General features: G+C 32.7%; 5 protein-coding genes across 6 annotated transcripts; 3 read left to right on the top strand and 2 right to left on the bottom strand.

The window, feature by feature from the left end:
* The first annotated feature begins 9799 nt into the window (after positions 1–9799).
* LOC114330201 (probable small nuclear ribonucleoprotein Sm D2) lies at positions 9800–10350 on the top strand. The gene has a single exon (XM_028279525.2). It carries the CDS (start codon positions 9933–9935, stop codon positions 10287–10289), a length of 357 nt encoding a protein of 118 aa, XP_028135326.1. The 5' UTR covers positions 9800–9932; the 3' UTR covers positions 10290–10350.
* A 3172-nt stretch (positions 10351–13522) lies between these two features.
* LOC114330199 (protein l(2)37Cc) lies at positions 13523–14889 on the bottom strand. Its single transcript, XM_028279524.1, has 4 exons — positions 14559–14889; positions 14259–14506; positions 13947–14200; positions 13523–13890 (listed from the first exon to the last, which is right to left on the bottom strand). The coding sequence occupies exons 1-4, from the start codon at positions 14647–14649 to the stop codon at positions 13653–13655; spliced, it is 831 nt and encodes a 276-aa protein (XP_028135325.1). The 5' UTR covers positions 14650–14889; the 3' UTR covers positions 13523–13652.
* Positions 14890–15117: 228 nt separating this feature from the next.
* Positions 15118–30052, top strand: LOC114330198 (transcription initiation factor IIB). Its single transcript, XM_050647796.1, has 6 exons — positions 15118–15222; positions 15314–15424; positions 15477–15610; positions 22065–22256; positions 22471–22802; positions 29136–30052. The coding sequence occupies exons 1-6, from the start codon at positions 15203–15205 to the stop codon at positions 29295–29297; spliced, it is 951 nt and encodes a 316-aa protein (XP_050503753.1). The 5' UTR covers positions 15118–15202; the 3' UTR covers positions 29298–30052.
* Positions 30053–35940: 5888 nt separating this feature from the next.
* LOC114330105 (general transcription factor 3C polypeptide 5) lies at positions 35941–70075 on the bottom strand. 2 transcript variants are annotated; one of them, XM_028279423.2, is made up of 9 exons: positions 69764–70075; positions 67350–67527; positions 66028–66139; positions 58567–58873; positions 58132–58342; positions 43886–44016; positions 43706–43836; positions 37866–38080; positions 35941–36120 (listed from the first exon to the last, which is right to left on the bottom strand). In XM_028279423.2, the coding sequence occupies exons 1-9, from the start codon at positions 69914–69916 to the stop codon at positions 35960–35962; spliced, it is 1599 nt and encodes a 532-aa protein (XP_028135224.1). In that variant the 5' UTR covers positions 69917–70075; the 3' UTR covers positions 35941–35959. The 2 variants fall into 2 exon arrangements, 1 of the variants encoding a protein (XP_028135224.1); XR_007697382.1 differs by lacking the exons at positions 35941–36120; positions 37866–38080; positions 43706–43836; ... (3 more) ...; positions 67350–67527; positions 69764–70075 and adding an exon at positions 53688–55802.
* A 2889-nt stretch (positions 70076–72964) lies between these two features.
* Positions 72965–89085, top strand: LOC114330106 (probable ATP-dependent RNA helicase DDX23). Its single transcript, XM_028279424.2, has 5 exons — positions 72965–73795; positions 77665–77926; positions 81878–82711; positions 82768–83022; positions 88796–89085. Exons 1-5 carry the CDS (start codon positions 73040–73042, stop codon positions 89011–89013), a joined length of 2325 nt encoding a protein of 774 aa, XP_028135225.1. The 5' UTR covers positions 72965–73039; the 3' UTR covers positions 89014–89085.
* Positions 89086–121545: the final 32460 nt, after the last annotated feature.

Genomic DNA, 121545 nt, shown 5'->3' with positions numbered 1-121545 from the left:
GATAAATGTCATTAGAATATAAATATTTTTCCTTTATTCCCCGACGACGAGCTGGGCAAATACCCAAGTAGGTGAAGGCCAATAAACTAAAGAAGAAGAATATACGTAAATATAACCATAAACGGAACCACATAGTCAAACTCTGTGACGTCACGGGTCGTTTAAACTATTTTAAAATAAAGAAGACTTTAAATTTGTACTTCTAAGTTATTATGAGTTTTTGAAGCGTGAAATTTTGGAAATCTCATTTTTATACAAAACTGAACATTATTATGTAATAAAAAAAAGAATGTGTGTGTACTTTGTACGCACGTAAGAAGTTATACTTCTATTATATGATTTAAACGAAATTAATATACTTTTTATTTATATTTTATTTAAATATTAAACTAATTTATACTTACTACTTCTCAAACATTTTTATTAAAACAGTGCCAAAAATTAAAATAATAAAAGAATAAAACACACACAAACACATTAAAAATGCCACAAATGATTTCTGAACATTAATTGTCGAAAAATTTTTTAACTAAATACGTATTTTCTGAAAATAAAATTATATAATAAATATACTTACAATCATAAAATGTATAAAAAAATAAAGTTTTTCTTGGGATTCGAACCAGCTATCAGCGCGGTTGGTATATTGGGGTTCATTCGCCTTAACGCTTTGCCACGGAGGCAATGTGTCATTATGTGCGAAGATCGACTAACTACACGGATTAAGCTTTTGACATTTTTGAATTAAATTAAATTATTTTGAATTGAAATGATTTAGAATTGAAAAAATACAACAAAACATAGAGTAAGAAAACAATATATTAGGTGAACATTGATAGAAATTTTGATGGTAATCAAATTATGTAAATAAAAGTATTACATACTATGTGGTTCGTCCACATAAGTAGGAATAACAATTTTTAATTTTCTTGTTTTTGTAAAGAATATTTTAATTCATTTTCTTTTCAATATTATGGGACACCCCGTATATACGAGTAGGCCATTACCTAATTCAGTGAGTATGTATTAATTTTTATCATTATTTTCAAGTAAAAACCTTAAAGTTTTTTGTATGTAATTACCTGCCTACTCGCCTCATTTTAAAAAGACAATTCGCCAACCAACTCTCTTGGTTAACAGTCACAATTATTCCGAAAAGTGTATAGAAACTCAATATAGTCCTCGCGAGTGATTTATACTACTCAGCAATAGCAGTACGAAAAATAGCAGGCCTGCTCCAACTTGTGCAACGAGAAATGACAAGGTAGGAAATATTTTATTACAATTTAATTTAAGGTCTGGTTTTTTTACTGTTATTTTTTTTTATTCTATTTTAAATTCACCCTATGCTAAACAGTCCACTAATAAAGCTCTCACTGAGTTAGTAGTCTCCTCCAAGATGATTTATTGATCCGTTACGAGCCTGATAGATCCATTTTCTATATTTTTTTCTTGCATTTTTCATTTTTCTAAGAGGGTAATATAGTCGGGGAAAGTTTCTTTTAAACCTGAATTGTTTGATTTTATTGTCATACTTTGCTAATTTACAAAGATCAGAATCAAATTCAGGTTATTTAACCGCATTTCCTTTGACTTTATTTTTTTGTTATTCTTTAACATAAGGCGATAAAATATTCTTTACAAAATTAAAATCACGTATCAATTAGTAAATTGGTTTTTTGTTTGTGCCGATCGTTAGTGGTACCTATACCTCAGTTAATGTTGTTTTTTAAGTAAAAAAGGAACACATTAATGTAAAAGTAATTATTATTAAATTGTCAACGTCGGCCAATAGACAAATTTTGTTATAATAATTATTATACAGGTTGACTCTATTATAGATGAAACTGTGTGTTTATTTTACACAGTAATTTTTATTTAAAGGGTTTATGTTTTATAATTATTTTTTGTCTATAAATATTCAAATAGCAGAGGACATAGTTTTCTATTTTTATTAGCACAAAGTTCGGTTGTATTTTATTAATTTTCGTGTGGTGAACCTATTTTATTTCCTAACGCTAATTTCATATTTTTCTAAATTTATTAATTCTACATTTAAATTTACAAAATGGCAGATAAAATTAAAAAATATCAATCTTTAAGACAAGTTGAAGTGCAACAAATGACTGAAATTCATGCTGTTGCTTTAAAGGTAGCTGCTGACGATAAGAATTTTTACCCGGTTTTGGAAGTTATGTATGAAGGATTGGAAAAAATTCGTGACAATTTTTATGATCTTCATAATAAAATAATTATGTTAGTTTCTGAGCAAGATAATGAGGACGCGCTATTTAAAGTCGAAGATGATTGCCGTAGTAATTTTGACAAATTATATTATAAAATTAAATTAACATACGTGCAAACCTTTAGAAAATCTTCAACATCAAGTCAGCAAACTACATCAACTTCACAGTCTCAAAATCCTTTACCTATAAATTATTTTAATTTACCGAAACCGGAATTGCCATCTTTCAGTGGAAAAATAACTGAATTTAGAAGTTTTATAGATCAGTTTGATGCTCGCGTTCATACTCTTACTTACTTACAACCAATTGACAAATTTAATTTGTTACTATCGTGTTTAAAGGGTGCAGCGCGCGATGCTGTGGATCATATTGACATCACAGCAAACAATTATCCAATTGCCTATGATCTGCTTTGTGAAAGGTTTAATAATGTTAGGGTAATCGCTGCCAATTTATGGAATAACCTTGAAAGTTCACCACAACTGACTTCAGAAGATCCAAAAGAACTACGCAAGTTGTTAGATACATTTTCGAAAAATGTGGCATCTCTAAATAAGCTAGGACTACCCACAGTACATTGGGATTTTATACTTGTTCAAATGATTTTAAAACGATTAACTGTTTCTTTAGTAACACGTTTTGAGCTTTTTCATAATAATTCAACCATCCCAAGCTATAAAAAACTGATTGATTTTTTAAATCAAAGTTGTCTCGCTTTAGATAATATTGATTTTCACACTAAACCAAAATCTAACTTTTCTAAAAAACCTAATTCTTCCAAATCTACATCATTGCTTGCTCAAACAGAACCTGAACCAAAATGTTCTATCTGTAAAACTAATGATACCCATGCCATTTATAAATGCTCCGTTTTTTTGGCAAAATCTCCTGTAGATCGATTTCAATTAATAAAAAAGAACAAGATGTGTATTAACTGTCTTGGATCACATCGTTCTAGCCTATGCAAATCTACATGGAATTGTCACTCGTGCCATAAAAAACATCATACACTACTTTGTTTCTCCTCTTCTAAGAAAGAAGAGAATGTTCAAGATTCGGCGGCATCCACTTTAAATTCAACGACTGGATCATCCGTTTCTGTGTGTTTTTGTTCCGCTGATAAAAGTACTTTGCTTTCCACTGCATGTATTGAGGTGCTTGATTGTCACGGTAACTACCAACCTGTTAGGTGTCTGTTAGATTCGGGAAGCATGACGTCCTTCATCTGTCAAAAGACCCTTAGGCGTTTAGGTTTACGTCCCATGAAAACTTCAGCTAACATCCAAGGATTAGGTTCTATGCAGTCGAACACTAATTTAGGTGGGGTTACCATTTCTTTTAAACCAGTACGTAAATCTTCTCCTATTTTGACAACCGATGCGTTAGTCTTGACAAAAATATGTGAGGATCAGCCTTTATGTAATTTAGAAGTTAATACTTGGCCCCATATTGCTAATTTAAAGTTAGCAGATGATAACTTCTTTCGTAGAGGATCCATAGACATTCTTTTAGGAGCTGATGTATTCTCTACAATTCTTTTGGATGGACGTATTTACGGCAATCAAGATGAACCTGATGCAATTAATACTATATTTGGCTATGTGCTTATGGGAAAAGTAAATATTTCAAAGGCACCTACTCTTACGTCTTTATTTTGCCAAGTTGAAGATACGGTTTCTTTGGATCAGCAAATAAAGAAATTCTGGGAATTAGAAGCAGTCCCTGAAATTTTTTGCTTAGCTCCTGATGACGCTAAAGTGGAAAATATGTTTATGAATACTTATACGCGTGAACAATCAGGACGCTTTGTAGTAGATCTACCCTTTAAGGAAGAAAATCCTGTCTTTCCTAATATTAGATAACTTGCTCTTAGTAGGTTTTATTCATTAGAAAGAAGGCTTCAAAAATCTCCTGAACTTTATGACCAATACCGCACCTTTATGAAGGAATTTGTTGAGCTCGGTCACATGGAACCTGTCCCATTGAATAACTTCGATTCACCTTATGTTTACTATTTATCGCATCATTGTGTTTTAAGACCTGAAAGTCTAACAAGTAAATTAAGGGTCGTTTTTAATGGTTCCGGGCATCTTCCAAATCAACCCTCACTCAATGACAAATTATTCACTGGTCCTAAGCTTCAGACTGACATCTGTACAATTTTGATTAATTTTCGATTGCATGGTTATGTAATTACGGCCGATATTTCTAAAATGTATAGGCAAATTTTAATTAATCCTACTCAAACAGATTATCAAAGAGTACTTTGGCGTTCTAATAATTCTGAACCTGTTCGAGATCTTCGTATCAACAGAGTTGTTTATGGTCTCTCTTGTTCTCCTTATCTTGCTATTAGATGTCTACATCAGTTGGCTAATGATGACGGGGATTCGTTTCCTCTAGCAGCCGAGGCACTTAAAACTGGAACCTACGTTGATGATATCGTTTCTTCCTGTCCTAGTTTCGAAAATGCCTTAGCACTAAGAGACGAACTTATTGCCTTACTTGCCAAAGGAGGTTTTGAGTTGAAAAAATGGTCCAGTAATGTACCCGATTTATTGAAAGGATTAGCTGTATCAGATTTAGCAATAAAACCTCTTACATTTAATGATGGTATTTCGTCCAAAACACTTAAAGTATTAGGGTTGGAATGGGACGCTTCTTCGGATACATTTGCTTTTAAAGTTCAAGTTTTAGACTCTTCTTGTACAAAACGTCATCTTTTGTCCAATTTAGCAAAAATATTTGATCCTCTTGGATTTTTATCTCCAATAACATTTCTAATTAAACACCTTATTCAAAGAATATGGACTCAAAAGATTGGTTGGGATGATGCTCCATCAAAAGAAATTATCCGTTTGTGGAAAAAATACATTGATGATGTAGCATATTTGAGTAAATTAAATTTACCTCGTCGTTTATTAATTGACGATATTTTACGCTTAGAAGTGCACTGTTTTGGTGACGCTAGCGAGAAAGGTTACTGCGCTGTCTTGTACTTTCGATGCTTATCACCTTCAGGCCAACCTTTTGTTTCTTTTGTTATAGCTAAATCTAAGGTCGCACCCATTAATAAGGGACTTACTATTCCAAGATTAGAATTGTCTGCTGCGGTTTTAGTGGCTCGACTAGTCTCCTTTGTTTCTTCTGTTATTAAAGATAAAGTAGAAATCAAGGAAATATACTGTTATTCTGATTCTGCTGTTACATTACGTTGGTTACAATCTTCCCCTCATCAGTGGAAAACTTTTGTGAGCAATAGAGTAGCTTATGTGCAGGAACGAGTAACTTCTTCATGTTGGCACTATATGTTCCTTCTGAAGAAAATCCTGCTGACATTGGTTCAAGGGGTTGCTTACCCTCTGAGTTAATTAACTATTCCAAATGGTGGGCGGGGCCAACCTTCTTACAATCTGATCCGCTAACGTTCTTTGAACTTAATTCAAAGGAGTCTACTAATGTAAATTTGGAAGTGCGGACTGTCGCATTGATTGCTGAAATTCCCAATAATTTTTTAGATATTTTATTGGATCGTCATTCGTCTTTAAATAGGTGTGTTCGATGTTTGTGTTACATTATTCGTTTTTTCCATTATGTAACCAAAAACCGATATGGTAATCTGGAAATAGATTGTTTAAGTTTATTGGAGCAACATAACTCCTTACTGGTTTTTGTTAAACGAACACAGCAGATCTTTTTTAATACTTTAATAAATTTTATCCAAGATAAACAGCTGCTTCCAAAAAATTTAAGAAAGCTTTCACCTTTTATCGATGCAAAGGGAATTCTACGTGTAGGTAGTCGCCTAACTAATGCGCCCATTTCGTATGATCGCAAATTTCCGGCATTACTTCCTAACAGTTGTAAATTAACTGATATGATTAATATTGAATCTACTCATCTGCAATATCTACACGCCGGGCTTCAAACTGTTCAATACCTAATTTCTCAGCGTTTTTGGATTATATCTTCCAAACGAGCCATTCGTAGAGTACTGTCTAAATGTGTTAAATGTTTTAAGGTGAATCCTTTGTCTCCAGTTCCGTTAATGGGAAATCTACCGCTAGCTCGAATATCTCAACTAAAACCTTTCAGTAATGTTGGAGTTGATTTTGCGGGCCCTTTTCCTATAAGAGCTTCCAAACTTCGAAAGTCTCAAACTCTTAAAGCGTATTTGTCGTTTTTTATTTGTTTCTCAACAAAAGCTCTTCATTTAGAGCTCGTATCTGATTTATCCACTGACGCGTTTTTAGCTGCGTTTAAGCGATTTGTCAGTCGTAGAGGCCGATGTCAACATGTTTATAGTGACAATGGCACTAACTTTGTTGGAGCCCGAGCAGAACTTAACAGATTGGCATCACAAGCTGCTTCTCATGAATCTATTCAATGGCATCTCATTCCCCCTTCTTCTCCACACTTTGGAGGTTTATGGGAATCTAATATTAAGACGGTAAAGGGTCATTTAATTCGCACAATTGGAGAACAAGTTCTAACTTTTGAAGAGTTATATACTATTTTTTCTCAAATTGAGGCCATCATGAATTCGAGGCCAATATGCCCGTTAAGTTCAGACCCAAACGATCTTAGTGCGTTAACTCCAGGACATTTTTTGACCATGGAGCCTTTGAGTGCTCCGCCCGAAGAAACGTTGCTCGATGTTCCGCACAATCGGTTGAATCGTTGGCAATTATTAAATAAGTTGCACCAACAGATTTGGGAACGGTGGTCTAAGGAGTACCTCCAAACTCTTCATCAAAGGGCTAAATGGAATTCTCCGTCTCCAAACGTCCAACTAGGTACCTTAGTGGTAATCCGCCAAAATAATATTCCCCCGCTACAATGGCCTTTGGGCCGTATAATTGAGGTTCATCCTGGATCTGATGGTATAGTTAGAGTGGCCACCGTGAAAACTAATAGTGGTATATATAAACGCTCTATATTAAAATTATGTCCTTTGCCTTTTGAGCCGTAACAATACTGCGTATTGTGGTGGGCGGTTGTGGTTCGTCCACATAAGTAGGAATAACAATTTTTAATTTTCTTGTTTTTATAAAGAATATTTTAATTCATTTTCTTTTCAATATTATGGGACACCCCGTATATACGAGTAGGCCATTACCTAATTCAGTGAGTATGTATTAATTTTTATCATTATTTTCAAGTAAAAACCTTAAAGTTTTTTGTATGTAATTACCTGCCTACTCGCCTCATTTTAAAAAGACAATTCGCCAACCAACTCTCTTGGTTAACAGTCACAATTATTCCGAAAAGTGTATAGAAACTCAATAATAGTCCTCGCGAGTGATTTATACTACTCAGCAATAGCAGTACGAAAAATAGCAGGCCTGCTCCAACTTGTGCAACGAGAAATGACAAGGTAGGAAATATTTTATTACAATTTACTTTAAGGTCTGGTTTTTTTACTGTTATTTTTTTTATTCTATTTTAAATTCACCCTATGCTAAACAGTCCACTAATAAAGCTCTCACTGAGTTAGTAGTCTCCTCCAAGATGATTTACTATGTATTTTGGTAGGTTCAAATAGGTAGGTACCTATGATACATTTACAATTATTACGTACCTGTTGCTTTTAAAAACTATTTAAATGTCACTACAATTATAAACTTTTTTTGTTTCTGTCCTCACAACAATAAAACATTATACATTTGTTTACCTTCATATTGAACAATTATGTATTATTGACAGATCATTTCAACACCCAATCAGAATAACGACTAATACCATACTGTCGGTGTGCGCATGCGCGCAGATCAATATAAATTCACCCTCAATCTCAATCGCGCCTAAAGAAGTATAACTTCAAAAATGTGCAAGTTCCCTATTGGCTCTCCACGTTGGGCGCCAATTGTAAGGGAGATTTGTTTCCCTGGGTTCGAATTTACCAAAACTGTGAAAATCAGACAAACATTTAAACTATTTATTCGAGAAATCGTAAAAAGCATTACAAATTACAACGTGTACAAAAGTACGTTAAGAATCATATTATACCTTCTCTTTCCTTGTCTAAGATATACCTCCTATTTCAACTGTCTGAAAGTCAACTGTCACTCTTCTCTCAAGCTGGCATCTGGTAGTCAGAGCTATGCAGCCCAATATGGTGATATTAAGTGGGTGTTACAAATTGTTAAAAAACATTTCTTAACCTTTAACTACACGCGCTGGCGTACTTTGTACGCCAGATATAAGAATTCTACTGGAAATATATTTAAAAATTTAATTTTTGACCTTGCTTATTTTTCTAACCTATGCATTCCAGTGCACTGGAATGTGCTTTACAATTTGGTTTTAGTTTCGTTATAATCGGCGTTCTGGAAAGATCGTAATTTACATTTTATTATTTGTTGTTTCCGATGGTGGACAATATACCCCAGGATTATATTACTATAAGTCGTAATATAAGTACATATTTTAATTGTTTTTAGTCATTATGGCAAAAAATATATTTTTCTTTGTAAACAATACTTTTTCTCCTGTAAAAAATCACATTTAAAAAAATTTTTTATTAGTAATTTTATTTATCACGGAATCCAGTTATTCCATGATTCCAGTTATAAATCCCAATTGGCTTACTGAAAAGGAACTCCAAGTATTCACTGATGCCGAATAAGGTTTATAACAAACAACTAAGTGTATTTTTTCAAAAAAAATTAAACAAATCCGCTGTTTTTAAGTGTATTTTCTTGTGGCGTACAAAGTACGCCACGCGTGTAGTTATGTTATAACTTGATGCGCGGGTAGTTAAAGGTTAAGAAACAACTAATTTAACTACATAAGAGATAAGAGGTTAATCGACTGTCTTTATTGTCCACATTACCGTGTTAAAAATTGAAAGAGTTTTTAAAAGCTACAATAACATAATCGAACCTACACGGCGAAGGAAGAACAAACGCACACAAACTGAGAATAGCTTTTAGCCCAAGGAAGGCTGAAAAAGTTCTGTTTTACTGCTTATCAAATCACTGCATAAATCTTAGGTTACACTTTTCTGCTAAACAAAGACTTTTTCTGGGCGTCACATGTGTTTTCCGTATTTCGATAACCGCGGATGCACGCTACCTAGCAGATGCTAAAGAATTACAACCACATGGTCGTTTTATCAAACTACCTAACACAAAAGTTTTCAAAGAATTAAAATTCTTTTAGCCACAATACAGATTGTCCCAAAAAAGTTCACCAAACGTTTTGAACTTGATATAAATTTTAGTGGGAAACAATAATTATTAGAAATTAGAAAACCATTGGGAATACCTAAGGTAGTAAAGTAGCAGATTAGGTTAAATATAAAATGCTGGTTAATTATAGGATTAGATTCATTTTTTCTTTAATAAATAAATAAAAAACTAAAACCACAATAAACGTTTTTACCACAAATTAAATTACATAGGGTATTAAAATTGGACAGTCTAAATTTTGGCGGGAGCGTTTTAGATAGTTGAAATTTTGGCGGAGGTGCTAGGACAATTTAAGTAAATAAAATAGTCAAAACTACCTTCCACTAGTAATCAACGACATACGTTTTGACATTTTTTACCCAACTTCAGGTCATATAAACGACGCACACACAACGATATAACCTCAAAAAAGCTATTTAAATAAAAAATAGTGAATTAGGTATTACTTCTACTTATACTAATTTATATAGATCATTCTAACTAAATTTAATTAATGGCTTTAACAAAACCAAAGTCGGAGATGTCCTCCGAGGAGCTCCAAGCTCGCGAGGAGGAAGAATTCAACACTGGACCACTGTCCGTCTTGACACAATCAGTAAAAAACAACACTCAGGTACTCATAAACTGCCGGAACAACAAAAAACTACTCGGTAGAGTTAAAGCCTTCGACAGACATTGCAACATGGTGCTGGAAAATGTTAAGGAAATGTGGACGGAGCTACCCAGGGCTGGTAAGGGTCGCAAGAAGGCGAAACCGGTCAACAAGGATAGATTTATTTCGAAGATGTTTTTAAGGGGCGATGCCGTGATACTAATTGTTAGAAATCCACTTGCTACCGTGAATGCATGAGATATTTAAGGTATTTTTGTAAGATTTAGAAATAAGTAAATAAATTTGTAAAAAATTAGAATTGTTTTATTCCACTGGTAATACATCATATCAGGCAACAGAAATGTTGTACTAAGTTAGAATAAAACAAAATATATATCTTATTACAGAGGATTAAATTTTTTTGGTTTTTGTGTTTGATTTCTTGTCTTCAAAACCATTGTTTTAATGATGTTTCAGCAACTTCACACTTGCCATTTTCAAGTCCGATACTTTTGATTCTAAATTTTTGAAGAGAACTTGGATCATCCAAAGAGTTTATACTAATTTTGTTTCAGAAACCATAACAGGTTAAGAGTCATTAACCCGTTCTGTGAGATTGACGTTGTTCGCCTGATGATATACTAAAGTGATTTATGTGCCGATGGCATCGAAAGATGTCACATACCTGTGACTTAAGAAGCAAACGACGTCATTCAAATGGAAAGGTTTAAGAGTTAAAGAACTACTTGAGAAAGCAGATATAAATCTTAAATTATTATTTGTGTGTTTAGTTCCCTATTTACACAGTTTTTATTCCATTCAGATGTATATATTTTTAACTACATAATGATAATTGAAGGCAATCTAGTAAAAGATCCAGACTAAGATCTCCAGTTCTATGGTTGGACCAAATAAAGGACAGGACTGGTATACTCATTCTCTGAAGCGAAACAACACCCTCAGGGGAAATAATTGGACAGCAATAATTAAATGAATTATATGACCCCACTACATCCTTATGAAGGAGAAAAGATAAAGAAGGATGACATATCGAGGGGTTCAAGCGAAAACCCGATAAATACCAAAATTATGAAATCCGGTTCCTTTATTTCTGCTGTAGTAAAAACACGTCTCCTACCACTGGTAAATGTTATTATTTGATATTATCATTTTTAAGCACTAATAAAAACCAAACATGGTAAAAACTGGTAACTCATATTTTTAAATAACACCAACCCGATATATAACTTTACTGATAAAAATAATTTGTTGTAAACATATTAATTTATTATACGAGAATTCGGTAGAATCATTTATCTTCTTTTTCCTGGGTAAAGTTACTAATCTTATTAGAAATATTTCTAAGTTAAATCTGATAATTAATTTTATCGGAGATGAAGATTACAAAATTGTTCATTTTGACAAAATAATATTCATGCGGAAATCCGATACAGACTCAGACAGTAACATGTAACTGAATACAGTAGAACCCCGATTATCCGGGTGCGGATATCTGTGCTATGATTTTCTATTACTCAAGTTACGTTTTTGAGGTTTTATCAAAATAGCGTCATCGTCATCACTTGACGGAAACTCTACTTATATGATGAAAGAGAGACTCATAATGAAAGATTTATTTTTTTTTGTTATTTTTTATGTGTGTGTATACGTACATACAGTAGGAAAAATGAAAGAATACCCATGAACGAACATATAAAACACGCTGTATTTTCCTGTCACTGTGTCACACAAAAACTTTTCCAGCGCAAGTACATGTAATAATTATTGTTACATGTACTTGCACTGGACAATTTTCTTTGTGACACAGTGACAGGAAAATACAGCGTGTTTTATATGTTCGTTCATGGGTATTCTTTCATTTTTCCGACTGTATATGTATACATAAGAAATACATGTTCGGATTATCAGTGCTTTTCAATTATCCATGCCAGCCTTCGGTCCCGAGGAGCACCGATAATCGGGGTTCTACTGTATTTAGCTATTTGTGGTCATATTTAGCTGTATATAATAGTCAATAAAGCCAATGACATAGTAGACCTGAAAAGGAGAATTAAAATAGAAAATATTAACAAACTGTCGAAATAATGCCTTTTATCTAGAAAATATTAACTTTAACAGAATTTAACGAAAGACTGGGAGAACAATTCTACTCATCATCATCTTGGTGCTACAGCCCTTAGAGGGCTTCGACCTTCTCAAGCTTTCTACGCCATTCTGTTCTGTAACTTGCTTGCATTTTCCAGTTGCTGACTCCGATCTTCTCGGCATCCTGTGTTACCCCGTCTATCCACCTCAGCTTTGGTCTACCTCATCTTCTCATTCCCACGGGTTGCGCTGTTAGAATCTTTTTTATCATGTTCGATTCAGGGGCCCGGGCTACATGTCCTGCGCACTGCAGGCAGTTTCGCTTAATTATAGTGATAATATCTTTTCCACCAAACGTATGCTTGTAGATATTCTGCAGTTCAAAGTTATATCTTTCTACTAAAATATGAATAAGTCTCGTCATCATTCGCCTTCATGGATTTAGCCATCTAATATGTTCCATTCTTTCACTCTACTTCTTTCTGGGTCTTAACATCACTTTTACCTTCCCAGCTATAGACAACTATGTCCAGTAGTTTTGATGTTCTGTAATTTTATCACTAATGATGACTATATTCAATACTTGTTTAATCCATTGATTTCTTATTCAGTCACCCCTCAAATCTGCTCTAAAACCTCACCTCGGAAGCCCGGATTTTAGTTTACTCTTTTTGTTAATGTTTCCTCATCATATGAATTGTTTAAAATAAAATTTCATCTTTGTATAAACTAATTTCCTATTTGTATCTTCTCATAGGTTCACACATTATTATTACAAAGTCACAGTGATGAGTGCGCTAATAACAGAAATCATAATATATGGAATAAAAACAGTCAAAACTAGTAAAGGAGAGAAATTATCAATGTAGACCTATAAATTTACATTATATTGATTGTTTCAAACTTTTAGATGTATCAGAGTCAAACTAGGACAGAAGAACTTTATAAAATTCTTCCTGTGGTAGTTGCCAAACTCCTCTTATACATCTAAAGGTGGGAAACTATCAATATAGTGTAAATTTATAGGTTTCTATTGCTAATTTCACACCTCTACTAGTTTTATCTCTTTTTACTTCACAACCTATTGTTGTCTATCTTTTGCATTATTTTGTTGGTTATTAATTAGTGCACTCATCACTGTATAGTAGTGTATGATTTACAATCACACTAAAATATAAAACTACAAAGGAAAGATAAGAAAAATTGTACTTCCAAAAATGAATATAATAGGTCTACAACATAGTCTCTTTTATATGTTGCTTTTGGTATTTTTTTTTCACTTATAATGAAAGAATTTGAAAATTTAACTCTTAAATTTCTATGGATAGTTGTTAATTCTTTCTACTGCCTCAAGTATTTATTTAAAATATAATAAACACATCACAAAAATTTATCAACAATTTATTAACATACTTTTATAAAAAATAATAGAACCATAAAAGCTAAATGGGCAACTCTCTCATTCATAGAGCCAAATAATCAACTAGCTCCAATTTTGTTTGTTACTCTATCCATCTAATTACCAGGTGTTGGCACATTCAACAACAAATTTTGTCCTCCAGGCAAGTAGGAAACCTGCCTTGACCTTGATAGTTGGTATGCGATATCTTCAGCTGCTTCTATACGTCTCAGTTCTACTAAACCTTCTCCAGCATCACCAAAAGCCTTGGCAAGAAGCACAGCAGCTTGGGCATCACCCTCCGCTGAGATTACAGTTGCTTTCTTTGTCTGTTCAGCTTTTTCTACCAAAAACCTAAAAACAACAAGTATATTGTATATATTCCGAATCAAAACATAGGAAATACCAACCTAGCTTTCTCAGCTTCCTGTTGGGCAACTTGTTTCAATTCTACAGCTTGTGTGAATTCCCTACCAAAGGTTAAGTGGGTTAATGATATATCATCAAGGATAACACCAAATTGAGTAGCTCTTTCAGTTAAATCTTCACTGACTTTTTGGGAAACTACATCTCTCTGAGTAATCAGTTCACTGGCATCGAATTGTGCCACCACAGCTTTTAGGACTTCATTAGTGATTGATGGTAAAACTCTTTCTTCATAATCCTACAAAATAACATTATGACTTCTCTAATATAAAACATTATCAACTTATATATTGTACCTGGCCTAAAATTGTGTAGATCTTTGGTAATTCGTCTGGAACTGGTCTGAAGAGAATACGGAGTGTGATATTTACGTTTTGCAGATCTTTGCTACCTGTTATTACTGGGATATTTCTAGGGCGAGACCGTACATCAAAGATAATAGGTTTCTGTACCCAAGGTATAAAGAAATGTGTACCTTCGCCTATAACTTGTTTCTTAATACCGGCGAACCTGTCGAAAATAACTGCCCTGTGACCTCCATCAACTAAAAATAATACACATTTAGAATAAATTATAAAATTTGTGCTAGAACTTACCATTGTACAATGCTGAATTGACTACTCCACCAACGAGGGCTATTCCTAGACCAACTTGGCCGATTCTGTTGAAAATTTGAGCTGCAGACATCTTTACATGTGAAGTTCACTATGAGAGGTTAAGTTATGTAAAAATGCAAACAAACTAAAATGCTTTTATGGTTATAATCGATCGAAGATTTCGATGTCTTTTATAACGTAATTTTTAGACTGAAATATTTTTCAACCTAACAGCTGAATTTATAATAAAAAACCACAAAATTGATGATCAAAATGCCGATTTAGATTTGTGACAATTGACAGAAAAAGACCGACATATTTGACATTTGTCTGACATTTGACATAATCAATTTTTAGTGATTTAGAAAAAATTAATTTCCACTTTCTAGATAAAATTATAATAAAGTTTATTCTATTAAATAAACAGTCCAAATTAATAAATAAATCAATATTAATTTTAAAAATACACATCTTTTGTTTTGTATAGTATAAACAAATGGTCAACCTAACTGTATATTTCAATAGTTAATTATACGCATGGAAATAAGAAGAAAAGATGACTGTTTGACACTAAGGTTCTAAGGTTTGACAGCCATATATAACTGACAGCCGTCAAATATTTTTTAATTTGTCATTGAATTTTGATGATGGCAAGCACATCAAGGTACTGCTCTTGTATATTTTTTGTTTATTTTGGTAGAAAAACAACATAATCAACAAAGATTTGTATTCTAAACATATGTTAAACTTTTCAGATACGATGCAAATAAAGTTTGCTGTAGTTCCCATCCAGATGCCCCATTAATTGAAGACTACAGGGCGGGAGACCAAATTTGTTCAGAATGTGGCCTAGTTGTTGGTGACAGGTTAGTTTGTTTTAAAATTATGTGAATTTATAATTGGAGATGTAATTTGCAGGGTAATAGATGTGGGTTCGGAATGGAGAACATTCAGTAATGATAAAAATGGAACAGATCCTTCTCGTGTTGGTGGCCCCGAAAATCCGCTTTTGGGTGGATCTGACTTGACCACCATTATAGGACCAGGTAGAGGTAAGAATAAAATTTAATAATCTCTCTCTCCTATGGCACTACAGCCCAAATCGGGCCTGGTCTCCCCTCTAAGTATCTGTGATCCTGGCTGCTCTCCCCTTGGTATCCACCCTCAATATGTATAGTTTAGCATCGGTTTTCACTTCGTCTATCAACCTCTTCCTTGGTCTTCCTACTGGCTGAAGTCCCACTATAGTTCCACTAAGATTCTACTATGTTCAGATTCGTTTATTCATGTCAATAACACATAGTCCAGAAAGCCACTGCGCATCCGATAGGAAAAATATTCTGATTCGGATTTTTTGCAAAATCTTACTCAAAAAGGACTCCTTTTAACAAATTTGCATGTTGCCAGGACCAAAAGGTGGTCAGAAATTTTTTAAACGTTTTTTTTTGTTTTTATCCTAAAATTATTTTTTTTACATGGAAAAAAGTTTTTTTAGGTTTTTTGGATCATTCCAAGCAGAAAAGGTCTTTAGTGACTTTTCTCTAAAAATCATAGTTTTTGACATATAAGGGATTAAAAATTGAAAAATTGCGGAATCAGCCATTTTTAACCCTCAAAAACTATGTGAAAAACTGAAAATTTGAATGTTGCCAAGATAGGTAGATATTGTTTAAACATCGATTGATGAAATCCCGAAGAGTTTTTTGCAATACAATATTCAAAACTCCTTTGTTTTTTAATTGCTAATCAAGCGTGCGCGACACTATTTTCCACCGACAGTATGGTGCAAATGAAAGGAATACATTCGTTATTTCGTAAACCGGCGACTTTAACTGAAACAGGTCGATTTTTATTTTTAAGTTATGATATTGTGGCATATATGGTATACTAGTGACGTCATCCATCTGGACGTGATGACGTAATCGATGATTTTTTTAAATGAGAATAGGGGTCGTGTGCTAGCTCATTTGAAAGGTTATTCAATTCTCTATTCAGTAATATAAACATTTACATAATTATTTATACAGGGTGTCCAAAAAAATTTTATTAAATTAAATTATTTGACAAAAAAAGAAGTAGAAGGACACCCTGTATAAATAATTATGTAAATGTTTACATTACTAAATAGAGAATTGAAGAACCTTTCAAATGAGCTACCACACGACCCCTATTCTTATTTAAAAAAATCTTCGATTACGTCATCACGCCCAGACGGATGACGTCACTAATATATCATATATGCCACAATATCATAACTTAAAAATAAAAATCGACCTGTTTCGGGATTTTTCCTTAAAGTCACCGGTTTACGAAATAACGAATTTATTCCTTTCATTTGCACCATACTGTCGGTGGAAAATAGTGTCGCGCATGCTTGATTAGTAATTAAAAAACAAAGGAGTTTTTAATATTGTATTGCAAAAAACTCTTCGGGATTTCATCAATCGATGTTTAAAGAATATCTACCTACCTTGGCAACATTCAAATTTTGAGTTTTTCACATAGTTATTTAGGGTTAAAAATGTCCGATTTCGCAATTTTTCAATTTTTAATCGCTTATATGTCCAAAAAAATCATTTTTAGAGAAAAGTCACTAAAGACCTTTTCTGTTTGGAATGATCCAAAAAACCTAAAAAAACTTTTTTCCATGCAAGAAAAATAATTTTATAAAAAAAACAAAAAAAAACGTTTAAAAAATTTTTGACCACTTTTTGGTCCTGGCAACATGCAAATTTGTTAAAAGGAGTCCTTTCTGAGTAAGATTGTGCAAAAAATCCGAATTAGAATATTTTTGCTAGCGGATGCGCAGTGGCTTTCTGGACTAACAAGTGTTTTAACACATGTCAAATAAAATTACACAAAGATTTGGACGCAATACAAATTAAAAAGATGCACAATACGACTAAGAGTATTAATAACATTAAATACTAACATTAAAATCACATTAAATTTGATTACATTAACAATGGACATTGCTTAAAGTCATAAAATCCTAAAATTTAAATGCAAGAAATTCCTCATTACTCTAAAAAACATTTTCTAACAAAATATCTTTAATTGTACTCTTAAATTGATTTAATGGAAGACACTTTAAACTATCTGGAAGTTTGTTGAAAAATTTAATAGCCGAGTATCCTGGCCCAGTTTGACACCTCCTCAATCTCCAGTAGGCTGGCACGAGATGGTGTTTATATCGGGTGTCATGTTGGTGTATGTTCTCATGGGTTTCAAAGTGCACCCCTCCCCTCTTGATAAACATTAGGTTCTCAAGTATATATAGAGATGGAACAGTGAGAATTCTTAGGGACCTATATGCTTGCCTACAATCATCCCTATACCAAAGACCAGCAAGAACTCTCACTGCCTTACGCTGCCAACCAAAGACTGTCAACATTTCTGCTGAATGACCCCAGACTAAAATGGCATAGGCTAGACGAGACTGAAAAATTGCATGGTACACTGTTATTAAGACTTTATGTGAAACATTAGATGCCAGATTCCTGAGTACAAACAGATTTTTTGCTAGCTTTTTACTTAGACTGTTGATATGTTCACCCCATTGAAGCTTGGGATCTAATAATACACCCAGAAATCCGACACTGCTCATACCATCATTTACATTCTGTGTGTCTCTGAGAGAAAAAACAACTCTGTTGGTTTTTGCTGCATTGAGCAGTAATCGGTTTACGCAAAACCATTCATTGGTCACTGACTGTGCAGACATAGATGTGTTCTGTCATTGTCCACTCTTATGAAATGACCTGTCCAGCACAATCTTCTTTGTATTTTTGCATAATTTAGTATACTGGCTTCTTTGTAATATTGGTATAATTCGTAGGTTGGGTCCTAATATCTTTCTTTCAAGGTTTATTGTCTTTGCTGTCATGATCCATATTTCTATGCCATATCATCTTTACCATTTCCAACTATCTAATGTGAAAAACTGGGTTTTTCAGATTTGATACCTCGTCCTCGCATTATATGTGATACATCTTGTGGCAAATTCTCGTTATTGTAGGACTATCTGTAAAAATTTTCTCTAATCTCACAGAAAATGTGTTGGAAATCCTCCTCTCACTAATTAATGATTCCTTCGAAAAAGGTAAATTTTCAGAGTGCCTAAAGACAGCCATTATTATTCCTCTTCATAAGGGTGGCGAAAAATCTGATGCCTGCAACTATAGACCTATTGCCTTACTACCGGTACTCTCCAAAATTATTGAGAGACTCATTAAAACTAAAGTGGAATATGCATCTATTGTATGGTCTCCACAATACCAAGCTCATTCTACTACGTTGGAGAGATTGCAGAATAAATTTTTGAGATATTGTGCATACAAATTAAACATACGCATTACTAATCATGATTATACCTATATTTTAAAAACACTCAACATGAATTTATTAAAAACTCGACGAGATAACTCTGATTTGGTATTTGTGTTTAAATTAATAAATGGTTTAATTTGTTGTTCTGAACTTCTCCAATCTATTAATTTATATGTTCCCTCCAGAAGTCTCAGACATGTCGATTTGTTTTATATACCTTTTCATCGGACAAACTATGGTATGCATTCGCCCATTGAGCGAACACTAAAAATTATAAACGAGAATAACTTGGAAATGTTTGGTGTCTCCTTGGCTGGTTTTAAGAATCGGATTAAAAGAGCTTGACAGGTACTTTTTGTTTATTTGAACTGATTTGTGTAATAGATGTAATATGTGTAATGGATAACTATTAATATTTCGTTTTTGTTTAATAAGTATGTAATTAAGATTTATTTTACTCTAGTTTAGTAGATATTACAGAGATTGATTTTATACTGTATGTGTTGTAATGGGGGTAATCCCGTAAATAAATAAATAAATAAATAAATAAAAAACTCGACTTATGTCCTTTATCGTTGATAACAACATTTTATCACAAAATCAGTTCGGCTTTTTAACAAATAAATGTACCACTGATGCCATGTTTTCTGTACTACACGAGGTTTACCAAGCACTAAACAATAATCTTTATACTGCCACTGTTTTCTGCGACTATGCCAAAGCTTTTGATTGTGTAAATCACGACATCTTGATTACAAAACTAAAGTTCTATGGAATTCGAGGTATTTCTTTGAATTAGTTCCAATCCTACTTGAATAATCGGAAACAACTAGTTAGAGCAAATGATACTGACTCTAGTCTCAAAAACATCGTATGTGGAGTTCCACAAGGTTCAGTATTGGGTCCTATACTGTTCCTTATCTTTATAAATGACATCACTAATTTAAAAATCAATGGGAAAATTTTTCTTTTTGCTGGTCATACCAGTATCACTTGGAGCAACTCAACTATTGCATCTCTTCATGAAACTATAACTTCGGACCTACTGACGATAAAGACCTGGTCTGACTCTAATTTACTCTCTTTTAACGTAAATAAAACAGTAGCATTATCCTATAAAGGAGCTCTTCAACCTTTGCCTCTTAATAACAGCTAGATCAGTACCGTTGATTCTGTAAAATTTCTTGGTATTTTTTTAGACAGCAACCTCAAATGGTCCCTTCATATCGATTCGTTAAGTAAGAAACTCGCCTCAGCTTGCTATGCAATATGATCTGTCTCAAGGGAACTCAATTTAGCATCTTCTAAAATAACATATTTTTCGTTGTTCGAGTCTCATCTTCGATATGGTCTTCCTTTTTGGGGTTCTAGTACAGTTGCTCAATTTGATGTCATTTTTAGATTGCAAAAAAGAGCAATAAGATATTTGTTTGGCCTCAGAAGATCTACACATTGCAGAAGTTACTTCAGAGAGCACTAAATTTTAACACTTCCATCTTTATATATTCTAGAAACGGTTTGTTTAATTCGTAAACACCTTCATGTCTTTCCATCAAGGCCCAATCATCTTTACTCCACCAGAAATTCAATCTTTGATATTTATTTACCGATTCCATCCACTGAGTTAATAAAGACATCTATATTATATTCCGCAAAGAAACTGTACAATCATCTTCCGTTACAACTTAAATCTGCAACATCTTTCCCTAAGTTCCGTAAAATAACAAAAGCCTATCTATCCAAAAGACCATATTATTCAATAGAAGAATTTCTTAATGAATAACTAAGAAAATTGGGTTCCATACGCAGTAGCATAAACTTGTCAGTTCCTTATGTTGTACCTATTTTATTTTATTTGTTGTATGTTCAATTTGCAATTTATATATATATTTTGCAATAAATTGTTGTTGTCTTGGCTTTTATATCTTATACTGTACATTATTGATGATTTATCTAATTTTAGTAAATTGTAGTTGTTATTTGATATTTATATTATGTTTTTCTTATGACTGTATGTAAGCTTTGTCCATAAAATTGTAAAAATTTTCAGGGACAATAAAGCATATTTCTCTATTCTATTCTATGTAGCTTGATTAGGAGCACAGGAAATATGCTGTTTAAACTATCGAATATGAACATTTTTCCATTTGGTTGACTGCAAACTGACAAGAATGGTATATTCGATACTTTTGTTTTGTATAAATATAACTAAAGGTATATTTGTACAACGCTAAATGTCGAATGTGTCACATTTGTTAGTTTGTGTTGTAATTTATTCAACAGTTATTTAATTATAATCTGTAAACTGTTGAAAATGCTAAACTGCTGAGAAGAACAAAATGCATGTGTTTACAATGTGTGCGAATTTTGTTTCAGTATCGCTTCCAAGAAATTCTTGTGAGGCAGTTTATGATTTCATTTTAACGGATTTTCATTATTGGATTATACAGTTATTCGCCATTATACATTCGCTACTTTGAAACATCGGACTGAAACAAATCTTTCTTTGAATAATACAAAAACAAAGTAGCGATTGTAATATTTTGGAAAGAAATAAATGACAAGCAGTTCAAATTCGTTATCAATCTAACAAGGATTAAACATTACATACAAAAAATAGAAAAATTATCCCATTTGTGAATGCACTGATTTAGGAGTCTCTAAAAAAGAGTTGTTTTGCTCTCCTTAAAAGTACCATTTTTCACATTCGATAGTTGGAATTGGCAGGGACTATATGTCATTGGTCGTATGATGGTTTTATATATTCTAAACTTTACTTCCCTATGGATTCAAACACCTCTATCAGAGATAAGTATGCGTTATTAGCAAATATTATCCGTTTTCATATTTCCTCCACCTCTCTGACATCCTCAGTTATCTGTACACCCAGGTATGTGTCATCTATTGTCAAATTCTGCAAGTTTCATTGTTTCCTTGCTTGTATTAGGGTTTTAGTTTTATCTATGTTGATGGCTAAGCCTATTTCTTTCACATTTTCTTCAAGCTCTTGTTTGATGTCTCTTGCAGTTCTTCCCACCAAATTTACATCATCTGTGTACATTACAATCTGCTTAAACTTATTAAACAATACACTTTTTGGGTTAAGGACATTCTTCTTATGAAATTTATTAATATGCATTTAAAACAGAAATGTCACATTAATGACTAATGTTTTAGGTGATGCAAGTTTCGATACTTTTGGTGTATCTAGGTATCAAAATCGTAGGACAATGAACAGTTCTGATAGGGCATTGATTAATGCTTTCAAAGAAATAAACGCTATGGCTGATCGTATCAATTTACCTAGAACTATTGTGGACAGAGCCAATAATCTCTTTAAACAAGTACATGATGGTAGAAACCTTAAAGGTAAGAATTTTTTAGTTTTTTAACCTATTCCATGGAAATGATGTCGAAAGACATTTTCTTTTTACAGATGTCTTTCGAGTCATTCTTGAAACAGGTTAAGAGGTGAAAATACAAATAAAAATATTGTACTCCACTGTTAGAATAGAAAAGAGATACTTTTTAAGATGTAATACAGTATAATATATGTAAAACTTACCTTTCTATATGTTTTTAGGTCGTTCAAATGATGCGATAGCATCTGCTTGCCTATATATTGCCTGTCGTCAGGAGGGAGTGCCTCGAACATTCAAAGAAATCTGTGCAGTAAGTAAGATAAGTAAAAGAGAAATAGGGCGGTGCTTTAAACTTATACTGAAGGCTCTAGAAACATCAGTAGATCTTATAACCACTGGAGATTTTATGTCAAGATTCTGTTCTAATTTATGTTTACCAAATATGGTGCAAAGGGCTGCTACACACATTGCTAGAAGGGCAGTGGAGATGGATATTGTACCTGGAAGATCACCAATCTCTGTAGCTGCTGCAGCGATTTATATGGCTTCACAGGTAAAATTATATGCACTGATTTTCCCTTTATAAGTTTATATTTTTCTTTTCCCAGGACACAAATCATTTAAAAATCGAAAAATTACTGGGCTCTATTTTTCAACTGGTCTGTTTGGGGGAAATTAAAAGAAAATGCGGATCATCTCTTGTATATCAAAATTTTTACTGCTTAATGCTGTACCTCGGAACCATACAACAATATGTTCTTTTTTTTGAATTGACATTTTTACACTTTTACACACTAATAATCAACTTTTATGATTTTATTTAGAGGAATAGAGCACTAGGTCCTAAACCAACTGCTAATGGAGATAGTGACCTTTAAAAGAACACCAAGTCCATTTGCCCCTATTTTAAAAAATTATTTAAAACTGCTCTCCTGTAAAGTTTTAAAAATGGACATAGTGTTGTATGGTTCCGAGGTACAGAATGGTTCTTTCTAAAAAAAATTGTTAAGGCCATCGGTACATAATTCGCAAATATTTTACGGCTATCCCTAATTTTTCTGTCTTTACATGGCAAATTATGTGTAGTAAAATTCACACTGGTATGGATATGTAAACATTACTAGAATTTCATTCTACTTGAAAATGTCATCATTAACTTAAAGAGATGGCTTTTGAATGTTCTTGGATAACTGTTATTTGTATAATTGTAAATTATTAATTCAGTTAATAAATGTGATAATTTTTTCACTAACTATGTATTCGGTGATTGTAATAATTTATGTGTACAACAAAAACTAATATTCAATTGAGAAAAGAGGAAAAGTGTTAAAGTGATTTTTTAACAATATGTATATTGTTACTATGGAACGCTTACAATTTTGAACATCTTTAAAAACAAAATACTTGGATCACAGAATATATTATCCTGATATATTCTCTGCTTGGATCTTCCACAAATAATACACAATAAATAACTTTTTATTAAGTTCATGTCTTAAATCAATTATTTATCAAATACACTATATATCAATATTATTTAATTAACAACTCAAAATATTCCCGATTTATATCAAATATTTAAGATTTTCACTGATTGCCAGTGTCTGACTGACAATATGCTGACAATATTCTATTCGACTGAGTGCGTTGTAAGATAAAGATAGATTTGGAAAATATTACCATGGACATTGTATTAATTTTTTTCGAATCCTGAAAAAACCAATAAGTATTTTTGAAAAGTTTTAAAGCAGAATGAAAGACTAAATTATTACCGAGGGCCGAAAGTCCCTTAGAATAAATAAAAAGTTTCTTTTGAATGAGATATTTGAAATAAAAAATCACACTACATTTTCTCTTAGTTTTTCACCCCTGTAACTTATTAAAACAAACATTATATTCAAAGAGAAATATTATACAAACAGAAATTCTCAGAAACTTTCGGTCCTTGCAATAATGTAATCTTTCATTCTGCGTTTAAATTTTTCAAAAATACTTATTAGTTTTCTCAGGATTTGAAAAAAATAAATCCCCATTTGAATAGCATTGCAGCCGAAAATACGTACCCAAACCCTTAAAGAATATAATTTTCAATATTGTAAAATAGATATTCTAGTTGAAAAATAGGGACCAGTAATTTTTCAATTTTTTCGACAGGGGTATCTGTGTGTTGTGTTTTAAAATGTATTTATAATATTTCTAAATTAAATGAATTTCGACTCGATTCAAGTTCTCTGTTTAACCCAAGTATGGCAAATACCAAAAGGCACTGTTAGGAAAATATTCCAATTTACTAACGGTGCCTTTTGGTATTGTCATACCTGAGTTAAACAGAGAACTTGAATCGAGTCGAAATTCATTTCACTTCTTCCCCGTTAGAGGGCGTTCTAACCATACTGCGATATAAATAGTTTTAATTTATATATTTACTAATGCCATACTCTGTATTATAGTACACAGACTCGTTTCATGCGGGTTCACTGAACCGTAAATTGGAATTTTTTTTATTTATTTATTTATTTACCCACGGGAAAACCCCATTAACAGTAAAAATACAATAAAAAAATGAGGTACAATCATTCATTAAAATATAAAAAGTAAAAATAAGAAAAGCAAAGGCTTGAAAAATCACCAGGCAAGATATTCAAAACATAACAGTTAGAAAAATAAAATATAAAATGTACACAAATGTAACTGAAACAAATCAATAAAATTATACAAAACACAAATGCAATAATAAAATACAACAACATTGCAAGACGAAACCTAATTATCACATGGCAAGAGATCTCCTCAGTTGGCCCAGGCTTATATTAAACAGATCCATTTCAAAACTGTTAAGGAAGCACATATATCTATCTAAAGGCATGTTACTACTGTAGGATGTTCTGTGAAAGGCCGTGTTAAAGGTAACAAAGACACCTCCCGAAATATCACGCCTAACACTAAGGGGAGCTAATGATAAACGTTGCTCAATCCCAGTGTAATCATGGTTCTCAATATAAGTCTGAGTTTTATAAGCACAGTATTTTAGGAACTTATGTTGGACTTTTTCAATAGTGTCAATATGAATTTGATGGTACGGAGACCAAACTACCGAACAATATTCTAATGTAGATCTGACTAGACAACAATAGATTAACCTAACAGCATCAATAGAGAAGTATTTAGAGTTTCTTTTAACAAATCCAAGTAATTTAGAAGCTTTTACGGATAATGAATTGATATGTTCGACAAATGAGAGCTTTTCATCCATGATAACACCTAGATCTCTAATAGACGAGACATATCTAAGAGGTTTACTGTCTATGTGATAAGCAGTATCAATTCTGTTTAACTTACGGGAAAAACTAATATAACAACACTTCTCAACACATAACTGAAGATTATTGCAAATGCACCAATCAAATAAGCGATCCATATCAGCCTGTACAAGTTTCTGATCCTCAATATCATTCACAACTCGCCAAAATTGCACATCATCAGCCAACATTAAACATTTACTATATAAGAAGCAATTAACGATATCATTAACAAATAAGTCAAAAAACAGGGGAGACGTATGCCCACCCTGTGGAACACCAGAACTTACAGTAATAACATCAGAAAAAAGACCACCCATTGGGTACTCGTTGGGTACGACCAGATAAAAAGTTTTTAACCCACTCAACAAAATGGACATGAAAACCTGTGGATGCCAATTTATTAAGGAGAATTTGGTGATCAACACGATCAAATGCCTTACTGAAATCCGTATAAATAGCATCAATCTGCTGACGATCTTCCATATGCTTTAAGAGATCAGATTGGTAGCAAATTAGATTCGTTACTGTAGATTTTTGTCTGCAAAAACCGTGCTGAGATTCAGAAATCAGACCCCTGCACACCCACGACAGCTGCTTAGCTACCAAACTGTCAAAGAGTTTGGGAATTGCGGATTGAATGCATATACTACGATAATTTTCTATGTCATTCTTCTGACCTTTTTTAAATATGGGTACAACAAAACTCTCCTTCCAAGCACCTGGAAATGTAGAAGACTGTAAGGATTTATTAAATAATAACAGTAATGGCCCAACAAGAGTGCAGACACATTTTTTTAAAAGGAAATAAACACCATCTGGACCGCTGGAAGTTTTATTTGGAAGAAAACATATACCATCAAAAATATCAGTGACAGTAAAGTCAGTGATATTGAAGCAAGCACCGATGTTGCTATCTAAATGTGCACTGGGTAACTTGAAATCGTTATTACTGGGTAAGTAAACAGTCTGAAAGAAATCTTTGAATAAATTAGCAATACCTTGTCCATTAGAAGCTGACCGTTTATTACAAAACATCAAATCAGGAAGGTTGTGACTAGACAGTTTATCCCTAATATATCGATACATTTTTGGCAAAGTAACGTAAGTGACATTTTTGGCGAAAATCATGTTTTTTCATTAAACTAACGCTATTAGTGTTTAGAAGGTACTGCCAAAATGTAATAAGCCTAGAATTACTTTAAACCTTTTTTTTTTAATCTTTTAAAAACGTATGTCCAGAATTGTTTTAATCATACCCGCAAAAGAAACGCAACTTTAGCAGTATTTCCATAACAATAACGTAAGCAAACGTCGTTTACCGCCATAATAACGTAAGTACCGGTCGGATTCTGTTACTTACGTCAGATTTTCGCAGTCAGTGTTTGGCTTACGACAGTGACAGATTCGTGCTACAATCGACTAAATTATTGATTTTAGGTAAGTTATAACGAAAAACATGTATTTGTAGTTATTTCAAAAAACTCTAAAACCTTAACTAACATTATGAACCTGTAAAACTCCATTTCATATTTAATTTCGTTTATTTATTACAAATTATTTTGACATAACCTAAAAAAAAATTCGGTTGAATTGTTTGTTAAAAAATCTTTGTAAATTTTGATATAAAATATAAACTGTTTGTGAAAAAAATAAGTTTAAAATTGTAAAATTATCAATTTGAACTCTTGTATCTAGAAAACGGTTAGAAATAAAGAAATACTGCTTGCATGTTTCTATTCTGATTTGCATAGAATATTCAGTGCAGTCACTTAAGGTTTTTACCTCTGATTTCGTTGAGCCTTCATCGATTTTCATGAACATTGGTGAGTAGTTAGAGGATACCTCAAGGAATAAAGGTGACATGATGCAAACTTGCGCTTTTACCCTGGGGGTGGATGCTACCCCTTCTCGGGGGTGAAATTATTTTATTAAAAATGATACCATAAGTCGATAGAGGGACAAATTCTAAGCCAAATTTGTTATATAACGTTATTAAAATAAATCAATACATTTTGAGTTATTAAATAAATATCAAAGATTTTATTTTTTTCGTAAAAAATGCCTGTTTTAAAGTTGTTTTTCACGTATAACTCAAAAACTATAAGCTTTTACAAAAAACTTATTATTGACGAAATTGAAGATAATAAAAAACTAAATACACACCCCTTACATAAAGAACTAAACTAACGTTAATTCAAAGTGAGTTCTGGGTAATTGAGTGTATATTATTTTCGACGAGTACTCAAATCTAAGCATTCAAGCTTAAATAACGGGAAAACGATGCACTTTATAAAATCTGCAAAGCACTTGTCAAAGTACTTCGTAATACCTATCAAATGAGCTGCAGAAGAACTTAATAGCTTTGAAATTAATCAAGTTATGATGAAAAGAAGAGAACCCTTTCGAATTTTTTAGAAAAAAGTTTATTAAGAACACTTGTTTAGAACTGAATTTTATTTACCATTTATGCCTTACCGACACTTGATCAGTGCCTAGATATTTTTAAGCTAAACTACTGTTAATAAACTACAAATAAAAAAATGAATACGTAATTGCAGATTATCCTAAAGCGTTTGTTTTTTTAAGGTCGAAAGCGACAAGAAATGGTCGTTTGTGAACCTGAAAAAATTTATAAGCAACTGCTTCCAATATCCGAATTGAAAAAAAGGGATCTGGAAAAACTCTGCAAAAATAATCTCATACCTGCCAGGTTTCATGATGTATATTTTAAATTAAAATGTAAGTCTTCTCTTCAAGATGAGTTAGCAGAGACTGATGCAAAGGATGACACTGATGATGAAGCCTCCAAAACTTAATAAAAAATATTATGTATTTAGTTTATTATGTATTTACTAGCAAGAATTTAATATTTCCTTTAGTTTTTTTTTTCATCTAGCTATATAAATTCACTTAAATAAATATCAGATTGTTGTAACGTTATTATAATAAACGATTGTTTGTAATTCTTTCCAAATTACTTTAACTGCTACAATTTCCCGCCAAAGTGACGTATGTGTGTGCTTACGTTACATTTTTTATCAAGACTCAAGATTTTAGAACCCGTAAAGTAACTTAAGTATCAATTAACCGCTAAAACTATACAAAAACTTTAAAAAATATTGTTCTTTATTAAAGTGTAGACCTCAAAAAACACCCTGGTAAAGTTTGTATAATTTAAATAAGCTTAACCAGGTTAAATTAAAAACGTGGTTTTTCTACAAAAACGTTTTTGGTGACTTACGTTACTATGCCAAAAGTGTATCGATATTTCCAAAAAGAATAATGAATATTTTCCTAACACTGCCTTTTGGTATTGTCATACCTGGGTTAAACAGAAAACTCGAATCGAGTAGAAATTCATTTCACTTATTCCCCGTTAGAGGGCGTTCTAACCATACTGCGATATAAATAGTTTTAATTTATATCTAGAAACTACGGTCGTGTTGGTGTAAATTTATCTTCCTCAGAGCCTCCTTCACAACAGTTAGACCTAGAAATAGTACTATGGGAGGATGGAGGGAGACAGATTTAAATCAAAACGAAACCGTAGATTTTCTTATTTCTAAATTAGATACTCTTTGTAGGCTTCTGAGGATAAGAGAAGTCAAAAAGAAATAGGCGACATAGCTGGTGTGGCTGATGTAACAATTAGGCAATCATACAAACTAATGTATCCACATGCAGTCAATCTCTTCCCACAAGATTTCAAGTTTGCTACTCCTATCGAGCAATTACCTCAGATGTAAGCATTCAGGAAAGACAACATATTATCTAAGTTGAAGGTTTCAAAAAGCATCAAACAAGTCAAACAGGCCGCAGCATTCGTAATTTTATCCTAAAACTTATTTTATGTATCATTCATGATCAAAATTCTTTTACAAACTTTTTTATAATTCAGGCTAATTTCAAAATTTTTAACGACTCCTGCTTGCATTCGTAAAGAAATAATTGTTTTATAGGTTATTGAGTAATTCTGTAATTAATGACTTGATTGTAGTTTTTATTTGACGTTATTTTTTATTAAGGGCAAGTAGAGCTTTAAGTTTTTATTTGTAAACAAATATTTATGGTATTTTGTCGGTTATAAAGACAAGAGATATGGTTATCACATTTTTTTTTCTTAGGATATTAATTTAGGAATCGGAGTTTAAGTATTATTCCAAAAAAGGGTTTAGATGCCTTCAAAGCACTGGAAACTTTTATAAAAAGTGTTATTTAACTACGTAAATGTACAGGTTATAAAAAGAAAGAAGTTTGTTTGTATTTTTTTCATTTGGGATTTTTAAAGAGCCTTAATTTAATATACATTAAATGGTACAATCTCATCCATAAACATACCATTTGATTGAAAAATTTACATACCATTTACATCTCTCCTTAAGTGTAATTTAGACGAATCGGCTATACATTTGTAACTTAGCTTGTGATGATTTTGTAGTTAGTAAGGTATCCCGTATTTTTATAATGTTATTGATGTACAACAATAAAATCTTTTTTCGTACTTGTCCGACTTTTATTTAAGAAAAGAATGTGTGTGTAGGTACTTTGTACGCACGTAAGGAGTTATACTTCTATTATATGATTTCTTAAAATTAAATATACTTTAAACAGTTTATTTATATTTTATTTAAATATTAAACTAATTTTAATACTTCTACTTTCCAAACATTTTTATTAAAACAATACCAAAAATTAACAAAATAAAAGAATAAAATACACACAAACACATTGAAAATGCCACAAAGAAATGATTTCTGAACAATAATTGTTGGCAAAAATTTTAACTAAATATGCATTTTCTGAAAAAATTATATAACAAATATATTCACAATCATAAAATGTATAAAAAAAATAAAAACTTGGATTGGGATTCGAACCTGCGTGCTTAGATTTGAAATCCACTTAAACACACCCGTCACCCGACTTACACGTACTTGTCATGTAGGAAGATAGGCTAACTGAACGTTTTACTGTTTGACAGTTCTGCATTTAATCAAATTAGTTTGATTTTTGTGTGTGTGTTCACAAAGGGAATTAAAATACAACAAAACATAGAGTAAGAAAACAATAGATATATTAGATGAAGTGTGGTAGAAATTTTGTTGGTAATCAAATTATGTAAATCAAAGCATTACCTATTAGATAGGTACATACATTTTCCAAATAGGTAAGTATCTATGTAATTTTTTATTACAATACTGAAACATTTACAATTAAGTACGTACCTGTTGCTTTTAAAAACTATTTAAAAAGTTACTATAATTATAAACTTACTTTTGTCTGTGTCCTCACAACAATAAAAACTAATATACCTATACAATATTTGTTTATCCATAACCTCCATATTGAACAATTATTGTCATTTGAACAACCAATCAGAGCAAATGGTATAATTCGTCTGCGTCGGGGACCAAGGTTTTTGATGAATTCGCGCATATTAAATTTCACTCCCATCGCGCATAAAGAGGTATAACTTCAAAAAACCGTTTTTTAATTTGGTTTAAATTACTTCCGGCTACTTATGTCAGTTAGCAGGCTACTGCAGACCAAAACTGATACTTCGAGTAGAGACATACTGTTCCCTTACAGTTATATCCATTTTTATGTCATTTAATTCAATACTTTTAAGTATGCAGTATTCAATTTAAGCCCAACCACTGTTTGGATTTTCAGTTATTAGCGCAAGTACTTCGAATTTCACTGAAGATGGACTCACAAGTCTGAAAGCGTACTGAACAACTATTATAACCCATTTGTATTTTTAACTAAATGCTTATTACTCTCGGCTAATTAGCAAAATACAAGGAAAAGTTATTTACCAGCAATTGTATTGCTGGAATCGAATCTTATGATTGTATATATTAATAATATAGGTATGCAAAGTCCGCAGATAGTGTCCTACTTTATAAACAGAATGGCGCTCGAAAATCATGTTTTTTTCAATTTTTGCTTTATAACTCCAAAGATTTTAACTTTACTCCAAGAACATCCAAATAAAAATTCACCGTAATTAAATTCTGCATAGAGACGTGTTTTTCCCGATTTATTTCGACAAAAATTTTCCCCGGAAAATGCGGGTTTTTCCAACAAAATCTTTAATTTTCAACTAAAATTTTAGATACGTAATTGTTTATCAATAATTAAATACCTTGGTATTATAAAAGCTCTTTTCGTATAGATTATAATTCCAGAAGCCGATGGAAATTGAATGAACAGTTTAGCAACAATTGAATTGTTAATTACAAATTTACGGTCGCTATAATAACCACAATAATTATGACACATAAGAATAACTACGATTATTGTATAAAAAGACACTTTACCTATCTAATGTACTTTACAGAATTGAAATTGGACTATTTAAGCGGCCTCAGGAATATTTTAAAATTATAAACAATTTTTTGGCTTATAAACAAATAGAATATCGGGAAATATTAAATTAAATTAAATCATGAAAACGGTATTGGAAAAAAAGCGGCAGGACGCTTCTTCTAAAAGAAAAAACGTTTAATTGTGATAAGTGGTTCCTGAGATACAACCGGTCAAAGGTGACCGGCATTTACGGCAAAGATATAAACAATAGGATCATAATTTTCGAACCATCACCTTTTTATTTCGGTCCTCTTTTTCCACACTAATTTTCATATCTTTAAAGTACTCATAACATATATTATTATAATAAAAACTATCGATATTACGAGTGAAAATTGCCAAAAATAATAAAATTCCAATCAAAATTAGGTTGGAGAAAATGTAATCTCAAAGTTTCTCGGCTTCCCATGGAGCAATTTTCTTCCTTCTTTTTTGTTCCCAAGTAACTCGAGTAGAACCATCTAACTAACGCCTTATTAAATGTCAAAGTTGCTTTTGTTTTGTTATAATAGATTAAGTTATTTATTATAACAAAATTTTTTAATTTAGTTAATTAAAGGTTGTTTAAATAATTATACAGCTTTTAAATGAGAATATTTGTATTTTTAACGTTAAAAGGTACACTTGTAGGTTTATCTAAAAAAGTCTACAACTGGAAAAAATATGTAGTTTTCTTTTCTTATAAATAAATTAATCTATTATAACAAAACAAAAGCCAGTTTGGCATTTAATAATGCGTTAGTTAGATGGCTCTACTCGAGTTACTTAGGAACAAAAAAAAAGAATGAAGAAAATTGCTCCATGGGAAGCCGAGAAAATGCACTTTTTTAACGTATACCGATTTTGAACTTTGAGATTACTTTTTAAACAATCTAATTTTTGTTTGGAATTTTGCTATTTTTGGCAATTTTCACTCGTAATATCGATAGTTTTTATATAATAATATATGTTATGAGTATTTTAAAGATTTAAAAATTGGTGTGGAGAAAAAGGACCGAAATAAAAAGGTGATGGTTCGAAAATTATGATCCTATTGTTTATATCTTTGCCGTAAATGCCGGTCAACTTTGACCGGTTGTATCTCAGGAACCACTCATTACAATTAAACGTTTTTTCTTTTAAAAGAAGTGTCCTGCCGCTTTTTTTTTCAATACCGTTTTCGTGATTTAATTTAATTTAATATTTCCCGAGATATTATATTTGTTTATAAGCCAAAAAATTGTTTATAATTTTAAAATATTCCTAACACCGCTTAAATAGTCCAATTTTAATTTTGTAAAGTACTAGATAGGTACAGTGTCTTTTTATACGAAAATCATAGTTATTATATACCATAATTATTGTGGTTATTATAGCGACCGTAAATTTTTAATTAACAATTCAATTGTTGCTAAACTGTTCATTCAATTTCCATCGGTTTCTGGAATTATAATCTATAATAAAAGAATACAAAAGTAGAACTAGAAAGAGAAGTTAATTTGGATAACACATGGAGAGCCATAGAGGAAATAATGACGGATACAGTTAAAAAAGAATTAGGTTATAAACAAAAAATACAAAAGAAAAGTTGGATGACTGACGAAATCCTGGCAATGTTCGAAGAAAGAAGAAAACATAAAAACCAAGGGAACCGAGACAAATATCGAGAACAACAACAAGGAATAGAAGAGAGATAAGAACGGCAAAAAATAAGTGGCTAAAGAAACAGTGTGAGGAAATGGAACAGTTACAAAAACTACATGATGACCACAACCTACATAAGAAACTAAAGGAGGTAGCTGGAATATACAGAAAAAAGAAATTTTCTAACTTAGAAAATGAACAAGGAAAAATGGCACAAGATGATAGAGAGAGGAAACTCATATGTGAAAAATACATCAAAAATCTCTTTGCAGACGAGAGGCCTGAGACAGAAGTCGTTCAGCAACAAGTGATAGATATTAATAACCTATCTGGTCCCGAGATCACAATTGAAGAAATTACTAGAGCAATAAATACCTCGAAAGACGGGAAAGCAGTTGGACCTGATAAAATTCCTGTTGAGTTACTCAGATTGTTAGATGAAGAGGGAATTACGATACTCCAAAGATTTTTCAACCAAATCTATAAAAAAGGAAAATTCCCTGTCCAATGGCTTTTATCTACCTTTATCCCCTTGCCAAAAAAGAACAACGCAACAAAGTGTCAAGAGCACCGACTGATAAGTCTGATGAGCCATTCTTTAAAAATATTCCTCGAAGTTCTTCACTACAGAATCTCCACAAAATGCGATAAGGTTATTGGTTGCTCACAATTTGGATTTCGAAAAGGCCTGGGTACCAGGGAAGCAATAGTTGCAACCCAAGTGCTAGCTCAGAACTGCTACGATCAAAGGAAAGATGTAATGATGTGCTTTATAGATTATGAAAAAGCCTTCGATCGAGTACAACATCATAAACTCGTACATATAGTGAAACAACTCGACATAGATCAAAAAGACATTCGTTGCATAGAGGCTCTTTACTGGAATCAAACAGCTGTCGTCAAGGTGGACAATGAAACAACGCAAGCTCAAAAAATTCTCAGAGGTGTAAGACAGGGATGCATTCTCTCCCCACTACTGTTCTATCTATATTCAGAAAGTATCTTCCAGGAAGCTCTTGAGGAATGCGAAAGCGGCATCAAAGTGAATGGTACCTGGGTCAATAATATACGATATGCGGATGATTCGGTCTTAATAGCAGACAATATAGAAGACCTCCAAAACCTTCTTAATAAAATTGGAGAGCATAGCGAGAACATGGGACTTAGTATCAACATAAAAAAGACGAAGTTCCTTATAATCAGCCGTCAATTATGTCAACATCAAAATGCAAGACTAGCATATAACAACCAAGATGTAGAGCGCGTAAGAAAGTTTAAGTACCTGGGAACCTGGCTATGTGAAGACTGGATGTCGGATATGGAAATTAAATGTCGGATAGAAAGAGCCAGAAGTGCATTCATGAAATTCAGAAATGTCTTTACGAACTCTGACTTTGACCTAAACCTAAGATTAAGATTCACAAAATGCTATATATGGTCGGTGCTCCTATATGGCATGGAAGGATGGACTTTAAAAATAAACACAATGAATAAGCTAGAGGCATTTGAGATGTGGATCTATAGACGAATCCTTAAAGTTCCCTGGACCGCAAGAATAACAAATGAAGAAATCCTGAGAAGAATTGGTACAGAACGACAACTGATGTGCACAATTAAACAGAGAAAAACGGCATACCTGGGACACATAATTAGAAATGAAAGATATCAGTTTCTGCAAACCTTAATTGAAGGAAAGATCGAAGGAAGAAGGGGAGTGCGCAGGAAGAAAATGTCATGGCTCCGTAATGTCAAACAATGGACAGGACTAAAAAACATAGGAGACCTAATACATACTGCAAGGGATAGAGAAAAATGGTCAAACGTGATCGCGAACATCCATTAGTGGATTGCATAAGAAGAAGAAGAATAAAAGAGCTTTTATATTACCAAGTTATTTAATTATTGTTAAACAATTACTTATCTAAAATTTTAGTTGAAAATTAAAGGTTTTGTTGGAAAACCCCGTATTTTCCGGGGAAAATTTTCGTCGAAGTAAATCGGGAAAAACACGTCTCTATGCAGAATTTAATTACGGTGAATTTTTATTTGGGTGTTTTTTGTGTAAAGTTAAAATTTTTGGAGTTATAAAACAAAAAATTAAAGAAATCACGATTTTCGGGCGCCATTTTGTGTATAAAAAAAGTAGCACACTATCTGCGGACTTTTCATACCTATATTATTAATATATATAATCATGATCTTCGATTCCAGCAATAAAATTGCTGGTAAATAACTTTTCCCAAAAATGGCCTATTCTCCGATATAATCTGCCCAGACTATATGCCAATTCCAACATAAGTCTTTTACTTGGATAAAGTTTCTTAAATTAGTAGCATGGTTTCTAAAGTAACAATTTCAATCATTCCATTTCGTTCATTCAATACAGCACAATAAAACATTTTATTTATTTTTATTATTTATTAATTTTTTCGTCTTTTTTCGTTTGGGATATCATTTGGTTGATTTCTTCTAACGCTTCCATATCCAGTTCCATTTCGGAGTTATCACTAAGTTGTTCCTCATCTGGCAATTGAGCTGGTAGCTCAGTTTGTTCCATTTCTGCATCACTGTCATCTACAAGTGAAAATGTTTATGTGAAATATTGTCTATAAGAGATTACAAGTATCTATATCGAGCTTTCAATAAAAATTGTATCGTATTTTTTTCGTAGAGGATACTTAATTTAGACGATGATGTTAAAACTATCAAAAAGGTGTAGGTCTTAAGCAAAGAAACAAAAATATAACAACGGAAGTAAAATAGATATAGAAGGAACAGAGAAAGTACTGAGAGAAACTAAATGAGTTGAAGTAAGAATTAGAGAAAATTAAACAAGAAAACCAAACAAAACACAAGGAATAGGAAGAAATGATAAAGAGTTAAACGATACAAAATTACGTCTGGAAAGACTAAAGAAGCATAGAAACGTCAACAATGTAATGAAAGGTTTGCCAAGAGATACAATCGATAGAAGTGTATTGAAGCAAGATGTAGCAAACTTCATGGAAAAGAGAAATGAACATCAATATTCAAAAAAAGAGAGGAAAATTAAACTGGGAGAAAAATCGTGGTTGGTCAAACTACAGAGCAAGCTTGAAAAAGACAAGGGCATGCAAAATAAGGCTGAACAAAAAGGCATAAAAGACAAAATACACATACATCAAATTACATAATACACTCCTGGCCAAAAAAATCGGGACACCTTAAAAATGGGTCATTGATTTTTCGAATCTCCTAAACCTGTTGTTCGATTTTAGTGATTTTTTCAACACGTTATAGCTTTATTCTCTAAGAATATCGATGTCGTAATAGTGTTGCTGAACAGGTAAATGTCATTGTATACCGGATGTAACAATAATATTGTGTTTTTCCTGAAAGTTCGTAACACCCTGTGGAATATTCTAGCATTTAAAAAATATTGAAATTAAAACATAATTGTAGCCTTAGCCTTTCTTAACATTCTGCTTTTTGACTCATTCACTTATGTTGGATAATGAAAAAGTTAGGTACTTTGACAACTAGCTATGTTCTTCATCAATACAGGGTGTTTCTAAATAAGTGCGACAAACTTTAAGGGTTAATTCTGCAAGAAAAAATATTGACAGTTTGCTTTATAAACATAAGTATGTCCGCAAATGCTTCGTTTCCGAGATACGGAATGTTGAATTTTTTCTTATAAACTGACGATTTATTTATTGGTCTAAAACCGGTTGACATATGCAAATGAAATTTGGTAGGTTTTAAGAGATAGCCTCTTATTTCACATTTTTTGCCAACTTACGCCGATGTATAGCACTCGCTCCGTTATCGCTCGTGCTCTAAATATCGCGTGCGTTCGCAAAAAGCATACTTCACGAATTGTTTCATAAATAACTATTTTTAGTGAATACTGTCATTATATTATAGATAGTAGTACGTGAAGGGTTTAAAGTGTACGTGAAGAAACAATGTATTTTAATGGGGTTTACTTTGTCGCACTGTTTTTTGACACACTTTCTTATAATCAAATATCCTTAACTTTCGCGTTGTCATGGTGATAACATGTGAGCAATAAATTACAAAAAAAGTTTTGACAGTTTTGTAGTTTGAAAGAAGTTTGAATTTTTAAATGTCAAAGTTCTAAAAATTGTAGAATAGAAATATCAACCAGTGACGAAGAGTTGCAGTTTTTGTATTTGTTTATCGTAGGTAAAATATTGTATGAAACTGTGCGTGAAGTACTTTTTGCCCACTTACGCGATATATAGCACTCGAGCCGCTCGTGCTCTAAACATCGCGTAAATACTTCACGAATTGTTTCATAAATTACTATTTCTTACCGTCTGAGGACAAAACGACAGTTCCGTGATGTTCCTCGACCTGAGCTCCACCGAAGCTCCTTTTGAACCCGATCTTCATTTGGCTTAACATCCTACTGGAATAAGCCACGGGATTGTCTTCATCGTCTTCTTCGGATTCTTCTTTGTCCTGTTGTCCTTGTGCGGTTTTTAAGCTGTAAGCGACCAACTGCTGGTGTACGTTCTTCATTACATATCTACAGTGTAAATGTTATACAATGTTATGATATAATGGAGATAGTTATACAGTGATGAGCCCGCTAATAACCGGCAAAATAGCGCAAAAGATGGAAAACACATTAAGTTGTGAGAAAAAAAGAAATGAAACCAATCGAGCTGGGAAATTTAGCGATAAAAACCTAAAAATATACATTCTATTTATTGTATCCCGCCTTTACACATAGAGGAGTATGTCAACTACTTACTTTACCTTCCCTGTCCGGAACACCAACAACTTTAAATTCTGTATTTCCAATGGTTGGCCACATAGATGGCCCTGTCATTTGCTATAATTAAGTCTTCTTCTGTGCAGGTCTCTCTCATCTCTGTGCATTAGTAGATGCCGGCTGGTCTGAACCGCGCCACAGTCGCAGGTATCCTCCTGGTATCCCCATTTTTTTAGGTTACTAGCACAACGTGAAACGCCGGTTCTTAGTCTGTTTAGCGCTTTCCAAGTCGGATACGGTAAATTGTGTCCGGGAGCCATTTCCTCTGAGGGAGGAAAATGTGTCGCGGTAGCTGAAGCTTGCCATAGGTGTATTCGGCGCGTCTGTGGCGCTTCGGGGATGGATCTTGATGTTTCTCAGGAAGCTTTTCCGAGATCTTTTCGTTCTACCTCTGACGTGACCTTCCTCTTGACAGGTGGTGGAGCAATCCCAGCTATGGGGCATACCTCTTCGATAGGTGTCGGCTTCAGGCAACCCGATATTATACGAACCGTTTCATTTTGAGCCACGTCGACGTTCTTTGCGTGAGCAGAGTTTGCCCATACTGGTGCTCCAAACTCCGCGGCCGAAAAACATAATGCTAAGACATAAGTGCGGAGAGTGTGTGGTTGTGTTCCCCATTTTGTATTAGTTAACTTGCGGATGATATTATTTCTGGCACTTACTCTTTTCTTGACATCTTGACAGTGGTATCGGTAAGATTTTTAAGTATCGCCCATTTTTTTGGTCCCTCCACCGACTGTTCTTGGACTGGAGCGTTACGTAGAAGCATCTATTCTGGAGGAGACATTTCACTAACATATGCCAACTAAAAATGTCACTCTGACAGTGGCAGTTGCCAAACTCGTCCGATACGTCTAAAGATGGGAAACAATAAATATAATGTATATTTTTAGGTTTTTATCGCTAAATCTCCCACCTCCGCTAGTTTCATTTCTTTTATCTCGCAAACTTAATGTGTTTTCCATCTTTTGCGCTATTTTGCCGGTTATTAGCGCGATAATCACTGTATATTGGGGATAGTTACATAATAATGAGCAGGATAGAAATATCAAGACATACGTTTATAAAACTTATTACAATTCTCTGCAATAAAGACCTTATATTAGAACTGAGAGTGTGAGCTCTGAGATGTTACGTGTTTTCGATACTACAATATAGACTTGACAGCTGTACACTGACGCAAGAACCCGTAAATAAATCAGTCATTTGAATTCTGATGTTACAAAACTACGCTTAGAACAGCATGGACATAGAAAAAAACGAACACGAAGTATTCGCTGTGTGCAAGTACTTGGAAGGGATACGAGAAACAATCGTGCGCGAGTAACGGAGAAATTTTGCAACTTTCTTAACATATTTCTTAAATAATTCATATTGTCAATTGAAATTGTCAAGTTTACGTATATATTAATTATTTATATGGGAAATAAGCCACAATTAAAATGAAAAAAATAATTTTATTAACGTTTCGACGCCCAAATCGGGTGCCGTTGTCAAAATACAAAATATTACTAAAATAAACAAAAGAGTTGTTGCTAAGCAAAAAAAATTCTTTTAATAATTTATTTAATCTCACTCATTTATATTGGCAATTCAGACATATATTATACATTTTAAAGTAGAAGACTTTAAAATGATATTGCCAATATTTATGAGTTGCGTTCCTGGGACGACTTACTGAAAGATAGTTCATTCGATTACATGAAATCAACCCTAACTCAAGAATATCCGTCATAAAAAATTATAGCATGTGATCTGTCTTTAAAAAGACAACCAAATACAACGACAGTAAAATTCTCGCGTTAGAGACTTCATAGTAAATCACAAGGGAAAACCAGGAAAAACCCTGTGATACTATCCCGACATCGTAAGTATTTAGTCTTACATTAATTTACTCTCAAAAAATAATACCAAATTCTGACTTGTAACATGTTTAAATTATAAATAATATTAATAATACTAGATATATAAGTAATATTAAAATATAAAATATGTACTAGCTCGATATTATTGACTTACTAATCTTGGTATTTTCTTTCTATTGACTTCCTCTTTCAGTATGGGTAACCACATCCTACTGCATTCTACCGAGGAATTTGCGACACAATTGCTTTCATTTAGCATAATTAGAGCCGCTTCTTTGATTTTTCTCTTTTTACTATCTGATTCTTTCAGGACTATACTTGAATCTCTCCACTGAACTCTATGTTCATTATCCCATGCGTGTTGACATATTTGAGATCTCTCAAATTCTCTATTTTTAATATAAGATTGATGTTCACTTATTCTAACGTCTAATGGTCTTGATGTCTCACCTAAATAAAATTGTTCGCATTCACAAGGTATTTTATAAATGCAATTCTTTGTTCTTTCTTGATCATTGTTAGGTTTAGTTTTAGATAGAATAGATCTCAATGTGTTTGTTGTTTTGAATGTTGTTGAAATGTTGAATTTATTTCCTATTGTTTTAAGTTTCTCGGATAGTCCTTTTATATATGGTATTGATATTTTTTTAGAATATTTTATTTAGATATTTTTAGTCCTCGGTAGAATGCAGTAGGATGTGGTTACCCATACTGAAAGAGGAAGTCAATAGAAAGAAAATACCAAGATTAGTAAGTCAATAATATCGAGCTAGTACATATTTTATATTTTAATATTACTTATATATCTAGTATTATTAATATTATTTATAATTTAAACATGTTACAAGTCAGAATTTGGTATTATTTTTTGAGAGTAAATTAATGTAAGACTAAATACTTACGATGTCGGGATAGTATCACAGGGTTTTTCCTGGTTTTCCCTTGTGATTTACTATGAAGTCTCTAACGCGAGAATTTTACTGTCGTTGTATTTGGTTGTCTTTTTAAAGACAGATCACATGCTATAATTTTTTATGACGGATATTCTTGAGTTGGGGTTGATTTCATGTAATCGAATGAACTATCTTTCAGTAAGTCGTCCCAGGAACGCAACTCATAAATATTGGCAATATCATTTTAAAGTCTTCTACTTTAAAATGTATAATATATGTCTGAATTGCCAATATAAATGAGTGAGATTAAATAAATTATTAGAAGAATTTTTTTTGCTTAGCAACAACTCTTTTGTTTATTTTAGTAATATTTTGTATTTTGACAACGGCACCCGATTTGGGCGTCGAAACGTTAATAAAATTATTTTTTTCATTTTAATTGTGGCTTATTTCCCATATAAATAATTAATCGTAAAAATGCCACAAGGAAATAGCTTCAGAACAACTTTACTTATATATATTTCATACCTACTTTAAATTATAATGTTGCTCCACAATATTGATATGATATATGCAATTATTAAAGTAGATGAGAAAGAAGGCTGCTAAAAGATGAGAAAGAATAGAAGAATAGTAGAAAAAATATATTGGAACATGAAAGGAAGCCCTAATACAATTTGGAGAAAAATGGTCAGAAGTATTAGAGAGACTGCTATTGAAATACTTGGGAAAACGTCAGAAAAAAAGTTTGAGGATAAAGAGACTTGGTGGTGGTCAAATGAAGTACAAGGAAAAATAAAAGAGAAGAGAAAATTATATAAAAAGTGGCAAGAAACCAGATCCGACACAGATCTTCAAAACTATATGATGGCGAAAAAGGAAGCGAAAGTAGCAGTAGCAAAAGCCAAAGCAGAAGCATATTCAAACCTATACGATCAACTTGATACCAGAGAAGGCGAAACGAAGGTATATAAAATAGCCAAACAGAGAGCAAAGAAAGCAAAAGACTTTAATCAGATTAGATGTATCCAAGATGAAAATAATAAAATACTAGTTCACGAAAGGGATGTCAAAAAGAGATGGAGAAAGTACTTTGACAGCTTATTAAATGAAGAATTTGACAGACAGCCTGTAGAGTCACCGGAGACAGTAGCAGCAATGGTCACCAAAATAACAAATGAGGAAGTGGCTCAAGCGCTTCAAAAAATAAAGAAAGGAAAAGCGGTAGGACTAGATGATATTCCTGGGGAAGTATGGTAAAATACATAAAATATAAAGTAAAATAAAAGTATATATAAAGTAAAGCATTGGGAGAGACAGGAACAAGGTGGCTAGCAGGTCTATTTAATAGAATTATGGAAGTTGGACAAATGCCAGACGAATGGAGAAGCAGTATACTGGTACCTGTTTCCAAAAACAAGGGAGATATACAACAATGTACAAACTACAGGGCTATACAACTGCTTAGCCACACCATGAAAATATGGGAAAGAGTAATTAATAGACGGATACGTGAAGAGACCGAAATATCCGAGAATCAATTTAGTTTTATGCAGGGCAGATCAACAACAGATGCAATTTTCATTATAATGCAGAAGATGGAAAAATACAGGAGTAAAGAAACAAACGCTCATATGGTATTCATTGATTTTGAGAAAGCATATGATATAGAGTCCCTCAAGAGATTCTGTGGTGGGCACTCAATAAGAAAGGAGTCCCTGGTGAATATGTAAAGATTGTGAGGGAAATGTATTAGGGAGTAACGACTAGTGTTAGGACAGGTGTGGGAGAGACTGATAAATTTCATGTGAAAGTAGGATTGCACCAAGGCTCTGTGCTTAGTCCTTATTTATTCTCATTAGTTTTGGATCAGATAACAGCGAAACTACAGGATAACATTCCATGGTGCTTAATGTATGCTGATGATGTCGTGTTAGTAGGAAATAGTGAGAGACTTGGAACAAAAACTGGAACAGTGGAGGCAAGCTCTGGAGGAAAAAGGTTTAAAACTTAGTAGGGCAAAAACAGAGTATTTGGAATGTTCATTTAAAGATGGAGTTACTACAAATAAAATGGTATCTTTGGATGGTGAACTGATTGTAAAAAGCAATAGTTTTAAGTACCTGGGATCGGTATTAGAGAGTAATGGAGAAATAGATGGATATGCATGCAGTAGAATTAGAGCTGGATGGATGAAGTGGAAAGAGGCGAGTGGTGTGTTGTGTGGCAGAAAAATTCCAATGAAGCTGAAGGGAAAATCCTATAAAACAGCCGTAAGACCGGCTATGATGTACGGAACTGAATGTTGGGCAGTGAAGAAGAAAGAGGAACAACGAATGCATGTGGCGGAAATGAGAATGCTTAGATGGATGAGTGGAGTGACAAAAAAGGATAAAATTAAAAATGAGTATAGTAGGGGAAGTCTAGGTGTGGCACCAATTGATGCCAAAATGAGAGAGAGCGACATGAAATACTAATAGATATAATAGAGGGAAAGATGAGGAGGAAGGAGTGTGAAAATAACTCTTCAGAGCAGCCGTAGATAAAGTAAAGATAGTGATGATGATATCCAATTTCCGATTGGGAGACAGCAAGAAGAAAGAAGAAGTACTTACTTGTTTGCTATTTCTCGACATTGATCTAAAAAATTAACAGGCAACCAACCATTCTTTACATCTAATTTTGCCTGGGCTTTCGGTAATCTCTGCATCATCTCTTGAATTTCGGGTAAGAGTACATCACAAAACTGAAAATGCTGTAGTTGTAGTTGAATAATAGACAATTATTCGACTTACCTGATAAAACATTTGCCTGGCGGGTGGAATTGTGTCTGGTCTCAAGATGTAGTGACTTTCGTCCATTTTGGGATGTAATATGTCTTTCCTATAAGCAGCGCGTTTAGCTCTGACCATGATTTTTGTTCCTTCTATAAACAAAAATATAAATACTGTAGTCAATCAGGACTTGGATCATAAACCGGAGATTAAGCCACTTCACAGAACACCAAGCCGGATTCAGACCAAGGCGGTCTACTATTGACTAGCTGTTCAACGTGAAACAAATATTAGCTAAAGCCTGGGAGCACGACATAGATATCTACCAAATCTTTTTAGATTTTCGACAAGCCTATGATAACATACATAGAGATAAAATATATGTAATTATGCAAAAATTTGGTATACCAAGGAAATTGGCAAAGTTAGTTCAAGCCACCATGACTTACACAGAAGCGCAAGTACGAGTTTAAAATGAATTGACAGATCCATTCCAGATAACTAAAGGGCTGAAACAGGGAAATGGGCTAGCACCGACTCTGTTTAATATATTGTTATATAATTTTTATGGGGAAAATTTAGAAAATTAATTTATGCCAAAGACCACAAGATCATAGATTTTCATCGCCCTGTATATGGCCAAAAAATTGTAAATAGTATTAGTTAGTCATAAGCAGTGTTTCGTTGAAAGTGAAAATCGTTCAGTATTAGTGTTTCTATGAACGGACTTATACAATTGATACGGTCGGATTGGAAAGTACATGTATTCGCTTTGAAGTAAACAATACGACATTTATAAATGCTTCTTGGAAGGAAAGACGGTAAACACCATTATTGTTGAGTTTTAGAATATATTTTGAATATATATTCTCCTGGAATTTGACAAAATTTAAAAGTTGTATACAAAATTAATTTGTTCTTAAGAAATGAAAGGCGGGATGTAATGTGTATAGCGGATGTTTTGTGATTGGCGAGAGAGACGAATGGAAGGAGAAAAGAGTATTTGAGTCTGACTTGGAGGAGGAAAAAAGTTTCACTGTGTAGTGAACAACTGGAGAGAGCAGTCCAGTTTTTGAAAAGTAAGAAGTCGGTGTAAAGTGGTGAAATTGGCGGCCGTGTAAGCAGAATCGTGTTGAAACGAAATCGTTGATCGAGTTGAGAAGTTAAATCTCCTTGTGTCCGAAGAAATTCCTGTTTCTGTCTGGAAAGAGTAGCCGGTTGGTATTAATTTGCACAAGATATCGAGCAGAGAGAAAACTAAGGAGATATTTCGAGCGAGTGCTGTTGTTGTTTGTGAAGCAGTTCGGATGGGAAGGATTCTAGGAGCACGTGAGGGAGAATCAAGGACTACACAATCCATGAGAAGAAGTAAAGAAGAGAAAAAAAGGTTAGTCAGATTATTTGTGAAACGGAGAGAGTTGTTTTATATCACATACCATATTTGTTTATTTTTTGTTGAACAGTTCTACAGAGTTTAACAATAGACGACGCTAATATAGAAATAGTAGAACAGCTTACATACTTGGGTGTACAGATAACTTAGAATGGCAGAGAGAAGGAAGAAATAGGGAGACAGATATTGCTTACTAACAAAGCATACTTCTCTCTTTCGCAGTTGTTTGGATCGAAAGACATCCATAGGGAAGTAAAGTTTAAAATATATACTCCCCTACTTTGGTTGATAACATACTCAACAAATTAAGGAATAAAAGGTATAGATCAAGTATATTCAAATGGGAAATAAGCCACAATTTTACCTAAAAATGATTTTATTAACGTTTCGACGCCCAAGTCGGGTGTCGTTGTCAAAATACAAAATAATACTAAATAAATAAAAATGTTGCTTAGTAAAAAATTCTTCTAATAATTTATTTAATCTGACTCATTTATATCGGCAATTCAGACACGTATTATACATTTTAAAGTAGACGACTTTAAAATGATATTGCCAATATTGATGAGTTGCGTTCCTGGGACGACTTTACTAAAAGATAGTTCATTCGATTACATGAAATCAATCCCAACTCAAGAATATCCGCCACAAAAAATCATAGCATGTAATCTGTCTTTAAAAAGACAACCAAATGCAACGGTGGCACTGAAATTCTCGCGTTAGAGATTCCATAGTAAATCACGAGGGAAAACCAGGAAAAACCTCGTGATACTATCCCGACATCGTAAGTATTTGGGTTTACATTTAGTTTACTCTCAAAACTAATACCAAATTCTGACTTGATATTTTAAATAATACTAAAATACTAAATATGTACTAACTCGATATGTTACTGATTTACTAATTGTGGTATTTTCTTTCTATTGACTTCCTCCTTTAATATGGGTAACCACATCCTACTGCATTCTACCGAGGAATTTGCGACACAATTGGTTTCATTTAGCATAATTAGAGCCGCTTCTTTGATTTTTCTCTTTTTACTATCTGCTTCTTTTAGGACTATACTTGAATCTCTCCACTGAACTCTATGTTCATTATCCCATGCGTGTTGACATATTTGAGATCTATCAAATTCTCTATTTTTTATATAAGACTGATGTTCATTTACTCTAACGTCTATTGGTCTTGACGTTTCACCTATATAAAATTGTTCGCATTCACAAGGTATTTTATAAATACAATTCTTTGTTCTTTCTTGTTCACTGTTAGGTTTAGTTTTAGATAGAATAGATCTCAAAGTGTTTGTTGTTTTGAATGTTGTTGATATGTTGAATTTATTTCCTATTGTTTTAAGTTTCTCGGATAGTCCTTTTACATATGGTATTGATATTTTCCTCGTATTATTTCTTGTGAATGTTGTAGTTGTTAAATGTTTAAATTTAATTTAAATTTATATTTAATAAATATTATAAATATTTAATGTTTAAATTGTTAAATGTTTAAATAAATTTAATATTCTTTTAGAACAAAATAGTATACATAATTTTGATAACTTAAATAGAAATAATGACATATTAGCGACAGTTGTCAATCTATCAAATAGACATTTAAATGCAACGGAAAATTTGGTATTGTCAAAAGGTTTAAACTATGCTGTCACTCATCCATCTATTCCAAAATTAGACATAATTAGCGCAGTAGAAAAAATATCCCAGTGTTTACCAACTCATGAAAAAGAACAATATAGGGTACTATGCAAACTTGAATTGGAAAAATCTAATAAAATTGAACAGAACATCAGCAAAGAGGAAATGAAAGCTTTAAAAACTTTAAAAAATGATGACTCCATAACAATCCTACCAGCGGATAAAGGAAATGCAACTGTAATAATGGATAAAGTACAATATGAGGACAAAATTACAGATCTAATTACAAATGGACCTTATACCAAATTAACGAAGGATCCAACGAAGACACTGGAAAATAAAATCTATAGAACTTTATTCAAATTTAAAAATGACCTAACGTACTATCAAAGAAAATTAATGACACCTCATTACAGTAAGACACCACATTTTTATGGAGTACCGAAAATTCACAAAGCAAATATTCCACTTAGACCTATTTGTAGTACCATCAATTCTCCTTGTAGTGAACTATCAAAATTTTTATTAAATATTATAAAACCATTTGCAAATAATAATGACACATTTATAAAAAATACACAACATTTTTTAAACAAATTATCAAATATTGAATTTAATCCAAATAATATTTTAGTAAGTTTTGACATAAAAAGTTTATTTACAAATGTACCATTAGATAAAACTTTAAACTTAATCAAAACGAAATTAGAAAATGATAATACATTAACAACTAGGACAAGACTAAATGTATCAGCTATAATGGAGTTATTGACATTATGTACTAATAATACCTATTTTCAACTAAATAATGAATTCTATAAACAAAATTTTGGTCTCGCAATGGGTTCTTCTTTATCTCCATTATTGGCTAATATATTTATGGAGGATTTCGAAACTAATATCATTTCTAAACAAAATTTAAAACCCACAGTATGGTGGAGATATGTAGATGATGTGTTTTCCATGTGGCCTCATAGATCGGAATTGTTGGATACGTTCCTGAATATTATAAACGATCAAGAAGAGACAATAAAGTTTACAATGGAAAAGGAATACAATAACACCCTACCTTTCCTCGATGTTTTGGTCTCAAAGAAGGATACTGGATATGAGACTCAAGTGTATAGAAAACCAACACACACCAACAGATATCTCAATTACAAATCAAATCATAACATCAACGTTAAAAAGGGAATCATTAAATCCTTATATGATAGAGCCAAAATTACTTGTTCTAACGAAAATTCATTTTTAGAAGAAAAACAATTGTTAACATCTGTTTTATTAAAAAATGATTATCCCATATCGTTTATAAATAAGGAATTGTCAAGATTGGATCGAATGGAACAGAACAACTTAGAATGGGATCCTACAACATTCACAAGAAATAATACGAGGAAAATATCAATACCATATGTAAAAGGACTATCCGAGAAACTTAAAACAATAGGAAATAAATTCAACATATCAACAACATTCAAAACAACAAACACTTTGAGATCTATTCTATCTAAAACTAAACCTAACAGTGAACAAGAAAGAACAAAGAATTGTATTTATAAAATACCTTGTGAATGCGAACAATTTTATATAGGTGAAACGTCAAGACCAAAGGACGTTAGAGTAAATGAACATCAGTCTTATATAAAAAATAGAGAATTTGATAGATCTCAAATATGTCAACACGCATGGGATAATGAACATAGAGTTCAGTGGAGAGATTCAAGTATAGTCCTAAAAGAAGCAGATAGTAAAAAGAGAAAAATCAAAGAAGCGGCTCTAATTATGCTAAATGAAACCAATTGTGTCGCAAATTCCTCGGTAGAATGCAGTAGGATGTGGTTACCCATATTAAAGGAGGAAGTCAATAGAAAGAAAATACCACAATTAGTAAATCAGTAACATATCGAGTTAGTACATATTTAGTATTTTAGTATTATTTAAAATATCAAGTCAGAATTTGGTATTAGTTTTGAGAGTAAACTAAATGTAAACCCAAATACTTACGATGTCGGGATAGTATCACGAGGTTTTTCCTGGTTTTCCCTCGTGATTTACTATGGAATCTCTAACGCGAGAATTTCAGTGCCACCGTTGCATTTGGTTGTCTTTTTAAAGACAGATTACATGCTATGATTTTTTGTGGCGGATATTCTTGAGTTGGGATTGATTTCATGTAATCGAATGAACTATCTTTTAGTAAAGTCGTCCCAGGAACGCAACTCATCAATATTGGCAATATCATTTTAAAGTCGTCTACTTTAAAATGTATAATACGTGTCTGAATTGCCGATATAAATGAGTCAGATTAAATAAATTATTAGAAGAATTTTTTACTAAGCAACATTTTTATTTATTTAGTATTATTTTGTATTTTGACAACGACACCCGACTTGGGCGTCGAAACGTTAATAAAATCATTTTTAGGTAAAATTGTGGCTTATTTCCCATTTGAATATACTTGATTATAAAAATGCCACAAGAAAATAGCTTCAGAACAACATTAAGGTATAGATCCCTAGCTTACAATTCTGTCCTTAACAATTCCACTACAGTAGTTATGTATAGATCAATATCATACATAGATTATCCTTCAGATAATATAGCCAAAATCTTAAATAACATCCCCAACCTTAAACTTTCATTCAAATGTAAAGAAAATATCAAATCTATTTTTTCTCACACCAAAGATAAAATTGAAAAAAACATCAAAAAGTGGTATATATAAATTGTCCTGTGGATACTGCCCTGTTACCTATGTGGGTAGAACTATGCGACCTTTGGAAACACGCATTAAAGAACATTTATCTAAGATTGACAAATCTAGTTTTGGTAATCACTTACATGCTTCTAAACATAACTTCAGTCTCCAAAGAGATAGTAAGATTCTACATAGTATACCCATTAACAACTATACAAAAATGAATTTATTAGAAGACTTAGAATCTAGCAGGGAACTAAAAAGAAACCCTCAAAATTGTGTTAACACCCAGATTCAATTAAATTGAAAATTTGATCCAATCTTTAAGAAGTTTCTTTAATAATTTTGTATTCAGCATGCCCAACAATTGCTCAAGTTTTTTTAACATTACTTTATAATATACTTGAATTTTCTTTCATTGATTACAAATAAGTAAATATTTTCGATTTGGCCTAATTTAATAATAATATTGTTCTTAAAGAAACAGCTTTGGAACTCTGAGCTTGTCCAACAGTACATCTCCTTGGTTTTTTCATCTATCTCACTTCTATATTTGGTCAGAACTGACTGTTTTGTTTTTTAATAATTTAATAATACTTTGATAATTTTGCACATTCAACTTTTTACTTTGAACTTAACGATTGTTATTTAAATTTAACTTTAGAATTTCATATATTAACTTCTAACTTCAAACCAATTTAACTTACATATGACAACTTAGTCATTTTCAAATTTTAATTATTATTTAATAACATAGATGTCGCTAGGAAGTTTGTTTCCGTACGCATCCTGTCATCTTTGCATATTGTCAGTAACACTGTTGATTGTAAAAATGGTAGCCATTTTTTAAAAACACATTAAATGTGATTATTTTATATATTTAAGGGTTTTTACCCTGACCAGTGGTTAGATCCTTTGGTTAATTTTTAAATTAGAATGTGTTTGTTCAAAGTTTTTTCTTCATTTGAGGTAGTTACAATTATAAGACGTAACTTTATAATTTTTTATGAATAAGATTCTTCAACTTAGTCTTTTTATAGGACAAGCTCTGATGATGGTATTAAAAATGCTGAAAGTACTTAGCTGATTTTAATAAATTTATTTACACACTATCAGTCTTTGAAAACATACACCAGTTTCCGTTTTGATTTATACAGGGTGTCCAGAAACTCTACCGACAAACGAAGACAGGAGATTCCTCAGATAATTTTAAGACAATTTAACCCAATTCACCTAGTCCGAAAATGCTTCCTACGGGAGCTAGAGCTCTTTGAAGATGGCGCCTTGTATTTAGTTTTTCTTAAATGCCTCCAGAACGCTTTTATCTAGAAAAACGAAAATTTTCATACATATTTACTTTCCAGAAGTGAATCGATTTCATCCATTGCGAATTTCTAGTATCGGTCATAGGCGTCCGTTTTGGACAAGGCAACGGGATATTTTATCGCATAACTTTTTTGTCTTCAACTTTTAAGCATTTTTGATACTGGATTATTAAATTGTGAGGTATTCTAGTACTAAAAGGTACTCTTACTTTAAGTCGGTAGGACACACCGTTTTCTAGAAAAATCGATTTAAAAGTTTTAGATTTGGGAATTTGAAAAAAAAAATTGAAAAAAATTGAAAAAAAGAATGTGTGTGTACTTTGTACGCACGTAAGAAGTTATACTTCTATTATATGATTTAAACGAAATTAATATACTTTTTATTTATATTTTGTTTAAATATTAAACTAATTTATACTTACTACTTCTCAAACATTTTTATTAGAACAGTGCCAAAAATTAAAATAATAAAAGAATAAAACACACACAAACACATTAAACAAGCCACAAATGATGTCTGAACATTAATTGTCGAAATTTTTTTTAACTAAATACGTATTTTCTGAAAATACAATTATATAATAAATATACTTACAATCATAAAATGTATTAAAAAAAAACAAAAAAGAAAGTTTCTATTGGGACTCGAACCAGCGCTGATAAGAGCGGTTGGTATTGGAATTCATTCGCCTTCTCAGCTTAGCCACGGACACTATGTGTCATTATTTACGAAGATCGACTAACTAAACGGATTAAACTTGTGATATTTTGATATTCTGAAAATTGATCAAATTATTTTAATTTTGAATTAAAATGATTTAGAATTGAAAAAATACAACAAAACATAGAGTAAAAAAACAATATATTAGGTGAATATTGATAGAAATTTTGATGGTAATCAAATTATATAAATAAAAGTATTACATACTATGTATTGTTGGCAGATCAAATAGGTAGGTTTATACCCATGATACATTAACAATTATTACGTACCTGTTGCTTTTAAAAACTATTTAAAAGTCACTACAATATTATAAACTTTTTTGTTTCTGTCCTCACAACAATAAAACTAATATATTATACATTTGTTTACCTTTACCTTTACCTCCAAACCACAGCTGCCATATCGGATAATTTTTGACATGTCATTTGAACATCCAATCAGAACAAAGTTATAATGCGCATGCGCCGATAGGTTTTAACATATAAAAAAATCACCCTCTATCGCCGGTAAAGAAGTATAACTTCAAAAAAAAATAAAAAAACGATGTATTTTACCAACTTAATGCAAAAGTATCTTTTAGTACTCGAATATCTCATAATTGAATAATCTAGTGTCAAAAATACTTAAAAATTAAAGACAATAAAGTTATGCAATAAAATAACTGTTGAACTACCCAAAACGGACGCCTATGACCGTTACTAGAAATTCGCCATTAATAAAATCGATTAATCTCTGGAATATAAATAAATGTAGCAGTTTTCATCTTTCTAAATAGTTTTTTTTTAATCTTTTTTATTATTCGAAGAACAAAAAATTTTCAAATCGATTTTTCTAGAAAACGGTGTATCCTATCGACTTAAAGTAAGAATACCTTTTAGTACTAGAATACCTTACAATTTAATAATTCAAAGTCAAAAATGCTTAAAAAATAAAGACAAAAAAGTTAGGCGATAAAATAACCGTTGCCCTACCCAAAACGGACGCCTATGACCGGTACTAGAAATTCGCAATGGATGGAATAGATTCATTTCTGGAAAGTAAAGTAGCATACCAATTTTCATTTTTCTAAATAGAAGCGTTCTGGAGGTATTTAAGAAAAACTAATTACATGACGCCATCTTCAAAGAGCTCTAGCTCCCTTAGGAAGCATTTTCGGACTAGGTGAATTGGGTTAAATTGTCTTAAAATTATCTGAGGAATCTCCTGTCTTCGTTTGTCGGTAGAGTTTCTGGACACCCTGTATAGAAGTGTGTACAAGTTAAACAGTCTGTTTCTATTTAAAATAATATATAAAACCATCATACGGCCAATAGCAACATATAGTGTAGAAACGTGGATCATGACTGAAAAACAATAAACCTTATTAATACTTTTGAAAGAAAGATATTAAGGAGGATACTGGGACCCATTTGCGACAATGGTATATGGAGAATAAGGTTCAACCGCGAGTTATACCAATATTACAGAGAACCCTCTATAGCAAATTATGCAAAAATACAAATATTGCGCTAGGCAGGTCACCTTATAAGAATGGATAACGACAGAACACCTAGTAGAACGCTTAGCGGAACTATGGTGGGACGTCGGCCAGTAGGAAGGCCAAGAAAGAGGTGGATTGACGAAGTGAGAACCGATGCTAAAGAGATATTGAGGGTGGACAACTGGAGGAGAGCAGCCAGAGACAGAGATACTTAGAGGCGGATAGTAGGGGAGGCTAAGGCCCGACTTATGCTGTAGCGCCATATGAGAGAAAGCCAATCAGGACATGCAACGGCTTCTAGACACCTCTATATGTATATAACAAACCATAGGACCAACGGCCATAAAGACACCAAGAATGTCATACCAACAAAAAATGTGGTAGTGGAAAACATAAAGAAGTACACGTCAACAAAACGAAATTGTTTTGCGAGATGTTTAAATTATGTATTTTGTTCATAGATTACATTCAGAAAGAAAGAAGAATTTTTGGTGCATTTGAAAAACAAACAAATGTGAAAAACAACAAAAAAGTATAAAAAAGAGTACTCTCACCCTAACACGATGCCATGTGTCACAATTCGATACAAATAATGTCAAAAATTTATGAATTGTATGTTTCGAATTGTTCCTGTACTCTTCGAATTCTTCAGATTAGGCCCTCAGTGACTAGTGGCTCTTTGCAGACCTCAAAATAATACACCAGGAAAAAATTAGAACAAATAGGAGATCTTTACAGTTATATATACTTGGTTTAAGAGCCGAAACAAATCATCATCATCATCATCCAACCAATTCACGTCCACTGCTGGACATAGGTCTCCCTCAATTGTTTCCACACTTCACGGTTTTGTGCTGATTTTTGCCAGTTTTTACTAATCCGCCTGATATCATCTGCCCAACGTGTAGGCGGCCTTCCTCTACTTCGTTTATCTTCTCTTGGTCTCCACTCCATCAGCTTTCGTGCCCATCTTGAATCTTTCAGCCTGGCGACGTGTCCTGCCCAGTTCCATTTGAGCCTGGTGATACGTTCTACAACATCTGCGATACCGGTTGTTTGTCTGAGATCTTCATTTCTTATTTTATCCCGTAGAGTTACGCCCAGCATGGATCTTTCCATGCGCCTTTGAGCAACCCGCATTTTCGACGCTGTTGCCTTGGTTAGAGTCAGTGTCTCTGCTCCATATGTCATTACCGGTAGCACACATTGGTCAAACACTTGTCTTTTTAAACCGATCGGTATACTGCTCCTAAATATGTCTCTCAGAGCTCCGTAGGCTGCCCAAGCAAGAGTTAATCTTTTTTTTATTTCGCATGTTTGGTTATCTCTGCCAATTCTAATTTCATGACCCAAGTAAATGTACTTTTCCACTAGTTCTACTTCTTGTTCGCGTATAATCAGCTGCCCGCTAGGAATCAGATTAGTCATAAATTTAGTTTTAGAAAAGTTCATTTTCAGGCCTATTTTCCAGCAGATAGCGTCTAACTCATTTAGCATTTTCTTTACTTCTCCTAGGTCATCAGTTATAAGGACTATGTCATCTGCAAAACGAAGATGATTTAACTTTTCTCCATCTATTTTGATCCCTTTATTGTCCCAGTTGAGCATCTTAAAGGCATATTCCAGAACAGTTATGAATGGTTTTGGCGAGAGTGTGTCGCCTTGTCTTACGCCGCGTTCTATGCTTATTTGTTTGGTTTTATCATGTAACTTAACACTCATTGTTGCCTCTTTATAAATATTATAGATGAGTGTACTGTAACGGTAGTCAATGCGGCATTCATTTAGAGCTTCTAAAATGCTATCCAGCTCTATCGTGTCAAAGGCTTTATGAAAATCCACGAATGCTAGGACAAGGGGTTTATTATATTCTATTGACTTCTCAATTAGTAACTTGACTGCCTGCAGATGGTCGTTTGTCCCAAAGTTTGATCGAAATCCAGCTTGTTCTTTTGGCTGGTAAAAATCTAGCTTCTTTTCTACTCTTGATGTCACTACTTTTGTAAAGAGTTTGTATAAGTGGTTTAGCAGGCTAATGGGTCTATAATGTTCTAAGTCTGTCTTATCTCCCTTCTTATGCAAAAGTATTGTTACTGCGTTTTTCCATTTTTCAGGTATCGACTTTTGATGAAGGCATAAGTTGAAGAGATTTTTTATTTTACCTATAAGAATGTGGCCTCCGTTTTTAATGGCCTCTATTACGACTCCATCTTCACCTGGTGCTTTTCCATTTTTCATTTTTCTCAGTGCTTGATGGATTTCGCTAGTGGTTATCTCTGGTAGTATTTCGGAGCCTTGGTTTATTATTTTCTTTGAAACCGCTTCCCTCAGATTATTTTGATTCAGCCTTTGGCTCCTATATAGTTCCAAATAAAATTCTTCTACGATATTTAGTAAATCTTCTCTGTTTGATGTTATTTCGCTGTTTTTATTTTTTAATTTATGTATTTCGCATTTTCCGTTGGTCAATTTCCTTCGTAAAACTTTCAAACTTTTATTTTCTTCTATGGTTTTCTGGATGCTTTGAGTTTTATACTTCCTTAGATCTTTTCTGATTTCCTTTGACACTTTCTTGTTGGTGTCTCTTAACGCACTTTTTTCAGTATTTTCGCTTCCTCTCATTTTACTTCGCGTTGATTAGTTCTCTAGTTTCTGGGCTTATTTTTTCATCTCTCTTCTTTTTTGGGCAGTTTTTTCGTTGACTTTCTTCAATGGCTCTAATTATGTTTTCATTTAAGCTATTTATACTTTCATCTGAAGTTGTATTTCTTTCCAAAGCAGCGTTTATATGGTGTTGGTATTTATCAATATTTAATGGGGGAGTCCAGGCTTGCAAGGTTTTCTTTTTTATCAAACGATTACGTTCTTTTTTGAGGTCTATTTTTATTGTGACTCTTACCATTCGATGGTCACTTCCTGTAGTAAATTTATTTAGGACGCTCACGTCTGTGATAATCTGTTTTTTGTCGCTGATAATGTAATCTATTTCATTTCTTGTTTAACCATCAGGACTTTCCCACGTCCACCTTCTATGTAGTTTTTTAACGAAAAAACTGTTCATTTGGAACAAGTTATTCTGTAGCAAAAAGCCTAAGAGTGTTTCTCCCCGCTCATTTCTACCTAGAGTTCCAAAATTTCCTAGTGATGTCTCTGCTTCGTCTTCTTTAAGGCCTAATTTTGCATTAAAATCCCCACACAGGATTGTAAAGTGGGTGGGTGTGTCTTTTAGAGCTACAGATATATCATCATAAAAGTCTTCAACTTCTTCGTCTGGATGTTGTGTTGTTGGAGCGTATACCTGGATAATTTTCAGTTTATACCTGTTGTTGAGCTTTAGGGTTACATAGGCAACTCTTGTAGACACACTTTTTATATCAACTACGTTTTTCTTATGTTTTTTATGGATGAAGAAACCGACCCCTCCAACTGATTCGGTTTCGGAGCCAATGCTATAGAAGAGGTGTCCTGATTTCAGCGTCTTTAAGTTTTCACCACGGTGTCGTATTTCGCAGACTCCTATTACGTCCCATTTAATTTCTTTGATTGCATCTTCCATTTCGAAGAATTTTTCTTCTGACAATAGAGTTCTGGCATTATAGGTGGCAACGTAGAATGAAAAGGGTTTACGTATTTCTCGTTTCGTCAGTTTTTTGTCCCCCCAGAATCCTTGGGACAGACTGATAAATCAGTGTGAGACTCTGGATTTATCCTACTCACCTGGGGTCTTTCCGTCTTTGTTTTAAAATCTGACATTTCGATTTATTTCAGGGGATGTTGGCAACATAAAACACCACGCTTGCCGAACGGGTTGGTGAGTCGCAGTATAGAAGCCAATCAAACTGCTGCAGTCTTGCCTCCTACTATCCAATATTAGGCCGGTCCTGGATAAATTTCCATACGCCCCAACATGGTACTGGAAATGCTGCTTACCATTTTCAGGAATATTTATCGACCTTCCGGTCTAGATCCGTAATGTTCAGCGTTAACAGGGGCACCTCGTGTAGGATGTGGCTCTTCACCACGCATTACGGTCTTCACTAGAGAGAGGCTAAGGCTCCACTTGGAAGAGCTATATTCGCTTCATCTAGCCCTGTGAGCTTGTGAGGACCAGTGTTCAGTCAAACCGATACAAAGGTACTACCTCTCCAAGCTCACTAACCCCCCCGAAACAAATAGTTTTATAAAAATGGTGTTGAATTATTAAAAAAACGTTCATAAATATAAATAAGCATCGCATCTCATCATCAGCCTCTCTCAATCCACTACTGCACATAGGCCTCCCCTGTTTGTCTCCAAAGTGTTCTATCTTGTGCTTTCTGTATCCATTTTTTTTTGTTGTCTTTCGTAAGTTGTCTTGCCATCGTGTTGGTGGTCTTCCTCGGCTCTTGGTCTCCATTCAACTAGTTTGCGAGTTCACCTTCCGTCCTTCATTCTGGCAACGTGTCCAGCCCATTTCCATTTTAAGTTACAGCTTCTTTCAATGACGTCTATGACTTTGGTCTTAGCTCGTAGATCTTCGTTTCTAATCCTGTCTCGCAGAGTGGCCCCTATCATTGATCGCTCCATTCTTCTCTGCGCTACTCTTAGTTTTTGTGCGTTTTTCTTTGTGAGCGATAATGTTTCTGCACCATAGGTCATCATCGGTAGAACGCATTGGTCGAAAACTTTTTCTTCATGTTAGTTGGAATGTCACTCTTAAAAATGTTCCTAAGAGCTCCGTATGCTGCCCATCCTTGTATTATTCTTCTGGATATTTCGGGTTGGTTGTTTGATTGAATAAATAAGCATCTATTGATGACTAAAGTCAAATTTTGGCAATGTTTTTTTTATTTAAGTTGGAACTTATATTGAATCGGAACTATTCGAAAAAACTTTTATTGAAAACTTTTTTGTTAAACCTATATACATGTTCATCCGGCTCGAAGGACCAACAATTTTAAATCAATTAGACGCGCGCCCCAATGTTAACAATTAACAATTTAATTGGCACTAACTTACCACTTTCTCTGATTCGAAAATCTAAAATTTGATAAATTCTACTGCTCAGGTCAACTCTGGGATCATAACCAAGCCTAGTCCATATCATTCTCCACGGACCAGTTGACCATAAGTAAGCGTTTGCCGGTAGTAATATCTTAGACATCTCGTTAGTGAACCCGATTTTGTGTTGAATTGCAGCTTTGGTCCACATTGGCCTCTCATCGAAAAGCTACAAATGAAAAAAATCAGTTCTCGGTGTCGTACTGAAAAAGTATTTTATAGATGCAATACCCAAACCAGCCTCTGGACTGAATCGGATAAGCATCCAGCTGTTAAAAATTTGGCCGATCAGACAGATTTTTACCACGCAATTTTGAGTTTAATGTGAAATTTGGTAAGGTAATAAAAATTTGGGCACCAGAGGGTTAACTTACAAAACGACATAAATGTTACCTGCTTTATCTTTTCATAAATTTCTTCTAAGCACCTTTCCTGGACAATCTTAAATATAGGTTCCTTAGGTCCTTGAGGTATCTCCAGATTTGGATCAGTGAAACTAACTATATATGACAGTTGCTTAGATGACGGATTGTCCTTTTTCTTTGGTTCGAACATTTTAAACATAGTATTCGTATTAGCACTGGGTACATCTAAATTAAATTTCTCGTCTGCTTTCAAGTAAAGGGTTTGGTGTGTTATATCGTATCGACAAAAGTTGTGAGGTAGTAGAAACAGTGGCTGGTTGACAGCTTCTTTGGATCTGTAAAAATTTAATTGATTATGTATAAGGCAATTTCTAGGAAATCTACAATTAAAATCCAAAATCTGGCTCTGAAAAATATAGTAATAGTATAGTAAGGCCGAGTCATCTACTCTACATCGAGCCATTTGCGCAGTAAATGACACAACACCTATCAAACTGAGGTAACCAGAAATGCGCATAAACCACCTTACAAAGGACGAAAAAATGCGCACCTGGATGGGTAAACCTCTGAACGGGCGACATCCCAATGAGGTCAGCCAAGACTATGTCGACAATACAGCGTCGAACTATTGGTTGACATAAGGAACGATATTCCCTGAAACAGAAGGTTCATTACTAGCCATTCAGGATCAGGTTATACCAATCAAAAATTACCTGAATGGGACTTCTCCATCAAGCTGGGACTTCTACAAAGGGACCATCTCCCATATTATCAATACGTCCTGAGAGTATGCTTGAGAATGACAACTACAAGCTATACTGGGACCGCACTGTGCTCACAGACCAAACAGTGGCACATAATAGACCAGATCTCGTACTAGTTAATAAATTAACAAGACAAACAACACTTATTGATGTGGCGATACCTAACAGCAATAATCTACGTACTAAATTTACTGAAAAGATTGCCAAGTACAGAGATCTGGAAATTCAAATACGAAGACAACAGAGAATGCAAAGTACCCAGACAATACCAATTATTATGTCTGCTACTGAAGTCATTCCGAAGAACCTCCTCAAAACATAAAAAACCTCGGTCTAAATGAACATCTTTATAAGACCATGCAGAAAGCTGTACTACTCGCGACGGCCAGAAGTGTACGAAAATTTTTGGGAGATACACCTGCATACCAAGTCACCTAGGGCTTGATAACATGGAAAGAGTCCCACCAGAGCTCAATCCTTTTGATACCCTAGGTATTTGGGGTGAGTCAATTTTTCCCCCAGAGGGAGTGTGAGCCGTATGGCTAAATCTATATAGTGGGTAATCGATGCTAGAAATAGTAACAGATGCTATAGAATAGTAATAGATGCTAGAAAAAATGGGCACAATAGTTGCTATAGACATATGTATTGTCATAGTCATATTTTATTGATCCTTTAAGATAGTGGTGTGCAAACTTTTTTAATGGGGGGCCACAAAGTTCAAGAAATTCTATAGGAGGCCAGAATTATCGAAAAAATGCAACTTGTGTTAAAGCTACTTGTCATAACATACTATCCATGTCGATGGACCCTCGGCGGGACGGATTAAATACTTTTGCGGGCCAGAGTTGGCTCGTAGGCAGTGACACTGCTTTAAGACATTAAAAATGTATAGGATACATCATTACAAAATTCAGTATAAAAAACAACATTAATTTGTATAGTACAATATTAACAGTGTAACAAAACTCACAAAACATAAAATAAATAAAATTACATTTTTTACAAATGAAATATGAAGCTACTGCAGTTTGTCCTCAAGATACAGTAAGGTCTCGTTTTGTGCGGTGGTGGATACGTTCCACAGAAAAGCGCATATAAAAAAATCCGTGACCCGTCAAAATAGCCCGGTTAAAACAGCCCCGTCAAAAAAGCCCCAACACAAAATAGCCTCGACAAAATCGCCCGCAAACAAAATAGCCCCGACAAAATAGATCGCACACAAAATAGCCCCGGTCAAAACAGCCCCGGCTAAAACAGCCTCTTATAAACAATTACATAATTATTTATATAAGGTGTCCAAAAACTTTTTTTTAATTTAAATTATTTGACAAAAAGGAAGAATGTATTTCATTTATTTAGTTTAATATGCATTTTACTGTTGCCCGAAAACAGAAAAAATGTTTATATCATAAATTAACATTGATTTTCACTTAACTTAAATGTTCAAACTTCCAAGAGGCAGGAAAGACAGGACTCGAGTTCTCTGAAAAGACAACTTTTATTTAATGTGGTTAAGATAAACATCTGAATAGAGGATAATTACTATTTCCGAAAAAATGTATTTTTAAGGAATTATTTCATGATGAATTCTGAAGGGAGCTTTTTTTCGGGGCTATTTTGTCGGCGGGCTATTATTCCGCGGCTATTTTGTCTGCAGGATATTTTGTCGGAGCTATTTTGTGTGCGGGATATTATGTCGGGGCTATTTTGTCGGGGCTTTTTTGACGGGGCTATTTTGACGGGGTACCAAAAAAATCGCATAAAAAAAGACTTAACTTGCATTGAAAAAGTAGGGATACGTTCCGTTGTTTTCTAAAATCACATAAAATGTTGGACGTTTTTCCACCAAAAATTATATGTCTTTGATGTTTTTGTTCTCCATTGGGCCAAATAAAATCTTAAAGAAGAAAATTAATTTAATTAAAAACGCAGACTAATGTTACTCAGATTGCATGCAAAAACCTCTTTTAATGGAATATAAAACTTTATGACACTTAATTAAATGTTTCAATCCGGAAATCAAAATGTGCTTTATTATACTGCAACTTGAAGTCAGCAACATTTAAACTCTTAAACACTGTCAACAACATTTAAATTTAATTTCAAAACAATTACAAGTTATACCTTTCAATGCGAAACTCAGATTGATGTAATAGCTACATGCTACATCATGTCACAAGGGGAATACCCGAATGGTAGGGGAGCAAAGTATGCTAAATGTGCAGTCACTCGATCGCTATGGGGACCAATTGTATTGTGAAGAGTAGGTCCTAAAACCAAAAAAAGTTTAGTTAAGTTTTCCATTTTAGTGGGCGCTTGCCATTTTTTAAGTTAATTTTCCATTTCCAACAATCGTTTTTTCCGATTATAACGCCATCTATCCATAATTCGAAAAAATATTTCGAATAAAAGTTACTTATTTTTACGTAAGGAATCCAAATCTGCAATAAAAAATGAGGGCTCCTATTTAAGATTTTAAAGTAACCCCCCACCCCACATCTATGGGGGGTCGTGTTTGGTGCCATTCGATAGATTTTTCAAAAATATTGAATAAGTGTATTTTACAGTTTTTCGATCTGATGTTCATTTCGCGAAATATCGCGGGATTCGTATTTAAAATATTAAATTTACCCCCCACCCCTCTCCGTGGGAAGTCGTGTTTGGTATCATTAGATAGATTTTTTAAAAATATTGAGCACATATTTTTTAGTTTTTCGATATGTCATTCATTTCGCGAAATATTCGCTTTTTTCTTGTGAATCTTTGGGACTCACCCATTTCCTTACGCCCGGCTCAAATCGTCAGATTTTTTAAATATACACTCTTTTGCATGTACTTAACTTACCTTATCTTAATCTGACAATTTCGAGTTTTTTTAAGAATAGATTTTTTTTTTCGGGCCCCCCTTAACGAACTCACCCGTGTTAAGAGCCAATCTATGGTAGAGGTACATCTGCAGGATAGCAGGTTTCTCCCTATATGCTAATCTGACGCGCTCGAGTAACTGCAAAAATCCCCGCTTGGGCTCCCATACCAGAACTGCAAACCCTCAGATTACTAACATCTGGATGGGAATAGTTTATTAATTACTACTATTTGTTAATAATAGACATTTTTTGATGAAATACAAACCACACAACTTCAAAATCGCATTAAAATAATCCGCATACAAAGAGACCTTACTGAATTCATTTATAGAATAATAGGATTTTTTAAGAGTAAATCTTTAACATTTTTTTTTAATTTCGCGGAAAGTGGTATTTCTTTTACAGTTTTTGGCAAAGGTAGTTTTTGGTATAAAGTCAGTCCCATCTGAAACAATTTTGAAATTTCGATGTTCTGTGTTTTGGAACTTGTAAAGATTCAGCACTTCTTGTATTATGTGACGATAATATAATTTTATCGTCTAGAGTACGCCAATGAATTAAGTAAAACACGTTTTTGTACTGTTTCGAACGATATAAAAATCGGATCGAAAAGCCTAGTTGATTATTATTCTTGGAGCGTTGATCGAAGAATAATAGACAACAGCGAGGTACAAGAGGTGAGTTTATGTAGGTAGTAGTTTCTGATCATTTCCGCTGTCGTTTTGGCGAGCTGAGCGAATCCGACAGTTTTCTTCTTACCTGTCCTTTTACCTATCCTTATATGGGCTGTGATCGTATATCCTTTATATGTCTTTTCAATCCGGCGAGGTGAGCGGGATCTCCTTTCTCCCCTTTCCTTATACATTCATGTCGTATTAATAAAAGCAATTCCTATTTCGCACGATCGTCAAAATCATTCATTCATGTACAAAAATATCGTCACATCGGCCCGAACAGTAAGCTCGATGCGTAGAAATTATAAATATATTTTATTAACGAACTTAAGGCTAGTTATCTTATCTTCTGTTTATTTTGATTCCAAATAAAAATGTTTTAAAAAGCGAACTCTTTTTCTTCGGCTGATAGTTACCTGGAGCAACAACAACGCAACGACCTCATAATTATAATAGTGATTATCTGAATTTACTGAATATGTATTGATTTCCTCTTTTACATAAATTAAACATTTATAGATGTATAGGTAGTAGAAAGTTGGGCTTGCCCGTGAATAAATAAATAAATAAAAAATAAAATAAAAATGTATACCATTTTTATAAATAAACCATATTTTTATAAATTACCAATAACTAAAAGTTAAAATTTGATGTTTAATAAAAACTGGTTTACACGATTGTTGATAATCCAAATTAAAAATTTTACGTATAATTTTTTTGTGTAATGAACACTATGTTACTATCTACTGAGTTCCCCCATAAAATTACATTATAGGACATGTGGCTGTAATCATTGACATTCTCTTATTTTACATGTATCAACGAGATAGATAGATAGATAGATATTTATTTATTTATCATAATAGATAATACACAAAACAAAAACATTGCACTCCACACCTGTACAAATTACATAAGAATTGTCAAGGCAAGGAGCGCTGTATAATTAGCATAAAGTATTACAAAAATTAAAAACATGAGACTAAACAAATAAAGAAATAAGCATTGTCAAATTAAATTAATCAGAAACATTCAATATATAAATAAAAAAAGAAAAAATAAAATAAAAATAAAAACACTGGAAGAACAACAAACATTGCCAATTGGTTTCTAGGTCTTAGTTTTAATATAATGGATTAATAATCTCTTAAAGATAGTTGCATTATGGCTATTTTTAATGTGATAAGGTATATTATTGAACTGTGCAATTCCTTTATGAAACAAGCTTTTCATTGAACTGGACTTGTTGGTTGTTCTAACATAAAAATTTATTGAATTTGCAGCTCTAGTGCTATGCTCATCAACATTTGCTATCGGGACCAACTGACTGTTCAAATACTCAGGCAATAAATGGTTTACCATGTTAAATAAGAATGTCATAGATTGGACATACATAAAATGTTCAACTTTTAACCAATTTAAAGTTTTCAGCATATCTTGAATTCGAGTATATCGATTGCATCTCAATATTACTCGCATAGCCTTATTTTGGAGAATTCGAAGCCTATCATAATTAGAACATCCTGTATAAATCAATGAACAACAATATAAAAAGTGAGGTAATATTAACGAATTATAAATTGTTAATTTAGTTTGAAATGTCAAAAATGGTGATACTCTTCGAAAAAAACCTATTTTTTTCCCTATCTTTCTGCAAATGTAATCAACAGATCCTCGAGCGATAACCTCAAAAAACATGTCAAAATTAGATAGATGACCATAGACCACAGAGCTGGATTGAAACAAATAAAAGGGGCCTGTGTCCAAAGATGGATAGATTAAAGCTCTAAGATAGATAGAAGACAGATCAACGAGATCTATACAAAACAGTACCTCTTGTCAGGAAAAATGCATTTTTTAGTAATTAAAACTCATACTTACGTAGTATTGGAAAATTCTCGAGAATGAAAAATCGGAGAATATTCTCGATATGGAGAATTCTCTGAGAATGAACCCCATGATGCGCTTAAGCATATTGTTGAAGATGGAAAATAAGGTATTAAAAATCATGATCTTATATACAAAATTATGAGACGAAACAACAGTGTTATTTGTATATAAAAAATACAAAAACAACGGAAAACACAAAATTTCTTTGATAAAAAAATTAAATTTTCTTCTTAACAGCAAATAATCGATGTGGTATGATAAAAGATGAGGCCTCATATTCAGAAACTATTTCTATCATTAGCTCATCCTAGTCACCTACATTCTGAATTTCAATGTATTGATAAGAAATTATGGGATTTTGTTTTTCACGAGTGGCCAGCTCAGCTTGGTCTACTTCTAACAATTTTAAATGGTGAGCAATAAAAGTTACCTTACGAGCCCGTTCAGCAGTGAGCCGGTTTCTTTTAGAGGAGTGGATAAAAAACCATAAGTACTGAAACTTCTAATGAACTATTTTAAATGGGAAATAAGCCACAATTTTATCAAAAAAATGAATTTATTAACGTTTCGACGCCCAAGTCGGGTGTCGTCAAAATACAAAATAATACTAGAGTATTATTTTGTATTTTGACAACGACACCCGACTTGGGCGTCGAACCGTTACTAAATTCATTTTTTTGATAAAATTGTGGCTTATTTCCCATTTAAAATAGTTCATTATAAAAAGGCCACAAGGAAATAGCTTCAGAACAATACTGAAACTTCTTTCAGTCGCTGCACTGGATGAAGGCATGCTTAATATATCAACTGCTATTTTAGTTAATTTTGTTCCGAAACATGTACCTTTTCACCATATGATTGGGTCTAGTTTTTCAATTGATTTTACAACGTATGGTTTTCCAAAAAATCCCTCCTTAGACCGATAAAGTGTCAAATCTGCCATTATTTCAGCCGACTCATCATCATATTTTAAAGTTGCTAAATTATCTTCAAACTCAGTTTCCTCAACTTGTTCTTCTCTGCTTAAATGAACACCATTTTAAATATTTGCACGTTAATATTGCACCAAAACAATAAATATTGACACTGTAAACACCCTTCCTAGAGGTTCACGGCAAAAACAATATACCTGCATATTTTTTAAATTATAATAATTTGACCCGTATCTAGTTTTTATTTTTGTTTCGGTTTTTGAAAATATAGGAAATTTTTGCCGAGAATATTCTCGAGAGAATTTTCTGGCCGAGAATATTCTCTTGAGAATATTCTCTTCTAACATCACTATACTTACGTGAAGTATTCTAAGTCAGCCAATTTTTTTGGCATAATGTCATAGTAAATGAATTCAGTAGATCCTGTTTTATCATCTTGTACAATAGGTAAGTACTGAAAGTCTACAGTCCCTAAAAAAGTAAAATACAAAATTACCAACAAGAAATACTTTGTTTTAAATCTAAAGAAGAAAAATATTTGAATCAGTAATTTTAAAAACGACATATTGTCAAAAATAACTTTAACATTTTTGTGGAGTTGGTACCAGCCTATACTATTTTGTGAAAAAAATCACACTAATCCGACTCCCAAAGGCATTGCATATATAAGTAAGTACCAAGTCACAATTATTGCCCCCTCAAACAATGTACCTAGTGCATTTAAAATGGATTTTCTCAAAAGTACTTCAGTGGATATATATCGTTTTTAAAATGACCGATTCATTTATTTATTACAATAGCAGAATGAGAAAACTGGAAGATTTTGAGATGTGGCTTTTTAGGAGAATATTGAAAATATTGTGGACCGGATCATATTACGAATGAAATGGTGTTACACAGAATAAGAAGAGACAGAGAACTTTTGACCACCATTAAAAAGAAAAAAACAGCATACTTGGGGCAGATACTTGGAAATAATAAGTATAAGTTATTACAGCTGATTATGAAGGGTAAAATTAAAGGAAATAGGGGTTCTGGTAGACGCCAAATATCCTAGCTGAAAAACATTCACGACTGGACCAGGTTAAACCAACGAACTGTCAATACTGATGGAATAGGCATGAAGAAAATTAATGCCGCCAACATACAAGAGAGAGGTCCTAGAGAGACAGAGAATTTTTCAGGTAAAATTTGACAGGCCATGTAATTTCAGTTGCTTATATCAACTTAAATCGGGAAAACAGACCTCATATTTTTTTAACTTTATTAACTTAACTTAATTTTTAAATACTGCCTATCAGCCCTGATACCAAGTTAAAAAATATGAGGTCCATTCCCGATTTAAGTTGATATATTATACGGCCTGTCAAATTTTACCTGATTCTTTTCTGTCTCTCTCAGGACCTCTCTCTTGTAAGTTGGAGTCAATCTTGCTTCACTATTTGAATGGGACAGGGCCATTCCATCCGTATTGACAGTTCATTGGGTTAAACACACAGATGTTTTTCAGAAAAGCAGAAGATATAGACGAATTTGCAATGGTTGTAGCCAACCTTCATTAGTGGAATCGGCACTAGAAGAAGAATAGCAGGATAATTCACAGGGCAGTACGTGAACAGAAAGAACAAAAAACTTTAATTACATAAATAAATGGAAATAAATTTAATCTCCAAGTACTCACTGTTAAACTTAAAATTTGTGGCAGTATACCCAATAATCTCATAGTCATACTGTCCATCCTTTTCTTTTACTTTTATTAATAAACTAGGGTTGTCATATCGATCAGATGTACAAGGTTTGTTATATTTGTTGTCTGGATGAAATCGCAGTTCCAGTTTTTTTCTCTCATCCACTATAGCCTAAAAAAGCAACAACTGTAGGTATTTTTATTCTGTTTATCAATAATATACGCAATAGAATGAAGAATACTAAATGTAGGATGTAGGGTCTAAAACACTACCGTGAAATGGGGTGAGATTGATCAAATTTAACTTTATTTGATTTATATTTTAAACGTTTTTGTGTATGTTCTATATTTAAACACTTCACGTGTTATATTAATATCTAAAGAGTAGTGATTTAACACTAGTTTTGTTTTAATTATTAAGAAAATGCACTTATCTCATAAAAAAAGGGTGATCAATCTTAGACCCGTGACTGGGGTGAGATTGGTCATGATGATTTTATAGCATGAAACAGTAGTGCTTTTAAATAGAATATGATCAATCTTAACCCTGACTAATTCGGTCAGATAATTTTTCGAATTTTTACAAAGGGGTGAGATTGATCATGCGGGGTGAGAGTGATCACACTATTTTTATTGTACTATTCTTTATTTATACAAAAAAAAAACATATTTTAATAACTAAAAATGCAATTCAGAACAATTTATAGAAAAAGAAAATTTGATTTAACATTCTTTTACATTAATTTCTCCGCGAAAATGATATTGTTGTATCCTATCAGAAATCGTCTCAAGTGTCGGATCTGGTAGTAAAGCAATTACTTCCTTGAAGGGAACAGTGGATATGTCATTTTCAATTATTTTGAAAATCTTCCTCCGTCCTGCTGATTTAAGGCCTTGAACTTCGATTTCTTCTCCTTCTAAAACTCCTTTTATCTGACAGACATAGCGAATTCCTTCTTTTTCCGAGAACCAGACAAAAATCTTACTGACAGGAATTTTCGTTTCGTGATGTTTTCTAATGAAGAACAGAAATATTTAACCTCCTCTTCATCTTGGCTAATATCAACATCACTGTTGCTGTCATCTAATTCCAGGTTTTCATTTGAATCATCGTCACTGGACTCCTCTGATGGTTTAGGTGCTGTAACACTTTGACCAGGTTCAGCTGCTAACAGTTTTCCTTTACGTCTAGGTTTTTCAGAGCCGAAATTGTACCTCAAGTCTTTCAAAAAGTTAGTAAGAGAGCATCTCTTGTGGTAGCTTTTCCAAAACTCGATTGGGGTTGAATGGTGCAATATCACATGCTTCAAAACTAGAAAGTAAGTTTCTTTTTACAGCACTTTTCTCTCCGTCTGGATTTTTAGGTGGTACTTTATTCATGATTTCAAGTGTTTGCTTTAACAGCTTAGGAAATTAATTTTTCGGAATGCCAGAGGTTTTGGAATTTTGCATTTTCCATGATGTTAAAGTTTTCCTCCAGCTTTCTTGGAAGGGCCTGAAGAATGTGATATCCAACGGCTGGCAAATATTAGTAGAGTTGGCTGGTAAGCATGCAAATATTATATTATTTTCTTAAAATTTTAAATTAATTTCTGCAACGTACGTAAGGTGGGGTGAGATTGATCACTTGATCAATGTCACCCCATTCAATATTATCCGCCATCTTAAAAAAGCTGGCGTTAGCTAAAATGCTAGATACTTAAAATTATTATTACAGAACCATAAAAAATAATTTTATAACACTAGAACTAGCGAACTTACCTCGGTTCTTTCTCTACCATCAAAAGTACACAAACTATAAAAATAGGCCAAAACTATGGTTAATTTCAAAGCAACAGAACTTCTTCCCAATGCCAATTGCAAACTAACAACGACGTGAATTGATCATAGTCAAGATCCAAGAAATGAACAGTGCCACGTACAGAAACAATTTTACATTGTTACCGGTTGTATCTACATATATGTGATATAATGACAAATGATCAATGTCACCCCGGGAGATCAATCTCACCCCATTCTACGGTACCAGAAATTACTAACCACTAAATTAGTAACAGGAAGTTAAAAATGCATTGAAACAAATGAAAAATGGAAAATTTCCTGAAGATGACGAAATATCAAAAGAGATGAATACAGCTAGAAGTCAAACTACTTTGGAGGCAGTTAAAATCTTAATGAACAAGTGCCTCTTAGAGGGGGCTATTCCAATGACTAGATAATTCAACAACATCTAAGCAAAAATAGGGAGACACTGGCAGCAAAACGTACAAAACAAAGAAAAGTGGAAAACTCATGTGTAGGGCTTTATACAGGAGTGGAGGCAAATTGGCTCAGAAGTGGTCACAATGATAAATAAAAAATGCCATAAAAATGCATACAGAGGTATGCAGAAGAAAATGTTTTCTTACCGTTTCTATGCTGTCTATTCCTCCTACAGTCTCAATAGCATTTGATACATTTTTTACAAGACCAGGATATTCTATTCTTACAAGTTTTCTGGGCAGTTTGTATACAAAACTTTTATCAACAGCAGTCAAATTTCTACTTGTTGATTCTTCCATAACTAGCTTGCACTAAACTTTTTAACTAATCTTTTCCTTCAATTAGTAATTTAAAAACTAATAAAATAAAAATAATTACATACTTAAATTAAGCTTAAAATGTTTGTTTTGAAAATGTCAGATGTGATGTCAGGGCCCTGATTCTAAATCAAATTTCGACACTAAACAAGTCGCTTTCAATATGGCGATGGCGACTGTCGAAATTATTTGACACGGAGATGAATGAATGGCCAAAAGCGAGGTTAGGTTTAGTTTAGATGTGTTTTGTTTATTTCTTGCAAGGAAAACTAAATCAAAAGGTATTATAATATAGCTGGGTTTAATTGAAATTTGCTTGTTTTGAGGAATTAGATAGAATAGTATTAAATTAGAAATATAATAATTGAGAATGTCCACAACATGAATCATCAACTCAATGAAAGATGTGAGGTAATAATCTGGGAAAATTAGTAAAAAACAAGGAAAATTAATTACCAGCTATTTTATTGCTGGACATGCTGAAATAAAATCTTCAAGATTTCCTATATTAGTAATATAGCTGTGCAAAGTCCACAGAAAGTGTGCTATTTTGTTTATAAACAAATTAGCGCTCCGAAATCTTTTTTTTTATTATTGCTCTAAAACTCCGAAAATTTTAACTTTAAACCAAAACACTCACATAAAAATTGACAGTAATTTAATTCTGCACATTAATAATTTATTCCAATTTCCTTCGACGGAAATTTTCTTCGGAAAATTCGGGTTTTCCAAACAAAATCTTTAATTTTCAACTAAAATTTGAGGGAAGTAATTATTTATCAATAATTAAATAATTTGGTGACAGTGACATAAATCTTTTTTGTTATGAGTGTCTTGAAGATATGAAAATTTGTATGTACAAAGAAGACCGGAATTAAAAGGTATCTAATGGTTCAAAGATTAAAATCCTGTTGTTTATAACTCTGTCGCAAATGCCGGTCAAATTTGACCGGTTATACCTGGAATCACTCCTCGCAATTCAATTTGTTTTTCTTCGAAAAGGACACAGAAGCCGTGCTCTTTTCAACAGCGTTAACTTAATTTAATTTAATCTAATATTTTCTGAGGGGTTCTATTTGTTTATAAGCCAAAAAATTGTTTCTTTATAACATTCCCGAGACCGCTCAAATGGTCCAATTTCAATCCTGTAAGGTACGTTGAATAGGTATAGTGCTTTTTTATATGAAAATCATAGTTATTCTGGTGTATCATAATCTTTCTGGTTATTATTTCGACCGAAATTTTTTAATTAACATTTTAATTATTGCTAAACTATTGGTTAGATTGTCGCCGGTCTCCTGATATACAGAGAGGGGCTAAATTATGGAATAAATTCATTTTCTCTAAAATGGACGATTTTAGAGAAAAATCCCGAAACAGGTCGATTTTTATTTTTAAATTAAATTTCTTGGCATATATTTCAAACTAGTGACGTCATCCATCCGAGCGTGATGACGTAATTATTTTTTTAAATAGGAATATGGGTTCGTGTTGTAGCTCATTTACAAAGGCGTTCAATTCTCTATTCAGTATTATAAACATTAGTTTCATTATTTATACAGGGAGGCCAAGAAAAATTTTGAATTAAATTAATTGACGCAAGAAGAAGAATGCATGTAATTTATTTAACTCAAAATACATTGTATTGCTGTCAGAAAATAGAAAAAAATGTTTATTTTGCAAATAAACATTGCTTTTAGCTTAAATTAAAAGTTCAAACTGCCAATAGGTAGGAGGGAGTCTGTTTGTGATTTAATTTAAGCGAAAAGAAATGTTTATTTGTGAAATAAACCTTTTTTTCTATTTTCTGACAGCAGTACAATGTATTTTGAGTTAAATAAATTACATACATTCTTCTTTTTGCGCCAATTAATTTAATTCAAAATTTTTTTTTGGCAACCATGTATAAATACCTAATGATATTAATGTTTATATTACTGAATAGAGAATTAAACGCCCTTTCAAATGACCTACCACACGACCCCTATTCCCATTAACAAAATTATCGATTACGTCATCACGCTCAGATGGATGACGTCACTAGTATGAAATATATGCCAAAAAATTGTAATTTAAAAATAAAAATCGACCTCTTTCGGGATTTTGCTCCAAAATCGTCCGTTTTAAAGAAATGAATTTATTCCATAATTTAGCCCCTCTGTATAATCTACTATAATAAATCTTTCATGTCTTCAATTATTTAATTATTGATAAATAATTAGGTACTTCCCTAAAATTTTAATTGAAAATGGCAGATTTTTTGGGAAAACTCGGATTTTCTGAGTAAAATTTTTGTTGAAGGAAATCGGAAAAAAAATAACTTTGTGCAGAACTAAATTACGGTGAATTTTTATTTGAGTGTTTTTGGCTCAAAGGAAAAAATATAGGAGTTACAGACCACTAATTGAAAAAAAAAAGAAGATTTAGGAGTGCTAATTTGTTTATAAATAAAATAACACACTTTCTGCGGACTTGTCATACCCCATATTACTAATATATGCAATCTTAAGATTCGATTTTAGCAATAAAATAGCTGGTAAATAATTTTTCCCAAAAATGGTATTTTTTCGATAATTTTCCCAGACTATCAACAAAATCCAAGAAACCGAAGCGCCAACCCAAATTCTGAGCAGTCTCAACATAATAAGGTTAATATCCCCAAGAATCGCGCGGTGTCGAAATGAAATTGCGACTGTCGAAATGAATTAGAATCAGGGCCCAGATCGCGCACTATCGCACTGTCAATGTGTCAATGTTGACACGTTGATCAAAACGTCAAAAATTGGTCTCTTCCACTTTTCCAGTATCAGAAAACATCCATATCTGCAAGCATATATACGGGCACAAAATATGTAACGTAATTGAATATATTTATTTAATTAAATGAAATACATGTATTTTATTTTTCCTAAAGTATTCCTAAAGTATCAAATTAAAACTCGTTTTTTCATTTAATACATTTGACACCAATTGTCAAATTTGACAGCAATTGTCAAATGAGCACTTTAAAATAAAGTAAGGTTATATTGACGTTTTTCTAGCGTTTGGTTTTGGCCTTGGTTCTTGGTTTAGTGTTTTGATCAATCTTTTAAGAACTCTGGGGTAATGGGAAGTGATAAAAAACGTCGTTCTCGAAGCCGAGATAAAGACAAGCGTAAACGTTCCCGATCTAGAAGCAAAGAACGTTCCGATAGAGAGAAAATTCGCGATTCTGATAGACACAAAAGACATCGCTCTCGTTCAAGAGAAAAAGATTACCCCAGTAGTAGCAAACATGATAAATTCGACAAGGAAAAATATAAAAGCGATAGAGATAAATACGACGACAAGGACAAGAAATATAAAGATGCCAAAAAAGAGGAGGAAGAAGAACTGGAGAAGGTTAAGGTAGAAACCAAAACTGAAGTTAAACAAGAACCAGCGAAGAAGGAACCTCTTTCGTTGGAGGAACTGCTAACAAAAAAGAAAGCGGAAGAAGCAGCTAAAAGTAAACCCGTGTTTCTTACCAAGGAACAAAGAGCTGCAGAGGCACTGAAAAGACGCCAGGAAGAAATTGCTAAAGTGAGGAAACAGCAGGACGAGGAAAGGAAAATTGTAGAAGCTGTTCAAGCTGGTCGAGAAGTAGAAGTTAAACGAGACGATAGGGATTATAGAAGAAACAGGGATAGAGATAGAGAGGAGGAGAAGCAGAAAGATAAGGACAAAGAGAAGGAGCAGGATGCTATTAAAGAGAGGTATTTAGGGCTTATTAAGAAAAAGAGGCGAGTGAGGCGGCTTAATGATAGGAAGTTTGTGTTTGACTGGGATGCTGGAGAAGATACTTCGTTGGATTATAACAATTTGTATAAAGAAAGACATCAGGTATGTATCTAAACTGTTCCTATAAAATGATCTGGTAATTATTTACCAAATGGGTAGATTTTTTATAATCTTCTTCTTCCTGCGCGTTTTTCACCACTAATTTCTGTCCATTGTGTCTTCTTCACCTAAACATTTTTCTCTTAACCCTTGCAGGACGAACCTTTTATTAGAAACAGCAAGTACAAAGGGGGTCAATAAATGTCCACACATAAATTAACCCTTAAACGCCCAACCTTTTTTAGGTTCCATGTACGCCCAAGGGTGGGTAAAAAATGTCCACCTCGAAAATAGCTAATATATTTATTGAGAGTTGTTGGAAGTGGATTAAACTTAAGAATCTTATGCGTAATAAACACAGCATCTTCTAAAATATTAACATAAACAATTTACAAACCTTACAACAAAATTACAATGTACCGGGTGTCCTAATAAGAATGGCTCTCGGCTATATCTCAGGAACCGTTTATAGTAGAGCTTTGAAATAAAAAATTTTATAACAAAAGTTGCCTCAGGAAAAGCCTGGAAATTATTTTCATAATTGTGGGACCACCGCTAGAGGGCGTAATTGAATATCAAAAATTAAAAAATCTAAATTTTACAAAATTTTCCTAATGAAGGGGCACTGGAAATCCGATCGTCGTATTCTTCATAAAATTCTACGCATACTTGATTTGACAAGTTTAGGTCTACCTTTGGAAATAAGAGGTGGGGGTGAGTGGGAACCTTGTTATATAAAACTGGCTGTGAGTCCGGTTCTGCTTAATCAAATTTTGCAAACTTGATCTTGTTGAAGATAGATCTTTTTCATCAATGTAAAAGTTATGATTTCGAACCAACTTACTGAGTAATATGCCAGCTAGAAGGCGTTATTTAATTTTTTTCAGAAATCTAGTGTTCCTTGGAAAATATTAAATACAAACATGCATTTTTAATACCATATTACAAAATTAGCAACAGAATAGCGAAAACCGCATGTTAATACCTTTTTTCTATCTCGAGATTTGTGTAAATTTAAAAACATAACTGTTACTGTCACCGGTAAACGAAATAATTCATTAAAAGTAGTGTGCTATGGAAACAACAAAGAAAAATTTTCCAGCTCTCAACGTATATTAAGTCTTTTCAACGCTTCTCATTTGTTTCGAGCCTCGTTCATATCTCGTATATTAATATTATACACGGATTATACGGCATATGACAGAGGCTCGAAACAAATGAGAAGCGTTGAAAAGCCCTATTACAAAGAAATAAAAACAACTATTTAGTGATGACATAAACGTTCAAATTTTTGCCCATCATTTTCGTTGCAAACATTTACTCTTCAAGAGTAGATTGAACAGCAGTCTCAATTTCTGCTCTCGATATGCTTTGAATGGCGTTTAGTATTCTCTGGATAATGTATTCTAGAGTAGTGTATGATGGGCAACAATTTGAATATTTAGGTCGTCACTAAGTAGTTCTTTTTGTTCTGTGTTATATTTAATTTTAATAGTATTGTTTCTCTTTATATTGTTGTTTTAATTAATTATATTTTTATAGGTTGACATCTGAAAAATGTTATTTTGTTTTTTTCCACAGCACACTACTTTTGATTAACTTAGTTTACCAGTGATAGTAACAGTTATGTATAAAATTTACACGTTTCTTGAGATATCTTGAGATAGAAAAAAGGTATCGACATACGGTTTTCGCTATTCTATTGCTAATTTAATCTAATTTTATAAAGTATGATTAAAAATGCATACTTGTATTTAATATTTTCCAAAGAAAACTAGATTTCTGAAAAAAATTAAATAACGCCTCCCAGCTGGCTTATTACTTATTAGGATGGTTCAAAATTATCACGCTTACATTGAAGAAAAAGATCTGTCTTCAACAAGACCCAGTTTTCAAAATTTGATTTAGCAGAACCGGACTTACAGCCATTTTTTCATAACAAGGTTCCCACTCACCCCCACCTCTTATTTGCAAAGGTAGAGTTAAACTTGTTAAATCAAATATGCGCAAAATTTGATGAAGAATACAATAATCGGATTTCCAATGCCCCTTCATTAGGAAAATTTTGTAAAATTTAGATTTTTTTATTTTTGATAATCAATTACGCCCTCTAGCGGTGGACCCACAATTATGAAAATAATTTCCAGGCTTTTCCTGAGGCAACTTTTGTTATAAAATTTTTTATTTCAAAGCTCTACTATAAACGGTTCCTGAGATATGGCCGAGAGCCATTCTTATTGGGACACCCAGTACATCAAAATTAACATACCAGTAAAAGCCATTAATTCAGATTTGTCGATTTTCTCCACATTCTTCCTTTCAGCCTCCTCATTGGCGGATAATTATGTCGATAATCTAATTATATGTCGATAATTATATGGATTATGTTCCTACCAACGAGAAATTATAAAGAAACCTTTAGTAACAAGTTTTACCAAGGGTTTACTTTTTATGCCCACCCATATTGAACTCAAGATATTACTTTTATTTTCAAAAATATTGGTAAAACCAAATTTACATTCGATAAAGGGCTGTATTTTTAACAATAAATAATTTTTGAAAATTTTTTAAACACGTAATAAATATGTTACAAGGGAATACGCATTAGGTGGACATTTTTTACCCACCCTTGGGCGTTTAAGGGTTAATCAAAGTCATGCTTCTTTATTTAACCTTAATCTTCTTCCTTCTTCCTGGTTCCTTCTTGTATGTAGGCTTTAAAGCCTGTTTCTTCTTCAATATTAGCCTCCTAAATTGTTTAAATTATCACACCATCTTTTTCTTGGCCTACCAATACTTCTGCGTCCATTTGGTGACTTATCTCCTGCTATTCATACTATCATATCCTCTGCCATTCTACTACTGTGTTCGTTCCACTCCTGTTTCTGTTGTGTCACCCATCCATTTATGTCTTCTACATTGCATGATTCTCTATCCAACAGACTTTTCCCTGATATTCGTCCAAGTATTTTTATCTCTGTTGTTTCTAGTAGTCGTCTCGTTTTAGATATATCAGGTCTTGTCTCTGCTGTGTATGTCAATATATGCTGCTTTATAGATTCTTGCTTTTGTGTGTTGTCTTACGTGTTTGTTCTTCCAGATTGTATCATTAAGAGATCCCACCACTTTACTTGCTTGTAGGCTTTGTTGTTGTACCTCCTCTTCAACATCTCCGTAACTGGTTATATCTCTTCCCAGATATCTAAACCCTGCTTCCTGTTTTATTATTTTCCCATCAATTTCGATTTTACATCGTAGTGGGTAGAAATACATTGTATATTGGTATTTTACATTATTTAACCTAATTTAAAAATAACACTTTTACAAATAAAAAAATTATTCTTAGAGGTTAATGAAACAGTTAAAAGATAAGAATTTATAATTTACCTGGAGTCTTGAGTTTCAGTGGAATTGGCATCTTCATAGGATACAGAAACATTTGACTTCTTGCTGTGCTTACCGCATACATACTTCTGGCATTTTGAACAAACTATGGTTGTTTTTGCCAACTTATTGGCCTTTTTTCTTTTAGATGTTGTTAATTTGCAACATGAATGGTATCGTCCCTTTCCATTTTGGGATGGTGTTGAAGGTATTCAATGATAATTATTTATAGTCCACTGTCAAGTTTTTATAAAAGTGTGAGGAAATGAATTAAATTATAGAAATGCTAATTATGGTATATAATAGGGCAGTAGTATGTTGACAACTACTAATTATTTGAGATTTTTAGGAACAAAGGTATTTAGAAAATTGGATATAAATACCAAATGTACCTCTCTTTTCTCTCAGAACTCTTGTAATTACAATTTTTAATATTTCTCCTTTGTTAAAGCTTTTATTTGTACTTACACAATGGTTGTTGTTTTTAGGTGCAATTCTTTGGCAGAGGTAATCTAGCAGGAATCGATATCAAAGCTCAAAAGAGGGATCAGAGCAAGTTTTATGGAGAATTACTTGAAAAAAGAAGAACAGATGCAGAAAAGGCACAAGAGAAGGTGAGGTTAAAGAAGGTGAGAAGACGAGAGGAGAAACAATTGTGGGATGACAGACATTGGACTGACAAGGAGTTGCCGGAGATGACTGAGAGAGATTGGCGGATATTTAGGGAGGATTATAACATCACTATCAAAGGTAGTTTTTATATATTTTATTAAAATCCCATTAATAGTATGTACAGGGTTATTCACTATATTTTGACCCCCCTGTAAACCTCTCTATTTACAGAATTAGAAAAAAAAAGTAAAATACAAAAGTTACACTATTTTTTATGTAGTTTTTGAAAATGATAGTAGAAAAACAAAGAAGGTGCAAACAAAATGGCTGCATATGTTAACTTTGTGAATTTAAATGGAACACTGTGTATATGGTTACACATTTGAATAGAACATTCTAGAATAGAATAAATGGAATAAATCTAAATGAATAAATGGATGCCTCAGAAGTCAAACGGTGTAAATGACTAAATTTAAACATTCTCCCTAAAAATGACTTATGAGATATAACACTTATTATTATAATATAACAGTATTATTATTTCCTGGTTTGTATTTATGAATATGTGATAAATAAAGACAGTTTATTTGTTTTTTATAACTACTTATATTTTTGTAACTATTGTCAAATACATCTTAGTATCTCATTTTAAACACTTATTGACTTAAACTAATTGGCTTCTGAGGCATCGAAATATATCATAAATATCTAGCATCTCGCTTAAATGTCTATCATAAATATCTAAATAAACTGAACTAAATATCTAGTATCTTCCTTATTCTTCCAGATAAGCCCATCAAACTCTATATGGAAATGTTCGTTACAGAATGTTCTATTCAAATGTGTAACTATATACAGGGTGTCCCATTTAAGTTAACAAAGTTAACATCTGCGGGCATTTTGTTTGCACTTCTTTGTTTTTCTACTATCATTTTCGAAAACTACATAAAAATTGTGTAACTTTTATATTTTACATTCTTTTCTAATTCTGTAAATAAAGCAGTTTACGTGGGGGGTCAAAATATAATGAATAACCCTGTACAATTATTAATTTAATAATCAACTATTCTAAATGGGAAATAAGCCACAATTTAACTAAAAATATGATTTTATTAACGTTTCGACGTCCACATCGGATGTCGTTGTCAAAATACAAAAATGCCACAAGGAAATAGTTTCAAAACAACATTAAGAAACCGGTATGGGCCTAGCGTGAGTCAAAATTTTACTATTTTGACAACAACATCTGATGTGGACGTCGAAACGGTAATAAAATCTTTTTTTAGTTAAATTGTGGCTTATTTCCTATTTAGAATAGTTGATTACAAAAATTCCACAAGGAAATAGCTTCAGAACAATATTAATTTAATTATATAATTATTGAACTCGGTAAATATATTATTCTAATTGGGAAATAAGCCACTATTTATGATTGCGTTCCTGGGACGACTTTATTGAAAGATAGTTATGTTACATGAAATCAACTTTAACTTAAGGATATCTGTCACAAAAATCATAGCACGTGATTTTTCTTTAAAAAGACCACCACATGCAATGGTGACAGTAAAATTATCGTGTTAGTCATTCCATAGTAAATCACAAGGAAAACCAGGAAAAAATTCGGTATAAGGAATTGTGTGTTCGGTAGGCCAATTATGTTGACCAAAAGTTGATCTAAGCACACGAAATACATACCTCATAGAACACCTATTTTCGTAATACAGCAGAATATTTCTAGATGCTGTGCTGGGCTAAGTCTTTCCAGCATAAAATGTCAAACAATACTGAATAAAAACGCAACGTTAGGTGATGCAATTCATCCACGATCTCCCATCAAATCCCCACCAAAAAAAGTGTGTAAATGAATCACCTGTTATATACTTTCCTTTTTATTTTATTTATTATTTATTGACGGGCCGAAGTCCATTAGTACATAAAACAATTAAAATGTCACACAAACTAGAAAAACAATTCAAAATAAGATCTAGTACAAAATTGGTAAATACATAAACAATAATAAAATTACTTGCTCTCATTTAACAATTGAGAGCTAATCCTATAATATAAAGTAATAAAATCTAAATATCTAAGACAATAACAGTAATTGACAAATTAGTCCTGAAATTAAAACATTAATTTAAATATAAATGTAATTGTGTGGAAAACGCAGTAAAGTCGTTCATAAAGAAATCAATATGCGGAGATAATGTGTTTGCTAATTTAATAGTTTTACAGAGATAGGAACTTGAACCATAGTTTGTACGGTTAATGACTTCGTGGAAGGTGGTCACAGAATGGGTGGTTCTTGAAGGTACACATAAACCAATTTTATTTAAGAGTGAGGTACAGAATTTATGACCATGAATTAAGTTATATAAGAAGCAAAGATCTTTATGTTGACGATGACTCTGTAATGTGTCACGTCAAATAATTTGCAGTAAAAACTTTGACCAGTGAAATGCATCTTATAAGCATAATAACGTAAGAATTTACGCTGAACTTGTTCGATTTTATTAATGTGACAATTATATTGAGGTGACCAAACACATGATGCATAATCTAAATGTGGTCTAACCAAAGAACAATAAAGAAGTTTTAAAGAATGACCAGTCGTAAAGTCATAGCTACATCTTTTAACAAAGCCAAGCATCTTTAATGACTTAGAAACCATGCTATTAATGTGTAGGTTGAAATTCAAGTTAGTGTCAAAAGTAACACCAGATCTATAACTGAGTCAACTAATTGTAACCCAGTGTCCCGTATATAGTAAGAATTATTCTCAAAGTTTTTTAGTCGAGTAAAAGTTATAGCATGGTATTTGTTTGTAAGTCCATACCATTAAGTGAGCACCATTCCACAAGATTATTAAGATCTGATTGCAAATTAGCGATCCAAATCAGAGTTAATTATGTGAAATAATTTAAGGTCATCAGCAAATAGAAGAAATTGAGCAAAATTGAAACTTTTATTTATGTCATTTATAAATAAATTAAAAAAGATAGGTCCTAAATGGGAGCCTTGAGGTACCCCCGATTTAACTATAATTTCATTAGAGAAATAATTATTAATACGAACTATCTGCCTTCTATCTAATAGATAATTTCGAATCCAACTAAGTAGAGGATCAGAGAAACCTAACTGTTCGATCTTATGTAACAATAACGTATGGTTGACCCTGTCAAATGCCTTGGAAAAGTCTGTATAAATCGCATCTACCTGTTGTTTGCTTTCCAAGGCTTAATTTAAGAAGGAGGTATAATTTAACAAGTTCATTTCAGTTGATCTCCCCATAACAAAACCATGCTGTTGTTCAATTATTACGTTTTGTATAGTAGGCTTAATTTTTTCACATATTAAACTCTCGACCAGTTTAGGTATAGTATTAAGGATACTAATAGGTCTGTAGCTTTGAACCCTGCTTCTATCGCGATTCTTGAATATCGGTGATATAAAACTAATTTTCCAAACGAAAGGAATTCACTCGTTTGTAATGATTTTTGAAAAATAAAGAAAAAGGGACGAGTAAGATTAAAACTACAGTATTTCAGTAACTTGGGTGAGATTCCATCAGGCCCTGGACCCTTATGTATGTTTAGCTGAGATAATTTGGTATATACCTCTAAAATAGATAAGTCAAAACTAGCAATGTTGAAACTAGTGTTAGCCCTTGAACTATTTGGAATAGGACATTCGTCCTCACTATATACTGCAGCAAAGTACGGAGCAAACATCTTGGCTATGGTAGGACCATCGGAACTGGTTTGGCCATTATGGTTTAAAGTGTTCGGAATGCTATTATTGTTCCTTTTAGAATTTACGAACCTCCAGAAGCTTTTAATGTTACTGTGAAGTGTATGTTCAACGGTTGCTACAAATTGATTGTATGCTTGACCTGATAAGGACTTGCATATCGACCTTAATCTAGAAAATTCATTATAGTCTTGAGGTAACCTGGTCACCTGGCCTATAGTCACTTTAAATTTCTTTCAAGACGACTAATGATATAATTCTTATCTTGTGTCTCTTTGGTTTATTCCTAATTTCTTATTTAGCATACCATAGATTTCTTATTGTTTTTTAATGTTTTAGGTGGAAAAATACCTGAACCAATACGAACCTGGAAAGAATCTGGCATTCAAAAAGAACTTCTAGAAATTATCGAAAAGATCGGATACAAGGATCCAACTCCTATCCAACGTCAGGCCATTCCAATCGGAATGCAAAACAGAGACATCATCGGTGTAGCAGAAACCGGTTCTGGTAAAACGCTGGCGTTCTTAATTCCGCTTCTATCGTGGATTCAAAGCTTGCCGAAGCTAGAACGCAACGAAGATGCAGATCAAGGCCCCTATGCGATTATTTTGGCTCCTACGAGAGAGTTGGCACAACAAATCGAAGAAGAAACTGTTAAGTTTGGTCAACCGTTGGGAATAAGAACCGTGGTAGTGGTTGGTGGTCTTAGCAGAGAAGAACAAGGTTTTAGACTACGTCTTGGGTGTGAAATTGTCATTGCTACACCGGGTCGTCTCATCGACGTCTTAGAAAATCGGTACTTGGTCTTGAACCAATGTACATACATTGTACTTGATGAAGCCGATAGGATGATAGATTTGGGTTTTGAGCCTGACGTGCAAAAGATCTTGGAGTACATGCCTGTCACAAATTTGAAGCCCGATTCAGAAGAAGCCGAAGACAGTCGATTGCTATTGGCGAACTACAACAGTAAGAAAAAGTACAGGCAAACTGTCATGTTTACAGCTACGATGCCTCCAGCTGTAGAAAGATTGGCTAGGACTTATCTGCGTCGTCCGGCTGTAGTATATATCGGTTCTATAGGAAAACCGGTAGAAAGAGTCGAACAGATAGTGCATATTGTGGGCGAAAACGACAAGAGGAAGAAACTTATGGAGTACTTATCGAGAGGTAAAGTGTGTATAACGTTCAGCAAGGATATTTTGCTGATGTGTTTTCTTTTGTAGGTTTTGAACCTCCAGTTATCATCTTCGTTAACCAGAAGAAGGGGGCGGACGTGCTGGCCAAAGGTTTGGAAAAACTTGGATACAATGCGTGTACTTTGCACGGTGGTAAAGGACAAGAACAGAGAGAGTATGCTCTGGCGAGTCTCAAAGGGGGATCCAAAGATATTTTGGTTGCCACTGACGTTGCTGGTAGAGGTATCGATATTAAGGACGTTTCTATGGTCATTAACTATGACATGGCGAAGACTATTGAAGGTAAGCTACCTTATTTTCTTCTTAATATCTGCAGCATTTACGTTTACATCTTTTTTCACTTATTTATTTTGATATTTACGCATACTTTAGCTGTCATCTTTATACATAATCGTGTATAAAGGTGACAGGTTAAAATATTCGTAGGTTGCTCTTTCGAATCCAGCTCGAAGGACCAATATATGTGCCGATCAAGGCGAAGTTAAAATAATCTGCAGCGATCTGATGATGATGGAAAACACATAACCGCTTACTTTATACATACTAGTAGACACACGGGTATCTAATTGCTAGGCTTATGGGTTAATCCGACACGTTCTCACATAGTACATTTTTTAAAGGTAAAATATTGCAAAACCTCTAAATTTTAAAGAACCGCTTGGATTTACATGAAATTTGGCATGCACATAGCTAACAAGTCATAGAAAAAAAGTGATATTGTGCCGATGTGTGCTTTTGTCCTAGGGGTGAGTTTCACCAGCTTATGGGGGTGAAAAATATATGTTCGAAATAAGAACGGAAATGGATAAAATGACTTTTGCTCTATAAGTTTTTTCACTAAGTTAATACTTTTCGAGTTATTTGCGAGTGAATATGTTAATTTTTCTACAAAATAACCACGTTTTCAGACGGTTTTTCGCAAGTAAACTCAAAAAGTAAGTATTTGGTCGAAAAAAAATTCTTAAAAAAAATATAGCACATAAAAAAGTGAAAAACATGATGTATATATTAGGTGACTATACCTAGTAGAAGCAGAGTTATAGCTAATGAAAAATAGGTTCATATTCGTCAAATTCCAAATCGAATATTTTAACGTGCCATAACCAAAAACGAAGCACTTTTTTGGGGAAAACTCATTTTAACTTTTTTAAAGGGTTTAACAAATGCTTATTTTTGTTTTTTAACAAAAATTTTTAGCATCAAAAGTAAACAAGTTACGCTCAAAATAAAGTTGGTCCCTTTTTTGGTAAGAAATCGGGAAAATCACCCCCTAATTAGCATTTCAAATGAACTTAATTGTTATCACTTCACAAGTTTTTTTACTCGCGTAAGTATTGATCATATTTATGATCTGTAAGTTTCATCGGTTCAAAGTCCTTATTTTTAAGAGAGCTGTAGTTAAAAGGGTTTGAACGAGTCACTTATCACGAGTGTATGCAAATTTAGAAACACCGAATCTTAACCAATTTCTGTCTTAGAGAAGAACAAAAAAAATACAAAATATTCAGAAAAGTAAAGCCAACTTTTTTATTGTTTAAAATTTTTGGTATCTCTAATAATTTTTAAGTTAATTTGAAAAAAAGCATTTTTTTCAAAATTAAAATTTTTAAAATTTTACTTAAAACCAAATTTTTTCAAAAATAAGCACTTTGAATCGATGAAACTTACAGATCATAATAAAACACAGCATAAGTAAAATAACTTGTGACGCGGTAACGATTAATTTCATTTAAGTTGCTAATTGGGGGGTAATCTTCCTGATTTTTTTTGCCAAAACAAAAGGGACCAACTTTATTTTGAGCGTAACTTGCTTACATTTGATGCTAGAAATTTTTTTTATAAAAACGGAAATAAAGCGTTATATTTCACATTGAATTATTCTATTTGGAATTTGTCGAATATGAACCTATTTTTCATTAGCTATAACTCTGCTTTTGCTAGGTATAGAGACCTAATATATACACCGTTTTTTCATTTTTTATAGGCTATAGTTTTGCTAAGAATATTTTTTTCGACAAAATGCTTACGTTAAAAACCGTCTAAAAACGTGGTTATTTTGTTGAAAAATTAACATATTCACTTACAAATAACTTGAAAAGTATTGATTTGGTGAAAAAACTCTATAGAACAAAAGTTGCTTAAAATTAGTTAGTTTATCCATTTCGGGACTTATCTTTTACATATATTTTTTCACCCTATCACCTTTTCACTTTTTTTCTTTGACATGTTAGCTATGCGTATGCCAAATTTCATGTCAATCCAAGCGGTTCTTTAAAATATACAGCAAAAACCGTGAAAGAATGTACTAACATGTGACTTTCATGTCTGTCATGTCATATGACTGTCATGTCATAGTATTGTTACTCTGCTTTAAAATAACTTTATTCAAATACCAACAATATTACTATTACAATACTTTATAACGTTTATAACTTTAACACAATGACAGCTATTATAAATGTCAAATACAACTGTTCTATAAACTGTTAATTCTCCATATTTACGTACATTTTCTGACGTTCTAGACCAGAGACATGTAAAGAAAATAGACTTGGCTAGGGATATGCTACTCAATGCATCGGGGTGTAACGTCGATATCAAGTACGGTGGTTTAGCTATCTTTGTCTGTCGTGCGAGTGTGAGCGTATCTACCAAGAGGTGGGAGTAACGGAGCGACAGTGACACACAGGCGGCGGCCATCATATGCTAGAGAGAGAAAGCAAAGCACCGGTAGATAGTCTGGGCTGATTATCGGAGAATAAGCCATTTTTGGGAAAAGTTATTTACCAGCAATTTTATTGCTGGAATCGAATCTTATGATTGTATATATTAATAATATAGGTATGCAAAGTCCGCAGATAGTGTGTTACTTTTTTTATAAACAAAATGGCGCCCGAAAATCGTGTTTTTTTCAATTTTTGATCTATAACTCCAAAGATTTTAACTTCACACCAAAAACACTCAAATAAGAATTCACCGCAATTAAATTCTGCATAGAGACGTGTTTTTTCCGATTTACTTCGATGAAAACTTTCACCGGAAAAAGCGGGTTTTTCCAACAAAATCTTTAATTTTCAACTAAACTTTAAGATAAGTAATTGTTAATAAATAATTAAATAGCTTGGTAATGTAAAAACCCTTTTCGTATAGATTATAATTCCAGAAGCCGATGGAAATTGAACGAACAGTTTAGCAACAATTGAATTGTTAATTAAAAATCTACGGTCGCTATAATAACGACAATAATTATGATGCATAAGAATAACTATGATTTTTTCATAAAAAGACACTATACCTATCTAATGTACTTTACAGAATTGAAATTGGGCTATTTAAGCGGGCTCAGGAATATTTTAAAATTATAAAGAATTTTTTGGCTTATAAACAAATAGAATATCTCGGGAAATATTAAACCAAATTAAATTATAAAAACGGTATTCGAAAAACAGCGGCAGGACGCTTCTTTTAAAAGAAAAAACGTTTAATTATGATTAGCAGTTCCTGAGATACATCCGGTCAAAGTTGACCGGAATTTACGGCAAAGTTATAAACACGAGGATCATAATTTTCAAACCATCACCTTTTTATTTTTGTCCTCTTTCTCCACACCAATTTTCATATCCTTAAAATACTCATAACATATATTATTATAATAAAACTATCGATAATACGTGTGAAAATTGCCAAAAATAGCAAAATTCCAATCAAAAATTAGGTTGGAGAAAATGTAACCCTCAAAGTTCAAAATCGGTATACGTTAAAAAAATGCACTTTCTCGGCTTCTCATGGAGCAATTTCCATCATTCTTTTTTTGTTCCCAAGTAATTCGAGTAGAGCCATCGAACTAACGCATTATTAAATGTCAAACTTGCTTTTGTTTTGTTATAATAAATGAATTTATTTATTATAACACAAAATTTTAATTTGTTTAAATAAAAATTGTTTAAATAATTATACAGCTTTCAAATGAGAATATTTATGTTTTTAACTGTAAAAGGTACACTTGTAGTAAGTTTATCTAAAAAAGCCTACAAGTGGAAAAAATATGTAGTTTTCTGTTCTTATAAATAAATTAATCTATTATAACAAAACAAAAGCAAGTTTGACATTTAATAATGCGTTAGTTCGATGGCTCTACTCGAGTTATTAGGGAATAAAAAAAGAATGAAGGAAATTGCTCCATGAGAAGCCGAGAAAGTGCATTTTTTTAACGTATACCGATTTTGAACTTTGAGGGTTACATTTTCTCCAACCTAATTTTTGATTGGAATTTTGCTATTTTTGGCAATTTTCACACGTATTATCGATAGTTTTTATTATAATAATATATGTTATGAGTATTTTAAACATATGAAAATTGGTGTGGAGAAAGAGAACAAAAATAAAAAGGTGATGGTTTAAAAATTTTGATCCTATTGTTTATATATTTGCCGTAAATTCCGGTCAACTTTGACTGGTTGTATCTCAGGAACCACTCGTCATAATTAAACGTTTTTTCTTTTAAAAGAAGCGTCCTGCCGCTGTCTTTCGAATACCGTTTTCACCATTTAATTTAGTTTAATATTTCCCGAGATATTCTATTTGTTTATAAGCCAAAAAATTGTTTATAATTTTAAGATATTCCTGAGGCCGCTTAAATAGTCCAGTTTCAATTCTGTTAAGTACATTAGATATGTATAGTGTCTTTTTATGAAAAAATCATAGTTATTCGTATGCATCATAATTATTGTCGTTATTATAGCGACCGTAAATTTTTAATTAACAATTCAATTGTTGCTAAACTGTTTATTCAATTTCCATGGGCTTCTGGAATTATGATCTATACGAAAAGGGCTTTTACATTACCAAGTTATTTAAATATTGTATAACAATTACTTATCTAAAATTTTAGTTGAATATTAAAGATTTTGTTGGAAAAACCCGCTTTTTCCGGGGAAAGTTTTCGTCAAACTGAATCGGGAAAAACACGTCTCTGTGCAGAATTTAATTGCGGTCAATTTTTATTTGGGTGTTTTTGGTGTAAAGTTAAAATCTTTGGAGTTATAGAGCAAAAATTGAAAGAAACACGATGTTCGGGCGCCATTTTGTTTATAAAAAAAGTAGCACACTATCTGCGGACTTTGCATACCTATATTATTAATACATACAATAATAAGATTCGATTCCAGCAATAAAATTGCTGGTAAATAACTTTTCCTTGTATTTTGCTAATTAGCCCAGAGTAAGAGGGAGATAGATAGACCACGGACCCGAACTGCTCCGCGTTACGCTATTTTTCCGAGTTGGCCAAATCTATGTGTATAAGATCTTTGTTCTAGACGCCACTAAACATTACTGGGTTATTCCATGACATCTCGAATATTCTCCGACTTAATACTTCTTCTTTTAGGACTATCAAGGGACTTTTTCTATGTAGGATCAATCTAACGGAACTATAGTAACAGTATATTAAATTAGAATTGTTTTTCTGATAGATCATCATCATGATGAAGCCCTTAAACAATGGAAGAAGAAGTGCAATGGAGGAAAGAAGAATCCCTAAAAAAGTGTTACAATAGACCCCCATAGAAAAACACAAACGAGGAAGACCAGCAACTACATGGATAAAGGGCATCTCCAAGGCGATGTCGGAAAAAAAATTTAAGAGAAGACTGTCACAATAGAAAGGAGTGGCGATTAGGAACGGAAAGGCGTAGAACGTTTTAAAACCGATTTAATATTTTCTGATAGGTTTTACGAGAAAAAGAATATCAAAACAAAACAAATCCTTTGATCACTATGATGTTTTTTACAAATATTCGATCTGCCTGATAGCCTGATTGTTTACTTTTTGTGAACTGTTTACTTCTCGACTTAAAAGTAAACAGTGCAACAAGTGAATGGTCCAGGACTGTATTAGCTCAATGTGCCCGTGTGTCTGCTAGCGTGGCGGTTACTGTATTTACCTATGTATTCTCCAGTTTCCTTATTGGATTCGCTTGTAAATTCCATTTCAAAGCTGCACTTTGAACTTTATGCTGATGGCTAGCTTGTAACTCTAAATCTTCTTTTTCAGATTACACTCACCGTATCGGTCGTACTGGTCGTGCCGGTAAGACTGGTATCGCTGTCAGTTTCTGCACCAATGACGACTCAGCGCTCTTCTACGATCTTAAGCAGATGTTGCTATCATCGCCAGTATCTTCGTGTCCACCAGAATTGATGAATCACTCTGAGTGTCAATTGAAGCCCAATCAGCCGAAGAGGAGGAGGGACGAGATGATTTTTGCCTAAAATCGGGCACGGGATTATTTGTAGCATTTAATTTTTTTGTTATTAATGTAATAATAGTGAATATATTTGTAATTGGTGTTTTATTAAACCCAAATTAATGTGTTCATTTGTATGCAGGACGTCTTCAAAAATATTGATGAAGCAGTAGCAAATTTCACCCATACTCCAACAAAATTATACTTATATGATTAAACCAGATCAAACCCAAAATAAACATATAAGTTTATGGTCCAATTGCGGACAAACCAGAGAGTGATATTGAAACTTTCTACGAAAAGATATACTTACAATGTTTTACATTTATACACCACTTGACAAGTTACTTTGCTGTACAATGATCTCAATGTATATTGCCTATGTCCAGCAGAACGATTTACGTACTGTACAATAAGGGTCTTTTAAATTTTCTGATTACCAATACATTTTGTTTATGAAGTACAGTATCCAGAAACTATTACTTATGTACAACCGCCCATACATACTCAACAATCGCCAGAATCATGTAATATGCCTCATTTCCCACTTTTATATTCAAACAACTGCCAGCAATGCATAGGCAGCTAAATCAAAGTGATTATGTATCTTCTTACAATATACTTTAAGATTAATAAAAATTAGTCGCAGAATTTTGTACTTTTTGAATGTATCTTTATTAAAGTTTAATTATTTCAAGTATATTTTCATTATTTATGCATTAACAAATTTAAGGTATTTATTGTTACTAAATCTTAAGTTAACTTACATCTTACAATACTACATACTTGAAAAAGAAGAATCTGCTTTACAGCGATAAAATTGATAAATTATAAAACGTTTTAAAGTGTTTTCAATATACGCGTTCTTTTTCACTTTCTCTGTCGGCCAAAATACCCTCGTACATGGCTCACTTGTTCCTGAGCTATGAGCCACAATATATCCAGTCTGATCCTTATACCTGCGTATTACGACTCTACGATAGTATGAGAAAACAAATGTAAACATGAAAATCCCTAGATAGGGACATTTTTCTTCGCCTCATGACCACGTTTTCAGCATTTGGAACCACTGTGCGGCGGCGGCGCCGCTGATTAAGATCATCATACGATCAAATGCATAGTTTGCGAGTCTATAAGGTAGGTACATAAATATAAACATTCATTTTTATTTATATAGATGTAAAATATGCCTATAAAAAATAACGGTTGGAGATAGAAAAGTGAAAATTTAGAGTTATATTTATATTTTGATTCTACATAATATAAAATTTCCCCCAAAATTACTTAGGTTGATCGTACCAACTCAGAAACCTTCCCGGGTTCATGCACAACAACTTTGATTAAGATCATCTTACGATCAAATGCATAGTTTGCGAGTCTATAAGTTACATACATACAAACATTCATTTTTATTTATATAGACAAGTCAATGTTTACAAATAAGAAGTTAAGTATGGCTATCAGATTGAGGTTCGACAAATGTTATGTTTGGTCGCAACTACTATACGGGGTAGAAGCTTGGACTCTGAAAGCCCAATCTGTAAAAAAATTGGAGGCATTCGAAATTAGCTACACAGTGATAAGCGCGCTAATAACCAGCAAAATATCGCAAAAGATGGAAAACAATAGATTGTGAAGTAAAGAAATGAAACTAGTAGAGGTGGAAATTATCGATATATAAACGTATCAATTAACATTACATTACCTACATAGTTTCCAACCTTTAGACATATTGGAATAGTACAACTGTCACTGTTACAGGAGAATTTTATAAAATACTCCTGTCACAGAAGTCTAAAGGTGAGAAACTATGTAATGTAATGTTAATTTATACGTTTATATCGATAATTTTGACCTTTACTAGTTTCATCTCTTTTTATTTGACATGTATTATGTTTTCCATCTTTTGCGTTATTTTGCCGGTTGTAAGAAGAAATGTAAGACAAATTGGACATGGCAGAAAGCTTAGATATAATAGTATATTATTCAACGACGAGTGTCGTAATTCATCAGAGTGAGTAATAGCCATTACATGCGAGTAGAATACTATACTTTTTCTACGACCTTTTTTATTTTGATTAGTAGAAAAATATAATTATTAACTACTAACATTATTTAAAATCGAAAGATTTTATTTTTCATAAGAAAACATATTTTATATAACTATGGCAACACTATTAGAATCATAGAAATGTCATTAGTGTCATGGTATGTAATGGCGGTGGCTTTTAAAAATAAGACATTTTTAGGCAATTACATGAAAAAGAACGTTTGCTCCCAATAAAAATCTATTGTACAATCGACAGTAAGTGAAACACAATTCATTGATATAAATTTCATATCCGTAAACCCTTTTACGGAATTAGTACACATTGTTTATGTTTACCTTTTAATAACGTCAATCTTAATATGTCAAATGTTGAAATTTAAACGTAAAAAATATACTGATCCATTATTTCAGTTAAAAAGCCTTTAAACATTTTTCGAAGTTAATAATTGTTGATATAAATTACAATGATAACTTTATCAAATAAAGTTAAAGTAATTTTATTTGCTAATAATAAGTATATTACAAGTACCATGCACCACTTAAATCTAACTTCAACCCGTGAGTAACTTTAGCCCGCGAGTAATGAACTATATTACTCACAGGTAAAGTAATGGGTATTAATATCTATTCAAAAATAGTGAATAATGAGCATATTATTAAATGGTCGTAGTCGTAGAAAAACATAATTAAAGAAATATAAGAAAAACGTCGTATTTGGGCCACATATTTTGCAACGATAAATACTCTCGGCTATACACGTCATCAAGAAAGAGTAGAGGGAAGAAAAGGCCTGGGAAGAAAGAAGAAATCTTGGCTAAGGAATATCAGAGATTGGACTAACCTCAATATTGAACGGATAGGGATAGGGAAGCGATTAAAGAAGTGATCGCCAACCGTCGTTAGAAGACGGCACAATAAGAAGAAGATCCCTAATAATACTTTTAATAATTCGTCAACTTGGGATGAATTATAATATAAACCTCTCAAATAACTCCATAAAAAGTTGAAATGTAAAAAAATGAGTCGCCTCCTATAAAGAACAGTTTATTGAGTGTATCGCTAATTTTCATTCCACCGCATACCAATACCAATCATTGACACATCATTTTTGTGATTTACAATCGAAAAAAATAACGACGCCGTATATTCGCGTATAAATACCCGAACGATTAACGACCGCGCATTCGAATTTATGTGTGTCTGGAAATCGACGTAGCCATAAATTTGCCGAACGTTAAATCCGTCTGTATTTCGTATAGCTTAGACAACTTGACATCTATTGAGGCGATTAAAGACAATCATAATATTTTATCAGTGTGGGGCTACCACTCGTAAACTGATATTTGATAGTTCTTAGCACGAGCGACGCATACCTGCAGAGTATATCATACAAGGTGGTCATTTGCTACCACAGTTAGAAGATAAAGATAAAGTGTGGAACCACCAGTTAGAAGAAGGGAATGAATCCAAAAAGTAGATTTTCGGGAAATTAATAAAAACTGTTTATTCGTTCTATTTAATTTTTTCTTGTTTAGTAATAGTCTGGGCTGATTATCGGAGAATAGGCCATTTTTGGGAAAAGTTATTTACCAGCAATTTTATTGCTGGAATCGAATTATAAGATCCTATATATTAATAATATAGGTATGCAAAGTCCTCAGATAGTGTGTTACTTTTTTTATAAACAAAATGGCGCCCGAAAATCGTGTTTTTTTCAATTATTGCTCTATAACTCCGAAGATTTTAGTTTTACAACAAAAACACCCAAATAAAAATTCACCGTGATTAAATTCTGCATAGAGACGTGTTTTTCCCGATATGCTCGGATGAAAATTTTCCTCGGAAAATGCGGGTTTTCCCAACAAAATCTTTAATTTTCAAATAAAGTTTTAGATAAGTAATTATCTACCAATAATTAAATAATTTGGTGACTTAAAAGCCTTCTTGGCTTAGATTATAATTCCAGAAGCTGATGAAAATTAAATGAATATTTTAGCAACAATTCAATTGTTAATTAATAATTTACGGTCGCAATAATAACCAAAATAATTAAGATACACTGATCAAACTTTGAAATCTTATAAAGATGAGATGCCTATTTAACATTTTGTCGACAAAATATAAATTTTTTTTATTTTTTTGCATAATCTTTAAATGTTAAAAAAAATAGTTATGAACAAATTAACGTTTCTCAGAAAGTTTTTATTATATTCTAATTTTAAAAAATTTCTAAAATGCGCATTTCAAATATCTTGAAAATGAATGCTTTAAAACTTTTTTGCAACCATTTGCAAAAAAGTTATGAAACAGCAAAGTAAACATACGATTATTACGGTGTTTATAATTTTTTTTAATTCTTTCAAAGCGTAGAAGTGAGTTTAAAGTACAAGCTAATTATTTACAAAAAATATCGATTATCAGTTTAATGGTTATATTTTAATTAAAGATTATAAATATATTTTTTTTGTAATTTACACGCGCGAAAGTAGAATAATACAGTAATGTAGCTAAAATTTTCACTCGGAGCGACGACCGGCCGCGCGAGACGTACACTTTTATAAATAATGTATGCTGCGTGTCAGTCGCTTCGAGTGAACATTTTAGCTCCGATTCTGTATCGGGCCTACTTTCGCGCTAAAAATTACAAAAAAAAAGTATTTTTAATCTTTGATTAAAATATAACCATTGCACTAATTTTTGACATTCTTTGTGAGTAATTAGATTGTACCATAGACTTACTTTTAAGCTTTGAAACAATTAAAACAAATTATAAACAACGGAGGTATCGTATGTTTATTTTGCTGTTTCATAACTTTTTGCAAGTGGTTGGAAATTTTTTTTAAAGCATTCATTTTCAAGACCTATGAAATACGCATTTTAAGTATTTTATAAAATTAGAATATAATAAACAATTTCTGAGAAATGTTAAGCTTTTTATAATAATTTTTTTTAAACATTTAAAGATTATGCAAAAAAAAATGAAAAATTTATATTTTGTCGACAAAATATTAAATAGGCATCACACCTTTATAATCTTTCTAAGTTTGATCAATGTCCCAGGATTATTTTGGTTGTTATTGCGACTGTAAATTGTTAATTAACAATTGAATTGTTGCTAAAATATTGGTTTCATTTTCACCGGCTTCTGAATTTATAATTTATACCAAGAAACCTTTTATTTCACCAAGCTATATAATTATTGATAAATAATTACTGGCCCAAAAAATTTATTTGAAAATTCGATATTTTGTTGGGAAAACGCACATTTTCCGAGGAAAATTTTCGTCGGAGCAAATCGGAAATAACATGTTTCTATGTAGAATTAAATTGGGGTGAATTTTTATTAGAGTGTTTTTGGTGTAAAGTTAAAATCTTCGGAGTTATAGAGCAATAATTGAAAAAAATAAGATTTGTCGGCGTCATTTTGTTTATAAAAAAAAGTAGCACACTATCTGCGGACTTTGCATACCTATATTAATAATATATAGGATCTTATAATTCGATTCCAGCAATAAAATTGCTTCCAAAATTTAAAGATTATGCAAAAAAAGGGAAATTTATATTTTGTCCATAAAATATTAAATAAGCATCTAATCTTTATAATCTTTATAAGTTTGATCAATGTATCATGATTATTTTGGTTATTATTGCGATCGTAAATTGTTAATTAACAATTGAATTGTTGCTAAAATATTCGTTTAATTTTCACCGGCTTCTGTAATTACAATCTATACCAAGAAAGCTTTGATGTCACTAAGTTATTTAATTATTAATTAATAATTACCTACCTAAAACTTTATTTGAAAATTAGAGTTTTTGTTAGGAAAACCCGCATTTTCCGAGGAAAATTTTTATCGGAGCAAATCGTGAAAAACACATCTCTATGCAGAATTTAATTGCGGTAAATTTTTATTTGGGTGTTTTTGTTGTAAAGTTAAAATCTTCGGAGTTATAGAGCAATAATTGAAAAAAATACGATTTGTCGGCGCCATTTTGTTTATAAAAAAAGTAGCACAGTATCTGCGGACTTTGCATACCTATATTATTAATATATATGATCTTATAATTCGATTCCAGCAATAAAATTGCTGGTAAATAACTTTTCCATGAATTTTGCTAATTAGCCCAGAGTATAATGACATCTACTATAAAGTACCGTTTATATAAATTAATTTGGATTGAAGAAAAACCATCCAGTGATTTTAGTTTTCTAGAAAAACAATAAAGAAAATCTTGGATTTATTCCTTTCTTACAACTTATATTTTTTTGACATGAATAAAGACACAAAATTGTATAAAAAGCTTATTTTATTTAAAGTAATTTATAAAAAACAAACAAATACAAAAAAATATCATATCCATATCCATAAACTACCCTTCTTCCTTAATGATATTATCTGATGCAGTAGTTGGCCATGTAAGAATGTTTTCGTAGTAAAATTCTTTTTTATCTTCTGGAATATATGGAATTATTTTCCGAACGTCTTACATCTTTTTCTCATTTATTGGTATTTTTGCCCTGTATATGCAGGGCTGTGCGGTACATATTGTCAATATGATGCAAGTCTTCTAAATCCCGCCCCTTAAATATTATTGAAATTTAACTTTTATTTTTATTAAATTAAACTACATAGTCCTGTCGCCAGGGGGTACAACAGCCGGATGTCGATAAAATTGTTATAAACAAAGAACTTGAGGAATTACATACTAGCGATTTTTCGCAAAACAAAAACATTTTTTTGTATTTTTTGTGTGATTCTAAGCAAAAAATGTTCCTACAAGTTTTTTCGTAGGATGCATAGTTTTCGAGATAAACGCGGATGAACTTTCAAAAAAATCGAAAAAGTGCAATTTTTGAACCCGTATAACTTTTGATTAAAAAATAAAATAGCAATTCTGCTTACTGCATTTGAAAGTTTAAGTCAAATTCTCTCGGTTTTGAGTATTTTTATTACTAAAAATTAATTTTTTTGGTTGTTAAACAAAGCTATAAACACATAGTGTTTCCCGTGTCCAATGCATGCGTTTTAATGTACGTAATCTACGTAGAAATTGTCTGTATGAAATGCATTGAAAACATCATTCAAACACTATGTCTTTATAGCTTTGTCTAACAATAAAAAAATTAATTTTTAGCAATGCAAATAATCAAAACCGATAGAATTTGACTCTAACTTTCAAATACGGTAAGCAGAATTGCTATTTTATTTTTCAATCAAAAGTTATTCGGATTCAAAAATTGCAATTTTTCGATTTTTTGAAAGTTCAACCACGTTTATGTCGAAAACTATGCATCCTACGAAAAAACTTTTAGAAACATTTTTTGCTTAGAATGACCTAAAAAATACAAAAAAAATGTTTTGTTTTGCAAAAAATCGCTGTTATGTGATTCCTCAAGTTCTTTGTTTATAACAATCTTATCGACATCCGGATCAACTGTTACCCAAAAAATTCGTGTTCTACGTGTCAAAATACATAAACAAAAACTTGGGTAAGTCCATCTGAATTAAGGAGGCCGTTGTACCCCCCTCCCCCCTGGCGACAGGACTAACACAAAATGAACGAAAACTTTTATGTTAAAAACAAAAATACTTTAAATTAAATGAAGTATGTAGATATTAACATTAAATAATATTTACAAAAATTACAATTTTACTCTTTTGACTTTAATTTTGGAAAAGGTTTCATGGAATATGGTATCATTTGGGATAGGTATATCACGCAATTCTTCTAGAACATGAGATTATTTGCCTCTATATCCGATTCTTTTTCTATTGAAAGTATTCAATGAACATTCATACACCTTCATTTCTACACCTTCCTTTATTAATAGGAAAATAAAATTCTTTAATTTGATATGGACCCCTCTCAACTAATATTTGACGTGTTTCGGAAGACATACTGCGAAAATATTCCATAAAGAAGCATCAGAAAGGATTTCTTAAATAACTGTTGGCAGCCACTGCTACTACTTCCGGGCTCTTGAGGAACTACTGATAATTTCTTGTTTTTCTTCCTCTCCAGAAAGAGGAGATGAATCTAAATTTTTATTTGTCAAATTGACGAAATGACGTAGACGGCTCGTCTAAACAAGACCTTTGTACCGAAAATTATTTCATAACATTGCTTAATTTTCTTTCTTGTTCATCTTTCTGCATGCGTTTTTTTTATATTGACTTTCAGACAATTTTCTTTGTTCCATACCATTTACAGACTTTAGACAGACTTTCAGTTAAATAAAAATGCAATCACTACAGTATTTGAATAAAGTAAATAAAACAACAAAAATTTGCTTGAAACCGAACATAATAAATACCTACTATAAATAGCCTATTGAGTTTTTTAATATGTGCCTTTCTTTAACTCGTTATTGAAATGAATTTAGTAAAAAATAAAGTAATAACAAAGCGAAAGTAGTTAAATATAAATATTTCCAAAACAATTTTCTTTGACAAAATGCAAATCAATTTCACTTACCTGATTTTTTTAAACACAAAACTGAATTTGAATAAATGCGAACACAGCACAGTCGATTGCAACTACTGGAGAGCAATTAATACTAAATATTCAAATATTTTCAGTGAAAAATATCCACAATAACCGCCCTTATATGTAATATAAAAATAATGGAGTTACGCTGTCAGGTTATAATTCCTTTGATGAGCGCTCAAATAAATCCATAAATCGTATACCTCAATGTCGGAATAACAAAGAAATTATAGAAATAGATAAGCATTGTATATATAATATTTATACTTTCGGCTGACACTTGGTCCTATATAAATATTTTTAATTATTGAATGGTTCAATTTGTATTTTGATTTTACTGATTTTGCCGCCCCCTTGTGATGCCGCCTGATGCGACTGCCTCACCGCATCATAGCACCGCATGGCCCTGTGTATATGCTTTGGTAGTAGTCAATGAAGAGATCACCCCATTTTTTTGAAGTAGAAACCTCTGTTTCACAAAGCCATCTATTTGTTCTGAAACTGTTACGTAGCCTTTATGGGAAGAAGAATACTCTAAATATCTATATTTGGATATCATAAAGGTAGACGTTTTGTCCGCCGACTTACAAGTTTTTTTGTAATAATTTTTCCAGGTACCTATTTTTAAAGTCGAATATGTCGTCAGAGGTGATTGTTGTTACCGAAAATCCTCTTGTTTTGGCAGTAGAGATCATTAGGTTGTATTCCTCTGGTACGTAAATCCTATCTTTTCTCCTGATAAGTCTTTTTGCTGTTCCGAAATTTCGATCGCACTGTAAAAACGAATGTCCACGCACAGGAAAGTACTGATAAACTACTTTCAAATAGATTCAACCGTAAATTTGAAGAAAGAAATAATTCCGTGATTTATTTCCTTCTTAAAACTGTCGCACATTTCGTGTTGGAATATCTCCGTAACTTACACGGTGTTTATTCCCTAGCGCGGACAGATGGGTATATTTTTGTTTCGTTTCGCCATATTTTGGCGTTTATTCCCTTCTTCTAACTGGTGGTTCTACACAATTCACAATTAAAACATAATAATTCCAATAAGAAATTATTCATAACAAGCAATTGAACTTCGTGGCCGGAAGTAGAACTGGCTAACTGGCAGTGCATATTTGAACTCTTCTTGAAGAACTGATGTTCTTCAAGAAAGGAAATAAGAAAGACCCCAATAATTATCAAGCAATAAATCTTTTAAATATACAAGAAATACTCAAATTAACAACAAGAATTATAGCGACAAAAATAAACGAACGAATAACTCTGCAAGAGGAACAACAAGGATTTCCAACAGGAAGATTATGCAAGGATGCAGTTTTTGTAATAAGACAAATTAAAGAAAAGTCGCTGGAATACAACAAATCAGCATATGTGTATGTGCCTGATAGATTTGAAGAAAGCGTTTGATAGAGTGAGAATTCGGGACGCGATGTGAATATGGATATGGATTTAAAAAAACCATTGAGAATATATATTGTTGCACTGAACCAAAAAATTACGTAAATATAATGAAAAAACCCATTGATTCAACAACGGGGAGCATCAATTTTCGTCCAAAGATCAGTATCATTGGTCCAATGTAAGTAGGTACATTAAGTAATGCTCAAAAGCATTAATTTTTATGAATTAGTACGTTAATTCAATGTACTTTCTAGTTGGGAATCAATGTATCGGTACATTGAATAAATGTATCGGTACATTAATTCTTAACTCGAAAGTACATTGAATGAACGTACTAATTCATAAAAATTAATGTTTTTGAGCATTAGGTAATGTATCTACTTACATTGGACCAACGATACTGATCATTGGACGAAAATTAATGCTCCCCGTTTTTGAATCAATGTTTTTTTCATTACATTTACGTACTTTTTTGGTTCAGTGAATGTCATCTTCGTGTATATTTGTATATAACATACAAATAGTTAATAAGTAAACAAAATGACGACTTAATAGCTACATAAATATTATAAATATAGGTTGAAGCAACGATTTTTTGCCGATTCTCAAACTAATGTTAAGTAATACCTAATACCTATAATTTTTTATAATGTAATTTGGAAAAAACTGAATAACTAAATATAACAGAAATTGATTCTTCTTATAAAATATATAAAAATATATTTATATTATATACAAAATGTATACCTGATATCGTGAAAATAAATACATCTACAATAACATCTCCGTAAATACAACATCTCTCTGGGATTAATTATCACCACCCATACAAAAAACAAATGGTTAAATGGCATTTTTCTTTGATTTCAAAAATCTCATATGATCTTCGACTTCTTGCTGGGTCTTCCCGATGTAAGAATGATTACTGGAAATCTCTGATGGTATATTTTATTAGTTCGTACAAAATATCGATGTAGAACCCAAAGAATCACTGCATATTAGCCATCTACAATTTATATTAATTATAAAAAAAATAAATCCAAGTAGTGAACATAGTTGTATTTTTGGGTATCGCTTTTTTTATAGAAATATTTTAATTTATCCTGAAAAAAATTGCTAGAAGCTGAGATGTTTATTTTTACTTTGATAGATACTACCGACTGCAAGAGTTAGTAATATTTTTCCATTATTTACGGTTTAATCACCTAAAGATTTAATTTACTAATCTTTTATAAGATTATACTATTTAGAAACATTTTCAAATGGTTCATATTTTCTTTTACCTATGTGTCGAATTAGCTTTTGAAAAATTTACAGACAACAAAAATTAATTAATACTAAATATGCAGGATTGAATAATGAAATAGGTACTTACATTCCGTATTGTCTTCATGGGTAATCTTTTCAAATAAAAATTTATTTGTTTTATTCTTGATATGACTTTCACGCCGAAGAAAGGAGATAATTCTTTCGAAATTATTGCTGTCCCATCCATCAATAAGTCCATTTCCAAATGCCACTCTCAAAGTCCATATCAATCTGCAAAAGTGGAAATAGAAGTACAACTTATTTTTATAGAAATCCAACAAAATAATTTATAAATAGTTAAAAATATATGTAAATACATACCTTAGAAAAATCAACCAAATCACTAGTGCCAAACACCGCTCCTCAGAGTCTGCAGGGTGACTGTCTGCTAGGAGGCTGCAACTGTTGTCGCGTGATTTTTTACACCAATAAAAACACTTATAGAGTTTTAAGAAATGTATCGGTTTATGTACAAGATCATTGCTACAATGAATTGATCATTGATTCAGGTATATTACATTAATACAATGATTGCGTTACATCAAAACAATGTATCGAGTTATTAATCAAAGTCGAAAACGTTGATTTGATGTTTCGAAAACATTGATTCAATAAACGAGTTCGTAATTTAAAGAACACTGTACATTAGTGCAACGTTTTATATTCATTAATTTAACCGCATAATCCTGATGTATAATTTCATATATTATTACAATGAATAAATTATTAGTATTATGAAAAAAGTCATTGGATAGCTAAAAAGATTCATTGGAATAATGATTATATTCATTATTTTTTAATAAATAGAATTACATTGTAATAATGAATATGGTCGTTACTTAATGACTACATGTTTATAGTATTAACGAAATTTTCATTGAATCAATGTAAAAAAAGTCAATGATTGGCGTTCATTGGTACTATGTACAATATTTTTTTCAGTATGTGCTCTGTATTTCTCTCTGTTATGAGATTGATCAGCAAATTATTGTTTGGATTAATTACTTAATTATTTTAATTATTACTTATGTAAAACAAAACCAAAATTAAATCAAATTTTCTAATAAATTTTATTCTCAGGGCTATTTTAATTTTAATGCCTTACCTTCGGTTTGTGGCTTCTAGGTATCTCTAGTTGCTTACTTCGTCCAGGGACAAAACAGGGAAATTAAACACACTCGATGTCATATAAATGTTATAAACATTTTTTATTTATCCAATATACCATAAATATAAGATTTACAAATTATACTAAAATTCAATTCTGTTGCAATTGTTTCTCATCTAATAAATTAAGCTTTAATTCTGATATCTCCTTCGTTTTAACAAAAATTTTATTTAAATAATTCGTTAGACTATTCTTACAAAAAATAATAAAATTTACTTTTCCCCTTTTGAACTTATTACTTATTTCTTCTTTAAATTTTGGAATGACTAAATTATGCTATAGAACTGTTCAATACAAAAATAAACAAATATGGTGTGGATATAAAACAACTCTCTCCGTTTCACAAATAATTTGACTAACCTTTTTGTTTCTTCTTTACTTCTTCTCCCGGATTGCGTAGTCCTCGTTTCTCCCACACGTGCTCCTAGGATGTTGCGAAAGGTCCTTCTCGTCCAAACTGCTTCACAAACAAACAAACAGGACTCGCTCGAATTCTCTACTCAGTTTTCTCTCTGCTCGATATCTTGTGCAAATTGATACCAATCGGCTACTCGTTCTAGACAGAAACCGGAATCTCCTCGGACACAAGGAAAATTAACTTCTCAACTCGGTCAACGATTTCGTTTCAACACGATTCTGCTCGCAAAGGCCAACTTTACCATTTTTCACCGACTTCTCACTTTTTAAAAACTGGACTGTACTCTCCAGATATTCATTACACAGTGACCATTTTTTCTCTCCTCAAACTCAGACTCAACACTCTCACTCTATCTCCATCCATCTTTCTTCGCCAATCACAAACATCCTCTCTACCCACTACATACATATTTTCATTTCTTAAGAACCAATTTATTTTGTATACAACTTTTCCGTTTTGTTAAATTCTAGGAGATACCAAATTACTTTCGTTGTTTCGAAATGCTAAACAAAAAGCCTTATATTCCAAACTCCATAAATTTGTTTACTGTCTCTCCTCCTATGAATCATTTACAAATGTCCTATTGTCGATTCCAAAGCGAAATAAAATGTACTTTCTAATCTTCCCGCACCATTGTTTAGGTCTGTTCAGAGACCCATTAACAAACCACCTTAACGATTTCACTTTCCGCGAAAACACTGTTTACTAACTAAATTATAATATTTACAATTTTTGGTCATATACAGGGCGATGAAAATCTATGATCTCGTGGTCTCTGATATAAATTTATTTTCTAAATTTTTCCCATAAATTTTATACAACAATATAAAGAACACATAGCTATGATAAGATGTAAAGGAAAACTATCGCAACCTATCAAGTATGACATTGGCATTAGACAAGGAGATTCGCTGAGGCCATTAACATTTAATCTGCTAATTGATGAAATCATAAAGAAAGTTAAAAAGGAAGAGTATATACAACGAGAGAAAAGGAAATAAAGATAATATACCACGCCGACGACGCTATAATAACAGCCGAAAATGAAGATGACCTACAGAGATTAATTAAACAATTCGAAGACACGGCGGCGCTCATATAGGTACAACACGGTGATCTCAACAGAGAAAACTAAATCGATGGTGATATCAGCGGAACCGAGACGATGTAAATTGGTCGTAAATAACAAAATAATAGAACAAGTGATGAGAACGGAATACTTGGGAATAAAACTGCAGAAAAGTAAAAGAAGAAGTACAAATAGAAGTGAACATAGCGAACAGAGCAGCAGGATGTCTCAACAACACAATCTGGAGAAACAAATACCTCACAACGGAAACAAAAGTCAGGATATATAAATCAACAATAAGACCGATAGTGACGTACACAGCGGAAACAAGAGCAGATACGGCGAAGACACAATGAAAGTCTTACGAAAAATAACAAACCAAATTCTAGAAGACAGAGTAAGAAGTGAGGAAATACGAGCGATATGTGGTATAGAAGAAATAAACATGTGGACCAAAAGAAGAAAAATAGAATGAAATCAACACATAGAAAGAATGACAGAAAATAGAATAGTACGAATAGCAAGAGACAAATCGCCAAATGGAAGAAGATCATTTGGATGACCGAGGAAAAGAAGGTCAGACAACGTCAACTGAGTCTAAAAACCGAAGTAAAACAGGCATTGAGCCTATTTATAAAGTAGGGAGAAGAAAAAGAACTGATGATAAGTATGGATTTATATACGAAACGTTTCCAATAAAGGATGAATTCTTTCTTTAATTCTCCACAATCTGAACGACAACCCCTTCCACTATCTTAGTGAGCTACATATTATAATATATATACGATTGTATTCGTTGACTGACATTGTAGCGAGTAATATAAAAAAGATTTGACGAGATCATTACCTAGTCATCTTCGTGGCTTCCATCTCAATTAGCTCCCGAAAAAAAATTAACCGGAGAATAAATTAACACGAACAATTTTTTTCTCAGCATTTTTTTCTAAATATATGCACATCTACCATCACGCACGGCGAATTTCTCAAGACATACCGGAGTTAGTTGCGAAAAATTAGGCAGACATGACATTCGTACATATATATATTCGCTCTAAAGTAGTCATTATCCGAAAAACAGGCGCAGAAGCACATTTCACATATATATATCATGCCTCTAGTTTGTGTCTCTGCTGGCCCAGCAAGTCACGAATCGCCTCCAACTGTTCAAACTAAAACATATATTTGCAGTTTTCTATCAGGCGTGTCATTAGAGGAACCAGTGGAGGACATATTAGCTTTTTCTGTACTTCGCAAACTTAAAAATTTTAAAATACGAGACATAATGATACAGACAGACGGACGTAATGATGTGGAAGTTGTGGTAGTTCGAAACTAGTTCCACTACTACGCCAGGGAAATAAGGCAAAATTATACCATGTTCGGGACACTTGAGCAGCCAGGTTTCAAATGGATTTTTTGGGTACTATATACCTAATACATTATAAATACAAAAATGCCCGTCACAGTTCGGACGAGAAACTTAGTTATTAACAAATAAGGGTCAAAAATGGCAGTTTTTTTGTTTAAATCGCTACAAGTAAAAATAGGGCAACTAAATATCTTACTTATAGTATTTTTCGTTTAGTAGATGAGCCAAGGTTTAAAACAGCAGTTTTTTAATTTAGGTACGATCATTTGTTGGTTCGGAAATTGCAAAATAAAACTAAAATTTCGAAAATAAAAAAATTGCTATAACTTTTCCGAAAATGACCTTAAGACTTTCATGTTGCGTAAACAGTTGAGTAAAACAGTCCTTATAATGTATAAAAAATTTTAAGACGATTTGTCAATTAGTTTAAATTTTATTCAATTTGTTTTTCTTTTGCACAATCTATCTCTGATCCTTATTGTCGGAAAGGCATACAGACAACCTATGACCGCAATGCTAAGTACCGATTTATATCTGATGGAATGACATTGCAAGTAATTTTTTTCAATTGCCAGATGACGCTAGTCACCTAATCCATTCACCTCAGTTGCAGTGTGGGACTAATATATGTCGAAAAATTTACTCGATTAGAGAAAAGCAACCTATGCATTCTCTGAAGAGCCTCTAACAAAAGGTGAAATCGTCGATAAGAGTGCTGGTTGCGCTCTCTAATCTAAGTGAAAATTAAGACATTTTTGGCCTCACATTGCAACTTAATAAAAATGGTATACATTTTTATTTTATAGTAGTATTACTCCGTGGAGTAACTAGGTGCAGTTTCCGTTGGAACTTTACCAAGCTGCAGACGGGAGTTGTGAATTGCATGGTGTAGAATTCTTTACCTTTTGTCTTCACTGCAGTATCCATTTGGCTTGCAAATTGTAGAAGCCTTGGGCCTTGGAGGTGGAGGTGTCACCAGGGAAATGTACCAATAAGTTTTCAATTTAAAAATCTTTTAGTAATATTTTTAATATTTTTCAATATTATTAATGTTGCTATTAGGATTGAAAAACTTTTAATTTTTTTTATTTTTGGATAGGCATATGGCAGTATATTTGATTTGTTGATGGCACCCAATGATTAACACTTTTTATTATTAAATGTTATTTTAAGAATGCACCCATTTCTGAGCCAGTAGCTTACCGGGGCATTCCTAAAAGTTACATAGCACAAAGTATATCACGCCTATGACCTAATTACAGTGTTTAAATATATTTTTATGTTTGTTTAATTTGTCGTGCTACAATGTTCAGTCTATTTACATTTACGTTTATAAGTCTGATATTACCAGATGACGTGTGACATATGACTTGTGACATATGACTTATGACGTGACCACGTGTATTTACAAAGAGCTAAAGTTGAACACCGCTGTCCCCCTTTATACGCCCACCCTGCAAAATTCCCGTAACCAAATACAAAACCATGTGTTTTCACATAACATTTTTACCTCGACTCTATAATTCTCATACGCATTTACGAGATGAATTTCGTGTAATCCTCATCTGGGTTTCTTTCGGCAAATACAGGTCACGGTGCGTCCGAACCGAAACAACAATGATACACGTCGAAAAAGTGGCCCTAAATTAGACATTAATCATAATAATATTAAACGTTAGGGGCGGCCGGGTCTTTAAGTAGGCTGTGGATGTATATATCTACGTCACGCGATGCGCAACTGTTTGTTTCCCTCTAAGGTTGAACAACCGAAACGGCTTATGACCTGGAAATTATTTTCGTTTTTTTTCCTCGTTTCGAGTTTTTTTCACAATCTATTATGCTTGTGTGAGCCAATGGAATGATGATCATTAGATGCACTTAATACTATATAGTCAGTCAGTCACAAAGCAGGATAAATTATTTGGTGGAAAGTATGATTAGGTACTTAAGATTTTCTCATTTAAGGAGGTAGGCGCAAAATTTCGGCTCCAATGCTTTTTAAATGCATTCATTTTTTTTGCATTCTGAGAAAAGTAATAAGTATTTTTGAAAAATTTTAACGCAGAATGCAAGATTGCGTTATTAAAAAGGACCGAAAGTTCCTGAAAACTTCTCTAATATTTATTTTAATAAGTTACAAGGGTAAAAAAAAGAGAAAATTAAGTGTGACTTTTAATTTCAAATATCTCATTCAAAAGAAACTTTTCGTTTATTCTAAGGAACATTCGGCCCTCGGTAATAATGTAATCTTTCATTTAGCCTTTAAATTTTTCAAGAATATTTATTAGTTTTTTCAGAATTCGAAAAAAAAATAAATTTGAAAAGCATTGCAGCCAAAATTTTGCGCCTACTTCTTTAAGAAATTAATGTAAACAATTCTCCTCCCAAGCTCCAACCAAGCTATTTACTTTATGTTGTACGTTACAATGTAACGTACAACCTTGTAATCTAGTAATTTAGTATAGTTCTCTAGTTCTGTTGTGTTGTTTCTGCTTGTTTTGCCAGTTCTTCAGCGCTTCAGCCTCCTTCTTTAGTCCACCTTCTTCAGTCCACCCTCTTTTGTCTCTTCTTGCATTCCTTTTAACTGCTTTATTTATTGTTTCATATTCTTTCTCCATTCTCTCTTTCTGCTATAGTTTTTGCTTGCAAGATATCTTATTTTCCTGTTCTCTTTCCTCGATAAGATTCCAGGTTTTAAGCGAGACAATTTTAAATATTCATTAGTTTAATTCATTACACAGAAAGTAACGCCATCTATTGAGAAAACCATCTATTGAGAAAACTAGTATCGGCATCTTTGGAGAAAAATGAGATCTAATTTTACCATATATAAATTAAAATTCCAAATAAAACTCAATGAGTTCATGTAAAAGCTGTTGAGTTGAATATTGCATTGCTATCAAGTTCTGAGGTATTCGGGAGGTATAGTCGGGTGGAATGTTTAAAATCGATTACAAGATTGTTCAAGATTTAATTACAAGAATTGAATTGAAAAACATAATAACAAAATATAGCTTAACGCCAAAAAGAGTATAACCACGTGCGTTTTATTTACCAACTAATCCTCGTATCGTGGAACAAATAAAACCGATTAATATCCATTAAAAAAGGAAAATAAAGAAATAAAAAGGCCCATCTATTACCCAATCAGCCTTGACAAATAAAAAGACAAACTGAAGTCGAAACAAAACAGAGTAGGGCAATAAGAGCGGGGCGCGAAGGGGCCACAGCCAAGTCAGAGCCACCCTTGACGGAAAGAGAAAGCGGCGAGAGAAATGGACATTTTTCGATCTGTCACTAACAGCGCTGATTGTTTTCTTTAGCCAAAAACTGGGGGAAACCTAGAATGGCTTAGAACAGGCGAAAAGGGTTGAATAATTCCTTGTCTGGTGCTTAAACAGGGGAGGTTTAAGGAAGGAGCTATTCAAGAAAGTTGTACTTATATAAGAAATCTCTAAATAATATCAACCTTAGATTAATATCAACAGACGTTAGATAGTATCATACTTATCAAGTGGTATGCAGTTTTGAAAATACACTAAGCAGCAAAAATAACGCACCACCTTGGGACATTTTTGATGTCTCAAATTTCCTAAACCTCTTGTCCGATTTTAGTTATTTTTTTTTAATATGTTATAGCTTTGTTCATTAACAATATCTCTGTAATAATATGGTTGCTAGAAAGGTAAGTTGTCATTGTATACTGGGTGTACCAATCATACTGTGTTTTTTTCTAAAAGTTCGGAACATCCTGTGAAATATTCTAACATTTAAGTATAAAATGTTGAAATTAAAATCCAATAGGGAACTTGCATAACATTTTAAATTCGAAAAAAAATGTTATAAATCACAACAGAACATAATTTAAAACATGTATCAAAGATAAAAAAGTTTTGTTTGTCTTTCGTTTGGCCCCTAAAGACGATTAAAAATTCAAATTATACCAGCCAGCCCAAAACGCGTCGTGACGTCATCGGGCTATATGCTTACATTCTGAACCAACAAAGTAAACAAAATTGTGACGTTACAAGTGTTTTTGATCGTTTGAGCTATTCACAGAAAATTTGTACTTTTACAAAATGGTTTTATTTTCCATAGTAAACCTTCTTTCCTTTCCTTCAATAACTATATCAAACTCTAATCTCAACAAACTGGTATGTATTATTACAATGACATAGATAAATGTCATTAGAATATAAATATTTTTCCTTTATTCCGCGACGACGAGCTGGCCAAATACCCAAGTAGGTGGAGGGAAATAAACTAAAGAAGAAGCAGAAGAATATACCTAAATATAACCATAAACGGAACCATATAGTTTTACTATGTGACGTCACGGGTCGTTTGAACTATTTTAAAATACAGAAGACTTTAAATTTGTACTTTTAAGTTATTATGAGTTTTTAAAGCGTGAAATTTTGGAAATCTCATTTGTATACAAAACTCAACAGTATTATGTAATAAAAAAAATGTGCAAGTTCCCTATTGTAGCCATACGCTTTCTTAACATTTTGTTTTTTCATTCATTTGCTTATATTGGAAAATATAAAAGTTAGGTACTTTAATAACTAGCCATGTTTTTCCTCGATAAATCCTCATTTTCTGCTTAGTTTAACAACGAAGTCCACAGTGGGCTATGAGAAATTAACAATTTGATAAATGTCAAATTGTTAATAGTCAAAAATTGTTCTGATTTGTTGTGAAAATTAGTAGGTTTATTATGTTTTTTGTTGTTTGGTGGAAATGGAACGCGCTACAAGGAATTTGACCTGCGATGACTGTGTTCAAGCAGTGACCTTACATAGTGAAGAACTTAGCTACCATGCTATCGGCTCCTTATATTGGTAACAGTTTTTTGCTAATGCACGATAATGCAATACCTCACGTTGCACGAACTGTTACCGAATGTTTACAACAGGTAAATCTTCGGTCTTTGAATTGGTCACCGTATAGTCCAGATCATCTTAACCAAATCGAGCATTTGTGGAACATAATTGGTAGAAGACTACGACAGCGTTTTCCACCTCCTAGAACCTTACAAGAGGTAGAAACAGTAGCTCTCGAGATTTGGAATGATATTTTAATATTTTAATATTATTAAATTTAATAATATTCTCATTAGTTTTGGACCAGATAACAGCGAAACTACAGGGTAACATTCCATGGTGCTTAATGTATGCTGATGATGTCGTGTTAGTAGGAAATAGTGAAAGAGACTTACAACAAAAACTGGAACAGTGGAGACAAGTTCTGGAGGAAAAAGGTTTAAAACTAAGTAGGACAAAGACACAGTATTTGCAATGTTCATTTAAAGATGGAGTTACTACAAATAAAATGGTATCTTTGGATGGTGAACTGATTGTAAAAAGCAATAGTTTTAAGTATCTGGGATCGGTATTACAGAGTAATGGAGAAATAGATGGAGTTGCTTTGGATACCTATATTATGTATTATGCAAATAGATACTCGTTTTTCTAATTTTGAAGATTTGCAAATTTTTGACTTCTTTGACGATTCAAAATTTAAAAGTTACCTTCGCCAAAGAATTTTTAAGATATTTATTATTACAAATTACTTAAAAATTACGTTGATCCAAATATTTTCAGAAAGTTGGATAAGTTACAAAATAAGTGTAATTTTATATAGTAAGTACTGCAATTCATTACAACAAACTGATCCTCAATTCTCTTATTACCACCAACTTCTGCTTTAAATTAACGGGATTTCTCTTGTCTCAAACAAAAGAATCAAAACATATGGTCGAAACACCATGAAACAAGAGAGAATGTCGAGTAAACCAAACAAAAAATCTCCTATGATGATTTAAGCCTTTTAGTTAGATGATATACCTATATGAGGAGACCTATATGGGGAGACAAAAAGACCTTGCCGACCCTGTCTTTGGCCACGAGCCGCCACTGATTATGACACCTCAATACTTGTACTTGACTGTTCCTTTGATTTGTTAGGTATTCAGTTTTTTTTTAGGTTCCTTTCCATCCCATTCTTTGTATATCTCCCTAACACCCCCAAAAATTCTTCTCAATATTTTCATTTTTCATACATTTATTTTTTCTTCTTGTGTTTGGTTTATCACCCATGTTTAGCTTGCATTAGAGGACTGTCAGTCTCAAAACTGTTTTGAATATGTATTTTGAATCGTCTCTACAAATTTTTAGATGTAAGAAGAACTGGTAACTAAAAATACATGTTATGCATTCCTCATGGATTTCCTCAGGATTTTTTCTTTGTATTCGATAATGTACGTTTTGTAGGTGAGCATGAGAGTTTTAGAGGAAGTATTTCCAAATTTGCCAGACAGTGCCCCCTGGCAGCTTGTTAAGTTGGTAGATTGCAATGATACGTTGCAGGGTTGGTATGTCGAGTTGAAACACTGACTCTAACTTATAACTTTATTTATGATTTACAACATCCATCAACATATGGTTACTAAGATGTTGTTTCGCGGGGTAGTCCTTCAGGACACCCTTCTCGCAGGACGGCTCACTAGCATAGTAACGATCTTAATCTTACTATCAATAATGACAATACTATAATGCTCAATTTAATCCCTCTGTGGGCTATTTATCTCTTCTTCCAACTCGGACTTTGGAAGTAAGCTATACGTGAGTCTCTGCGAGGTTACACAAAAAAACTTCGTAAATCAACCTTCGTTTTGTTTGTGTATGTAGAAACAATATATTTTGTAACAACCTAAATTACTTAAAATTAAATACATTTTTTTCGATACATATATTATACAGTAAGGGTTTTTCCCTTACTGTACAAGCTCTTCTTCTTACCCTGTCTAGGGTGTTTTTGACATCAATGTTCCAGTTGAGAGTTCTACTAAAATGAACTCCAAATAGAACACCGAGGGTCTGAATTCAAGGAGCACTATCCTCTTTCGTCGTCCTCGTCTTAATGTCTGAATAAGATAATCTGAGTTTTGGAGGGCTTAAGTGTAACTCTCACATAAACACTTACGCAGCTGAGACAATGTGCCTCACGGAAAAATATGAAGAAAAATTGAGAATTTTCGAAAGAAAAATCCTCAGACGGATTATGGGCCCGATAATAATGGACAACGGAGAAATAAGAAGAAGAATGAACCATGAACTAAGAGACATAATGAAGGGAGAAGATATAGTTAGATTTATTAAAGCACAGATGCTGAGATGGCTGGGACACATAGAGAGAAGGAAAAACGACTTACTGATTAAGAAGATCACCAGATGGAAACCAGAAACTGAAAGATCAAGGAGAAGACCCAGGGAGATGGGAGGACCAGGTCATAAGAGATATCAAAATTCTGGAAGTGACAAACTGGAGGGAACTATGCACATAATATATCGAAATGAGTGGTAGAAAATTGTAACGAAAGCCAAGCCATACAACAAACTTTGACAACACACAATTGGAATGCGGAGTGATTCACCGCAATAAGCGAATCAGAGAGCTCTATAGTAAGAGCGGCAAACTTTCCATCCGGAATGAAAAGCCCTGATGGATGATGATGAAGTGTAACTCTCCAATTAATTCACCACTCTACAATTTTGTTGAGTTGATTTTGGGCTCTATTGAATACTGGTGGGTGTCTCATGAGAGGTATACCTACAGAGAGGAGTGCACTTTCGTCAGCATATAGCAGGATAGACTGGTGGAATCTCTTTAAGGGATGGGGGAGGTCGTTGTTGTAGACTGTGTATAAAATTGGAGATAGAATTGAGCCCCGGTGGACTCCAGCTTATGGAGTGAATGTTGTTGAGAATCGGTTAGCGACTTTGACACGGATTGTCCAATTGGAGTGATAGGAATATATGATATCCTACCGCTGCTTCTCCTACTTTGGCATTGAAGTCGCCGATAATTATTTTATTTTTTTTTAGTTTTATAGGCCGTTGATAACATTTCGCAATTTTTTGTAAAAGTGTAGAAGATCAGTTAAGGAAGTTATATACTTACTTATTTATCCTCTTCGTTTCCACGGGAACATAGGGTTATCTACTGTCACTCTCCATTTTTGCCGATCTTGTTCTTTTTCTCTGACTTTTTTCCAGGTTAGGCCGACGTTTTCTGTTTCTTTAATAATTGTCTTATTCCTTGTATTTATCGGTCTCGCTGTTTCTGTTTTCCTGGAGGTTGGAATGTCAATGCTTGTTTTGTTATGTCTGTGTCTGGTTTCCTCAGAGTATGGCCCAACCATTTCCATCTTCCCTTTCTTATTTCTTTACGTATTGGTTCTTGTTTCTTTTTTTCCATAAGTTTGAGTTTGTGATCCGTTGGACCAAAATATTCTTAGAATTTTTCGTAAGCATTTATTGATGAAAGAATGAATCTTTCCAGTGTTGTGTTTTGTTATTCTTCAAGTTTGTGATCCGTTTACATTACTATTGAAGATTTTTTACTTTAGTGTCTAGTTTTATTTCATTAGATTTCCATATATTATTTAACATATAGTATGCTGTCTGTCCTTTTCCAATTCGTGTTTGAATATCCTACTTTGCTCCTCCTGTTGTGTTCGGTATGCTTCCTATATAGGAAGTTCTAAAAGCAATTATATAATATTGCAATTATGCAATGGATAATTGGATGATATCCAATCTCAAGAAAAAGAAAGATGTGTCTAGAATGGAGCCAGAACTAAAATTTGGAGAATTTTCTAAATGTGCATTAGCATTAGCTAATTCATACATTAACCTAACCGCCTCTGGCTCTCCATCAGTCCTCACCCTCTGTCGTCGCAAAACAAGACTTCAAGATGGAATCCCGCAATTGTAAAATGCAAATGACCTGTGAAAGACGCGAACAGCAGCGGTATCATCACATCCCCATGATTAATAAGACTTAATTACTCATCTGGGCGACTAGCAGCCACGTTGCGGCGAGCGGGGGTGGTGGAGGGCGGTTATTCGGCCCTTAATGGCCGCGGTAATTAGCGAAGAAGTTATTAATCGTCGAAAAATTCTTCAGGTGGCTGACGACGCGCACTTTAGCGACTTTAGAGGGAATGGGTTGCCCGTTTTATTTTATATGGAAATATGTCAGCGCGATAAATGCGAAAAGTTAAATGACTTGGCGTGGCGTAGCGGGGTATTCATGGGACTCTGGATGCGGGAATTATTCATTTTTGGTGGTTATTAACAAATGGCTGATGACGAATGACTTCTTACTTAGAGCCGTCGCTCATTTCCGGGCTTAAAAGTACCCCCTTCTGGGAAATAAATTTGTTCACGTTTTTCTCGGTATTCTATACATTATCGTATGTATACATATATTATAAGCAATATTTTTACCAACCGGCCATTTTCTTTTGTTGGGGGGAGGTCAGTGAGAATTTTTACCAAATTTTACTATATATTATTGTACCTTAAGGTTAATCTTGATCCAATGATATTTAAATGCATTTTTTTTTCGAATCCTGAGAAAACTAATAAATATTTTTGAAAAATTTAAACACGTAATGAAATATTACAGTATTACCGAGGGCCAAAAGTCCCTTAGAATAAACAAAAAGTTTCTTTTGAATGAAATATTTGAAATTAAAAATCACACTAAATTTTCGGATCTCGGTCATAATGTAATTTTTCATTCTGCGTTTAAATTTTTCAAAAATACTTTAAAATTAACTCAGTTTCTCACAGAAGTTGTACCGGGTGTCCCAATAAGAATAGCTCTCGGCCATATCTCAGGAACCGTTTATACAGCTTTGTATGTATGTATATGTATGTAGTACAGCTTTGAGAAAAAAATATTTATAACAAAAATTGCATCGGGAAAAGCGTGGAAATTATTTTCATAATTGTAGGTCCACCGCTAGAGGGCGTAATTAAATATCAAAAATTAAAAAATCAAAATTTTAAAAAAATTACCTAATGAAAGGGCACTGGAAATCCAATCATCGTATTCTTCATAAAATTCTTCGCATATTTGACTTCACAAGTTTAAGTCTACCTTTGCAAATAAGAGGTGGGGTGAGTGGGAACCTTCTTATGAAAAAATGGCTGTAAGTCCGGTTCTGTTAAATCGAATTTTGCATACTTGGTCTTGTTGAAAATAGCTCTTTTTCGTCAATGTAAGAGTTTTATTTTCGAAATAGCCTAATAAGTAATATGCCAGCTAGTAGGCGTTATTTAATTATTTTCGGAAATCTAGTTTTCTTTGGAGAATATTAAATACAAGTATGCATTTTTAATCCTATACATATTACAAAATAAAACCAAATTAGAAACATAATACCGAAAACCTCATGTCGATACCTTTTTTCTATCTCGAGATATCTTAAGAAATGTGTAAATTTTAAACAACTATTAATGCCACTGGTAAACGAAGTTAAAGGAAAAGTAGTGTGCTATGGAAAAAACAAAGAAACATTTTCCAGATGTAAACGTATATAATTAATTAAAACAACAATAAGACAAACAACACTATAAAATATAACAAAGAAATAAAAGCATCTACTTACTTAGTGACGACATAAATGGTCAAATTGTTGCCCATCATTTTCGATGCAAGCATTTACTCATTCAAGAGTACATTAAACAGCAGTCTCAATTTCTGCTTTCGCAATGCTTTGAATGGCGTTTCGTATTCTCTAGATTCTAGATCATGTTTTCTCGAGTAGTGGGCCTAGCGGCAAAAACAAGGTCTTTAATCCGTCCCCATAAATAAAAGTCTAGAACAGTTAGATCTGTTGCTATTCAATCTACTCTTGAAAGAGTAAATGCTTGCATTGAAAATGATGGGCAACAATTTGAACATTTAGGCAGTCACTAAGACTAAGTAAGGTTGCTTTTATTTCTTTGTTATATTTTATAGTGCTGTTTGTCTTATTGTTGTTTTAATCAATTATACACGTTTACATCTGGAAAATGTTTATTTGTTTTTTCCATAGCACACTACTTTTCCTTAACCTCGTTTACCGGGGACAGTAACATTTATGTTTAAAATTTACACATTTCTTAAGATATCTCGAGATAGAAAAAAGGTATCGACATACGGTTTTCGGTATTATGTTGCTAATTTGGTCTAATTTTGTAATACAGGATTTAAAATGCATACCTGTATTTAATAGTTTTCAAAGAAAACTAGATTTCTAAAAATAATTAAATAACGCCTCCTAGCTTGCATATTACTTATTAGGCTATTTTGGAAATAAGACACTTACATTGACGAAAAAGAGCTGTTTTCAACACGATCAAGTATGCAAAATTCGATTTAGCAGAACCGGACTTACAGCCATTTTTTCATAAGAAAGTTCCCACTCACCCCTATCTCTTATTTGCAAAGGTAGACTTAAACTTGTGAAATCAAATATGGGCAGAATTTTATGGAGAATACTATGATTGGATTTCCAGTGCCATTTCATTAGGTAAATTTTGTAAAATTTTAATTTTTAAATTTTTATATTCAATTGCGCCCTCTAGCGGTGGACCTACAATTATGAAAATAATTTCCAGGCTTTTCCCGATGCAACTTTTGTAATAAATATTTTTTTTTCAAAGCTGTACTATAAACGGTTTCTGAGATATGGCCGAGAGCCATTCTTATTGGGACACTCGGTACATACAACTTGTACGTGAGGGTTAAATTTTGACTATTTTGCGTATATTAAAGATTTTAAAATTTGACTACTACCACTAATTAATTTTAAAATTATATAGACTTTTTCGCTCATCTGTCTCCAAATTTGGGCTCCTCTTCTCAGTAACTCAGTTACTGTTGTTTATGAGATCTACGAAAATCTCTCATAAAATTAAAAAAAGGATTGCGAAACATTTTGCATGGGACTCTTATGGGGGACTTCGTTTTCTATGAGAATTATCATAACTTTTTGAATGTATGTTTTATCCATTTTTACAATAATTTTCACAATTTAAACGCTTATAAGTGACATGTCAAATAAATAATTTTTGACATTTTTTATAATGTTAAGGTCATTTCTTTTACAATGAATGCATTTAAATAGCATTAGACCAAGATTTTGCGCCTATCCCCTTAATAAAGTAACCTGTTTTTGAGCCCTTTGGGTGCCCCTGGGTCTGAGATGTGCTTCTCAAAAGTGTGAAAAATAACCCTTTTTACCCTCTACCTATTTGAAGAGCCATATCTCTAAGTCCAGTGGATAGATTTTAGCCATAAGATCACATCTTGCTTGATATAATGTCAACTTTTTGGTGAAGTGCAAAATTACTTACAAAACCGTTTTATTTTATAGGTTAAGAAAAAGCGAGAAGAAAACTTACAAAATTTTGTGATTTTCAAGTAATTGTCGAAATTTAACAAAACGAGGAAAAGAAATGTAGAAATCATTTAGTTCAAAGGTTTTAATAATAAAAAATAGGGTTGGTTTCAACTACTAACAGGATGTTTCACTGATGATCGCTTGACTGAACCGAAAACGTTCTGAAGAGTTGTAATCCATTTTAATGAATTTTAATTTTTTTTAGTAAACATTATATCATATTATAATTTTTTATTTCAATGTAAGCTTATTTAAACTATAGTCTACATCCAACTAGTGTGATTTTTTCTTTTAATTTTTTTGAAGTAATTAAATCAAATGGGAAGATCTGTCAGAAGATATATTGGGCGACCTAGTAAAAGAAGAAAAGATACATAATCAGGAAAACAAAATCAACGGGTAAATACATTACACCAATAACTAATTAATACTCCCAGAATTTGAGGGATTATTTTCCCACTTTATACGCCATTATAATCTTCTTCCTACCTTATACAAAATAATTTTAAATAACACTAGTTAGTTCCGTTTAATATAATGTTTAGACATCCCTAAAACTATATTTTAATAAGTTGCATACCACAACCACATTTTAGCCTGAAGTTATATTCATAATTGAGTAAATTGGTGGATAACTAACCCCTAAAGACCACCAATTTGTCGAATCACAGCATCCACATCCCTTAAAAATTCGCCGACAAAGCAGCGCCAACAATTTTAGACACGAAGTCGTGTGATGAGTGTTCTAATTTTTTTTTTTTTCTAATAAGTATTAACTGGAATGTCCTTCGTTTGGTTCTGAAGTTATTGTCTTATAAAATTATTTCTAAATTATTTGTAATATTTCTCAAAATTATATTTTAAAATATTTCTAAGAAATATTTATATTCACTACTATACAAAGTCAGGGTAAAGTATGGAACAGGTTCTTCTTCTTACAGTGCCCTCTCCTAAATGGATATTGGCTACTACAATAGGGATGTTCACTAATTTTTAAATATAGTTAAATTCAATAGATTACAAGGTATATAAAAACGTAACAATCATAAAACTGTTTAAAAATGTATATTTTTTAAGATAAATGAGTTCATAATGTTGATTTTCTTGGAGGCTAGAAAAACGGTACCCTGCAGCGAGGCTACGGTCTGTGACGTCAGCAGTCGTAACGTCTTTGATCGACGACTAGTTTTGTATACTTATTTACGAAGTGTATTTGAATGTGCGCAGTTTTTTACGTATTTAATTATTAAAAATAAAGTCAAATAAGTGGTGTTTTGTTCCTGGGTGTGTAAATACATCAAAAAACAGTTCTGACAAGATTTTTATTACCGTTCCAGCCAATTTAAAACAGAAAAAGAAATGGTTTGTTGCAGCTAGAACTTAAAATAACTAACTTAAAGAACTAACTTAATAAAATAAACATTATAGAAGTTTTCCAGAGACTTTCGGCCCTTGGTAATAATGTAACTGTTCTTTCTGCATTTACATTTTTCAAAAATACTTATTAGTTTTCTCAGGATTCGAAAAAAATGAATGAATTTAAATAGCATTGGACCAAGATTTTGCACCTACCCCCTTAAAGAGTAAATGAAAAAGTTTCGGGACCTCAAATTTGTATTCCTTAAACTGGGATATTCCTAAAAACGGGATTCTAATAATACATACAGTAAAAGTAAACCTTGAAATAACTACATGTGGATGTAGGTATGACTTTATATTATATTAAAATCATTAATAATTTAGTGAAAAGATTGGTTGAAATGAAAATGTATAATACCCAAGTTCAAAAATATTTTTTACCTTAGAACAATTGTCAACTCGAAATACGAAACAACTGAAATAAGATCTAGAGTTGAAAAGGACATAGCAAAATTTAACAACATGCATGAGAAATATTTTCACCCATTGCGACATAATATCTCTCCCACTAAAAATGCGGCTGCTAAAATGTTATTATTTCCGGTCTTGCTATATGGCGCAGAGGCCTGGACAATAATGAAAACATTAATGAAAAAGCTAGAGGCATTCGAGATGTGGGTGTACCCACGTATCCTCAAAATATCCTGGGCGACCCACACCAACGTACAGGTATTGCGTCGAATGGGAAAACAAAAAGAAATCTCTTTTACAATTAAGAAACGAAATCTTAAATATTTCGGTCATATCATGAGGCATGATAAATATCGTATACTCCAACTGATAACGCAAGGTAAAATAGAGAGCAAACGCGGACCCGGAAGAAAAGACACTCATGACTTAAAAACTTACGCCAATGATTTGGACAAAAATCGATCGAGTTATTCAGAAACGCCTCAAATGAAATTAAAATTGCCATGATGATAGCCAACGTCCACAACGGACAAGGCACATGAAGAAGAATAAAAATATTTTTAATACACCTAACCAAGGTAAAGTAATAACCAGCCAATGTATGTATACAATATGCATGCGTACAATGCATGCATACAACTTTCTCTATTTTTTTTTGTGGAGTATTAAGCATTTATTTTTTTAGCTTAAAGAAGACATGGAAAATTATATGGAATATACACTCAGTAAAGCTGTGGTAGATTTATTTTTTTACAAGATGCCAATAAATCATACACCATTGTTACATCTACACTACAGTCTGTAGTTTATACGAATCGGCTTTCTGAAAACCTTCTTCCATTTTATTTGTTTATTTTTGTAAAACCCAAAGTATGTCCTTACAAACAGTCTATCCACTTTAAACTAAACAAATTCACTATAAAACTCCACTTTAACCCTGATAAAACAAGAAGAGAACAAAATAAAATGACCTGAAACGTCAAACAGGTAAACAGTAACACTATGAGAATGGCGCGCGCTTGGGGTATGCAACTAGTGACGTCAGGCCAATAGAGAAGCGTTCTTGAAATTTAAAATAATGCTAGATTTCTAATAAAGATTTTTTATAGAAAGGCTTTTTCAATTTTGTTGAAATTTTGGACAATTATTCCTAGGGAGTTTCTTAATCGTTTTACATGTTTGAAATGACTTTTTAATTTTTTGTGAACATCCCTATTGCAACTTGTCTTCAGCTGTTCTTATTAGCTGTTCAAAATTTAGCCCTGTCCATTGTCGGATGTTTTTGAGTCACCATAGTCTTGTCCTGCCTAGTCCTCTCTTTCCCTCAATCTTTCCTTTCACTATAAATTTAGTATATTGGTACTTATTATTTTTCAGTATGTGGCCTAGGTATGATGTTTTTCTGACTTTCACTGTGTTGAAAAGTTGTATTTCCTTGCCTATTCTCAGAGCCGCGCCAAGGCTTTCAAGCGCCCCGGGGCAAGTAATTTTAGGCGCCCCTTTCCTCCTCCCGTTGTAAGTAGTTTTTTGCAACTTAGTGAATAAGTCCATTTACTCACGGTTTTTGCTCCGGATTTTAAAGCACCGCTTGTATTGAAAAGAAAATTGGCATAAGCGTAGCTAACATGTCAAAGAAAAAAAGTGATATTGTGCCGATGTGTGCTTTTGCTCTGAGGGTGAGTTATACCCATTCTCGTGGGTGAAAAACTATACGTTTAAAATAAGTACGGAAATGGATAAACTGACTAATTCTAAGCCACTTTTGTTCTATAGAGTTTTTTCACTAAGTCAATACTTTTCGATTATTTGCGAGTGAATATGTCCATTTTTCAACAAAAAAAAACACGTTTTTCTTTCGCAAATAACTCAAAAATATTTTATCGAAAAAACATTCTTAGCAAAAATATAGCTTATAAAAAAGTGAAAAAAAATGGTGTATGCATGAAGTCAGTAGACCCAGATGAAGCAGAATTGTAGCTAATGATAACTAGGTTCTTATTCGTCAAATTCCAAATCAAATACCTATTTCAACAAGAAATAAACAAAAAATGAAGCACTTTTCGAGGTAAACTCATTACAACTAAGTTTCATCGGTTCAAAATGCTTTAAAAAAATTGGTTTTAAAGTAATTTTTTTTTAATTTTGAAAAAATTACATTTTTTTCAAAAAAAAAAACTTGAAAATCATTAGTGATACCAAAAATCTCAAAGAGTAAAAAATGTACGTTTTGCTTTTTTGAATATTTGGGATTTTTTGTTTTTCAAGACAAAAATTGGTTAATCAGCGGTAAAAAAATTAAAACCGTGATATTTTGAGAATCAACACCGATTTTAATGAAAATTTGGATTTAAGCTCGGTTGATCCTCTTCTTCAAAATCTACCCTATGCCGAACCGGGCTTCTGCCCTGGGGGTGAAAACAACCCCATCTAGGGAATGAAAATTTTTCAATCAAGATAACTATGGAAGTCGTTAGATTGACCAATTCTGAGTAAATTTTGTTCTATAAATTATTTTTGCAAATTTGATATTTTCCAAGTATAGTTATTGAAACTATGCATTTTTCATTGAAAAAACTCACGTTTTATGACCGTTTTTCATGAATAACTTAAATTTTTTAATGACCTATGAAAGATTTCTCTTGTTTTCCCAAAAAATTTCACCACATTCGAGTTATTTGAGATTGAAAGTTCTCATAATTCGGTTCTAATAACTTTCAAAGTATCAACTTTCCAAAAAAAGTTTATAGAATAAAATTTACTCAGAATTATTGGTCAATATATCGACTTCCATAGTTGTTTTGATTAAAAATATTTTCAACCCCTAGACGGGGTTGTTTTCACCTCCAGGCCAAAAGCCCGCTTTGGCGTAGGGTAGATTTTGACAAAGGTTAAAATCTACCCTACCCTGAAATCGACCTTGATTCTCAAAATTCCACGAGAAAATTTTGATTGGACAGATTGGACTATAAGATATGGCTGTTCAAAATTTGCATACTCTCGTGATTAGGGACTCGTTCAAGCTGTTTCAACTACAGACCTTTCAAAAATAACCACTTTGAACCAACGAAACTTACAGATAATAGAAATAATACATATGTAAGTAAAGTAACTTGTGAAGCGGAAACGGTTAATTTCATTTAGGATGCTAGTTAGGGGGTACTTTTCACGATTTTTTTTACCAAAAAAAGGGACCAACTTTATTTTG

Source organism: Diabrotica virgifera, chromosome 3, assembly GCF_917563875.1.
Source record: "Diabrotica virgifera virgifera chromosome 3, PGI_DIABVI_V3a".
NCBI lineage: Eukaryota > Metazoa > Arthropoda > Insecta > Coleoptera > Chrysomelidae > Diabrotica > Diabrotica virgifera.
The sequence above is the reverse complement of the archived record's forward strand: the minus strand, read 5'-3'. Positions and strand labels throughout refer to the sequence as shown.

Coding starts and splice junctions, on each gene's coding strand:
- LOC114330201 (XM_028279525.2), top strand. CDS start 9,933: ATGGCTTTAACAAAACCAAAGTCGGAGATGTCCTCCGAGGAGCTCCAA.
- LOC114330199 (XM_028279524.1), bottom strand. CDS start 14,649: ATGTCTGCAGCTCAAATTTTCAACAGAATCGGCCAAGTTGGTCTAGGA. Junction 14,201..14,258: donor TCTACACAATTTTAGGCCAG/GTACAATATATA, acceptor GTTATTTTGTAG/GATTATGAAGAAAGAGTTTT. Junction 13,891..13,946: donor CAGGAAGCTGAGAAAGCTAG/GTTGGTATTTCC, acceptor TGTTGTTTTTAG/GTTTTTGGTAGAAAAAGCTG.
- LOC114330198 (XM_050647796.1), top strand. CDS start 15,203: ATGATGGCAAGCACATCAAG. Junction 15,223..15,313: donor ATGATGGCAAGCACATCAAG/GTACTGCTCTTG, acceptor TAAACTTTTCAG/ATACGATGCAAATAAAGTTT. Junction 15,611..22,064: donor CATTATAGGACCAGGTAGAG/GTAAGAATAAAA, acceptor CTAATGTTTTAG/GTGATGCAAGTTTCGATACT.
- LOC114330105 (XM_028279423.2), bottom strand. CDS start 69,916: ATGGAAGAATCAACAAGTAGAAATTTGACTGCTGTTGATAAAAGTTTT. Junction 67,528..69,763: donor GAATAGACAGCATAGAAACG/GTAAGAAAACAT, acceptor TTGCTTTTTTAG/GCTATAGTGGATGAGAGAAA. Junction 58,874..66,027: donor GCTGACTTAGAATACTTCAC/GTAAGTATAGTG, acceptor AAATTTTTACAG/ATCCAAAGAAGCTGTCAACC.
- LOC114330106 (XM_028279424.2), top strand. CDS start 73,040: ATGGGAAGTGATAAAAAACGTCGTTCTCGAAGCCGAGATAAAGACAAG. Junction 73,796..77,664: donor TGTATAAAGAAAGACATCAG/GTATGTATCTAA, acceptor TGTTGTTTTTAG/GTGCAATTCTTTGGCAGAGG. Junction 82,712..82,767: donor TATGGAGTACTTATCGAGAG/GTAAAGTGTGTA, acceptor TTTCTTTTGTAG/GTTTTGAACCTCCAGTTATC.